This window comes from Phocoena sinus, chromosome 1, assembly GCF_008692025.1.
Source record: "Phocoena sinus isolate mPhoSin1 chromosome 1, mPhoSin1.pri, whole genome shotgun sequence".
In the NCBI taxonomy this organism is placed as follows: Eukaryota; Metazoa; Chordata; class Mammalia; order Artiodactyla; family Phocoenidae; genus Phocoena; species Phocoena sinus.
In genome coordinates this window covers 717,124-839,019 of record NC_045763.1, presented here as the reverse complement: position 1 = coordinate 839,019, position 121,896 = coordinate 717,124, and the positions used below count along the sequence as shown (strand labels likewise).

At 49.4% G+C, this 121,896-nt stretch overlaps 2 protein-coding genes across 15 annotated transcripts in view; both read left to right on the top strand.

Annotated features, from left to right (window-relative positions):
- Positions 1 to 1,482: 1,482 nt before the first annotated feature.
- Positions 1,483 to 94,602, top strand: GNB1 (G protein subunit beta 1). 8 transcript variants are annotated; one of them, XM_032653304.1, is made up of 14 exons: positions 34,171 to 37,125; positions 39,158 to 39,601; positions 49,826 to 50,005; positions 52,826 to 52,874; positions 67,416 to 67,518; positions 72,593 to 72,631; positions 74,222 to 74,328; positions 78,484 to 78,547; positions 79,864 to 80,026; positions 87,970 to 88,036; positions 89,511 to 89,712; positions 90,347 to 90,563; positions 92,209 to 92,324; positions 92,886 to 94,602. In XM_032653304.1, exons 5-13 carry the CDS (start codon positions 67,462 to 67,464, stop codon positions 92,313 to 92,315), a joined length of 1,023 nt encoding a protein of 340 aa, XP_032509195.1. In that variant the 5' UTR covers positions 34,171 to 37,125; positions 39,158 to 39,601; positions 49,826 to 50,005; positions 52,826 to 52,874; positions 67,416 to 67,461; the 3' UTR covers positions 92,316 to 92,324; positions 92,886 to 94,602. The 8 variants fall into 8 exon arrangements, with proteins under 8 accessions (XP_032509207.1, XP_032509241.1, XP_032509190.1 ...); XM_032653332.1 differs by lacking the exons at positions 34,171 to 37,125; positions 39,158 to 39,601 and adding an exon at positions 1,924 to 2,030 and having other exon boundaries at positions 49,829 to 50,005; positions 92,883 to 94,602; XM_032653316.1 differs by lacking the exons at positions 34,171 to 37,125; positions 39,158 to 39,601; positions 49,826 to 50,005 and adding an exon at positions 1,483 to 1,750 and having other exon boundaries at positions 92,883 to 94,602.
- Positions 94,603 to 97,628: 3,026 nt separating this feature from the next.
- The window catches only part of NADK (NAD kinase), a 24,477-nt gene continuing 209 nt past the window's right edge, over positions 97,629 to 121,896 (top strand). The window contains exons 1-13 of one of the 7 annotated variants that reach the window (XM_032645331.1): positions 97,629 to 97,684; positions 98,120 to 98,182; positions 111,376 to 111,597; positions 112,580 to 112,663; positions 116,327 to 116,456; positions 116,682 to 116,790; positions 116,882 to 116,967; positions 118,049 to 118,151; positions 118,511 to 118,665; positions 118,836 to 118,935; positions 119,018 to 119,175; positions 119,833 to 119,915; positions 120,354 to 121,896. The exon at positions 120,354 to 121,896 is cut by the window's right edge and continues 209 nt beyond it. In XM_032645331.1, the coding sequence (XP_032501222.1) occupies positions 111,425 to 111,597; positions 112,580 to 112,663; positions 116,327 to 116,456; positions 116,682 to 116,790; positions 116,882 to 116,967; positions 118,049 to 118,151; positions 118,511 to 118,665; positions 118,836 to 118,935; positions 119,018 to 119,175; positions 119,833 to 119,915; positions 120,354 to 120,576 (1,404 nt within the window). In that variant the 5' untranslated portion in view covers positions 97,629 to 97,684; positions 98,120 to 98,182; positions 111,376 to 111,424 and the 3' untranslated portion in view covers positions 120,577 to 121,896. Of the gene's footprint in view, positions 97,685 to 98,032; positions 98,183 to 99,244; positions 99,340 to 110,743; positions 111,068 to 111,375; positions 111,598 to 112,579; positions 112,664 to 116,326; positions 116,457 to 116,681; positions 116,791 to 116,881; positions 116,968 to 118,048; positions 118,152 to 118,510; positions 118,666 to 118,835; positions 118,936 to 119,005; positions 119,176 to 119,692; positions 119,916 to 120,353 lie in introns of those variants that run through there. The other 6 variants (XM_032645323.1, XM_032645305.1, XM_032645314.1 and 3 more) reach the window with 6 other exon arrangements.

Below are 121,896 nucleotides of genomic sequence, written 5' to 3'. Positions count from 1 at the left end.
ATGCTCCTGAGCTCTGTCCACTGACCGGGACTAGAAGTAATGACACTCCAGTAGCAGCAAGCACAGCTTGCGCCTGGATCCTGTATTCTAAATACCATGCCCCACCGAAAGGAAACAGGGCTCCTTGGAGAAATGGTTGAGTTCAGGGTGGGGCAGGGATTTTCTTGTGCCAGGGATTGAGGAAGGGCACAAGAAATGGTGGGGACATGTTTGTGCAGAAAGGACCCATGGGAGGGGGAGGGACAGGGAGTACAGCCCTAGTGTGGGTGGGAAGGCATGGGCTCCATGCTGGGGTCCAGGGCCACCCTAGACAGACAGCACACAGGCATACGGACAAATGGGCTGCAGCTGCGAATCAGGCTGGGGGGCGGTGACGGGACCCCTTGAGGTTTAAGGGGACAGCTGCATTGCTGGGTGTGTCCTCCTGCTTCCTTCAGCCAAGCTGTGCAGGCCTGGAGGAGGGCTCCTGGATTTGGTCTGGAAAGGGCAGCATAGGGAGGGCTGGGGGCAGGAGGCTGAGCTGGCTGGAAAGGGGTGATGAGGGTTGGAGACCGCAGGCTCTTGCAGTGAAGAAGTCCATGGGGTGGGGAGTTGTCGGAACTGGGGAAGCACAAGTCAGATGGAGAGGTGGGAGTTGGTGGGCCTAGGGCTCCATCCATGGACATCCAGAAGGTTTCTGAGGACACTGGAAGCTACAGGCTGCTGACAGCTGACCCAACTCTCCACCTCCTTCCCCTCCCCCACTAGGGGGTCTTCGCTTCTCAGCTGCCTGGCTGACTCAGCTGCATTTGCAAGGGTGGTCCATCTGTCCCTCCTGACACTCTTTCCCGTGGTCACACCTCCCTGCTCAGGTGGCCATTCCTGACAGGAGGGCCTTGACCATCGAGGCCACACTGCCCACACCTGCCTAGCTCACACGAGCCCCACGGGCACCTCCGAGGACGGGCCCTGACCCCGTACTGCAGGGCGTCTGCTCCGCGGGCAGGCGGAAGCCGTGAGTCCCTGAGGCCGACCTGGTCCAGCGTGGGTGGGGATCAGCGTGCGCTGGCATATGCATGTGTGTGTGCGGGGTGCAGAATGCAGATGTGGGGCGCAGAGTTCGTTACGGGGCGTGTGTGCTGGGCGCATGTTCGGGGTGCAGAGTGCCTTTGCCGGGCACCGGGTCCGGTGGCAGGCTCCCACTCTGCGGCCTCTACCCACGTCAACCTGGCTGGGAACCAAGCGGGTCGGCAGCAGGCAGACCCACGCCAGCGCAGGGCTCCGCGGGCCAGCCCCTGAGGCGCGCAGCCCGGTGCGGGCGAGCGGCAGGTCAGCCTCGTAGGCTTCTGGAACGGGTCCCCGAGGGCGCGGTGCTGCCCCTTTAAGCGGCTCGCGTACGCGCGCGGGGCTGGCGCAGGGCCGAAGCGCGCGCGCGCGCGCCGGGGACTCGGTCGAGCGGTGCGTGCGCGCGCGGCGTGCGCGGTGACGCGACCGTGGGGTTTCCCGAGGCTGCGGGCAGGGGCCGCCGCGCCCATCCCGATGGCTGGAGGCGTCTGAGGGGCGGACGGAGGCGGCGGCGGCGGCGGCGGCGGCGGGAGCGGGCGCGGGCGCGGGAGTGGAGCAGCCGCCGCGGGACCGACAGACTGAGCCTCGCCGGCGCACCTGCCCGCAGCGCCCGCGGAGCGGCCCGAGCGCGACCATCTCCCGGAGCGGCGGCCGAGGCGGCTGAGGCGGCGGGGAGCGGGCGCGGCAGGCGGGACGCGGTGTCGAGGTGAGCGTGGCGGCCGCGGCCCCGACCCCAGCCCAGACCCCCAGCCCCGACCCCCACCCCCGCCCCTCCCCCTCCCCTCCCCAGTCGCCCGCCCGCCCGGGCCGCCCCGCCCCCACCCTCCCCGCCCCCACCCGGCCTCCGGATCGCGTCTTCCTGCCCCGCCCGGGTGGGGTCCGCGGTGCGGGGGCGGGGGCGGTGGGGACCCCGCGGCCGTCGGCCGGGACCGAGACCGAAGTCCCGGGCTCGGGCCTGGATTGGGGCTCCGGGGTTTGGAGTCCAGGTCCGGGGCTCTGGTCTGGGGTACTGGGTGCAGGCCTGCGGTCCGGGTCCTGGGGTCCGCGGTGGGGGCGGGGCCGGAGGCTCCGGGGTTTGGGGTCCGGGGCCGGCGCCCCGCGTCTGGGAGGTGGCCCGGAGGAGGGGTGCCGGGCGGGCCAGGGAACAAAGGCGGCCGCGGCCCTGCCCCGCGGCGGGCGGTGGGCGCCGTCCTTGGCCGCGGGACGACGAGCTGCGGGAAAAGCGGCCTTTCGGCTGCCCGCGGGGAGGCTGGCGTCGCTGCGGCGGAGAAATGAGGAAGCGGCGCCGAGGGCGCGCGGGGCGGACAAAGCGCCCGGCGAGCGCGAGCCCCAGCCCCGCGGTCGCCGCGGGCCCGAGCCGGGCCGCCCGAAGCCACGGTGCGGGTGCGCAGCCTGCGGGCGGTGGCCGGGCTCCCGCGCCCCGCGCCGAATGAATGGCCCCCGGCGGGCCCGGCAAGATGGCGCGTCCGCCGCGCGGCCTTTGTCAGCCGCCGCCCGCGCCGCGGGGCTCCGGGGGCGCCGCCCGGGGGCGGGGGGCGGCGGGCGAGGGTCGGGGTCGCCCTCTGCCCCGGCCGGGTGGAGGGTGCTGGAAATTCCACCCAGGGATCGCTGAGCCATCGGACTTTGGAAAATCCTCCTGTATTTTTCCTTGCGAGTTGATGCTTGACTCAAGTGGTGTTTAAACATCTCTGAAGTCCTTTAAATTACCTCGTTGGCATACCCAAGTAGGTTTATCTACTTAATTCCTCTTTATGGAACCTTTTTAGTTAGGATTGTGAGACTCACTGACTGAAGGAGAGCAGCGATGGTAGGGGTGTTTATTTTGGGAAAGGAAGTTGGTGGACGTTTACAGTTAAAGAGTACGTTACTGAGTTTGTGCATAAATGATGTAAAAGTCGTAATCTGTAGTTCTGGTTTGGGGAGTATTAGAGCCCCTTTGTGTGTGTGTGTGTGTGTATTTTCATTTTGTTACCTGTTTGGTAACACAGTGATCTCCACTAACGTTTAATGATTAAGCAGTTGCTTATGAGATTATTAAGAAAATATGTAGATTTTTTTTGTAGTTAGCAAATAAGTGGAAGTATTAGCTTTGTGAGGAGTTCCCTTCCCTTCAGCCCCAGATACTGGATAAGGTCAAAGCTATTGTTATCGATAAGATTTCTACCTGAGTTCTTTGTTTTCTAATTTGAAGCTCTAGTCTTTTGGGGGTGGAGGCGGTTTGTATTTCAAAGAAAGATTTCAGTTTGCGTTCTATTAAGATAGGGCCTGTTCTGGATTCTTCCGGAGGCACATATTGCAAAAAGAAAACGAACAGGCAGTTCCTTTTTTACTTCCTTACTAATATGGGTGTGTGGCTGGGGATAGGGCTGGTGCCACCAACATGGAAACAGGTCTTAGAACCTCCAGACGGCAGAACTGGGTGGTAGCTTTTGGCTCGATTTAACTTTCTGACAGAGCTGTCAGAAACGGAGTGCAACTGGAAGGGTCAGAGGCCGACCTGGCAGGATCCTGTCGGGGGAAGATTCCCAGCTGCTGTAAGGCTGGACCGCAGGGCCTCTCTCCTCCCGAGACTCCCTCTGTTATATGCCTCTGGTTTCACAGGCACTGTAAATGCTGCAGTGTTTTCTTAGAAGGTGAGAGTTGAGGAAAGCGACGTTAAGTTTTAGGATTGAGCCTGTGGCTCGCTCCCGGTTCTCCCTGCTTGGGGAGCCAGTGTTAGGGGCTGCCTCTCATCTTCTGTGGAAATGGTCAAGAGTGTGCTTATAGAGAATATTGTTCAACTATGCAGTTTTGATTCAGAGTTGACACTTTCTTAAATGAACATGCCCATCAGACAAGAATATTCCTTTTGTATGATATCTGAGTTTACGACAGAGCTGTATTTATGTCATCAGGCGTGTAGTAAGCAGAATGTTCTTTAATGATACCTTAATAAAGATTTCTCTTTGTTTGATGTCTTGAGTTACTTCTGTTTCAGGGGGAGTTGAAGTAAATTCCCTCAGATTTCATTTTAATCTCAGAAGAGATTTGAAAGGCTGCCAAAAGGCTGTCAAATCTTTTCCATGCTTAGTGGCTTTGATTTCAGAGCTTGGAACACCTAGGTCTTATATTGACCACATGAGAAGTGCACAGATTTTATGAGGAGTTAATTTATTTCTCAAAGTTTTGTTGCTGTTAACTTTTTATTTTGCTAAAATTTTCTGTTATCCTTTAGTTTGATTGGAAAAGTTGTATTTCTACAATTAGCTTTGAGAAGGGTCTTCAGGACAGCTGTAGACTTGCCTACCATCAGTTGCCTTTTTAGCCAGTACTTTAATAAATAAGGTTTTATTGCGGACGTGCAGTATTGGCATCAATTACAGTCTCTTCATTGGATTGCTGTTTTCTCTCCCCAAAAGATTTGGCTCATGTTGGCTTCTAAATGGGATTAAGTTCTTACTGTCTAGAGACTTTGGCTTTGGCATTAGTGGATTGGTAATAGATATTCTCAATTTTGTTATCTGGGCTTGACCATATGGCGTGCCATGTTATTTTAAAACCTTTATTTAGGATGAGTCTAATAAGGCCTTGAACAAAAAGTTTTAGAATTTTTTAACCCTGGTATAAATTCTGATCTCTCGGGTTTGCATTTCTAGATAAGAGTGGTCGGAGAATTTATGAAGCAGGCAGTTTAGTTGTGTTTGGTTTAGTGAACATAGAATGAGGGGATAAAAACAAATTTAAACTGAGATCAGAGAAATAATTTATAAAACTGAATGTGTAACATTACTGGGAGGAAGAAACAGTCCAACTTTTTATGGAGAGTGTGGCTGTGTATAGAGTAATGCAACGTTACCCTGACTCTTCTGGAAAATGAAGAGTCCCACTTCTTTTTAGAGCTGTGAGTTTTGTTCCACAGCTCTCGTTTAAGAAAAACAGGCAATCGTAGACACTTGATTTGATCGGTGGATCAGAGGAATGCTAAAAGCTTTTGAAACCTTTTAGCCCCCTTGTTCTCGTTGCAGTGCCTACCATTAGGTGCCACAGTAATTGATGGAAATTCCTACTGACTTGCAGTGATAGAAAAGCTTCCCATTTTATAGCCCAATATTGCTTTCTTTGAGAGACTTGAGTATTCCCTTATTTGACTTACTAAGTTAAAATTCTGGGAAAAAAGCCATTTTTAAAAAGTTAATGATTAAAAGACCAAGTCAAGACTATCAAAAGTAATAATTCTGAAGAGATTATTAAGTTGCATCCATGTTGCCATTGATAAAAGGTTGTGATTGAATAATTAGTTGCCGCAGGCGCTTTTTTTTTTTTTTTTTTTTTTTAAGTGAGGGGGCATTGCGGGATCTTAGTTCCCTGATCAGGGATTGAATTTGGGCCCACGGCAGTGAAAGCAGAGTCCTAACCACTGGACTGCCAGGGCATTCCTGGTCCAGGCTTAATAATGTACTTTATCAAGGAGGGAAAGGCTATTTACTCTTTAACCTGTCAGGACTAGAATACTAAGGGGATTGAATATATTCTTGTTTACTTGTGGGTAATTGTGTGTTTATACATGTCTGCGTGTCTTCTGACTCAGTCCTGTGGCAATTGTAAAATATATTCCGCATGCAGATTACAAGTTCTCTTGACTACCTCCAAGTGTTGTAGTTGGTAAAGCTTTAAAAAAATTCTGGACACTTTCTAATTAGACAAGAAAATGTTAAAGCTTCTACAACAGGTTTCCAAAAAAAAAATTGTCCTAGGAACTTTAAGATAATTCCTGAATTGCTGGGAGGGAAAGAAATTCACTCTTTTCTTAAGGGACTGAGACTGCCTGAGTTAGAACCCAGTTGTGTAACTGAACTTGCTGGTGTGGATGTGGGTTTGACTTCTCTGTGTCTGTTTCTGCATGTGTAAAAACAGGCACACTAGAACCTCCTTCCTAAGGTGGTTGTGAGGATTGAGTTAGCATACGTGTGAAGCACTTGGAACAGTGCCTGGCCGCAGTGCTCTGTTAGAGGATCACCGTTTCTGTTGCTTATGGCCTTGCTTTGTAACAGTTTTGTTTTTTGTTTTTTTTTGGCACGCGCGGCATGAAGGATCTTAGTTCCCTGACCAGGGATTGAAAACGCTCTCCGAGGAGTCTTAACCACTGGACCACCAGGGAAGTCCCTGTGACAGTCTTTTAAACTACGATAAAGGTAGATTATAGAGAATTTAGGAAGACTCTTAACCACTGTGCACCACCAGCGAAGCCCCCATCACTTTAATTTATTACCTTACTTTCTCCCAAGTCATCTCTGACATTCTTTCTTTTCTCAAAAAGCTTTTTTTTTTTTAAATTAAAATATAGTTGAGGGCTTCCCTGGTGCACAGTGGTTAAGAATCTTCCTGCTTATGCAGGAAACATGGGTTTGAGCCCTGGTCTGGGAAGATCCCACATGCTGTGGAGCAACTAAACTTGTGTGCCACAACTACTGAGCTTGCGCTCTAGAGCCCGTGAGCCACAACTATTGAGCCTATGAGCCACAGCTACTGAAGCCCGCGCACCTAGAGCCTATGCTCTGCAACAAGAGAAGCCACCACAATGACAAGCCCGCGCACTGCAACGAAGAGTATCCCCTGCTCGCCGCAACTAGAGAAAGCCCACGTGCAGCAATGAAGACCCAACACAGCCAAAAACAAAATACATTTATAAAAAAATATAGTTTATGTACAGTATTATGTTAATCTCAGGTGTACTACATAGGGCTTTGACATTTGCATACATTATGAAATGATCACCATGATAAGTCTAGTAATTCTCTGTCCCCATTCAAAGTTATTATAATATTATTGACCATATTTCTTTCTTTCTTTTTTTTTTTTCCCCTGGCCACGCCACGAGGCTTGCGGGATCTTAGTTCCCTGACCAGGGATCGAAACTGGTCCCCCTGCAGTGGAAGCGTGGAGTCTTAACTGCTGGACCGTCAGGGAATTCCCCCTATTGACCATATTTCTTATTCCGTGTGTTACATCCCTGCGACTTATTTATTTATTTATCTTATTTTTAAAATAAATTTATTAATTTTATTTATTTATTTTTGGCTGCGTTGGATCTTTGATGCGCGGGCTTTCTCTCTAGTTGGGGCGAGCGGGGGCTGCTCTTCGTTGCGGTGCACGGGCTTCTCATTGCGGTGGCTTCTCTTGTGGCAGAGCATGGGCTCTAGGTGCACAGGTCTCAGTAGTTGTGGCATGCCGCTTCAGTAGTTGCGGCGCACGGGTTTAGTTGCTCTGCGGCATGTGGGATCTCCAGGACCAGGGATCAAACCGGTGACCCCTGCATTCTGTGTTGGCAGGCGGATTCTTAACCACTGGGCCACCAGGGAAGTCCCCTTATTTATTATATAACGAGGTTTGTACCTCTTAATCCCCTTCACCTGTTTTGTCCTCCTGCCCCTTTCTGGCTACCACCAGTTCTCTTTGAGTCTCATGAATAGCTATGAGTCTGTTTTCATTTTGTTCAAAAGGCTTTACTTTTTTTTTTTTTTTGCGGTACTCGGGCCTCTCACTGTTGTGGCCTCTCCCGTTGCAGAGCGCAGGCTCAGCGGCCATGGCTCACGGGCCCAGCCGCTCCGCGGCATGTGGGATCTTCCCAGACCGGGGCACGAACCCGTGTCCCCTGCATCAGCAGGCGGACTCTCAACCACTGCGCCACCAGGGAAGCCCGGCTTTACCTTTATAGGACAGTTTTGATCCTATAATTCATTTTGAAACTGGTAAAGTGATTGTTTGTTTTTTAAAGCTCTCACTTCCACCTCCCTTTATGATGCTCAGTTATTTGGGATTTCACAAAACATTCTTTGGCATCCCTTAATTTGCCAGCTAGTGACAATGAAATATTTTTCATATATTCTCAAAAGCATTATAACAGGAAATTTGTTTAACAAATGCTCATTCAGCATCTTCTCTGCTAGGTGCTGAGTCTATAAATTATAGAATGGGTGTGGCCCAGGACCTTATGTTATAGTTTAACAGGGAGGCTGACAAGCAGTTTATGTACAAAGGTGAAAAACAAGGGCGGTGGATCACAGGGGCAGCTAACCTAGAGTTTAATGATGGCTTCCTAGGGAAAATGGTTTTTTTTTGGGGGGGGGGGAGGGTTGTCTTACATTCCTTTATTATATATATGCAGATCTGTTTTATGTACAATACTTGGTTCTGTCAAGTAATCTTATCAAGGTATCTACTGGTAATCTTCCCCAAAATGGATTCAGGAAAATTAGATAATTGTGCACTTCATGACTACCCAAATGAGGGACTTCATTACTGATTTCAGTTTTGGGGCCACACAAAGAGTTCGAAATAGACTTGGACTGGGTTAAGGCAATAAACATGAGCTGAAAGAAAACACAGATTCAGAACAATCGATTAGACTATTTTGCTTGCGTGAGAGTCACAATGTGAATAGCATAGGTTGTGCAGGTCTCATCGCTCTTTTGTTTCAGTGCAAGGGCTTCTGAACACCTCCGTGTGCGTGACTGCTGGTGGCGGGGGAGGGAGGGAAGCAGCCTGTGTGACCTGTGGGAGACTTCCCTGAGGGCTCATTTCTTCTCAGCCTCTCCTTTCTTGGGTTCTTGTTTCAGTTTGTAATCAGCCAGGGTGACCTTGATGGCATCTTTGGCTATCATGGAGCAGTACAGTTTCACAGGGGGAAGGCAGACCTCCTTGGTGATATCGGTGTTTTATGTTTGTTTAAAAATGATTTAAAAATTTTTTTTAATATTATTTACTTTTTGGCTACGCTGGGTCTTAGGTGCAGCATGCGGGATCTAGTTCCCTGACCAGGGATCAGACCCAGGCTCCCTGCTTTGGGAGTGCGGAGTCCTAGCTGCTGGACCCCCAGGGAAGCCCCCGTGTTTTTATTTTTTTTGTAATATAAATTTATTTATTTTTAATTTATTTAATCTTGGCTGTGTTGGTTCTTCGTCGCTGTGCGCGGGCTTTCTCTAGTTGCGGCGAGCAGGGGCTACTCTTTGTTGCGGTGCGCGGGCTTCTCGTTGGCAGTGGCTTCTCTCGTTGTGGACCACGGGCTCTAGGCGCATGAGCTTCAGTAGTTGTGGCACGCGGGCTCAGTAGTTGTGGCTCACGGGCTCTAGAGCACAGGCTCAGTAGTTGTGGTGTATGGGGTTCGTTGCTCCGCGGCACGTGGGATCTTCCCGGACAAGTGCTCGAACCTGTGTGCCCTGCATTGGCAGGCGGATTGTCAACTGCTGTGCCACCAGGGAAGCCCCGCCCCCTGTGTTTTTGATGGTTGTGGCTTCCTCCACTGTCTTCCCCTTTACCCACTTGCTGGCTGACAAGCTCGAGGCAATGGCAGAACCACAGCCAAGTGTTTTAAACCTGCCGTTGACCATCTTCCTCTTTTCATCCTCTTGAATCTGTACTTTCATTACGTCACTGTACGCTGGAGCCCCACCAGTCTGGTTCCAACATTTTTGGATGTTTTGTTAAGGAACCCCACTTTTGGGGGGTTTTCATAATGATCAACAACCTTCTTGTGGTAGAGCCGAGCCAGAGCTGACGGGTGGGTGGGCAGGCGCGGGGCTGGAGCAGCAGGGCCGCCACTGTCTTGCAGGCTTGCTGGAAAATGTTTAAGTTGAGACTGAAAGGGTTCTCCAGTTGGAGGCTGCCTGGCTTGTGGAGGGGAAGGAAAGAGTGTTCCAGGCTGAGGAGATGGTTGTGTATGCTTTTCATGCAACCAGTTGGCTTCCTTCACCCACTGTCTCCAGCACGTATAACAGTGTAGTGCAAGATAGGTGCTCAGTAATTATTTATCGAATGAAAGAGAGCATGGGTTGTCTAGGGACAGAAGTTCCAAAGGGCTGGAGAGTGGTGAGAAATGGACACTGAGAGGTCAGAGCCTTGGTAAAGAATTTGCACTTTTACATCGAGGGCTCTAGGAAGCCCTCAAAGGGTAAGGAGATGTACCCGATCAGGAACATCACTTGGTCTTGAACTTGGAGTGTTCTCAGAGGAAGGAGGAAGGCGGGTCAGATTCCAGATGGGATGCTGTAGAGAAGAAGGGGGTCTGGGCCAGGGTAGAAAAGCTGGTAACTGGTGACTCAGATGCTTAGGTGACTGTGTGGAAGGTCAGAAGGGAGCGAGCGAGTACAGGTTTCTCTCCTGGAAGTCCGGGTGCCTGTTTTGCATTTACTGAAATGAGCAGTGGTTTGATGGGAAGACAGTGAGTGAGTCTTTGCACCTTGGGTTTGAGGACCCCAGGAGGCGTTCCCACATTTTGCATTAGAACACACCGCCCTTTACACTTTCTGCTCCTTCTTGCAAAGCTCTTCTCGTGGAGGTCTGTTTGGACCATCCACTCCTTTCATTCAGGTCTTTGTTCTAATATCCCCTCCTTAGAGGGTGTTCTCCACTCTCATTAATCTCTGTCTTCCCTTGCTCTGTCTCCCTAGTCTCTATGTTGATCTACCCACTAGTTCTAAGCTCCATGAAGACAGGCACTTTGGTTCACTACAGTATTACCAGTATCTGAAACACTCTGAAGTGTTTGTCCAATTGTAGATTTTTGTACACGTGAGTGTGGAGCTCTGGAGGAGTGGTCTGGATGAGTTATTATTATTTAGCTGGTGGTTGAAGTCTTGGGTTTCACCATCACTTAGAGCGAGGGGTCTCGAGTACAGTCTGTAGACTCTGGGGCTCATTAGGTCCAGGCTGCTGTCATGATCATATTGAGATGTCATTTGACTTTCACTGTGTTGACATTCCCACTGATGGTACGAAGCAATGCTGGGTGACACTGCTGGTTCTGTAGCAGAAATCAGAGCCGTGGTACCAAGCCAGTTATAACGGTGATTGTAGTCATAGTATTCCTCACTGCTGTGAATTTGTGGTTTTAAAAAAAAAATCCAGTTTAATCAAATGCCCTTGATGAAGCAGTCAAAATTAGTTGTGTTAAACTTCAACCTGAGGACCCATCTTTTTACTGGCCTGTGTGACAAAATGGGGAGTTGGCATAAAGCACACATGCATCTTAACATGTGAGGGCGGTCTTCTGGACAAGCAACTCTGCGATCGCTTGAGTTGAACAGCTGACAAAAAATGATGGCTGTTTAGACAGGGGAATTTGGCAGATATTTTCATAAAAACGAACGAAGTGAACCAGATACTTCAAGGAAAATAACTGACAGTATTGTTGGCAGTGATGAAATTTGAGCTTTCAAATGGAAATTTGAATTTTGGAAAACTTGATTCTGCTACCATGAGCTTGACAGCTTCCCAGTACTTAAAGACTTTTTTTTGCAAGATAGGAGGTGATGCTAACGAAATGTTTCTTTTTTTTAATGTTATATAATAAAACGTGTCAACATTTGGAAGATCTGCTTAACTCAGTGAGCTGATATTTTCCAAATGGCCTGTGCTTGATGCTACTAACTCACAGATGGGTGAAAGATCCATTCAAAGCACAGGAATGGAGTGAAGGCCCTGGTGTTTGATGTAACAGTATGCAAAGTTAATTGACATAGTTTCAGATTCCACAGCAGAACTACCCTTTTTTTAATATATAAATTTATTTATTTTTGGCTGTGTGTTGGGTCTTCGTTGCTGTGCGCAGGTTTTCTCTAGTTGCGGCGAGTGGGGGCTGCTCGTTGCGGTGCGCAGGCTTCTCATTGCGGTGGCTTCTCTTGCTGCGGAGCACGGGCTCTAGGCACGCAGGCTTCAGTAGTTGTGGCGAGCGGGCTTAGTTGCTCTGCGGCATGTGGGATCTTCCCGGACCAGGGCCTGAACCCGTATCCCCTGCACTGGCAGGCAGATAACCTCTGTGCCACCAGGAGAGCCCAGAACTACCCTTTAAGAAACTTACCACTTGTCAAGTTTTGATGTAGTACCAAAAAAGACTGTCTATATTTATTTGAAAAGGCTGTTACAGTACTCCTCTCTTTTCTTCTTTATAAATTTATTTACTTTATTTATTTTTTTTTGCTGCGTTGTGTCTTCGTTTCTGCGCACGGGCTTTCTCTAGTTGCTGAGCGGGGGCTCCTCTTCGTTGTGCTGCGCGGGCTTCTCATTGCAGTGGCTTCTCTTTGTTGAGGAGCGCGGGCTCTAGGTGCCCGGGCTCAGTAGTTGTGGCTCACGGGCTTAATTTTTCCGCGACATGTTGGATCTTCCCGAGCCAGGGCTTGAACCCGTGTCCCCTGCACTGGTAGGTGGATTCTTAACCACTGCGCCACCAGGGAAGCCCTACTCCTCCCTTTTCCAACTACGTATCTGTGAGGCTGAGTTTTCCTCATCTCCTTCAACCAAAACAAGATATTGTACCAGATTGAGTGCAGAAGCAGATGTGAGAATCCAGCTCTCTCTACTTGAGGCAGGCATTAAAGAGGTGTGCTAAAATGTATAATGTTGCTGCTCTTCTCACTAAGTTATTTTTCTAGTTATTTCTTTTTTTTTTAATTTAAAAAATATTTATTTATTTGGCTGTGCCGGGTTTTAGTTGTGGTACGCAGGATCTTTGTTGCAGCATGCAGGCTCTTAGTTGTGGCGCCCTTAGTTGTGGAATGCGGGATCAAGTTCTCTGACCAGGGATCGAACCCAGGCCCCCTGCATTGGGAGCGCAGAGTCTTAGGCACTGGACCACCAGGGAAGTCCCTCTAGTTATTTTTTGTAAAAATATTATTTATGGTAATATGTAATAGGCTTATTAAACTTCTTTTTTGTCTCTGCTTTAGTTTCTAGTGTAGTAAATATCCATTGATATAACCCACATAAACAAAAGCCCCTGGAATCCTCAGTAATTAAGAGTGTAAGGGAAGCCTGAGACCAAGCCTCTGAGCAGCAGTGATTTGGAGAGCAGTGTGGTGGTTAAACTGGCCGGGGCACGTCAAGGACCTTAGCCCCAGGTGCCTGCAGGGACCAGAGAGGTCCTCCGCTGGAGACAGGTGCCCTGTCCTGATGTGTCGTTATAGGTGTAGAACTGTGCCTTTTCCTGGGGAGAAGAACCACCCAGAGATTCTCTAAAGGTTGAAGACCCTTTGGTGTAGCTTGGGTGTTGAGGCATGGCCGAGGAAAAGCAGCTTATAGGAGTGGTCAGAAGTTGGAAGAACATCAGAGCAGTGTCAGTGCTTAAGAGAGTCTCTGAGAGGGAAGGGAATGGTCAAAGAGGCAGATTTGATTGGGATTCAGCGATCAGGACTCCCCAGGGCCGATGAGTGGCAGTGGCTTGTGGGGAGGCTCTGAAGGAAAGGGGTGGAGAGGCATGTGGGGTTGAGGGAGGGCTCTGTTCCTGCCTTCATTTTTTTTTTTTTTTTTTTTTGTGGCCATCCTGCATGGCATGTGATTTCTTAGTTCCCCCAACCAGGTTCAAACCTGTGCCCCCTGCAGTGGAAGTGCAGAATCTTAACTGCTGGACCTCTAGGGAGGTCCCTGTTCTGCCTTTATTTTATTTTATTTATTTATTTTTAAAATAAAATTTATTTATTTATTTTTGGTTGCGTTTGTGCACCGGCTTTCTCTAGTTGCGGCGAGCGGGGGCTGCTCTTCGTTTTGGTGCCGCGGGCTTCTCATTGCGGTGGCTTCTCTTGTTGCGGAGCACGGGCTCTAGGCACGCAGGCTTCAATAGTTGTGGCACACAGGCTCAGTAGTTGTGGTTCGCGGGCTCTAGAGCGCAGGCTCAGTAGTTGTGGCACACGGGCTTAGTTGCTCCGCAGCATGTGGGGTCTTCCTGGACCAGGGCTTGAACCCGTGTCCCCTGCATTGGCAGGCGGGTTCTTAACTACTGCGTCACTAGGGAAGTCCCCTGCCTTGATTATAGACGGAGTAGCTTGAGCACTGTCACGTGAGGAGCGCCTGTAAACAAGGGGAGGGAGAGTGTCAGTGAAATGCACATTCATGGCTGAGCAGTACCAGCTGGCAGCTGGTGATGGGGCAGTGATGAGAGACGCCCACCCCCCTCTGGTGAGAGGGACGTCATCTGTCCGATGGCGGGTGGAAAAGGTTGTGCTGGAAGAGAAATCAGGACAGGGCAATAGAGATGGCTGATTTCATTTTAAAAGGGTGGTGGAAACATCTGAAATTGAGAGCAAGGGGAGGTGAGGGGATGAGGCAGGCGGCAGATACCTGGGCAAAGGGAGAAGCCCCAAGACAGGACTGGGCGAGGAACTGAAATAAGAGGGCTTGGGAAATTGAGGATGGCACGGAAGGACCGTGGCCCTTCCGTCCTCCACCTGCAGTTCTCTTGGCAGTAGATGAACTTGCGTTTTGCAGATGACCCCAGTGCTGTTAGCTCGGCCTTGTTAGGTTCCTACTGTGCTAGCTAGGCACCATGCTAAGAGCTTGACGGTGTTACTGTTTGATCGTCTAATCGGCTCTGAGCCAGGTCCTGTGAATAGCCCCATTTCATAGGTGGCTAAACCTATGGGGAGATTAGGTAATTGGCCAGAGTCACAGCCAGGAATCTGTGGAACCCACGTTTGAACGTCAGTTGTTTGCCCCTAGAGCCCGTGCTCTTAATTATTACACCATGGACCATCTAATTTGAGCTCCTCTCCCCTACTCTTTCATCTCAGAGGACTTCTGTGTCTGCATCTGCCTCCTTCATATGTTGTTAAAGGGAGGATTCTTCCACTTGAGAACATATTCACCAACAGTTTTATCTTTAGTTTCTTCTTCAGGGGCTCCTTCTATTCTGTCTTCAAACGTGACTAATAAGTCTTATATAACTTAATCTCCCAGTTAATCTTGGTATATTTTTCAGCCACTATTCATATTTTTCTCTGTTTAAAATTAAACTCCCTGGACAGGAGATCTGTCTTCACTGCCTCAGTTCCTTCATCTGTCCTGTCCTCAGTCTTTTTTTTTTTTTTTTTTTTTAATATTTATTTATTTATTTTTGGCTGCATTGGTCTTAGTTGTGGCGTGTGGGCTCTTCGTTTTGGTGCGGGCTTAGTTGTCCTGCGGCTTGTGGGATCTCAGTTCCCCAACCAGGGATCAAACCTACGTCCCCTGCATTGGAAGGTGGATTCTTAACTGCTGGACCACAGGGAAGTCCCCCTGTCCTCATTCTTTGAGGGCCTTGTCCCTGTTCCCCCTAAGTTATCACTGTTACTGTTTTCATAAAGATGTCCTTTTCAGTAAGTCCATTTTACTGTCCCCAGTTTTTAACTGTTGTACTTTAATAATAAAAGTGTTTAATTGTTTATTGTACAAAATTAGGATTATAAAAATGAAGGGGAAAGGACTTCTCTGGTGGTCCAGTGGTTAAGAATCTGCCTTCCAGTGCAGGGGACGTGGTTTCGATCCCTGGTTGGAGAGCGAAGATCCCACATGCTGCGGGGCAGCTAAGCTTACGAGCTACAACTACTGAGCCTGCGTGCCCTAGAGCCCACGTGCTGCAACTAATGAGCCCACACTCTGTGACTACTGAAGCCCATGCACTCTAGGGCCCGCGTGCTGCATCTGCTAAGCCTGTGACCCACACTTGCTGAGCCATGTGCCACAACTACTGAAGCCTGCATGCCTAGAACCCGTGGTCCACAACAAAAGAAGCCACCACTTGCCGCAACTAAAGAAAGCCCGTGTGCAGCAATGAAGACCCAATGCAGCCAAAAAAACAACCAAAACAGGGCTTCCCTGGTGGCGCAGTGGTTGAGAGTCCGCCTGCTGATGCAGGGGATGCGGGTTCGTGCCCCAGTCCAGGAGGGTCCCACATGCCGCGGAGCGGCTGGGCCCGTGAGCCATGGCCGAGGAGCCTGCGTGTCCGGAGCCTGTGCTCGGTGGCGGGGGAGGCCACAGCAGTGAGAGGCCCACGTACCGCAAACAAACAAACAAACCAAAAACAAACACAAAAATGAGGGGGAAAGTCTATAGTTTACCTATCTGGAAATAACCTATAATATTATGTTGTTGTATTTTCATTTAGTTTTGTCGTTCATGCACATGTATTCAGAGATTCCCCCACCCCCCAGATTGGAGATCACACTGTATGTGTAGATTTTTAAGTTTTACTTTTTCTACTTTGTTACACATTATGTTTACATCTTTGAAAACATGACCAGTAACTACATAACAGTTGATGGTGTTCCTTGCTCCATGGCTTCTCTGTGCCCATGTGCTGGACATCCTGGCTCTGCAGTCTGAGCTTTGAGGCTGTGAGCAAGTTGTGTAACTCCTCTCTCGGTTTTCCCGTCTCCTGGGCTGGTGGTGAGGATGAAACGAGATGGTGCAAATGGAACACTTACCCCCGTGCTTAGCGTGGCGCAAGCACTGACGTATTTGCTTCCGTTACCACCCCTGCCTGTGACCTTTGCCTCCTTTGCCTTCCTCCTTTCCTCACACGCTTCTCCAAGTCGACCCCTGCTCTTTATTTCTGACTTTGTGGTTGCTGTCTTGCTTAAGGTTCTCAGGGGTTCTTCTGCGTGGCTCTGAAATGCTACTCTTAGTTTCCTGGGGCTGCAGTAACAAATTACCACAAAAGGAGTGGCTAAAACAGCAGAAATTTATTCTCATAATTCTGGAGGGTGGAAGTCTGACATCAAGGTTTTGACAGGGCAGCTCCCTCTGATGCCTCTTTCTGGCTTCGGGTAGTCGCTGGCAATCTGGTTTCTGCCTGTTTTATGTGGCCTTCTCTCTGTGTCTGTCTCTGCTCTTATAGGAACACCAGTCATTGGATGAGGGCCTATTCCATTGTGACCTCATTTTGAGTTAAAACTAATTATACCTGCAAAGACCTTTTTTCCAAATAAAGTCACGTTTACAGGTTCCAGGTGGACAAGAATATTCAAGGGACACTTTTCAACCCACTGCCGTTACCTAGAGCTTCCTCCTGGGCCCTGTTTTCGTTGCGTTCCCAGCTCTCTGTCTCCCATGTCTTTACCGTCCTTTCGTGGCCGAGCTAGTAAAAGGAAGTCTCAGTTGCAGGTTGAAGAAAACAACAGAGAGAACTTAGGTGGAAAAGGAAAATGTCTTATCGGGGTTTTGGATGTCTCACAGAACCAAAGTTCAGGAATAGAGCTGGGCTTTTTGGGTCAGCGTGGGGTCAGAGGATGGAGAAACCATTCAGGGGTCTCTGCCCATCTCATTTCCATTCTCCTTGTCTGTAAGTGCCTCGATGTTTCTGCTTGCAAAGTAAAAAAGCTCCCTGAGGGCTTCCCTGGTGGCGCAGTGGTTGAGAGTCCGCCTGCCGATGCAGGGGACGCGGGTTCGTGCCCCGGTCTGGGAAGATCCCATATGCCGTGGAGCAGCTGGGCCCGTGAGCCATGGCCGCTGAGCCTGCGCGTCCGGAGCCTGTGCTCCGCAACAGGAGAGGCCCGCGTACCGCAAAAAAAAAAAAAACCTCCCTGAAATGGTCATTTTTCTCTGTTTTCATCATATTTTGCCTCTTGGCATTGAACTCACTTAACCACCACCTCTTTAAAACACACTCTTCTCTTAGTTCCTGGTTCTCCTTCTGCCACTTTGTCCTTCTTGGTTTCCTTCCAAGGTTCCTCTTTTGCCTGCCCTGCCTGCCTTCAGTTGTCTGGTGTTTCTCCATCTTGAGTCCAGGATTCTCTCTGTTCTTGGGCTCTCCTTAGGTGATCGTGGCTGTTCCCATCTGTTCTTATCTGTTTTAAATGCTGTTTACTGATAGTTTTGAAGACTCTCAAATTTATATCTCTACTGCAGCCTTTCTGATCTCCAGACTCGTCTGTCTTCGTGTCCACCTGACATCTCCTTACTTTGCTGTTTCCACTGCTGAGTCCTTGATCCTTTAGGTCTCAGCTTGAGTGTCACCTCAAAGAGGCTTTTTCTGGCCACCATTGTTGCTCTTGATCACATTGATTGACCACAGTTACTGCTTCATGGTGTTCCCCTCAAATTGTGTTTGCAGAGTTGTGAGGCTCTGTCTCTCACTCTCCCAACTAGCACAGGCTGGAAGTAAAGGGTGTGCCAGTTGGGCTCTTCATGTGGACAGGGTTAGGTCTTTTTTTTTTTTTTTTTTTTTTTTTTTTTGGCGGTACGCGGGCCTCTCACTGTTGTGGCCTCTGCCGTTGCAGAGCACAGGCTCCGGACGTGCAGGTTCAGCGGCCATGGTTCACGAGCCCAGCCGCTCCACGGTATGTGGGATCTTCCCGGACCGGGGCACGAACCCACGTCCCCTGCATTGGCAGGCGGACTCTCAACCACTGCACCACCAGGGAAGCCCGGTAGGGTTAGTTCTTGAACCTGAGTCAGACCCCCTGAAAGTGTCCGTCGGTCCATCTGTAAGCCTGAGACTCAGGTGGTTTAGAGGAATGTCCCAAGCGAACGTGATACACAGTTAGGTTTGGGGACAGTGGCCTGTGAAACCACTTAACTAGGGCTTAAGGTCTAGGTAGTTTTCCGGAGAATGGATAGGAGGGTTATTGGAAAGGCTTGAGATTGCTTAACCACTGTTGGGGTGTGGGTTTGGGGATGGCTGCTGTAGACGCAGAGAGATGAGAAGGGAAGAGGGCAGGGAGCTTTTCCTGGGAATCGATGCACTCAGAGCAGGGAGAATCTCAGTGCCTAACACTGATTGGCAAGGCATTTAAAATGTGCTTTTTGAATCAGTAACAGACCATCATGTCCTCTTTACATTTTCTTAAAATATGGGAACTGACCGCACACATTTCCCATAATTTAAAACTTGACATATTCGGGAAATGCTAAGCTGCTGAGTAGGGTGCTACACTTCAGCTATGAAAGAAGAGCTTTAAAACAGCAGCTCTTCTACTTTAAACGTTTGTTCACAGATTTAGATAATGCTAGCTTAAAAAAAGAAAAGCTTCTGAAATGGTTGGGCTCTGTCTTCCTGGGTCTGTGGAGCCCACTCAGCAGCTAGGGTTTGAGTGTCTCGGCGGCCAGGACAGGGCCAGTGCTGGAAGGACCCTCTAGGCAATTTTTGTTTTTTGCAGCTGTCTTTTTTCTTTTGTGGAAACAGAAGAATGACATCCTTGAGGGTAATTTTTGCAGGAATAGGTTATAATCGCAATAGAGGCGATTGCTAATGTCCATTCCACTAACTGACCTTTGGGTACCAGTGAGGAGGGAAAGGACATATGTGAAGGAGGAGACAGCACAAAGAACGCCCCCCAAAGCAGTGGCTCCTTCCTTCCCTCGTGGAAGTGCCAAGCCCCTGGGAGGCGCAGGCAGCATTCTCCCCTTGCTTTTGGTCTCCATTGTTGCTTGTCTGCAGACATCTGTGGTTAGTCGTCGTAATGTGTGGTGTGCTACAGGGATGCTGCCTAACAGCCAAGGGTGAGCCAGCCCAAGACCTCACCGGTCCAAGGCTGAGAACTCTGACTTGAACTAACACGCACCCTGCAGTTAAAAAAACGTGCTCATGGCCTTGCATCAGTTACCTGTTGGTGCATAACAAACTGCCCCCCAAACTTAACGAGTTCAAGCAATAACTGTGTGTTCACCACTGGCAGTTAGGGCTCTGTGTGGTGGGGGGCTCTGCCCACTCATGCGTCTGCAGTCCATTGGCACTTCTGGGAAGGCCTTACCTGCATGGACTTTTCGCCAGGCTGCACCTCTGTTCTCCATGTGACCCTTCCAGCAGGCCGGCTCAGGCCTCTCAGGGTAGCCGAGTGGTAAGAGGGCGGGAGCAGAAGTTGCTAGGCTTCTTGAGGCCATACGTAGAAGTCACACAGTGTCACCTTTGGTACATTCTGTTGGTCGGAGCAAGTTATGAGGCCTAGTCCAGACTGGAAGTGTAGAGAAATAGTGAACCTCGTTCTTACAGGAGGAGCTGCAAAGAATCTGTGGCCGTTTCTTAAATCTCTCAGGACCTCTCTATAGCATGACATTTAGAATTGCCTGCTTTAGGGTGTCCAGTTAATACTAAGATTGCTGTGGAATGGATTCCAGAAGTGAACTGCTTAAAGGCATCAGTTTATTTAACAGACATTTGCCATATACTTACTTTCAGCAAGACACTGTGATTGGTGATGTGCAAGTACTGGGAAATAGCTTCTAATCTCTCATTCTTTGGGGGAGGACTGTGAACTAGTGGGTAAGCAAGTTTCAGACCTGTGGTGAGCGCTGCAAGACCCAGAGTGGAGAGAGGGCACTTGGTTTTAGGTTAATTGGGAAAGGCCGTTCTGAGCAGTTGGCACCTGAAGGAGGAGAAGCCAGGTAGGAGAAGAGCCTGGTTACTTCAGGTGCAGAGAACAGCAATTGCAAAGGCCCTGAGGTGGGGAGAGGCCAGCGTGGCTGAAGCTTTGTGCCCCGGGAGCAAGGCGGTAGAAGTCAGGGTTGGAGAGGAAGCTGGCCTTGGCCACCTGGCCCAGTTTGCCAGGCAGTGTCAGCTTCACCCGGTGAGCCGGGATTCTGTGTGGGGAGTGCCCTCTTTGACTATTAGACGTGCCCTGGTGGACAGTGCATTTTATGGTCACTCTGACGTGGAGGAAAGTTTGATTCTTTCCCTCAGTGCGGTGGACGCCACTGCACAGTTCTAAGCAGGAAGTGACCAGATGTGAATTTTAAAAGGTGGTTCAGTTGCCGAAGGAAGAATGGATTGTTGGGGTGAAAATAGAAACAAAGATCATTTAAGGGATACTGTTGATGAGAAATGATGTAGCTTGGCTAAGGATGGGGGCTGAGGAAGTGGGAGTAAGTGGACAGACTCATTTCTGCTCTGGAGGTCGAGCTAGCCACGGTGCTGATGATCTAGGACTATTCTTTTTTTTTGTTCTGGCCGTGCCTGGCAGCATGTGGAATTTTAGTTCCCCGGCCAGGGATGGAACCTGTGCCCCATGGAATGGCAGCACGGAGCCCTTAACCACTGGACCACCAGGGAATTCCCCTAGGACAGTTCTTAAGCGCTTGCTCTGCACCCTTAGGGGCCGATGATGGTCGGGCACTGAGATGAGGCCAGATGGGTGGCTCAGGTTTGTTGACTGTCCAGTGGGGACGAGAGAGCCATCCTTGGAACATTTGAAGCTCAAAATGGACACAGGAAACCAAGTGCAAGTGTTGGCTCGTAAGTATGTTGGCCTGGAGTTCAGTCTGGAAGTCATAGGTAATATTTCAGTTCTTGTGAATGACGCTCTCACCTGCGCCTGGGAGGTAGGAAGAGGAGGCGACGGGATGCCCAGCCAGTGAAGGAAGGATAGGGCAGCTCTTCCTCAGTAAGGAGGGTGGGGATCCTGCATAGAGTGCTGTTGAGGGGTCAGGTGAAAGGGGTCCCTCAGATTTAGGGACTGTAGGTGCTAGGTGGTGGGCAGCGAAAGACATTGCGGGGAGTTAAAACATGGGAGTTGAGGAAGGGGAGACCACCTATGTAGATGTGGCTTCAGGAAGTTTTGCTGTGGGAGGAGGGGGCAAGGAAAGGGCTCTGTAGTTGGTGGGTGATGAGGGGAACCGTAGAGTGGTCTGTTTTTAAATAGGGAGCTCCTAAACCCGGGTGTTTATTTGGGTGCATTCAGAACTCGGCTGTGTGAATGACTCCCCTGGGATCTTATTAGCTGCAGATCCTAATTCAGTCTGCAGCCGAGTGAGTGAGCTTTCCTGACTAGCTCCCAGGTGCCGCTGGCGTTGCTGGTCCTTGGACCACACACGGAGAAGCAAGCACAATTGATGTTGTTAGAAACTAGCTGGTAGAGGGAGTTGATGCAGTAACAGAAGGCTGACCGCCTTAAGAAAAGCTGGGGCGGCGGGTGGTTCTTACCTATCTCATCACTGGTGCCAGCTGTTTGTATTGGCCTTTCATTTCAGCTGGTCTCATGGCTTCAAAGTTTGTCCTAATGGGTATGCTACTCCCTCCAGCCGAGCAAGTTAGCTGTGACATGGGATGTGATAGACCTATTTTCATCAACTCTTTTTTTTAAACATCTTTATTGGCGTATAATTGCTTTACAATGGTGTGTTAGTTTCTGCTTTATAACAAAGTGAATCAGCTATACATATACATATATCCCCACGTATCCTCCCTCTGGTTAACTCTTGTGAGGTTAAACAGCAGGTTTTTTTTTTTTTTTTTTTTTACACGGTACGCGGGCCTAGGCTCCGGACGCGCAGACTCAGCGGCCATAGCTCACGGGCCTAGCCGCTCCGCGGCATGTGGGATCTTCCCAGACCGGGGCACGAACCCACGTCCCCTGCATTGGCAGGCGGATTCCCAACCACTGCGCCACCAGGGAAGCCGCTAAACAGGAGTTTTAATTAGCATAGAATTTAATTTGTTTTATGTCGGAAAAATGGGTTGAAGTAATTAGCTTTCAGCAAATAATACCTTCCTGTCATTTCAGCAGCTCTCCTGGACGTAACAGGCTGCATAAAGTGCCTGCCAGATAAGCTCAGAATTTTAAGGTTTGGAAGAGACAAGATGAGATCAAGAAAGATGGCTTTGATTGGGAGGGGGAGGGATTAAATTTCAAACAAAACAAAAGATTGGGTTTTTTTGTTTTTGTTTTTGTTTTTTTTGCGGTACAGGGGCCTCTCCCTGCTGTGGCCTCTCCCATTGCGGAGCACAGGCTCCTGACGCGCAGGCCCAGTGGCCATGGGCCATGGGCCCAGCCGCTCCACGGCACACGGGATCCTCCCGGACCAGGGCACGAACCCGTGTCCCCTGCATCGGCAGGCGGACTCTCAACCACTGCGCCACCAGGGAAGCCCCAAAAGATTGTTTTTTCATCTAAGACATGTAACGAAGCAGCATTACAAGTGGGTGCAGGCTAACATAGGTGTTCCCTGATAAATTGAATATAAGTAACTCTGTAGCTTTTTACATACTGGCCTGTTATACACTTCGGGGTGTTCTTGGGGAGAGAGTTTGAGGGTAACTGGGTCAGCTGGCAGGAGAGGCAGAGAGGAGGAGCCAGGCACTTGCTGAATAATGGTGATTGGACAGGCAGGTTCCTCTCACTGCCACCCCCTTGTCTTTCCTGCGTATTGTTCCTGTGACTGAGCTGGCTGAGATTCCTGGGCAAGGAAGCAGGGACCTAGGAAGGCTCCAGCTCCAGGTGCACCTGTGCTGCTGCCCCTGCCCTCCTGTGCCCTCGTCCTACCTCAGGGACACCAGGGGAGAGAGACCTGGGCCACAATCCATGCCTGTGGTTAAGCCCTTTGTCCTGAATGCTTGGCTGAAATAAACTTCACGGTTGCTTTAGATTGAGCGTCTGTTTTTAGTGTTGTTGCGGAGGTCAGTAATCTGAGCCATGCTAAGATAATGGTCAGAAAAGTCAAAGAGCAGAGGTTCATGACAAGAGCCATGGGTCTTACAGAAGCTTCTTTTTTTTTTTGTAAATAACTCCTTTATGGAAACTAACTTTAGAAATAATTTTTTTGAGTTCTTAGGCAAATTGACCAAGGTCATTTTTTTTTAAATGATTGTTAGGCCTAAAACTCTTCTCTTTTTTTATAAAGAGAAAAACATGTTGAAGTCAGCTATAAGACCTAACTTAGGTACATTACTGAAGAGATAAAAAAGAATTTGAATAGACCTGAACACAGAATTTGAATGCAGGTCTTCTGTATGTACATGCTGGGATATTTTTAAATTGTCACCTAATTTGGACAAATAAATATTTGAGAAGAGTCAGTTCTATAAAAGAAAGATGAGGGGAAAGTGTTCTATTAGATATAAACAGGAAAGTTCTATAAAGCATAGGTAGGTAGAACAAAGTAGTCTAGATAATGATCTATAAATTTATGGGAATTTACTTCTTGATTAGTGTAGCATTTTATTATTTTTTTAAAAAATTTATTTATTTATTTTTGGCTGTGTTGGGTCTTCATTGCTGCGCACGGGCTTTCTCTAGTTGCGGCGAGTGGGGGCGACTCTTTGTTGAGGTGCGCGGGCTTCTCATTGCGGTGGCTTCTCTAGCTGCAGAGCACAGGCTCTAGGTGCGTGAGCTTAAGTAGTTGCAGCATGCGGGCTCAGTAGCTCTGACGCATGGGCTTAGTTGCTCTGCGGCATGTGGGAGCTTCCCGGACCAGGGCCCAAACCCGTGTCCCCTGCACTGGTAGGTGGATTCTCAACCACTGCACCATCAGGGAAGCCCCTAGTGTAGCATTTTAAATCAGTTGGGAATGGATGGTTTGTAATGTAACAGATGTTGGATCAACTGGCAGTCTGTTGGAAAAAATAAAGTGGAAAACTCTACAACACATAGAGATTCTGGCTGGATTAAAGACTTAAATGTAAAAATTAAAACATGGAAATATTAGAAAATTATTGTGAGAAGTATTTTTTAACCTTTGAGGTGGGGTGTTTGGGGAAAGGGTTTCTTAGCATGACACTAAGGTCATAAGCCATAAAAAGATTATCTGCTTGAATACTCAGAACATACTTATAGCAAAAGATATCTGATAGAGGAATTTTGTTTTTTTGACCTCGCCAACATGGCATTTAGGATCTTAGCTCCCTGACCAGGGATGGAACCTTCACCCCCTGCAGTGGAATCGGGGAGTCTTAACCACTGGACCACCAGGGAAGTCCTGATGATAGGGAACTTTGAACTGTAGTTCAAAGACAAGCAAGTTGGAGAAAATATTAGCTATGCATATATATATATGTATATATAAAAGATAAGAGGTTAATATGTTGAGTATAAAAGGACATTTCCAAACTAAATTATTCAGCAAGTTTATTTTTAGAAATTTATTCACGGGGGGGGGGGGGGGAAAAGTAAGAGAATCCTTGTTACAGCATTCATTATAAAAACAAAATAGTAAAAACAGTTTCTGTTAGAAACCTTCTCCTAGGGGCTTTCCTGGTGGTGCAGTGGTTGAGAGTCCGCCTGCCGATGCAGGGGACGCGGGTTCGTGCCCCGGTCTGGGAAGATCCCACATGCCGTGGAGTGGCTGGGCCCGTGAACCATGGCCGCTGGGCCTGCGCGTCTGGAGCCTGTGCTCCACGACGGGAGAGGACACAGCAGTGAGAGGCCTGCATACCGCAAAAAAAAAAAAAAAAGAAACCTTCACCTAGAATTTTTGGTAAGAAAGCAAAAAATTGTCAGTAGTTACTAGAATATAAGTTCCATGAGGGCAGAGATCTTTTTTTTTTAATCCACGTAGGTAGTTTTTATTTAAATATAAATGGCATTATACTTTATGTACTTTTGTGTATCTTAACGTATTTTGAATATATTTCCCGAGGGCAGAGATCTTTATCTTTTTTATTCCCTAATATCTCCTCAAACAGTGCCTGGAATGTAGTACATCTCAAAAAATATTTGTGGAATGAACCAGTGGATGAATCTAAATGCCCATCAGTGGGAACTGGTTAAATTAAGGTACATGCAGAATACTGCGAAGCTGTTCAAAAAGTTTAAGGTAGCCCTGCTTCATTGTCCTGAGGAGATGACCGCAGTGCAGCAGATAAAGTCTGGAAGAAATACACACCCCTGGGCATCCCTGTGAAACATGTTATTTCTTGGGGGTAGCTGGGGACAAGGAACGTGCTGTACAGTAAGATAATGTTTTATCTGTATTTTCTGTGGAAGAATACCAAGATCATTATAATTAGGAAAAAGATATTTTCACTTTGGAAGAAATGTTAAAGCAAATTATTTATATGTGGAAGTTTTAGAAGCTCTCTCAAAGTTAGCATGACTGAAATGAGAATATTATAGAAATTTCATAGTTTTAGTTTGTTTGCCTTTGTTTTTTTTATTGAGGTATAATTGACTAAGTTTGCCTTTGAGGTAAAAGAGTTTTATTGGTGCTATAGTCTGCTCTTTTGTAGCTTTTTTGGGAGCGGGGCGGCGCGCCACGCGGCCTGCAGGATCTTAGTTCCCCACCAGGGATTGAATCCCGAGCCACAGCAGTGAGAGTGTGAAGTCCTAACCACTGGACCGCCAGGAAAGTCCCTCGTAGCATCTTATATTCCTGTTCTGTTCTGCATCCTTTCACTGGTTTTTGTGTAAGAATGGATGCTGTGGATCCTGTTACTATTGACATAACAACTACAATCTATTGGTTTTTAATAACAGTACTTTTCAGTAATGTTAGACAGTAACACTCTTCAGGAAATCTGCATGGGCCAGTCTGGCAGAATCAAAGACCAAGTGAAATGTAGTTGGTCAGGTTCCTTGTAGCTGTATAGACTTTAAGTCACGTGAAAGAAGAGAGAGACACGACAGGCACCTGTAATGAGCCTCCAGGACTCAGTGGGGACTGTCAGCTGAAATGGAGCCTCCTGGCTAACAGTGTAAATTGTAAGAGGTAGAGTTCAACTTCAGGTGTACGTTTGTGGGGGGAAAATCTTTTGTATAATGGGTTTTTCACAGTTAATTGGCAAGATTACATAGTTTGATTTAAAGACTCCAAAGCTCATTTCCTGGAGTGCAGTAGTGCCAGGTATCTCGGAAGTGTACGTGCACTCTTCAGACCAGCAGAAGCTGCTGCAGAGCAGTTAGGAGCATACTTGGTAGGCAAGAGAGGACGACTCGTAATGATATTGGGGATCAGGTGTTGGTCTGAGACTGAGATTTACGGGCTGTTTTCCCAGATAGTAGTTGCCACGCACCGTCCTATGAGCCAGAGGTTGGCAAACTATGGCCTGCCATCTCTTTGTGTGTGTCCCACGAGCTAAGAATGGTTTTCACATTTTTAAATGGTTGAAAAATCAAAAGGAGACTATTTGTGGCATGGAAAAGTGATACGAAATTCAGGTTGTGTCCGTAGACATTTTTATTGGAGGGCCCACGACTGTTCTTCTGCCTGTCATCTGTGGCTGATTTTGTGGTGGCAAAATCCACACTGGAATCGAGAGCGTGTGCTCTCTGGGCCTCTGCAGAAAACCATTGCCACCCCTGCTCCGGGCTCTTGGCCAGCGTGGCATCCTCCGCCCCCTCACCAGCAGAGCAGCAGGCCTGAGGGTTCAGCAGTTTACCTGAGGTTACAGAGCTGGACCCAAGCACACCTTTCTGATCCCAGATCCTTTGGTTTTAACTGCTGTGCGACACGGCCTCCACAGAAACAATGTTCTGTGTTTGGTTTCCTTTACAATTTTCTGTTAACAATTATGTGCTAACATATACTGAGCTAATGGGACATTCTATACACATGAAGAATAGATAGGTTTTCTAAGTTTTTCCAAATTAAATTTCCTTTGGAGTCTTAACTGTGATGCTTGAAATTTGAATGTCCATGTACTAGAAATACCTTGGAAGGAGAATTCCTCTGTGGAAGTTGTGCTGAGGAGGGCCTAAAAATAAGTTCTTTGAGGGCAAGGAGTAGGATCTTTGGGTTTATTTTTAAATTCTCTTGTAGTTAACGGGATAGTGATGTGTGAAAGATATCCGGACTTAGGCACTATGGATCTAGTCATAAAAAAGGCATTTAGGGGCTTCCCTGGTGGCGCAGTGGTTGAGAGTCTGCCTGCCGATGCAGGGGACACGGGTTTGTGCCCCGGTCCGGGAAGATCCCACATGCCGCGGAGCAGCTGGGCCCATGAGCCATGGCCGCTGAGCCTGCGCGTCCAGAGCCTGTGCTCCGCATCGGGAGAGGCCACAACAGTGAGAGGCCTGCGTACCACACAAAAAAAAAGGCATTTAGGTCTCATCAGTAGGCATTTCAGTAAAGATTTTAGTTAAATCTGTAAAGTGTCCATAGTGTGTTTGCTCTGGTGGCCAGCCGCCCCCGTGCCTGGAGGCCTGGCTCTTGGGGGTGCTGCGGGGATGAGGGGTCCCAGCAGTCACCCGGCAGAGGACGCGCTCCTCACTGCCAGCCGGGCCGTGTGAGCACCAGGCTGCTTTCCCAGTGCACACGCTGGTGTATTGAAAAACAAATGTGAATGTCTCGTGAAGTAGAATGCAAAGTTTACATCAGTTTTCCCACATTACTACTAAATACTTCAGTGCGTGTATTTTGAGAACACAGACATATTTTTATATAACCACAGTTCAGCTATTAAAATCAGTAAGTTTAACACTGATACTGATCTATTTTCTATTCCACGTTTCGTCGATTGTCCCTGTACTGATTTCACAGCTGTTCCTCCCGGTCCCGATCCAGTCAGTCGGGGAACACACTTGCGTTGTATTTAGAGGTCGTGTCTGTTCTTTAATCTGGAACAGCCTGTCTTTGTTGTTCTTGCCCTTAACATTTTAAAGAGTGCAGGCCAGTTGTCTTGGAGAATGACCCTCACTTTGGGTCTGTCTGGGCTTCCTCATGGTTAGATTCAGGTTCTTTGGGGCAGCATACCACAGAAATGTTGTGTCCTGGGCCTTCTCTGGTGAGTGTTTCCGATGCTCTCCGTGCCACTTGGAGGGTCTGCCCCAAACGCTCTCTCCTGGTCCCTCGGCTCCCGGCTTCGTTCTCCCTCTCCCCGCAGGGATGGAAGGTCTACATGAGCACCTGTCCTCAAGGCTGCATTGCAGATCCTACTTGCCCTGAGAGAGTGCCTTTCAGTAGTCAGTTACTGAGTTCCTCTCGGGTTTTGTTCGGTGAACACAAAGGTGAGGAAGTCAGATCTTGATGAATTTATAGTTACTGTCCAATTTTACAGCCTGTTCCTAAAGCAGGGGAGCAGAGAGGTAGGTGAGGCTCTTTTGGGTGGAGGTGGAGCCCAGTGTGGTGGTGGGTTTGTGAGCCACCCCCTCCCTGCTTCTCTGCCTCCCCCTCCACTCCTCTGAGGCCCAAACTCGAACCTTCATGCAAAGATTCCCAAATTCATGGCACCATTAGTGTCCCTAGGATTTTCACAGTGCCCCAGGCTAAAATAAATACCTAAAAGTCCCTTTATTGAGTTTTAAGGTCCAATCAATTTAAGTATGTATGTTCTAAGAACTTAGTACCCATTTGAAAAAGTAATACCCCAAAATTGAGGGAAACTTTTCTTTTTTTAAAAAATTAATTTTATGTATTTTTTTGGCTGCATTGGGTCTTTGTTGCTGTGCCCAGGCGTTCTCTAGTTGTGGCGAGTGGGGCTACTCTTCGTTGCTGTGCACAGGCCCTAGAGCGCGGCCTTCAGTAGTTGTGCACGGCCTTAGCTGCTCCACAGCATGTGGGATCTTCCGGGACCAGGGCTTGAACCCGTGTCCCCTGCAATGACAGATGGATTCTTAACCACTGCACCACGAGGGAAGTCCCTATTTTATTCTTAACTAAACCACTGTCGTTAACTAATGGGCAGTATAGCCTCTCAAACTTCAGAATCTGACTGGACACGGCTGTCTTCCTTTGATTCTTGTGCAGTGCTTCTGGCTGTTTTATCGAAGCAACCACTGAAAACCCAGCTTTGTGAGGATGTGACGTCATCGGAAAGGATGCAGCGCCATCTGCTGTTGGAACTGTGAACCGGCTGGAGCTAGCCACTTCCACGGTGTCTGTCACCTGTGAAGTTTCTCTGTGCTTGTCACAACTTAAAATTATCTTAAAACCTGGGAGTTCGCCGCATCTTTCCGCGCAGTTTTGGAGCTGGGGTTTTAATGGCTGCCTGAACTAGGCCCTGCAGCGTTTGGGGGTGGGGGGTTTCCAGTAGAAGGGGCTTGCCCACTGGAGATACCAGGGTGAGGGCGGAAGGTGGGATCTTTCCCTATCCAGGAATCAAAGTTAAGTCACTCTGGGGTGCTCTGTCCCCAGAGGGGAAGTTAGAGGACCCACAGGAAAACCAGTGTTGTCGACTAAAGGGGCCTTACTGGCATTTATAATGTGCGTTTTTTTGAAAAATGAAATTTATCGTCTAAGGAACTTATAAATGGACTTTTGGAAGGTAGCCTGTAATTTTTCTTGACAGGTGTGAGAAATGAACTGAAAACATGAATGATTTATCAAAATAACAAGTGACTGTCTTTGTTAGATGTCCTCTGATATTGGCCATAGCCCTTTCTCCTATTTTTGACACAATAAGTTGATAAGGCAGTGGGGAAAGTCATGAGTACTTAAAAAAAATGTTAGAGAGGTTTTGCTGATTTTTTTTTTTTTTTAGGGCCACATGTCTGTTGACCGTAAGTTTTTGGGAACTGAATTATTGCTTGCTATATATATTTCGGTTCATGTATGATACTTTATGACTTAACTTTGCCAAGTAGTTACGTAGTGCCAGAGTGAAGAGATACGTGCTTATGTAACTTAAAGGGAGTTTGTTACTATATTAAAGACACCCGTCAGTTTTTGGCCTGTGTTCTCCTCTAGGGACCCCATCGGTAGTCCCTGTGGCAGGGGGAGCCATCCCCTTCTGTGCCACAGAGACACAGCTGACACTGGGCGGTGGAATTACAGTCAGTTTTGGACCGTGCACGGGTTAAGAGAGAGGGTGAAGGACAGAAGGTGCACCCAGCAAAACAGAAGGGTCACCACGAGCTGGCCAGACGCGGCTCTGGTTCCTGTTTTTCCTTTCTTGTTTCCAGTCACACACCCCCCGGAGCCTGCTGTGCTTCCTGGCCTTGGGACCTGTCAGATCTGTCGCCAATTCCCTGTGGGAATTTTCTCTTCTTGGCAGACAGAAGAGCATTGACTAGACCAGTTAAACTTTTTGGGGGGGGTGTTGAGGGTAGGGGGAGATTGAGTCGTTTAATTTTTCATACCTAGAATTAACCATTTCCCAAAAGTTATAGTTCTTAATAATAAGTCAAATTTCTTTCTTCCTTTAAGGATTTTCATTGGCAGATGGTACAGGTAATTGGACAATGTATTTATTTATCCAGTGAAAATATGTAAATGACTAAAAGTCAGAATATGCTGTCCATGTAACCTGGTTTTCTTGAATGTCTTCATGGTGTCATTGTTTTCTGGGGTACTTCCCTCAGAAGGTTCAACACTACGTGACCTTTTTCCTCTTCTTTCTGAATTAACGTTATTTTGGGCTTTAAAAGAAAAATCAACTGTTGTCAGAATTTACTTTTTTTTTTTTTTTTTTTTTTTTTTGAGGTACTTGGGCCTTTCACTGTTGTGTCCTCTCCCGTCGCGGAGCACAGGCTCAGCAGCCATGGCTCGCGGGCCCAGCCGCTCTGCGGCATGTGGGATCTTCCCGGACCGGGACACGAACCCGTGTCCCCTGCATCGGCAGGCGGACTCTTAACCACTGCGCCACCAGGGAAGCCCCAGAATTTACATTCTTGATCGTCCCATGCATCACCAAGTTTTTAATTACTACATTAGGTATAATTGGGAGGAGGAAATACCCTTCATGAAAGAAAAAACTGAACAAATATTTGGAAGCCCCTTTACTCCAGACTCTAGGCACCAAGAATAGGGTGAAGAGTCTGGTGGCTGTGGCCCTGTCCCGGGCTCTGCATGTGCGGATGCTCCTCCTCTCAGGTCTTCGTGATTCCGTGTCCTTACTTAACTCCCTTCGGGTCAGGAGCTCACACCGTCCAGTTTTGTGGGAAGATCTGCTCCTTACTCTTCCATCATGGCCAAGGAAATGCCACCTTTCGTCCAAGGGGTGCTTTCCTTACCCTGCACTTAAACACAGTGACCTAGTGTTTATTATTCCTACCGTGCGGGGGTTATTTATGTCATTTACTTTTTTAAAAAAAGAATAATTAATTTTTGGCTACGTTGGGTCTTCACTGCTGTGAACGGGCTTTCTCCAGTTGTTGCGAGTGAGGGCTACTCTTCTTTGCGGTGTGCGGGCTTCTCATTGCGGTGGCTTCTCTTGTTGTGGGGCTTGGGCTTCAGCATTTGTGGCTCGTGGGCTCTAGAGTGCAGGCTTAGTAGTTGTGGCGCACGGACTTAGTTGCTCCGCGGCATGTGGGATCTTCCCGGACCAGGGCTCGAACCTGTGTCTCCTGCATTGGCAGGCAGATTCTTAACCACTGCGCCACCAGGGAAGTCCTGTCATTTACTTTTTTTTTTTTTTTAATTTTTAAATTTTATTTTATTTTTATACAGCAGGTTCTTATTAGTCATCAATTTTATACACATCAGTGTATACATGTCAATCCCAATCGCCAGCACACCACCATCCCCACCCCTCCCACGGCTTTCCCCGCTTGGTGTCCATACGTTTGTTCTCTACATCTGTGTCTCAACTTCTGCCCTGCAAACTGGTTCAACTGTACCATTTTTGTAGGTTCCACATACATGCGTTAATATACGATATTTGTTTTTCTCTTTCTGACTTACTTCACTCTGTATGACAGTCTCTAGATCCATCCACATCTCAATAAATGACTCAATTTCGTTCCTTTTTATTCCATTGTATATATGTACCACTTCTTCTTTATCCATTCATCTGTCAGTGGGCATTTAGGTTGCTTCCATGACCTGGCTATCGTAAGCAGTGCTGCAATGAACATTGGGGTCCATGTGTCTTTTTAAATTATGGTTTTCTTTGGGTATATGCCCAGTAGTGGGATTGCTGGGTTATATGGTAATTCTATTTTTAGTTTTTTAAGGAACCTTCATACTGTTCTCAATAGTGGCTGTATCAATTTACATGCCCATCAACAGTGCAGGAGGGTTCCCTTTTCTCCACACCCTCTCCAGCGTTTGTTGTTTGTAGCTTTTCTGATGGTGCCCATTCTAACTGGTGCGAGGTGTTACCTCACTGTAGTTTTGATTTGCATTTCTCTAATAATCAGTGATGTTGAGCAGCTTTTCATGTGCTTCTTGGCCATCTGTATGTCCTCTTTGGAGAAATGTCTATTTAGGTATTCTGCCTGTTTTTGGATTGGGTTGTTTGTTTCTTTAATATTGAGCTGCATGAGCTGTTTATATATTTTGGAGATTAATCCTTTGTCCGTTGATTCGTATGCAAATATTTTCTCCCATTCTGAGGGTTGTGTTTTCGTCTTGTTTATGGTTTCCTTTGCTGTGCAAAAGCTTTTACGTTCATCAGGTCCCATCTGTTTATTTTTGGTTTTATTCCCATTACTCTAGGAGGTGGATCAAAAAAGATCTTGCTGTGATTTATGTCAAAGAGGGTTCTTCCTATGCTTTCCTCCAAGGGTTTTATAGTGTCCGGTCTTACATTTAGGTCTCAAATCCATTTTGAGTTTATTTTTGTGTATAGTGTTAGGGAGTGTTCTAATTCCATTCTTTTACATGTAGCTGTCCAGTTTTCCCAGCACCACTTATTGAAGAGACTGTCTTTTTTCCATTGTATATCCTTGCCTCCTTTGTCATAGATCAGTTTACCATAGGTGCCTGGGTTTATCTCTGGGCTTTCTATCTTGTTCCATTGATCTATGTTTCTGTTTTTGTGCCAGTGCTATATTGTCTTAATTACTGTAGCTTTGTAGTATAGTCTGAAGTCAGGGAGTCTTGATTCCTCCAGCTCCGTTCTTTTCCCTCAAGACTGCTTTGGCTATTCGGAGTCTTTTGTATCTCCATACAAATTTTAAGATTATTTGTTCTAGTTCTGTAAAAAATGCCATTGGTAGTTTGATAGGGATTGCATTGAATCAGTAGATTGCTTTGGGTAGTATAGTCATTTTCACACTATTGATTCTTCCAATCCAAGAACGTGGTATATCTCCCCATCTGTTGATATTATCTTTAATTTCTTTCATCAGTGTCTTATAGTTTTCTGCACACAGGTCTTTTGTCTCCCTAGGTAGGTTTATTCCTAGGTATTTTATTCTATTTGTTGCAGTGGTAAATGGGAGTGTTTCCTTAATTTCCTTTTCAAATTTTTCATCATTAGTGTATAGGAAGGCAAGGGATTACTGTGCATTAATTTTGTACCCTGCAACTTTACCAAATTCATTGATTAGCTCTAGTAGTTTTCTGGTGGCATTTTTAGGATTCTCTATGTGTAGTATCATGTCATTTGCAAACAGTGACAGTTTTACTTCTTCTTTTCCGATTTGTATTCCTTTTATTTCTTTTTCTTCTCTGATTGCCGTGGCTAGGACTTCCAAAACTATGTTGAATAATAGTGGTGAGAGTGGACATCCTTGTCTTGTTCCTGATCTTAGAGGAAATGCTTTCAGTTTTTCACCATTGAGAATGATGTTTGCTGTGGGTTTGTCGTATATGGCCTTTATTATGTTGAGGTAGGTTCTGTCTATGCCCACTTCCTGGAGAGTTTTTATCATAAATGGCTGTTGAATTTTGTCAGAAGCTTTTTCTGCATCTATTGAGATGAGCATATGGTTTTTATTCTTCAAGTTGTTAATATGGTGTATCACATTGATTGATTTGTGTATATTGAAGAATCCTTGCACCCCTGGGATAAATCCCACTTGATCATGGTGTTTGATCCTTTTAATGTGTTGTTGGATTCTGTTTGCTAGTATTTTGTTGAGCAGTTTTGCATCTATATTCATCAGTGATATTGGTCTGTAATTTTCTTTTTTTGTAGTGTCTTTGTCTGGTTTTGGTATCAGGGTGATGGTGGCCTCGTAGAATGAGTTTGGGAGTGTTCCTTCCTCTGCAATTTTTTGGAAGAGTTTGAGAAGGATGAGTGTTCGCTTTCCTCTAAATGTTTGATAGAATTCATCTGTGAAGCCATCTGATCCTGGACTTTTGTTTGTTGGAAGATTTTTAATCACAGTTTCAATTCCATTACTTGTGATGGGTCTGTTCATATTTTCTGTTTCTTCCTGGTCCAGTCTTGGAAGGTTATACCTTTCTAAGAGTTTGTCCATTTCTTCCAGGTTGTCCATTTTATTGGCATAGAGTTGCTTGTAGTAGTCTCTTAGGATGCTTTGTATTTCTGCGGTGTCTGTTGTAACTTCTCCTTTTTCATTTCTAATTTCATTGGTTTGAGTCCTCTCCCTCTTTTTCTTGATGAGTCTGGCTAATGGTTTGTCAATTTTGTTTATCTTCTCAAAGAACCAACTTTTAGGTTTATTGATCTTTGCTATCGTTTTCTTTGTTTCTGTTTCATTTATTTCTGCTCTGATCTTTATGATTTCTTTCCTTCTGCTAACTTTGGGTTTTGTTTGTTCTTTCTCTAGTTCCTTTAGGTGTAAACTTAGATGGTTTATTTGAGATGTTTCTTATTTCTTGAGGTAGGCTTGTATAGCTATAAACTTCCCTCTTAGAACTGCTTTTGCTGCATTCAGTAGGTTTCGGGTCGTCATGTTTTCATTGTCATTTGTCTCTAGGTATTTTTTGATTTCCTCTTCGATTTCTTCAGTGATCTCTTGGTTATTTAGTAACGTATTGTTTAGCCTCCTTTTTTACGTTTTTTTCCCCTGTAATTCATTTCTAATCTCATAGCGTTGTGGTCAGAAAAGATGCTTGATATGATTTCAGTTTTCTTAAATTTACTGAGACTTGATTTGTGACCCAAGATGTGATCTATCCTGGAGAAGAATGTTCCGTGCACACTTGAGAAGAAAGTGTAATCTGCTGTTTTTGGATGCGATGTCCTATAAATATCAATTAAATCTGTTTGGTCTGTTGTGTCATTTAAAGCTTCTGTTTCCTTATTTATTTTCATTTTGGATGATCTGTCCATTGGTGTAAGTGAGGTGTTAAAGTCCCCCACTGTTATTGTGTTACTGTTGATTTTCTCTTTCATAGCTGTTAGCAGTTACCTTATGTATTGAGGTGCTCCTATGTTGGGTGCATATATATTTATAATTGTTATATCTTCCTGGATTGATCTCTTGATCATTATATAGTGTCCTTCCTTGTCTCTTGTAACATTCTTTATTTTAAAGTCTATTTTATCTGATATGAGTACTGCTACTCCAGCTTTCTTTTGATTTCCATTTGCATGGAATATCTTTTTCCATCCCCTCACTTTTCAGTCTGTACGTGTCCCTAGTTCTGAAGTGGTTCTCTTGTAGACAGCATATATTTGGGTCTTGTTTTTGTATCCATTCAGGAAGCCTGTGTCTTTTGGTTGGAGCATTTAACCCATTCACGTTTAAGGTAATTATCAATATGTATGTTCCTATTACCATTTTCTTAATTTTGTGGGGTTTGTTTTTGTAGGTCCTTTTCTTCTCTTGTGTTTCCCACTTAGAGACGTTCCTTTAGCATTTGTAGTAGAGCTGGTTTGGTGGTGCTGAATTCTCTTAGCTTTTGATTTTTCCATCGAATCTGAATGAGATCCTTGCTGGGTAGAGTTATCTTGGTTATAGTTTCTTCCCTTTCATAACTTTAAGTATATCATGCCACTCCCTTCTGGCTTGTAGAATTTCTGCTGAGAAATCAGCTGTTAACCTTATGGGGGTTCCCTTGTATGTTATTTGTCGTTTTTCCCTTGCTGCTTTCAATAATTTTTGTTTGTCTTTAATTTTTGCCAACTTGATTACTTTGTGTCTCGGTGTGTTTCTCCTTGGGTTTGTCCTGTATGGGACTTGCTGCGCTTCCTGAACTTGGGTGGCTGTTTCCTTTCCCATGTTAGGGAAGTTTCGACTATAATCTCTTCAAATATTTTCTCTCATCCTTTCTCTCTCTCTTCTCCTTCTGGGACCCCTATAATGCGAATGTTGTTGCGTTTAATGTTGTCCCAGAGGTCTCTTAGGCTGTCTTCATTTCTTTTCATTCTTTTTTCTTTGTTCTGTTCCGCAGCAGTGAATTCCACCATTCTGTCTTCCAGGTCACTTATCCATTCTGCCTCATTTATTCTGCTATTGATTCCTTCTAGTGTAGTTTTCGTTTCAGTTATTGCATTGTTCCTCTCTGTTTGTTTGTTCTTTAATTCTTCTAGGTCTTTGTTAAACATTTCTTGCATCTTCTCGATCTTTGCCTCCATTCTTTTTCTGAGGTCCTGGATCATCTTCACTATCATTATTCTGAATTCTTTTTCTGGAAGGTTGCCTATCTCCATTTCATTTAGTTGTTTTTCTGGGGTTTTATCTTGTTCCTTCATCTGGTACATAGCCCTCTGCCTTTTCATCTTGTCTATCTTTCTGTGAATGTGGTTTTTGTTCCACAGGCTGCAGGACTGTAGTTCTTTTTGCTTCTGCTGTCTGCCCTCTGGTGGATGAGGCTATCTAAGAGGCTTGTGCAAGCTTCCTGATGGGAGGGACTGCTGGTGGGTATAGCTAGGTGTTGCTCTGCTGGGCAGAGCTCAGTAAAACTTTAATCCGATTGACTGCTGATGGGTGGGGCTGGGTTCCCTCCCTGTTGGTTGTTTGGCCTGAGGCAGTGCAGTACTGGAGCCTACCTGGGCTCTTTGGTGGGGCTAATAACAGACTCTGGGAGGGCTCACGCCAAGGAGTACTTCCCAGAACTTCTGCTGCCAGTGTCCTTGTCCCCAAGGTGAGCCACAGCCACTCCCCGCCTCTGCAGGAGACCCTCCAACATTAGCAGGTAGGTCTGGTTCAGTCTCCCCTGGGGTCACTGCTCCTTCCCCTGGGTCCCGATGTGCACACTACCTTGTGTGTGCCCTCCAAGAGTGGAGTCTCTGTTTCCCCCAGTCCTGTCGAAGTCCTGCAGTCAAATCCCGCTAGCCTTCAAAAGTCTGATTCTCTAGGAATTTCTCCTCCCGTTGCCAGACCCCCAGGTTGGGAAGCCTGACGTGGGGCTCAGAACCTTCACTCCAGTGGGTGCACTTCTGTGGTGTAAGTGTTCTCCAGTCTGTGAGTCACCCACCCAGCAGTTATGGGATTTGATTTTACTGTGATTGCGCCCCTCCTACCGTCTCATTGCAGCTTCTTCTTTAGCTTTGCCTGTGGGGCATCTTTTTTGGTGAGTTCTAGTGTCTTCCTGTCGATGATTGATGATTGTCCAGCAGCTAGTTGTGATTCTGGTGTTCTCGCAAGAGGGAGTTGAGAGCACGTTCTTCTACTCTGCCATCTTGGTTCCTCTCTCCCATTTACTCCCCCCCCCCCCCCCCGCACCCGACCCGGTACGCGGGCCTCTCACTGTTGTGGCCTCTCCCGTCGCGAAGCACAGGCTCCGGACGCGCAGGCTCAGCAGCCATGGCCCACGGGCCGAGCCGCTCCGCAGCATGTGGAATCTTCCCGGTCTGGGGCACGAACCCGTGTCCCCTGCACAGGCAGGCAGACTCCCAACCACTGTACCACCAGGGAAGCCCCCATTTACTTTTTAATCATTGCTAATTAATGAATAACTTGGATGGAACTTTGGTTATTATAATAACCAAAGCTTGGTTATAAGCTTGGTTTTCTTGTATTCAGTAAGCACCTTGGTGAATTCCTATGACTAATGATTCTTTGATCAAGGAATTTTATCTTGAGCATTCACTTGCTTAAAGCTTAATTAGGAAGGAAAGTCTGGGACCAAAATGATACATATAGATCCTCCTTCAAACAGATTTTTGTTTATTTTTCTTTTTGGCTGCATTGGGTCTTCGTTGCTGTGTGCGGGCTGTTTCTAGTTGTGTTTAGTGGGGGCCACTCCTTGCTGTGGTGCGGTGGCTTCTCTTGTTGTGCAGCACGGGCTCTAGGTGCATGGGCTTCAGTAGTTGTGGCACGTGGGCTCAGTAGTTGTGGCTCACGGGCTCTAGAGCGCAGGCTCAGTAGTTGTGGCGCACAGGCTTAGTTGCTCCGTGGCATGTGGGCTCTTCCCAGGCCAGGGATCGAACCCGTGTCCCCTGCATTGGCAGGTGGATTCCTAGCCACTGCACCACCAGGGAAGTGCTCCAAACAGATTTTTGATGCCCGTTTCTTTGTTGTGTTTCTGCTTCTTTACTGTGGTCCCCCTTTTCACCCCTTTTTTGATGACTGGGCTTTTTTGTACCAACAAGGTTTCCTTTAAGAGAGGGATAGCAATTGGAGTAAAAATCCAGGAATGGAGAAAACAAAGTTAATCTGGCAACTCCTGTCATATCCACAGAGAGATAAGACGCGGCTGCGTTTATCAGTGTTTAATTTAACCAGGTGGGAAACTTGAGTGGCAAGGACAAGTCAGTGTGTGGAGCCCCTGCTTCAGTGCCTGGCGCGAAACAGGCGTGATGAATGCATGAATGAAGGCTCACAAACGTGAGCCCAGATGTCAAGACCATTTATTGTTGAGTGTCTTACAGGCGATTTAAAACGCTCATCCTATGTTAGTGCTTTCAAACTGGAAGTACTGGCATACTTGGGGGTACTGCCGGTTCGGTTCTGCTACCACAGCTAAGCGAGTATTGCAGTTAAACAAACCACATGACTTTTTTGGTTGTTTCCCAGTGCATATAAAAGTTGTGTTTACACGGTATTGTAGTCTGCTAAGTGTGCAATAGCATTATGTTTAAAAAAACATACCGACCTTAAGCTGAAAATACTTCATCGCTAAGAGCGCTAATCGTTATTTGATCCTTCAGTGAGTGGTAACAGTCACGTTAGGTAGTAACACCATAACAAATACAGTAATAACTAAGAAGTTTGAAATATTTCAGGAGTCACCAAAATGGGACATAGAGACACAAAGCGAGTAAATGCTGTTGGAAAAACGGCGCTGATGGACTTGCTCAACATGGGGCCGTCACAACTCTTCAGTTTGTAGAAAACGCGGTATCTCTGAAGTGCAGTAAAACAAAGTATGCCTGTAAATATTCCTAAATATTTGGCCCAAACTGGTGTATGGCACAAGAACAGGTTCACGAAATGCTTTTCTAACAGAGACCACATAATAAACACAGACGTCAGTTGAGCTTCACAGTAAAGAGCACTGCCGGATTCTGAATGGTCTGAAGGCCCAGAGTGTCTGTGATTCTTGCTTCTTTCCAGTTCCCATCATAAATCACAGACGCTTTAGAATATGAGTGACAGAAACACTTCAATTCAGAGCGCCTTCTGTTTTGCAGTTTTCACAGGAAATACAATGCTCACGTCTTCAGCTGGTAAGTTTTGGAAGCATGTCCTTTTTCTTGACTGTGAGGAAATATATTACTTTTTAAAAGTTGTCTCTAACTCTTCAAGGCAAGAATATGTTAATGTTTCTCGGATTTCTCTGTAAGGGACCAGTGGTCAGGATCTTGGTCCAAATCTGGCAGAGAGCCCCAAGTTCACCCGCAGCGTTTGTGTACGTGTATTTGGCCATCCTCAGACTCGATGAAGCAGAATCCTGCGGGAGGGTGCCTGGAAGTATGGTGGGTAAGGTACAAGGGCTTTCGACTAGGCCAGGCTACAAAAGTTTGATTTTCTTCTGTACGAGGAGCACTTGAAGACTGGAGTCAGATGTCAAGAGCTGCCCTTCAGAAAGATAAATCAGGCAGTGGTGTATAGGATGGCTGGAGAGGGAAAGAGGTGGCTGGGGAAGCAAGTTAATAGCAGGCTAGGCAAAGGCCCGGACAGTGGGAGTGGAGTCCAGGGGGCGAGACAGGCAGATGGGTAGGATTGAGTGGCAGCTTGCGGGGAGGGGGTTTCCTGTGCCGGAAGTGAGCGGTGAATCCACCGTCAGTGGGTTTGGAAAGGAAAGCCTGTTACTGTGATAGGGGATTGAGCCCTTAGAGCACTGCACTGCCAGGACTCCAGGGATCGGGCTGTAGTCAGAAAAGGGCGTAGCAAGGAGATGGGGGACAGCAAAAGACTGGTAATCCCCTCACCCAGCATTCGAGGGGGAGGAGGTGATTGGCACGTCAGGTGTTGCTCGTACAGTCAGGTAAGGGGGCTAAGGGTCTGTTGCTGCCATCCCCCAGGTGGGTGGCAAAGGGTGTGTAACTGGAGGCTAAGGGTTCAGGCTTGGAAGATAGGACAGGTGGGAATTTGGGGGTCCTCTCGCAGACTGTTGGTGAAGCCCTAAACTGAGGAGGTCATGGGCTTATTTGCAAGCACTTAGGGAATGGATGCTTGGTGCTGGTGTAGGTATGATATACAGGTAGTTTTAGTAGAGTTATTTGGTTGCAAGAAACCAACCAACTGAAGCTCCAGATTAAGAAAAAACAAGAAGATGTAGAGACGTGGATGGACCTAGAGACTGTCATGCAGAGTGAAGTAAGTCAGAAAGAGAAAAACAGATATCGTATATTAACGCATATATGTGGAATCTAGAAAAATGGTACAGACGAACCGGTTTGCAAGGCAGAAATAGAGACACAGATGTAGAGAACAAAAGTATGGACACCGAGGGGGGAAAGTGGGGGAGGGGTGTGGGATGAATTGGGAGATTGGGATTGACATATATACACCAATATGTATAAAATTGATAACTAATAAGAACCTGCTGTATAAAAAAATAAAATTCAAATATTAAAAAAAAAAGAAAAAACAAGAATTAATTATAAGACTGGAATGCAGAGGCCCTGGGAAGGGACAGGAGCAGTGGGGAGTGTGCCCCTCTTGTACATCAGTGTTGCTCTTCTTCCTGCTGCTCTGTCTACGCTGTGGAGGGTGGCCTGCCACAGCTCTCCAGTTCACGTCCCACTTCCAGACCCAGAGAGCCCACTGCACCCTCAGTCTCGGGTCCCACATTATTGGGGGATACAGTTCGTTTGGTCTGACTTGAGCTGGGTGCCTGTCCTTGGTGTGATCAGCTCTGACTGGGGTGAGTGGGAGCCAGGGGACCGTCCCAAGATCAGGGTTTGGAGGAGGAACACTGCGGGCAGCTCTTAGAAAAGGTGGCGACAGACCCCTCCGCTCCAAAGCAAAGTGTCCAAAGCAGCAATGAAGGCAAGGCACAACCCTTGCTTACAGCCTGGTACGGTGGGAACATGGCAGTGCATCAGAGAACAGGAGGGAGGCTGGGTAGTTGGGGAGAGGGGCGGTCAGGAAGGTTTAATAAAGCTCTGTCTCTAAGGTTGAGTGCTGTTTCCTGGCAGAGGGGAAGAGAGGCCAAAGGACATTCTGAGCAAAGGGGCAAATTTAGTTTTTGTATCTGATTTTCTTTCTTTTTAAAAAATGTACACAGACTTATTATTTTAAAATGACAGTAAGTTTAGTGCCAACATAAGCCCCTGGGCTTGAGTCCCTTCACTGGGTGTAGTGCTAACTGCGCCTCTCTGTTCGGCTTTGAGTGAGTTGCTGACCTTTCTTTGCCTGAGCTGTCTTTTCTCTAATTTCACAGAATTGAAGTGACGAGGAACGATGGTAACAGGATGTATCCGTCGGGTTATTGAGGAGTTAATCAGATGCTGTGTATGAAGCGCTTCGCTATATGGCAGCGTTTGCCATATAGTAAATGCCCGATAACTTTTAGGGTTGGTTAACAATAATTTGACCTAAGTCTTTTTCCGAGGTACATGTTTAAAATCTAGTTTGGGGTCTTAGGCTCTATCAGTTCAGCTATCCGTAAGACAGAGGGTACACTCCTGAGGCTTGCTCAGTAAGTTGCTATGGGCCTTAGGGGAACAGTAGGCACAGCGCTCAGAGCAGTGCCTGGTAACGCACGTGAGTGCCATGTGGGTCAGACCTTCTGGGATGGTCACTGTATCGGAATATCATTACTGTGTCGAAGAGTGCATTAACCGCCGAATCTAAGGTCCAGAAAAGAAAGAGAAGGAAATCATGTCTCCTCTGGATCTCCTGAGTTCCAGATGTGATGTCTTCCTTATTTTTTCCCCTGTTGGGGGAAAATATCCTTTAGTAGCTTCCTAGACTTTGTATGTCTTTATTCTGACCTTAGGATTGATAATTTTGAGTATACAGTTCTTGCTCGGAATTAGTTCAGGACATTACTCTGTTTTCTCCCAGTTTCCAGTGTTGCTGTTGGAAAATCAGAGCTGTTGATTCTTGATCCTTTGTATACCACCGATTTTTTCCATCTGGAAGCTTTTAGGAGCTTACTTTTGCTTCTGGAGTTCTGAAACATGATGTAGCTTGATTTCAGTGTCTCTTCAGTCATTGTGCTGGGCGCTTGGCACGTCGTTTCAGTCTGGAAATATAGGCAGCCCTGGGAGGACACTGTCAGCATTACGGTTGTGCCTTCTGTTTCTGTATTGGATTGAAAGTGCTCTGAGCAGATTGCTGCTTCTATCCATTTTTCCATATTGATGTATCCCTGGCTGTATTTCCATACTTCTTCCCCCCAAAACATACCAAATGTTAAGCAGTTACTACTGTGCTTGATAGTAAAGTTAGTTTTTTTTTGCAAAATTTGAGCTATTCTCCTAGGCAGACCAAAGTTGGGGAAAAAGTTGGAGCTTTTTTTGTTTTCGGGTTTTTTTGAATTTTATTTTATATTTTTATACAGCACGTTCTTATTAGTTATCCATTTTATACATATCAGTGTATACATGTCAATCCCCATCTCCCAAATCATCCCACCACCACCCCCGCCACTTTCCCCCAGTGGTGTCCATACGTTTGTTCTCTACATCTGTGTCTCTGTTTCTGTCCTGCAAACTGGTTCACCTGTACCGTTTTTCTAGGTTCCACATATATGCGTTAATATACGATATTTGTTTTTCTCTTTCTGACTTACTTCACCCTGTATGACAGTCTCTAGATCCATCCACGTCTCTGCAAATGACCCAATTTCGTTCCTTTTTATGTCTGAGTAATATTCCGTTGTATATATGTACCATATCTTCTTTATCCATTCCTCTGTTCATGGACATTTAGGTTTCTTCCATGACCTGGCTATTGTAAATAGTGCTGCAGTGAACATTGGGATGCATGTGTCTTTTTTTCCTTTTAATAAATTTATTTATTTTATTTATTCATTTTTGGCTGTGTTGGGTCTTCGTTGCTGCACATGGGCTTTCTCTAGTTGCCACGAGCAGGGGCTACTCTTCGTTGCAGTGTGCTGGCTTCTCATCGCGGTGGCTTCTCTCATTGTGGAGCACGAGCTCTAGGGGCGTGGAATTCAGTAGTTGTGGCATGTGGGCTCAGTAGTTGCGGTGCATGGGCTTAGTTGCTCCTCGTCATGTGGGGTCTTCGCGGACCAGGGATCGAACCTGTGTCCCCTGCATTGGCAGGCGGATTCTCAACCACTGCGCCACCAGGGAAGCCCCGCATGTGTCTTTTTGAATTACGGTTTTCTCTAGGTATATGCCCATTGTTGGGATTGCTGGGTCATGTAGTAATTGTTTTGTTTGTTTTTTTTTGTGGTACGCAGGCGTCTCACTGTTGTGGCCTCTCCCGTTGTGGAGCACAGGCTCCGGACGCGCAGGCTCAGCAGCCATGGCTCACGGGCCCAGCCGCTCCGCGGCATGTGGGATCTTCCCGGACCGGGGCACGAACCCGTGTCCCCTGCATCGGCAGGCGGACTCTCAACCACTGCGCCACCAGGGAAGCCCAGTAATTCTGTTTTTACTTTTTTAAGGAACCTCCATACTGTTCTCCATAGTGGCTGTATCAATTTACATTCCCAGTTGGAACTCTTTGCAGGTCATATTGCATAGTTAACCACCCTTCTGCAAAAAAATAAATAGTTTCTCTCATAACTTTTCCCCCAAAGATTTACTGTCTCATATGGAAACCACAGTGAAATGTGTGTTTTTTTAAGCTTTTAATGAACACAAGAGAATACAGGATAATTTAAAAAACAATTGAGGCCTTCCCTGGTGGCGCAGTGGTTGAGGTTCCGCCTGCCGGTGCGGGGGACACGGGTTCGTGCCCCGGTCCGGGAGGATCCCACATGCCGCGGAGCAGCTGGGCCCGTGAGCCATGGCCGCTGAGCCTGTGCGTCGGGAGCCTGTGCTCTGCAAGGGGAGAGGCCACAGCAGTGAGAGGCCCGCATACCAAAGGAAAAAAAAAAAAAAGACTCCACATGCTAATGCAGGGGACACGGGTTAGAGCCCTGGTCCGGGAAAGACCCCACATGCCACGGCGCAACTAAGCCCGTGTGCCACACAACTACTGAGCCTGCGCTCTAGAGCCTGCGAGGCACGGCTACTGAAGCCCGTGTTCCTAGAGCCTGTGCTCCGCAACGAGAGAAGCCACCGCAATGGGAAGCCCGTGCACCGCAATGAAGAGCAGCCCCTGCTCACCGCAACTAGAGAAAGCCCGCACGCAGCAACAAAGACCCAACGCAGCCAAAAATAAATTAATTAATTAAAAAAACAAAAAACTGAGCATGGTTAGAAACTTATTATTCAGCAGCTAGGGTTAGCCAAAACTGCTTTAGGTAGGAGCATCACAAGTGTTCCTGTGCGCCTCTCCTGCCCCTGGTGCACCTTCATACAGAGCTGGTTCCCAGACTGTGATGGTGGAAACTGCAGCCCCAGTGTGTTCTTTCATTTTCACAGTGCATGAGAAGGAGGTGGTGCAGACATGAGGTTCTTTTTTTTTTTTTTTTTTTGCGATATGCGGGCCTCTCACTGCTGTGGCCTCTCCCGTTGTGGAGCACAGGCTCCGGACGCGCAGGCTCAGCGGCCATGGCTCACGGGCCCAGCCGCTGCCGCGGCATGTGGGATCTTCCCGGACCGGGACACGAACCCATGTCCCCTGCATCGGCAGGTGGACTCCCAACCACTGCGCCACCAGGGAAGCCCCAGACATGAGGTTCTTGATGTGTCACTGTATGGAATCACTGTGTGGTATGATGCCGGGAATGTGGCTGGCAGTGTTCTACAGGCAAGTCCAAGCTTTGTACAGAACATCCAACGTAGCACCTGAAGATATTCATTAAGGAACCTCTGGGCACACGAGTGGAAGCAAGGCAGAGCCCCAGCCTCCTAGGAAACGGGGTTAACGGAGCCTTTGTGGGTGTGGGGCAAGGTGTGTTCTCTGCCAAAGACTGTGTATACCGTGTGGGGCAGAATGTTAACTTTGGGGGAGTCCTTCTATATTCTATCGCAGTCTGTTGGTGTTTGGGGTTTTTTTTTCAGTTTAGCAAACACCCACCTTTCTGCCAAAATAAAGTTGAAGGCTCATCCTCAAACTGAGGCAGCCTGCACATTTGTTTTCATCTTCATGTGAATCTGAATTTTGAGCAGAAGTTGGATGACTTGCGTTTCTGCCTCACTTCCGGCTTGCAGCGGGTTTGAGAGGGGTATATTTCTTCTTTGGCCAATAATTTTTGAGAACGGTATTCTAGTGTCGTAAAGGTGAAGGCAGTTTACTGTTGAAGAAATTTGAAGGCTGTGGCGTGCTGAGGATTACAAAACCTGCGTGCAACTCAGCTGAAGAGCAGATTGACTCAACTTTCCATACTGATGGCCCCACAGAAGAAGGGGTGTCCCGTCCGTAGGTGTAGATACTGTTTACTTTGGTTTCTGTTGCTTTTCTCTGGTGCACAGTGAAAAATTATATGTGATACACAGAAAGTGATTTGTTAAGAGATAAAGGAATCAATGGAAGCCAGACTTGAGGAGGACCCAGCAGTTGGAGCTGTCAGGGGCTAGACAGTAGCTGTGATTGCAGTGGAGTTAAATTAGAGAACAGTAACAGAACGCTGTCTGGAAAGTCCCCAGGTAGTTGAAAATTAAAGATGACCTCATAAGGGAAACTTGAAAATTTTAATTTGAATGAAAGTGAAAACAAAACATATCAACATTTGTGGGGCATAGTGAAAGCAGTGCTTATAGGGAAATCTGTAGAATTAAATGCTTACTACAGAAAACAGAAAAGGTCTCACCAATCTAAGCTTCTACCTTAAGAAACTAAAAGGAGAGCACATTGATTTCAAAACAAGCACAAGGAAGAAAATAATGACAGTAAGAGAGAATTTTGTGAAACTGAAAGCAGAAATACAGTAGGAAAAATCAGTGAAACTGAAAATTGGTCCTTTGAAAGAATCATATTGATAAACCTCTAGCCAGCCTGAGAAAAATAACACTTAAAACACTGTTAAAATGAATAAAAATTAATTAAATATGAAAAGTTAAATATTAATTCATCTTTTTTTAAAAGCATACTCTTAAAAATCAAACTGCATTGATTGAGTCATTAAATCTTGAGGTTGTACCAAGTTTTCCAGCTACTAAAGCTTTTTTTTACTGTATTGGTCAGTGGAAAAGTCAAAAAAATAGTTATAAAGTAAGTTATTTTCTCTGACTTTATCTTCAGGTCATCCCATCTTTCATTTGATCACTGCAAGGGCATATTTTTAAAATCTGTATTTGCCTTTTGTTGGCTGTAGTATTTCCCTTCCCCAGCTTTTAATTTTGAATAACTTTTGAAGCTATAGAAAGTTGAAAGAATAGGTCAGTGAACATTCTGTGCCTTTCACCAAATTTCGGTAATTTGTGACATTTTCTCTCTGCTTTTTTGGTGAACCATTTGATTGTTGTGTCATGATACTTTATTCTTTACAACTCCAGCCTGTCCCAAGAACAAGGATGTCCTTTTACATATCCACAGTAGTTTCGTGATACCCCAAATCTTAACGTTGATTCACTAATGCGTAATCCAAGTCCACATTTAGATTTCTTCAGTTTTCTTCAGAATGTCTTCATGTCCTTTATTCAAATTCAGGGTTTAATCAAGGTCACGTGTTGCACATTTTGTTATCTTGTCTCCTGAGGGTCACTACATCTTGAGCAGTCTTCCCACCTTTTTTTTTTTTTTTAAGATGTTGGGGGTAGGAGTTTATTAATTAATTTATTTATTCTTGCTGTGTTGGGTCTTCGTTTCTGTGCGAGGGCTTTCTCTAGTTGTGGCAAGTGGGGGCCACTCTTCATCGCGATGCGCAGGCCTCTCACTATTGTGGCCTCTCTTGTTGTGGAGCACAGGCTCCAGACGCGCAGGCTCAGTAGTTGTGGCTCACGGGCCCAATTGCTCTGCGGCATGTGGGATATTCCCGGACCGGGGCATGAACCCGCGTCCCCTGCATCGGCAGGTGGACTCTCAACCACTGCACCACCAGGGAAGCCCTAATTATTATTCCTTTTTACCCTCAGATTTATTCCTAAATTTGGCTAGGGGACCTCCTTCATGTTATCATTTCATATTCTGCCTCTTCAGGACAGGTTTGTACTAGAGAATTATTCAGAACTGAGAAGTTTACTTCGTCTCTTACAAGCCCCCAGTCCTTTATGCAAAACTCTTAGGATTGGGTGTGTTCTAGAATTCAGCCTTTTTCAGGGTTTAGAAAGATGAAGTGGTGTGTATATCACACATGCACGGTGCCCGCAGCAGGACTTACAATCAGACACCTTAAAGCTTGTGATAAAATGTATGACTGTTCACACTGAACAGGATAAAGGCTAATTAATGCCCTTATGTCCGTTCTGTCCAGGTTTAGGTATCTCAGAATTACAAATAAGTAACAGGGTACATGTGTGAGGTTATGTGGATATAGAAGGAATCATTCCCAACAGATGTACCTTTGCTTGATTTGAAATTTTAATGTCCCCAATAAAGGAATTCTCTAGGTATATCTCAAGAGGACTCAGTTTTTAGATTTTGAAAAATGTTGGAATAACAGTACTCATACAAATGCTAGTATTTGATACTTAAAATCTCATGATACTAGATTATGTGTGTACAAAGAAGTTCATCACAGAGAGATTTAATATTGCTAAATTAACAACTGTACTGAATCAACACATAGGCTTAGTTGATCTTATCAGGAGCCTTAAAGTGCCTAATCTTTGACATAGAATAATTCCATCTTTTAAAATCTTCTCTAAGGATATTAGCCTAATAAAATCCTGGGAACATGGCTTCCCTGGTGGTGCAGTGGTTAAAAATCCGCTTGCCAACGCAGGGAACACATGTTCGATCCCCGGTCCGGGAAAGATCCCACATGCCACGGAGCAACTAAGCCCGTGCGCCACAACTGCAGAGCCCGTGTGCCATAACTACCGAAGACCGTGCGCCTAGAGCCTGTGCTCCGCAACCAGAGAAGCCACCGCAGTGAGAAGCCCGCACACCGCAACGAAGAGTAGCCCCAGCTCACCACAACTAGAGAAAAGCCCACGCGCAGCAACCAACACCGAACACAGCCAAAAAAAAAAAAAAAAAAAAATCATGGGAATAGAACTGCCCTGGCTCTTGAGCGCCTTGAGTGGACTGTGGTGCCCCTGGCCACTGAGAATGGCTCGGAGTCCACCCCAGCTTTTGTGCAGTGGCTTCTCTGGGCTGGGGGCAGGGCCCGTTCCCTCTGACTCCAGAGCCGGGGTCGGGTCAGCTGCACACCTGCTTCAGCGCTCTGCTCTCTGAACCTTGGGGTCCTGGCCTGTGCGTGCATTTCCAGGACTGTGCCCATACCACACAGCTCTATGTGAAACTAGCCCTTTCCTTTTAACCGAAGGACGTTGATGTACAATATTACGTTAGTTTCAGGTACAGTACGTAGTGGTGTGACGCTTGCATACGATATGAAATGATCCCCACGATAAGTCTAGCAACCTTCTGTCCCCATACAAAAGCTATCACGATATTACTGACCATATTCCTTATGCTGTATATTACATGCCATGTCTTATTTTATAATTGGAGGTCTGTAGAAAGTAGCCCTTCTAGATTTTTATTAGTTTAGTTTGTATTGGTACAGTCCCTCTCTCTTTTTTTCTCTCTGTACCTCATAGGATAATTTTTCATGCTTTCTCCACTAGACTGTAAGACCCATGTAGGTGGCTCACATACCTGGTTGTTGACATGTTGTTTTCAGCGTTAGCACACTATCTCACATTATAGGCATGGAAATAGTTGTTGAGTGAATGGATGTTCAAGGGATTTGACCCATACATCACTTAAAATTAAGCCAAGGTATTAGGTAGACTTCAAAGACTAGTGTTTGAGGTGCAGCCAGAGGCAGCCTGAAGGCAGTACTGGGCAGGGAGGGTGTGGTGTGCGGCTGTCTGGTCCCTCTGTGAGGGAGTGGTCTGGAAGCTTTGTGCTGCATGGGTTTGCATAGGCAGACCGTGTACAGAGGATAAGAGGGAGGGATGCAGGGCTCATGCCCTCCTTCCAGGAGGCCGCCACCGGCCAAAGGAAGATGGTCTAAAAGCAGTGTTGGGGTAGGCGAGGCGCTGTTTATTTGGAATATTAAAAGTGTTTGGTTTGCTCATAAAAATCATGATAGAGTTGTTGTTACTCTGTTTAATATATGATTTGAATTTTATTTCACATATTTAAAATTTGACTAAAAATTGGTCTATAAACGGTTGTACCTTTTTCTTGAATTTTATGTTTGTATCTTCCTCCAACTTCTCTTTCTAACTGGGTCTCTTTCTAAGAACGTTAAATAGAGAAAAATTCAGCATGTACTCATGCCACCCCTTACTTCCACTCTGTAGCAGCACCCCTCGTGGCTGGACTTCAGAGTAACCATGGAGCGTCCTCCCTGCCAGCCTGCTGCCTGAGAACCATCTTTTCTCCTGACTGTCTGGCCATGCGCCGCCCCCTCCCCTGTGGGCCCTGGAAACCCGTCGGCCAGGCTCATCAGTCTAGTGTGCTCAGCCCTTAGGGGTCTAAAGGTGGGACTCACTTGCCACTGTACCTTTTGCCTCTAGTAGGTGTGGTAGCTTTGTAAAATGTAGCCTTTGGTTTTTTAAATCCCTGGTTTTCTGATTTTCTGTAAAAGTGGTACCCCTAGTTTAGGATCACATGAATGTGTGCTGCTGTCTAAGACAATGGTCTTGTTCTCTGTGCTGGGTTCTGTGGGCTGGGCAGTCAGAAAAAGAACCCCACTTGGGTCTTATTTTTAGCCAGAAATGAGTCCAGACACAAGTCCAGCTGTCCGTGTGAATCAGGGGGAGTTGGTTTGGTGGTGCTCTCAGCATCCTCTGTGACCCATCCTCTGGAGGGTCAGTGCTCTCTGGGAGTTAGCTCCCTGTCTTCTCTTCCAAAGAATAGAGAGCTTGAACTTTGTTTCATGCCTTGAGCCACAAGGCAGTCTAGGCCTTTGAATTAGAGTAAACAATGATACATTTTTCTATTTTACTTGCTTCTGTCTGTCTCTTGATGTGGAAAATACGTGAAAGGACTTACATTTGGAGATTGGGGTGATTGTGACAGTTACCTTAAAGGAGTGGCTCTCACCTGGGATTAGTATTGCTCTCCCCATGTGACATCTAGTGGTGTCTGGAAATTTGGGGTTGTCACAGCTGGGGAAGGGGATGCTGAGGCCGGCCAGCTGCTGAATATCCTACAGAAGACAGGACGGCCCCCACCACAGAGAACAAGCCACTCTAAAATGTCAGTTGTGGGGCTTCCCAGGTGGCACAGTGGTTAAGAATCCGCCTGCCAATGCAGGGAACACGGGTTCAAGCCCTGTTCCGGGAAGATCCCACCTGCCATGGAGCAACTAAGCCCGTGCGCCACAACTACTGAGCCTGCACTCTAGAGCACGCAAGCCACAACTACTGAAGCCCACGTGCCACAGCTATTGCAGCCCGCGCGCCTAGAACACGTGCTCCACAGCAAGAGAAGCCACCGCAGTGAGAAGCCCGCGCACCGCAACAAAGAGTAGTCCCCGCTCACTGCGACTAGAGAAAGCCCGTGCGCGCAGCAACGAAGACCCAATGCACCGAAAATAATAAATAAATAAATAAAATAATAAATGTAAAAAAACCCGTCGGTTGTGCCAAGGTTGAGATTCCCCGGCTTTCAGTTTGATGGCTTCATGAAGCCTTGGGTGTACACTCCTGGGAGCCCGGCTCAGAGGGTTCGTGGGGGCGAGAGCCGTAGTTTGCCCCTGTCTCCACCTTCTTCCACACCCACTGGTTTGGTTTGGTTTGGTTTTTTTCAAGTACCTGTAACAGCACTTGCTCTTTCCCCCACCCTGAGGTAAGATTCATATAACAAAACCATTTTGAAGTGAACAATTCAGTGGCATTTCAGTAACTCACAGTGTTGTGCCACCACTACCCCTACCTAGTGCCAGAGCATTTTCGTCACCCCAGAAGTATCCCTGTATCCGCCGAGCGGTTGTCCATCGCACACAGAGCCCCTGGCAGCTACTGCATCCTGTCGCCGTGGATTTACGTGTTCTGGATATTTCACATAAACAGAATCATACAACATGTGACCTTTTGTGTCTGGCTTCTTCACGTAGTGTAATCCATGTTGTATGTGTAGCAGTACTTCATTCCTTTTTATGCATGAATAAGATTGCATTGTGTGGGTGTACCGCATTTTGTTTATCCATTCACCTGTTGATGGACACTTGGGCTGTTGCCACCTTTCGGCTGTTGTGAATAGTGCTTCTGTGAACATATGTGTGCATGTATTGAATACCTGCTTTCAGTTCTTTCGGATGTATACCTACAAGTAGAATGCTGGGTTGTATGGTGACTCTGTGTTTAACTTCTTGAGGAACCACCACACTGTATTCTTCCACGCCCACTTTTACTGCCAGAAAAGTATGTGCTTGCTTATAACATAAGCAGCATTCGAGCATAATTCGAAAACAAAACTATTTTGTTATAAATAAATGCCTTAGAATTCATAGTTCAGCTGGGGGATGTCAGCTTGTTGATGCCTCTCCTGACCCCCAGGTTAGAGGCATGCACTGAGTTTGTAAACATAGTAGAGAATTGATCAAGAGGTAACCTGTGAAATGTCCCAAAGCGGCCTTTCCACAGAGTATTTTGGAGAGATTACCAGAACATCTTTAAGTGTACTGAAACTTAGTTTCTGGGAAAGAGCAAGCAGGTATTTCAGAAGAAATCTAGAAGTAAATATTTTTTCACACTGGCTGCAGTGTGATGAGAGGCAAGTCCAGAGGCTTGTTGCTGTGTCTGCTGCTCTGGCCTTCTGGACGCCCAGGGCCACATCTTTGGACGGCACTGCAGCAGCTGGACTGGGCCAGAGGGATGGGCTGGAGATGTGCCCAGTTTGACTTGCCTGCACTTAGGGAACAGTCAGCCTGTGGCTTCTTTGACATTCACATGAGATCCTCTGTGGGCCAGATGGGAAAGTCTGGGGAAGGTTACTCTTAGAAGCTTCTTGAATTGCAGTGTTTTTTTCTGTTGCTGTTACTATAATTTTTGTAGTAACAGGATTCTAAACACCCCTTCCCCCTGATGCTTTTCAGTTTAATTCAAGATATTTTCCCTGAGGCATTTCTAAGGATTTTTCTTTCTTTTTTTTTTAAAAAGAAATTGAGATCAGATTTCTTCTTTTCCACACTGAAAAACTTACCACTAAGTTAATACAAAGTACTAATAAGTAAAGTGATTTGGGGGCAAGAAATGGTGATGGGGAAGGGGCGGAATTATGTGCTTCTTAAAATGTATGGAATATTGTGCCTCGCAACCTGAATCAATGCAAATACAGCCTTTTCTCTGTTGCAGACAATTTTACATGTTTTGGAGACCAGACCAGAAGCACTTCTGAATTAAGGTAATTTTGACGTAATTGATTCTTACCAGTTTTTAAAGTACAATATTTAAATTTCTTCAGGGTTTCTTTTTTTTAAGAACCTGGTTTTTGTTACAGTTTTGCCCATCTCTCATTTTTAAGCCCAAAGTTGTTTTCAAACACATTGATCCAGAGAAGGGTTTTCTCATCAAAGTCGTCATCCAGTCAGTGTTCAGCACGAAGGGCTAAGGTCCCAGAGATGATGGTCCACATTCTGGACAAGAGCAGTATTTCTCCAGCTTCTTTCAGTAGAAAGCAGAAGAGCCCCTTTTGCAAATCAAATCTTGGTTGGAATACCAGCAGATCATACAGATAAAGGTGAGGCCACACAATTCAGAAAAAAATTCCAATATGTATGTATGGAATGGGGGCAATAAATGTGTCACAGTGTTGGTGGTGAATCTGGGCAAGGGTATCCAGTTCTTTATATTATTCTTGCAACTCTTTGTAAGTTGAAATTATTTATTTTTTAATATTTATTTATTAAAATTTTAATTTATTTTTTGGCTGCTTTGGGTCTTCGTTGCTGCGCCCAGGCTTTCTCTAGTTGCAGCGAGCAGGAGCTACTCTTCATTGCGATGCGTGGGCTTCTTATTGCGGTGGCTTCTCTTGTTGCAGAGCACGGCCTCTAGGCACGTGGGCTTCAGTAGTTGTGGCTCGCGGGCTCGGTAGTTGTAGCTCGCGGGCTAGAGAGCACAGACTCAGTAGTTGTGGCACACGGGCTTAGTTGCTCTGCAGCATGTGGGATCTTCCCGGACCAGGGCTCGAACCCATGTCCCCTGCATTGACAGGCGGCTTCCTAACCACTGCACCACCAGGGAAGTCCCTGAAATAATTTTAAATTGAAAAACAAAACTAAAACGAATGAATTAGGTGCTTGACCAGTTCGGTATCCATATGTAAAAGGTGAACTTGACTCCATAGACAAAAATTAACTCTCAAAATGAATCAGACACAACCTAACACTAGAAAACATCTAAAAGAAAACAGAAAATCGTTGAGACTTTGGGTTAGGCAAGGATTTCTTAATGACATCAAAGACACAGTTCATTAAAGAGAATATTTATAAATTGGACTTCATCAAATTTAAAAATATCTCCTCCTTCAAAGACACTGTTAAGAGAATGAAAAGACAAGCCACAGACTGGCAGAAAATACTAGCCGATCACACGTTTTCTACATAACTTATGTCTAGAATAAGTAAAGAACTCTTACAATTCAATATTAAGAAAACAACAACCTGAAAAAAAAGCAAGTGATTTGAACAGAGACTTCACCAGAGAATATAGAGAGGTGGCAGATGAGCACGTGAAAAATCATTAGCCATCAGGGAAATGCAAATTAAAACCACAACGAGGGGACTTCCCTGGCCATCCAGTGGTTAGGACTTCGCCTTTCAATGCAGGGAGTGTGGGTTGGATCCCTGGTTGGGGAGCTAAGATCCCACATGCCTTGTGGCAAAAAACCATAACAGAAGCAATATTGTAACAAAATTCAATAACGACTTTAAAAATGGTCCATGTCAAGGGGCTTCTCTGGTGGCTCAGTGGTTGGGAGTCTGCCTGCCAGTGCAGGCGACACGGGTTTGAGCCCTGGTCTGGGAGGATCCCACATGCCGCGGAGCAACTAAGCCTGTGTGCCACAACTACTGAAGCCCGCACGCCTAGAGCCCGTCTCCCAACGGGAGAGGCCACCACAGTGAGAAGCCTGTGCACCACAGTGGAGAGTGGCCCCCGCTCGCCGCAACCAGAGAGGGGCCCGCTCGCAGCAACAAAGACCCAACGCAGCCAAAAATAAAATAAATAAAATAAAATAAATAAATTTATTAAAAAAACACACGAGACACCACTAACCACCTATTACAGTGGCTAAAATGGAAAAGACTGACCATACCACGTGCTGCCGAGGGTGTGCAGGCGCCGGGCTCTCATGCAATGATGGTGGGCATGAAAAATGGTGCAACCGTGTTGAAAACAGTTCAGCAGTTTCCTAATAGGTTAAACGTATGCTTGCCGTGTATGATCCAGCCTTTCCACTCCTAGGTGTTTACCCAAGAGAAACGAGGGCAGACATCCATGCAACAACAAGCATGGATGCATCTCGAAGTAACCATGCTGAGGGAGCGAAGCCAGACCACAGAAAAGTACATACTGTATGATTCCACGTATATAAAACTCTAGAAGATGCAAACTTACGTGTAGTGACAGAAGGCAGATTCGTGGTTGCCTAGGCGTCGGTGGTGGGGTTACAGAGGGACACAAGGAGACTTTTGGGAGTATAGATGTGTTCATTACCTTAACTGAGGTGGTGGTTTCATAGGTGTATAATATGTCAGAGTGTATCAAATTGTAATTGTTTATTGTGTTATTTACCTTCAGTAAAGATATTTTTTAAGCTAAACGAGCAATTAGCATAGGAGCAGGCCCTGCCTCTACCTGCTGAACCCCTGTATCACGCTGGTGGCTGCCGCCGCCCATATTTTTCGTTTGTGCGGAGGGCCTGTTCCACTGACTGGGTCGGAAGAGTGACAGGTGAGGGAGAAGTTTTCTGTTACTTAAATCATTTCAAGTGGAAAACCCTATTACTGCTTTTGTAACAAGTTCGATTTAGTGACATTTGCTGTGGTTCAGTCAGGTTTTAAGGACCTCATGTGGATTCTCATTGAGGCCTCATAGCATGTGAGGTAGGTAGTGTTACTGTTTCCACTTTCAGACCAAAATTCAGAGGCACAGAGAGATTGTCAACTCGGTGGAGGCCACCTGGTACTGAGAGTGGGGTCTGGAGGTCAGAAGTGCGGCCCGCAGCCAGGTGCAGCCACATAGCCTCTGCCAGCCGGTCCTGCGCAGGCCGGCTGGACGTGCAGAGGCACGTGGGAGACCCAGTTGTGCTCATCGTAGTTTGCAGGAAGTGAGTGTGAAAGCAGAGATTACGTCTGCGTACTGGAGTGCAAGTGGCACAGCTGAGAGCAGAGTCTCCCCCAAACTTGAGGGTGACAGCCTCTCAGAGGCGCCTCTGTTTTGTGCAGTTGATGTCCAGTCCCTGCCACCTTTCCCAGTTAGACCTTCCTGCTAGGTGTGTGCCGTTCACTTCTCGGATAGCATCAGTTATGTATGAAGTTTGGCTCTGAAATCCTTCAAGTGGGACTTCCTGTGTGGCCTCAACGGGTTTGAAGGGGTATGTACTAGGCTCTGTGTTCAACCTGGGAAGCAAGGTCAGCTGTAGAGGGAGAACAGGACGGAAGAACAGATGGGTTTTTTAGTGCATCAGACAGAAGGATTCAGGAGAAAGGGTCACTGGCCGTTTCCTGTGACTCCAGAGGGAAAGGCGACCTGGGTGAGGGTAACTCACACCTGCTGTCCAGCACTGGCTCAGCCCTGTCTTCCTATCCCACTCTCTGAGCTGCCACTTGCAAAGGACCTCGTGCCTCCCACTGTGATTTCTGCTGTCACTCCTAATTGCCAGCATCCGGTAGGTGAGCGAGCTGATCTGTAAGGCGACGTAGGGGAGGTGATACTGGGGTCAGGTAAGACCACCTCATCTTGCTCAGTATCTCAGCTGGGAGACGGGTTAGTTCCATGGGGGGAGAGCCTAGTTCCTGTTCCTTTAGGAGGATACTGAAGTGGGTCAGGCAGCCTCTGGTTGGGTGCCTGCTGTGTGAGTGAAGAGATGAGAAGGGCCCAGTGCCGTGCTGGCCACTACAATAGCTGGTGGCCACTCGCCACATGTGACTGGTGAGCACTGGAAATGAGGCTCGCCAAAATTGAACTATAAATACACCCTGCACTTGAAAAATTTAGTGTGGACTTGCCTGGTGGTCCAGTGGTTAGGACTCCCAAATCAGGGAGCACAGGTTCGATCCCTGGTCAGGGAAGATTCTGCATGCCGCATGGCTCCACCAGAAAAACAAAACAAGGAGAACTTAGTGCAACAAATGAGTGCAAAATAGCCTACTTACAATTGTTCTATATCGATTACATGTTGAAATAACGTTTTTGGTTGTATTAAATAAATATACTATTAAAATTAATGTAACCATGTTTCTTTTTACTTTTTTACTATGGCTGATGGAAAATTAATTCCACATGTGGCTCCCGTTGTACTTGTATCGAACAGCGCCTGCTTAGAGCAATGAGCTGATTGGAGGAGATGGGTAGGAGCTGAGATGAGTTAGGCACTGGGTCCTATGAGCCTGGGGCCTGGAGGTGACACCTGGCAACTCGTAAACCTGAATCACAGCTCACCTGAACTAATGACATTCAATTTTCGAGCTAATGGTCAAAGCACTTTTAATTTTTTTTAATTGAAATACAGTTGATTTACAATGTTATGTTAGTTTCTGGTGTATAGTGTATAGTGATTCAGTTGTATATACATATTCGTTTTCATATTCTTTTCCATTATGGTTTATTACAGAATATTAAATATAGTTCCCTGTGCTGTACAGTAGGTCTTTGTTGTTCACCTGTTTTATATATAGTAGTTTGCATCTGCTAATCCCAAACTACTAATATCCCTTCTCATCCCCTTTCCCCTTTGGTATAAGTTTCTTTTCTATGTCTGTGAGTCTGTTTCTGTTTCATAAATAAACTCATTTGTGTCATTTTTAGATTCCACATATAAGTGATATCATACGGTATTTGTCTTTCTCTGTCTGACTTCACTTAGTATGATAATCTCTAGGCCCATCCATGTTGCTGCAAATGGCATTATTTCGTTCTTTTTTATGGCTGAGCAGTATTCCATTGTATATATACACCACATCTTCTTTATCCATTCCTAAGTGTTCCTAAGCAACACTTAGGTTGCTTTCACGTCTTGGCTATTGTGAATAGTGCTGCTATGAACGTTGAGGTGCATGTATCTTTCCGAATTAAGAGTTTTCTCCGGATACACGCCCAGGGGTGGGATTGCTGGATCGTACGGCAACTCTAGTTTTAGTTTTGTAAGGAACCTCCTCCATACTGTTTTCCATAGTGACTGCACCAATCTACATTAAAAAAATTTTTTTTTTTTGGTGGGTAGAGTGGTTTTAAGATGCTGCCTCTAGAAGTGGAGAACCTAAGATCTCTTGCCCCTGGTGGGATACCTCCATTAGGAAGAAAACACTGCTCCCCCGGCTGGGGCAGAAGGCCGTGTCCAGGTGTTAACTTCCATTGCACCGTTGTCGGAGAGCTTGTCCTCCTGGAATGACGTGTGGGAGCAGGTGATTAAGGGAGTGAAATTTCTTTCTGTGGTCCCTTGACCATTTCTAGCCAGATTGCTTAGAGGGCCTGCATGGTTAACTCTGGAGCTGGCCTGAATCAGAACCGTGGCCAATGCCGTTTGTGACTGTGAACCTCGGGTAGGTTGTGACTCCTTTTCCTCCTGTTTACTGTGTGGACAATCGGTTGAACCTCCTCCTAGAGGGTGGTGAGGACACATGTGACATTACACGGCAAGGGGTCCTAAGTCAGCTGTGACCTCAGAGTATATTGTGAATCACCTTTTATGTGATTTTGAAGCAGTCAGGAATCCAAGTGGTGAGACCCTAGAGACTTTCCTGAGCCGGCTTGTGAGGTTGGCCTCGTCTGTCGTTCGTTTAGACTCTGGTCTTGGGGGATGGAGCCACAGCGTCTTCTGTCCACAGCAGATGCTCGGTAGACAGGGGTGAGGAAGACAAATAAGGGGTTTGTAGAGCGAAACCAAGAGCACTGCTGATAAAGGGAGAATGGCCCCAGTTCCCGGACTCGGCCTGGGTGCCACGCCTGGTCGGAACGCAGACAGGCTGCCCCGTTTCCTGCGGCAGAACCGCTCAGCAGAGATGTTGGGTGTCGAAGAATCACAGAGCTGTTTTGCAAAAGTCAAGACATATTCAGAAGAAATTAATATACTTTGATGAGTATGAGTCATGCTTTTACTTTCTGTAACTTTTGTGGGGAGACGCTAGCTGTAGGCTGTCTGAATTGACGGTTTTGAGAGGAGCAGTTTAGGGCAGCTCTGCTCGCGTAGAACAAGACCTCGGCTCCCTGGGCTGTCGCTTAGGACATCTCTCCCACTGTCAGCAAGGGTGTAGTTATGCGTCCCGTCCGTAGGGGTTTCTCTCTCGTGGCCCACTTTTCACATCATGGACAAACCTTGGCTGCTGCCTTCAGGTGGGAAGACAGAATCCCACAGCCTCGAAGGAAGCAGGGGAGCCTGAGCTGCGCCTGGCTCGCGGTGGAGGAGACGCAGAGATGCGGCAGGGGCTGCGTGTTGGGGCGGGGCTGGGAGATGCTGGGAATTGAGGGGGGGGGGGGCGGAAAGCACATTCCTGCCACCCCTAGGCAGGTGCCAGCCGGCAGAGGTGGGCCCTGGGCAGCACGGAGCTGGGCAGCAGGTGGTCTCTGCCTTCCCTGAGCCCCCACCCGCCCCCCGCAGCACTGCCCGATCGGGCTCCCTTGGCTCCCACTGTCCGTGCTGCCAGGGCCCCTGGGTCTTCTAGGCCTGCTCCGGTACTTTGTTAGCTAGAAATGTGAGGTGGATTGACATTCACGTTCCCTTCTAGTTCAAGAATTTTTCTTAACAGGCACAAAACAGTATTCGTATGATAGCTTAAATAAAATAAGTCTGGGTTTTAGTCAGCACAATAACAGTATGTTTGCAACTTCGCTTTCAGTAACGTACTTCTTATCAGATGTTTTAATGTGTTCTGAAATGTAAATTCTTTTTTTATATTAATATATTATTTATTTTTGGCTGCGTTGGGTCTTCGCTGTTGCGTGCGGGCTTTCTCTAGTTGCAGTGAGCAGGGGCTGCTCTTCGTTGTGGTGCGCGGGCTTCTCATTGCGGTGGCTTCTCTTGTTGCGGAGCGTGGGCTCTAGGTACGCAGGCCTCAGTAGTTGTGGCGCACAGGCTCGAGTGCAGGCTCAGTAGTTGTGGCACACGGGCTCAGTTGCTCCGTGGCATGTGGGATCTTCCTGGACCAGGGCTTGGAACCCACGTCCTCTGCATTGGCAGTTGGATTCTTAACCACTGCACCACCAGGGAAGCCCTGAAATGCAAATTCTTTACAGTAATTTTCAAATGCGACATTGCGTAGCAGCCATAAATAGTTTGCATATGATGGTAAAACTAAGTAGTGCCTTCTGAGTGATGGGTTCAGAGGAGCAGACGGTGGGATTTGCGGCTCTTGATACTGCTGCCTGCCTGATGAGGCACATCTCTGGAGGGAGGATGGAGCTGGCTTACAAAAGATATGTTTTTTACTTTTTGTGCTCTCTGCAATCTGTCCACGGGGCTGGAGTACTTTCCTGTTGTTCTCAGGCACATGGTTGATTTTTTAAATTTTATTTTTTGGGCTGCACTTCGCATCTTGGAGGATTTTAGTTCCCCGACCAGGGATCAAACCCGAGCCCAGCAGTGAAAGTGCCAAGTCCTAGCCACTGGACCACTAGGGGAAGTCCCGGTACATATTTGATTTTTTGTTGGGCAGTAAATCCCTTTGGATGCATTTAACCCTATTATGACCCCACTCACTCAAGGACTGGCTTTGGGTCTTGGGAAATCAGGAAAGCACGTGCTGCAGTGGTGTTGGAACCATTCACAGGGCATCAGACCGGGCATCAGCATGGTACCATCTTGGGGGCTTTTCCACTGCCGTGATGTCTGGGTTTAGCGTGGATTTCCTAAAATGACACATGGGCTTCCAGAAATGCAGTTTGAGTGTACGTGGCGTTTGACTATCAGTGACTTTATGAAGTTATGTGTAGGTTCTGTTGTGATTTGAAAAGTACAAGAACCTTTATTTTCAAAAGGTCGTAAACGGAAGTGAGGCTCTTCTTGCCTCTTACAGAACATCAGCTGGGGGCCTCGTAGTGATCAGACCTTTGTAAGGCTGATAAGTAAATTCACTTTATGTATAGATTATATCTTGTATCTTTTTTATTCCTATTTACAAAACCAATGTACGATCGTTGTATAAATTTAGTTCTGGTAAGAATGATTACATTTTTTTACATTGTCCTAGTGCTTTAAGGGGATATGCTTAAATTGGAGTTAAACAGTAATTTAGAAGAAGAGTATATACTACATTGTCCGTAAATGTAAAATGTGAAAAATAGAAGTGTCTTATGTGTGCATTATCAGTAAACACTTAACTGAGGGGCTGTGAGTTTTCTTTTAAAATTTGCATCAGAAAATTGAGATACAGGAAAATCTTGTGAGGTATCTTAGATGTTGGGGACAGACTATTTAAATCATTGCATTCTAGTAAAATGTCACACACACATGTCAGTTTTAAAATAACGTGTAAAAATTTGCTGGATACTTTAATCCGGAGCCAGACGGGAATTTTGTGTGTAACTAGGTTTCCTCTGTTAGTCTCCATTACCAGCTGGTCACCCATATTAAAAACTAGTTATGGTTGACTTTGTATTGAATATTCTGCTATCTGCTACTTCTTAGAAGCTGACGTAATGTTTCATCAAAACTTAATTTTTTGTCACTTTTGAAACATACCAGCCTCCATGGTCAACCATTCAGTTGTTCAGACAAATTTGAGAATTTTTGGGATTGTCTCTTTCTCACAGACAACCAGCTAACGTGGCAGCGTGATCCATGTCAAAATACAACACAATCTGCTTGTGAGATCCCTGTGCTCCTATATTTTTAAAACTAAGAGATATATAACAGATTTCATACATACTTGTAATGTAGTCAAACGATACCAAGAGGTAATGACTTTTAAAAAAATTTAAGAGAATGTGCAAACATAGATTACAGGCAGACTATTATGAAATCATCCAGCTCTAACAGAATTCTGCTAGTTTTGTTTAATCTCCTTTCTTTCTATCAGAGTGTTTTAAAGGAAGTCCCCAAATCATATCATTTCACTCATAAGTAAGAAGCCTTTCTCACGGTTAAGGACTTCAGTTTCATTATGGCACCGAATGAAAGAGCAGCAGCCCCTTGTCATCAGATACCCAGACGATACTCAGATTTTCCTGGTTTTCTCTGTACATTTGGATTTTAAATCAAGATTCAAGGTCTCTAACATTTAAACAGAAACTATTCTAATGGAAAATTGAAATACATAATAAGTTAACAAATAGTATAAGGAACTCCATCACCAAACTAAAGCAATTACCAACTCACGACCAAACTTGTTCTTCTGTGCTCTCCCGTTTCCCTCCTTGGTTGTTCTACAGCGAATTTCAGACACATCATTTTATTCTTAAATCTGTCAGGGTATATACCTTCCCACGCCAGGGAAGCCTGCGGGTGTCTCGTGGTGGAGTTGTCCCGCGCCCTGGGGATTTGCCCTCACTGCTCGGGTTTTGTTAAAGCAGCTGTGACCCAGGAAGGCCTTGACTGCTGTCCATCGCCCTTTGGACTTGTGCTGTCTCGATTTCGGAGATTAACTTGGATTTGGGAATGGAAGAAAAACCAGAAAAGCTGGTGAAATTGATTCAAATCCCTTATGCAAACTCCCCTCTCTCAGAATGCTCTTTTGTCTGGAGGTGAGGTGTGGTACTGGTACTCGTGGGCCGAGCAGGTTGGCAGACTCCTGCCCCTGTGGCGTGGGGTGCTCGGCGGGGCTGCTGTTGCCCCAGGACGTTGAGCGCAGCACGGGCACCGGTGGCTGGCGTCCCGGGCCGCCTTCCTGTGGGTCGCAAACCCGCGTGTGCGTGGCAGCTGCTCTGTGGGGGATGCACTTAGTAGTCTGATCACTGATCACACAGAAAGGCTTACAGAGCCCTTTACAGTTGTCTTGTTAGTTTTCTTCCTGGCCCTGCGGTGTTGGTGCTGTCGTTCCTGTGGTGCAGTCAGCAGACCAGAGTGGAAAGTGAGCGGGTGAAAGTCACATTCCTTGTGTGTCGTAAAACCAGAACCTGAAATTATACTTTGATGCAGTCGCTCCATTTTGTCCTTAATATCAGCTCGCATCATTATTAGTGACTGGGTAATAACTGGGACACTGGGGGCCCTTGAAGTGTCCTTCCTAGGCTTTACAGGGGTCTTGATTAGAGGGGCGTGGTGCTGCATTAATCGTGAAGTACGTTATATCACAAATGTGAAATATTTAAGTAAAAAATTATGTTAACACTTTAACTTACAGAGATACTGGGTATAACCTAAAGTAGGGGCAGATCACTTCACGTACTTGCTTTTAAGATACTTAAATTTCTGTGGAAAGTATTTCCAAAACAAGCTCTAAATAAAAGCTGGTGGCAGATGTGGGTCATAAAGAACAGAAGTGAGACTCTCAGCAGGTCCTGTCTTAGTGGATTAGACTGGTCAGTGCGCTGAGTCAGCATGGCCAGTGCTTAGCCGTGACTTTGGCCCTGGAGGAGAGAAGGAGCCCAGGCCACGTCAACCTGATGGTGGGCTTCTCAGAGGCTCTGGGGGACTAAGGATAGTGAAGAGAACAGCAAAAGCAGTTACGTGTAAGTAAGACCTTTAAAATGTACATTCATCTTTTGTGATCAAAGGAATGTAAACTGCATGTCCAGTATTTGGAAAATGAAGAGAAAAATAAGACCAGTAATTCTAACAGAAATGCTGTCTTATTACATGTGTTTTTAAATCAGGTATGTTTCTGGCCTTCTTAAATAGCTAAAATTATTACACACACATTTGTTTTTCATTTAGCATATAATGAGCATTCTTCTAGGTTTTTATACTATCTCCATTATTGTTCCTAGCGATACGTAATCGTTCACCCAGTAAACGGTTAACATTTACTAGCTTTTTTCTTTTAACTGAAAAGTATGGAGGAAGAATTGTGAATGCTTCTTGGTTCAACGGCCCAGATAACCAGTTAACTTTTTTTGGAAAAGAAAAAAATGTATATACACATATAATTTTACATATATAATTTGTCTTTTTTCCTTATATATATATGATAGTATGAAAAATCAGAGCTGCCCCTATTCCTGTGTATTTCCCCCCAAAATAGCCATTAACATTTTCTTGTGTAGATAGAAAAAAGATTGCTTACGTTAGCATAGATGTTTATTCTTTTTCTATACACAAAAGGAGAAATATCATCATTCATATATTTTTCTGTACCTTGTCTCTTTCATTTGCTGTTATCGTCACAGCAGAGCATTTGGGACGAACTTTTAGTTTGTGGGAATTAGGAATTGTTAGCTTCCCACCAGCCCCACTCTGGATCTGAGTGTGCAGGCTCCTTGCTGTCCGTGGGTTGCTTGCAGGCTCCTTGCTGTCCGTGGGTCGCCGACTTCTCTTTGGGGGAGTGCTGACTGCTTGGTCTTGTGTGATGGTGGTGTTGCCCGGTCCCTTCACACTCATCCTTTGAGGCCAGTTTCAGTGTCCGTTAGCTCAAGGCGTGGGAGGCTGTCCATCGTGGATGTGTGTGTGCCCCACAGAGGAGGTCCTGGACTGTGCCACGTCAGAGCGAACCCCAGTGCCCAGAGGGCGACGGGGAGAAGTGAGCGTGCTGGAGTGTCCCCCCCATCGGTGAGAGGCCAGCTGCAAATAACTTCTTTTCCAGATTGGATTTTAAAAAATACACCTTCAACATGTAGAATAAAGAATGTAGTTGAAAAAAATTTTTTAAATGTCTACCAGTAGGTTTCTCTTTCTGACCAGACTGTAGAGATCAAAAAGGGCCTTTCAGGACACTTATTTTTATTGGTAGTAGAGATATGAATACCCTTTTCTTTAACAATTAACGGTTACGAATTTTGAGTCGCCTAATTGCAACTTGAATGTGGACACTGGTCGTAGAGAGAGCCGTAATTAAAAGGCAGTATTAATAATTTATGTTACTTAATGATGAAAGAGAAATAGATCTGGTTTTGTTCTCTTTGCTTGTGACTAAAGATTGAAGTCAGCAAGTATTGGTATTATTGCTTCTGAAATTTTGAGAGAGAACTGAATTGGAGCTTCTCATTTTAAAGGTAGTTAAGTTTTCAATAAATTAATTTCTCTAGTTTAAAGCAATACAGCTGGGTGATTATCGTGTATTGATATGTATTCTTTTATAATATGTAAAAAAAAAAGAGCACCTAATTAAAAGAAATATTTAATTTTAATATCTCAGGAGCTATTCCATCTAATACTAGGATTTGGGTCTTTACCTAAAGACCACCTAGCATCTGTGAAAGTTCTTTCTGTTTATCTCGATCCTAGGAGTTTGTTGGTTTTGTCCTTACTTTAAAAACTAGCGTAGCTTTTTAGTGTTTAAATTGGGATCAGAAAACATGGTTTGTTGACTAAAACTAACCGTTTAATTCAGTGTACCTTATGACAACATTAGCTGTTAGTTCTCTTCACGTTGATTTTGGAAGGATTGAATGAAGTAGCTTCTCCACAGACTAAGAACAATTCTTTAACGTGGGGGTGGGGAGTGTTACTGGGATAAAACTGCCCCCAGCTCTGCCGGATTGTCCTTATAGTATAATTTGATCACGTGTGAAATGCACGTGCGCTGCAATAGGCCGCCAGGGTTGGTGGGGAGGATGCAGGGCCGTCCGTAAGCTCAGGAAACGCATCGGCACAGCTTTCTGTTTTAAAATTATTTCGTGTTCTTTTGGCACTGTTAGTTATTATTTCATACATTAATATTCATCAGCTGCAGTCCTCAGAGTTTGATACATGAAAACGAGAGAGAGAATGAGCCCGGTTATCACATAGGGTAACTCCAGCCATGCTCCCTTTGTCCAGGGAGGCGCCGGGGAGTCTGCGTGGGCGAAGCTTGCCCGGGCTTACAACACCCACTTGAAGTAATGCCTCTAGGAACAGTGGTGTCACTGTCTTGCCTTCCCGGGACGGCTGGAGGGGCAGGCCCTGCCTTTGTCCTCTGAGATGCCTCAGCTCCGTGTCACGGCCCCACCCCGTTAGGCCTTTCCTGGTAGTTCTGCAGACTTTCTTTTAGGGTCAGCCCGAGGGACTTGATGCCTCTAGAAGCCCAGCACTTCCCCTTCTGCTTCCTTCCCGGCCCGCCCCAGCAGCTAATGGCGTTTTGTGGCTGTGAATAGATGTGGGCTGGTGGGTGCAGGTGAGGGCAGGAACCAGGAACTTAACACATACTTTTTAAAGATGCTTTTTATTGGGAAAGGTATTTTTGTTTTCTCAGTAAGTATTCTGTAATATAGACCATGTAACAATTATTTTGAATGCTTTTGTACAGAAAAGGAAAGTTTATCTAGACTGGGAACTAACAACTACGTTTCTTGGGTCATCCAGATTATTTCCCCCAGATGTGTTTCCATTTTAAGAAAGTAATTACTGTTAATTAAATATCTGGTGTATATTATAACAGCCCTGTGACTTTCACACAAAATCTGTGATGGAAGAATCTCCCCTCTGTTTGCATAGGAAATCGGGGCCCTTGCATAAGCTGTGTTTGCCTGTGGGAGCTAATTGTATTCTTAAGTGATTAAAAGATGTCGGTAATTGTGTCTTCAGCTTTGTGATAGGTTGGTCATAGTTAGGATTGACCTAACCCCTACGTTCTTGGTCAGAAATGCAACCCCCAATTACGACATTCCCTTGGGAAAATAAGTCTCTTGTTGAATAGGATAATCGTGTTTTGACCCTGATTTCAGGAATACTGTCTAACGAGCCTGGGGGTGGCGCAGGGTCAGGAGTGGGCAACAGGGCCGCTTGTACTGAGCCTACTTTGGCCTGTACCTATAAGGACTGCGGTGTTGTTTCTGATTCTCCTGGGATCCCAGAGCTCATTTTGGTGGGAGAGTAAGTTGTCCTGAATCAGAGGCCTGTTGGACACCAAACTGAGTCTTTTTAGAATTGCTGTGTGGGACTTCCCTGGTGGCGCAGTGGTTAAGAATCCACCTGCCAATGCAGGGGACACGGGTTCGAGCCCTGGTCCGGGAAGATCCCACATGCCGCGGAGCACCTAAGCCCGTGCGCCACAACTACTGAGCCTGCGCTCTAGAGCCCGTGTGCCGCAATTCCTGAAGCCCGCGTGCCTAGAGCCCATGCTCCATAACAAGAGAAGCCACTGCAACGAGAAGCCCGTGCAACGCAACGAAGAGTAGCCTGTGCTCGCTGCAACTAGAGAAAGCCTGCGTGTAGCAACGAAGACCCAGCGCAGCCAAAAAAAAACAATGAGAATCACTGTGTGAACATTCTGATGTCTTCTGGGCAGTCACAGGTTCAAGATCATTGACACGGCTTTGAGGTGCTGGGTTGCCAGGTTGCCACTGTACTCTATTTCCTGAACTAGCTACCCCAGGGTTTTCATGTGAGAGCTATTCTGAACGTCAGTCTTAGTTTACAGTGAGACCCAAATCCTTCGTGAAACCTGCTTCTAAACAGATTTTTCTTTCTTCAGCCCACCACCACCTTTTGAATAGTCTATTAGACATTGTCATTGAACAAAGCTTGTGTATAATAGTAATTATACTTTGTTAACCCAGCCCTTGTAGGCATTTTATACCTTCTTATGAATGCTAAAGAAAGGTACTCTGATTTGTAATGAAACCATAGCTCTCAAAATTTCAATTTCGTTCTCTCACCTGCTTCATTAAATTACTCAGTCATTGTTTATTAATTTTTTGTGCTTTTCTCTTTCAGATCTAAGATTCTTTGAGGTGGCTTTGAAGAGCACTAAGATTAGAAGATGAGTGAACTTGACCAGTTACGGCAGGAGGCCGAACAGCTTAAAAACCAGATTAGAGTACGTAGCTATGTGTGCTCCGTTTTGTTAATCATTTGGATTTCAGATGCGATGTTACCATTTTAAGGAAAGATGGGTTACAGAATACAGACTATTCATTGTTTTGGATTGAAATTGAATCTTAAGTGGCCCAGGATGTAGAAATTACAGGTCCAGGGCTTCCCTGGTGGCGCAGTGGTTGAGAGTCCGCCTGCCGATGCAGGGGACATGGGTTCGTGCCCCGGTCCGGGAAGATCCCACATGCCGTGGAGCGGCTGGGCCCGTGAGCCATGGCCGCTGAGCCTGCGCGTCCAGAGCCTGTGATCCGCAACGGGAGAGGCCACAACAGTGAGAGGCCCGCGTACCGCGCAAAAAAAAAAAAAAAAAAAAAGAAAAAGAAAAAGAAATTACAAATCCAGGTATTTGGCCTAGGACATTATTTTCAGGATTTTGTTTTCTTTCTTTCTTTTTTTAAACATCATTATTGGAGTATAATTGCCTTACAATGTTTTGTTAGTTTCTGCTAGGATTTTGTTTTCTAGCATATTTTCACTTCACTATACAGCAAATGTTTCCATAGAATTTATAGACATCTTTTTGTACCTTTTTTCTTGACTTTGGGCATTAGCTTTGTGACATTCTTTTGGTCACTGTATAGAGTGTGGTATTCACTTCCCCCACTGTGACTGCTAAGTTGAGGGCAGGAAACTTGTTTAAAGATAAGAGTATTAACAGCAGTAATAAAAAGTATTTAAGTGCAGGTGACTTGTTCTTAATTTTGAAAAAAGGGGTTTCCTAGGGATGGTTATGGCTGTTAGCACTAACATCTGTCTTCAAAGAGATGCTCTATTCAAATAGAGCATCTCTTTGAAGATAAAAACAGCCAGTATCATTCAGCTGTCCTGTAGAAAGTAGGATAGTTGCAGAGTTCTCAAGCATTACCTCCCAGTCTGTCACTGATGTTTATAATGGTGCACTGCAGAACCCATGAACTTTTAAAAGGGGATGCATACTAGGTCCAACTATAAGGATGGAGCCTAATTATTTCCTTTTAAAAGACCAATTATATGTTCAGAAAGCCTAGTGGTAGTTGGAAAGAAAGATCAGCATCATTTTAGCCGACTTTTTCTTGAAGTTGAGAAAAGGTAATGGAATTATCTGAGATCTACCATCAAAGAGGAAACAGAAAATATCCTTTTACTGTACGAATTTCAAATCTTAACATTTAAAACATACGATACAGCTCAATAAAAATAAGGAAGAGTTAGTATTTTTAATGGTTTGCCCTGATCAGATTTGTTTGATACATCCAGCCACACTCCAGAATATAGAAATTAGAATTTTGTTTTTCTAGCAACAATAAGTTGTTGTTTATAAGTTGTTCATAAATAGTGGGTTCAGATCTATTCGTAGCAAATAAGAGTTCATATGGCATAGGTAAAAAAAAAAAAAAAAAATCCAAATTTGGTGGAAAAAAATAAAGGCTGAAAGTCAGTGTTGCATCTCTTCTTCCCATTTTTTAGACCCATTTTCTGTAAAGCACACAAAACCCTCCTCTTAGGGGACAGAGCTGTCGTGTGAGCCACATGTGGAATTTAAAGCTGTAAAAAGAAACTGGTAGAATTAATTCTTAACAACTGTATCTAAACCAATATATCTAACAGATCACCATTTTGATATATAATTAATAAATACATTTACTTTTTACACTCTTTTTTGGTACTGAGTCTTGCCAATTCAGGGTCTCTTACATGAAATGGCCTCAGCGTGTACCCGTGGCATCTCCCGTGGCACCTGCTCCACGTGGACCATCCCCAGGAGAGTGGACGAGCTGCACAGCCATCTCCACACCCATCTGCACAGGCCTTGCCTCTGAGGCTGTGCTGGTTTCTTTGCACAGTATAGGGTCGACAAAGCTGTTTGAGTCCATTACATCAAATGGGAACAGAAGACTTTCTTTAACAAAGGAAAAAAACACCCTTTTCCCCCCCGATTACCCAAGGAACACATGCTTGTTAAAGAATGTAGGGCACAGCAAATCAAACAAGAGATGGTAGATGATTCTGAGAGGGGTCGCTTGCTTTATTAGATTGGTCTTTAAGCTGAAAGACCCCAGAGGGACCGTGTCGTCTTACTTTTGATCATGTTTGTGAGGAAACATGGGCTCTCAATGGGATGCCGATTGAAATAAACACATGGGCTACCAGTGGATGAAGGGGAGAACTCCACGAAATGTACAGGCGCAAATTTTTTTTTCAAAGTGACTGTGCCGACCCTGCAAGTGAACAAGACGGGCCGAGTGACGCGTATGGGTGCTTGTCTCCATTGACAGCAGAGCCGCGGTGGTCAGTGCGGCCCTAGTGGGATGGGCCTGGCCGCGTGCTGCCCTGTGCTGGACCGACATCCAGCCGGGATAAGGCCTGACTGACTGTGGGTCTGTGTGTGTTCCTCTGGGTGAGGGCCAGGAAGGTGACCTGCTGTCTTCAGTGACTTTTCTCAGCACAGACAATACAGGAGCCTCGGCTAAATAATAAGCCATTGTGAACATATCACCAGGCCGTTAAATTGGAATTTAATCTAAAAAATGTTGAAGATTTCTGTCTTTATTAAGCAGTTACAGAGATGGTTTCCATTAGAAGACTTCTTCCTACAGGGTTGGAGGTTGAAGGTTGAATTGCTCTGAGGATGTTGTACTCATTTACATTGAGCACTTGTGGGCTAAAATGAAGACTGAATTTGAGTTCCCTGTGTTTAGTGTTTAAAATGGTTTTTCTCTCTGTTCTCTGTGGTGTCACTGCAGTCTGCTCTGGACATCATGAAACCCATTTCAATCTCTGGACACTAACCAGAATGAAGCCACTTAAGTCCCATGGTTTAGTTTTTCCATTTAAAAAATTCTTGTTAAGGACTTCCCTGGCAGTCCAGTGGTTAGGACTTGGCGCTTCCACTGCAGTGGCCCAGGTTCAATCCCTGGTCGGGGAACTAAGATCCTGCAAGCCACATGGCACAGCCAAAAAACAAATTAGAAATTCTTGTTACTCTTTTTTAAAATTGAAAGCTGTGTATAATATCAGTAAGAATGGTACTCAGGGCTTCCCTGGTGGTGCAGTGGTTAAGAATCCACCTGCCAATGCAGGGGACACGGGTTCAACCCCTGGTCTGGGAAGATGCCACATGCCGTGGAGCAGCTAAACCCATGCACTACAACTACTGAACCCACATGCCACAACTACTGAGCCCTGTGCCGCAACTACTGAGCACGTGTGTCGCAACTACTGAGCACGTGTGTCGCAACTACTGAGCACATGTGCCACAACTACTGAAGCCCGTGCACCTAGAGCCTGTGCTCCGCAACAAGAGAAGCCACCGCGATGAGAAGCCCGCGCACTGCAACAGAGTAGCCCCTGCTCGCCGCAACTAGAGAAGGGCTGCGTGCAGCAACGAAGACCTAACATGGCCATAAATAAATAAATAACAAATTTTAAAAATGGTACTCAGAAATAAATATTGAACTCTGTAAGTAACTGATAGAGTCCCTGATGGAAAACCTGCTGCTCTGGGTCTCCCCTCCTCTTGGTCTTGACCCCAAGTTCAGGTGCTGGCACAGAAATACCTGTTTATATAATTTTTGTGTTTTAATTAAATAAGCAGATTTAACTAAGCAGAACGGCTTCTGATAGGATAGTTTGAGTTGAATTTGGAATCTAGATATTTGGTCCCTCTATAATCACCACCTCGTTGAATATACCCCCTGTGCTGGGCTGGTGAGTATTAGCACCAGCTTTGTGAAGCGGTGAGACCGTTTGCCCTGGAGGGGTCCCCGGCCCCTCGCACACGAGTGCTCATATGTATGTCAGTGAGAGCAGGTGGTCAGATGACGACACTGTGGCAACGTTTCTGTTAGAAATTGTCGTTATTTCCTTTGAAATTATTCCTACACAAAAAAACGTTTTAGGCCCCATCCCTATATTCAAATTTTGATCCTCTTAAAGCTGTTGTCTCATTTTCCCTCAGAATGTATGGCTTTCTATTTGTAAAAATATATACGCTGGGGCTTCTCTGGTGGTGCAGTGGATAAGAATCCGCCTGCCAATGCAGGGGACACAGGTTCGATCCCAGGTTCCGGAAGATCCCACATGTCGCGAGCAACTAAGCCCGTGCACCACAACTACTGAAGCCCACGTGCCACAACTACTGAAGCCCACGTGCCACAACTACTGAAGCCCACGTGCCACAACTACTGAAGCCCACGCGCCACAACTACTGAAGCCCGTGCGCCTAGGGCCCATGCTCCGCCACAAGAGAAGCCACCACAGTGAGAAGAAGCCCGCGCACTGCAACGAAGAGTAGCCCGCGTGCAGCCACGAAGACCCAACACAGCCAAAAAATATATATCTCTATGTATATGTATACATATATATATATACACGCTAATTTTGAGATATCAAGATTTTTTTTTCTAGTAACTTGAATCACTTAGGAACAATGAGAACATTTTAATTAGCTTGAGTAACATCCCTTTGTAGTTCTCACCTGCTTCACAAGGTCATTTTATAGATAAGAAAACAGGTAACAGGCTGCCAACAGCCAGAGTCTTCACCTGAATTTGGTGGTTTTGACCCCAGATCCTTCGCTCTTCTGTGTAGAGGTTAGCTTCAGGGATTGTTTGGCTTGGAAACAAGAGTCTTAGTTAACACACTCTAGAAGGAAAGTTCTCTGGGCCGGCCAGTCAGTGCTTTTTAGACGTTGTTTCTGTGGGCCCCACGGCTCCTGGGCTGGTAGAAGGAGCAAGACGCACGTGCAGGTCTGTGGGAAGGTGCCGGAGCCTCGCAGGCAGGAGAGGAGGCTCTGGGGGCGCGGGGGCGCTGCGCGTTAGACGGGGTGGTCTGCAGGCCAGGCACGCACTTGTGTGTTGCTGGTTCTCTGTTCAGTGTGCTCAGGACCGTGGGTGCGGGGCTGGGGTGGGGGCGCGGCGAAGGAAGGGGTCTGAGCTCTCCCCCCCTGGTGGAGGCTCTCCGGGACTGCAGTGCCAGCACCTTGGAGTGACTGTATCTGGAACAGCACTAATTCCCTCTTTATCGTTGTCTTTCCCTAGGATGCTAGAAAAGCGTGTGCCGATGCAACTCTCTCCCAGGTAAGAGCGGTCGCTGGTCTGGCCTGGAGGTTGGTGCTTGTGGCGCCTCCACTTGGGACCTCTAGAGGGAGCGCTCTGATTCTCTCCTGTGCACAGTGAGGGTGTGGGGCACTGCCCGAAGGGTTCTCCTGCGCGGACCCTTACCACGCTAGGCGAGGCCGTGGTGCGTCGCAGATGACAAATAATGTCTCTCGAGCCTTCTTGCGGAGGTCGGAGTTGTAAAGGTTATTGCAGTCTCGATACAGCTATTTCAGAGTTCTTCTCCCTAGCAAAATCTGCTTCAGAACTTCGATTTCTAAAGTCCGGTTTGGCACACTCCCAAAAAGTTAAACATTAGTCATGACCCAGCAGTTCCACTCCTAGATGCACGCCCAGAGGAGCTGACGCTCAAACAAGCCCGTGTACGCACGTGCTCACGTCGTCTCGGTTCCCAGCGGCCAGAGCAGGAAGCAGATATCCGCAGCTGGAGGAGCGCAGGGACCAAGTGTGGCCTGTCCGCGCGGTGGGACGTTACTCAGCCACAGAAGGGATGAATCTCGAGACATGGCGCTCAGTGAAAGAAGGTCACATGTTGTGTGATTCCACGCATGTGAAATGTGCAGACAGGTCACCCTGTAGGGACAGAAGATAGGTTCATGGTTGCCCGGGGCTGGGGAGGAGGCTGTAGTGAGCAGCACTTAATGAACGTGGGGTTTCCTCTGGGGGCGATGAGAGTGTCTTAGGAGGCAGCTGCGTGGCTAGATAGGACATACTCTCAAATGGTGCATTTCAACTCATTGAAAAACAATATTTTTGTCCAAAGAATTGAACAGAAATGTGAAAGAAAAATTATATTCCTACTTCTGTTGAGGATGATTTTTTTACATTGTCTTAGCGCTTTAGGAGATGTTGTTTAATTGGGTTTAAACAATAAGTTAAAGAAAAATTAGACTGCATAGGATAACCTGCATTTGAATCTCAAATGCACTTTGGACTGTACGTGTTTTTAAAGCTCATTATTGTGATACACTTATATTCCATTTGTCAACCCAGAATCCTTAACGTCAGGGTTTGTATGTTGAAGTGAACAGCAGGTTTGCATGTACAGTTTTGTGCCCTAAGCTACAGAGTACAGAGGAGATTCCATCGTGGTCCAGCTCAGCGTACAGCCTGGTCGCTGGACAGCCTGTAGGGCTGGGGCCCTGTGTTCGATTGTGATGTAGGCTGACGAGGCTCTAATTCAGAGGAAACCCGTGAGGGACTGACGGAGGCAGGAGGAGCTGGGCCGGGCGGCCAGCTAGGGAGACAGCAGAGACGGGAGGGGAGGCGGCTCTGGGCCAGCCCCAGGCCTGGTGCGCACGGGGGCAGGGGACAGGGGTCCTGGAGAACAGGTAGAGTAGCGGACTTTCCAGAACCGGGAGAGGGAAGGTAGGTGCCCTGGGAAACGGGAGAAATCACGGAGCGAGGCCTGGCAGACTGGAAGGAGCAGGGCAGGCGCAGCCGTGGCCAGGGCGCCGGGGCCAGTGAGCGGGCTGGGCGTGAAGGAGAGGAGACCTCGCGGGGAGAGCATGCGTCACGCAGTGTTAATTTGCAGTAACTTTTATTTTTAAGATCACAAACAACGTCGACCCAGTGGGAAGAATCCAGATGCGTACCAGGAGAACGCTGAGGGGGCACTTGGCCAAAATCTACGCCATGCACTGGGGCACAGATTCCAGGTGTGTGGGGCGTGGGCACACGGAGCGCTTGACACGTGCACGGAGGAGAAAACCTGAACTCATTGGCTGTGACTTGTAAAGAAAAAATTAGGCATTTGCGTCAGATGTGCGAGCAGGCCAAGACAGCAGCCCGGGTGCCCGAGCTCCATCTGTGTTCCCGCCTGCCTCGGCCGACTGCACACGGTCACCTCCTCACCACCCTCCCTTCGCCTTTGTCCTCCCAGCTCCGCGGCTCGGCGCCCGTGCCACCTTGGGGAGGTGACCTGTCCTCTTTGCCATGGCTCCTCCTCTTTCCAGCCTGTTCCTCGTGGCCTCTTGTCCACACCCTCTCCTGGTTTCGGTGCCCCGGCTCAGGGATCAGAAGCCACTTCCTGCGGTGTCCGTGTCCGGAGGGTTAGAACAGCGACTCGTGTCCCAAGGTTCCTGCATGAGTCTGAGCTGGTTGTTGCTGCTGTCACTGCCTCTCCCCGGCCTGTCTGCCCCACCTCCCTTTCTTCTAGCCTCTCATTCTTTCTGCCTTGAATTCTGCCCCGTGTTCGGACCTCTTTCTAGGTTCCCCATCTCCGTCGCCCTCCCGGTCCCTCCTCCCCTTGCCCTTAACCTGCAGCAGCATTGAAATGAAATCCATTCAGCTCTTTTCTGTTCCTCTTTTAGAGGCTGCTGGGAAGTCTTTCTCCACTTTTCCACCCAAGTAATTACATAAAATGCTGTGTGACTTTGTGACTGTAACATGTTCTTTCAAATAGCTAACATGGTATTTCAGATGCCTTTCTTAGAGGAGCATTTTTTTCATGTTTAATTATCAGAGAAGAATTGTTTGCTTGGTTGTTTTTTTCTTTGTTCATGAAATTGCCTGCTTTAGAGTGTCAACAGCTACAGAACAAAAGAGTCTATTTTTAGTTTTTTCTGTAGACTATCCCATATAATTCCAAATGCAAATGAGAGCTAACTTAGATCATTTCAATGATGGCAGTAATCAGAAAGAATAAAAATGGAAAAAGAAAGAAAAATGCCCTTACTAGTCAATCCACCTTAGAATTTATTGTCAAAAGTAGATGGTAACCAAACAGTATCTTACCTTTGGGTCTTTCCTCCCATCTGTGGGAACATCAGTGTCCTGATTAGACAGGACGTTGGATGGTTAGTGATGTGTCACTTGTGCCCTGAGAGGTGACCAAGAGCTGTGCTCAAGGAACTAAGGCAGGTGTGTGGCCAGAGCTGTGGTGATGTGGAGAGGGGCTCGGGAGAGGCCGGGGGCCGGCAGCACCAGATCTCACAGGCGTCCTGAGCACTGCTGCCAGGCCTTGCGTGCCCTCTGGTTCCAACACAAATTCTGCCTTGAGAGCCCTGTGGTCGAAGGAACGAACGCAAAGGCAGGAATAAGCAACACCGCATTCCGGGTCGTGGTCACCCCTGAGAGAAGGGGTGACGTGGGAGACCCAGGAGACGCTGTTGGGTGTTGCATGGGTCTTGTTCTCTTTCTTGGACAGCGTTGTGGGTACGTGGGCATTTGTTTTAAAGCTGCTCTTCAAATGACATTTATTTTTATAATGCCCTTATATGAGATCTGTATTTGACAGTCATAAACAAGGAAAACAAAAAATGATACCAAAGAGGACCTTTGCTATCCAGACCCCTTCAGAGATTTTTTTTTTTGTTTTTTGTAGATAGCCGTGTTTTCTGGAGAGGTAAAATAGGTAAAATTTTGCCTCTTTAAAGTCCAAAGAAAGTTTATTTTTATTTTGGATGTACGTTTTGTTTAAGGCATCTTCATAAACAAAGGGTATTGTACAGCCTTTTTTCATGATTCAGAACTAAAATTTGGGAATGCCAGTTATTTGATCATGTTGGTATAATTCATGGAATCTCTCAAACTATTGCACTGATGAGGAGTTTTCTTTTAAAACTATAGGAGATACCCACAGTGAGGTTTGCGTATACGCATGTGTCAGTACACATTATGTATGCATTTATAACATGCTTATCAATACGTTGTAATTTTTTTATACCTAAAGTCTACTTTTTATAACATTTGAGAGTCTCAGTCACATGAATCAATGCTAAACTCCCCGCCCCCTTTTTAAATTAATTAATTTATTTATTTTTGGCTGTGTCTTCGTTGCTGCGCGTGGGCTTTCTCTAGTTGCAGCGGCGGGGGCTGCTCTTCGTTGTGGTGCGTGGGTTTCTCACTGTGGTGGCTTCTCTTGTTGCAGAGCATGGGCTCTAGAGCGCAAGCTCAGTAGTTGTGGTGCACGGGCTTAGTTGCTCCATGGCATGTGGGATCTTCCCGGACCAGGGCTTGAACCTGTGTCCCCTGCATTGGCAGACAGATTCTTAACCACTGTGCCACCAGGGAAGCCCTATCTCCCCGTTTTGAAGTCTGCTGAAGTGTTATAATTGAGAGTGAAACGCTGCTAACCCAGCGAGGCTTGAGAGTCCTCCCTCCTCAGAGTAAATGAAGGGCCTGAGTGAGGCCTTTGGATCTGGACCTCTATCTACTTAACCCCTGTTTTCAGTGTCCTGGAGCCCTGGGCCTCCTCCTGGCTCTTGCCTCGGTGTTCTGGGTGGGTGGCACCTCGGGGGAACTGAGAGCTCTAGGAGACAGAAGGAACCAGGTCCCAAGCGGTCGTCCTACTGGGGATTAAGAGGTGTGTCTTTTCTCACCTTCTGGAGGATCAGGGGCTGCTTAACGTCTCTCTAACCCTGGGGCGCGTCAGCACATAGTAAGCTTTCCGACCAGGAGGCCTTTCTAGAGGTGACCCTCCCGGAGGACGAGCTTCTTTACGTCAGCTCTGATGTTCATCCAAAGCCTGTGCTTAGAGGAGCCTGGCAGAAATAGAGCCGCAGAGCGAGCCTGGTTCCGATTACATGGGGTCTTTCAAGTGCCTCATATGTTTATGACTGCACCTTGATGCAGGGATTTACTTTAAGAAATTGCATCCAAAGAATAATAGGATTGCAGCCTGCATGTAGTTCAGTTCCTGGATAAGTTTTTCATGCAGTGCTGAACACGTATTTATTCCCTGCCAGACTCATAGCTGGCTCCCTGAGAAGGGTATGCATCGGAGCGTAGAGTTGGATGAAAAGGACCCGTTGTCAGAGGGATTCGAGTGATTTTACCTCCAGGTTTTGACCAGTTCAGGAAGCCAAGTGTATTGCGGCTGAAATGGTTGAGACCTGTGTTTTGATAAAATCTCTAAAACTGAAAATCCTTCTCCTTATTTACCATGCTGACACGTATCTCTGCGTGGGATTATGGAGAGAGCCTTCTTGCCGTTCCTTGAAAACAGCACAGTCTGTACAACAGAGTTCCTTAGGATATCTTATGAGTAGCGGTGGTTCCCTGAATTTACTCTCACTTGAAATTCCTTTGCCCATTAGTCATGTTTTCCTTTTGCAGTTTCCTGTCTTCTTTCTGCAAATACAGACAGAGCACCTTTTCAAGACACAGATCCCAAACGGCACAGTTGACCAGAGCAAGAAAATTGTTACGAAAAATATTCCTGATAGTTAACTAGTGTCTTCTGTGGGACCAGGCACAGCTGTGCTTTAGATTGTCATCTCTTTGCAAAGCAGGTGGAAAGGGGGTGCCTCCTTAATGTTTGTAAGGGCCTTGCAGTCCCATTTTGGCTCAGTCTGGGAAATTTTCATGGGGTATCTTTGGTGAGAAATGTCTCATAAATTTTGAATATCTAAAAACTTATTAGTCCTTTATATTTAGGCTTTCTCCGTGTCAGAATGGAACAGAAAATTACATACTAAATATTTTCTACCACCTTTGACTCATGAAAGAAAGATCTGTAGGTCTCAAATCTGATTTATGGTGAACAGAAGACAAACAGAAGCAGTTCTAGGCAACCAACTTGTCTCATCTGACCAGCCAAGGGACTGTGGCCAGGTCTTCACCTGAAGACAAGCACGATTGAACCTGAGCTGTTATCGCTGGCAATATTTTCTTTTCATGCTTTCAAAGTTGGTCTGACAATTAGAACATTTTTTTGTGGGGGGTGGTGCTTATAAATAAGTGCACTTTGCCAGCAAATAGAATGTTGAAGCGCGTTAGTCATCACTAAAGTTTAGTCTTCATTCGTTGTCTTTGGGTGACTTCCCTTGTTGGTGTGATACTGATGGTTTGCTTTTTTCTTTTTCCTCCAGGCTTCTAGTTAGTGCCTCACAGGATGGTAAGCTTATCATCTGGGATAGCTACACCACGAACAAGGTAGGTAGTGCAAACCCTTCCCTGAAAAGCGGCCCGGGCAAGGCGGGTGTTTAAACTCTGGGTTCACTTCCGTAAAATGTATAACAGGAGAGGGTGGGGGAGCACAGTGAGTTCGTTTTTGTGTAAAGTCATATGGGTCAGGTAGAAGCCCAGTCACGTGGCTGGCACGTGTCACTGGTGCTACTGGGCCAGCATGGTGTTGCTGTGATGTGTCGTCTCTTTACAGAGCAGGTTGGGGGAGCCTCCTTCAAGTTTCTAGGCAACTGGAGTCCAATTTTAGCTCAGTCTGGGAAATCTCATGCTTTATTTAAAAATACAGAAATACAGCTTTCCGTTTAGTCAACTAGTTTTTACAAGAAATAATCTGAAAGAGTTTATACTTTGAAGTATAAATTAAATTATTTTAAAATTTCAATCCAGGGTTGTATCATATTGAATGAAAAAGTACTATCGTTGGTCTAAACGTGTGTAACAGACAAAATTCAGTTTTATTTTACTGGAGGATACCACACGTGTATAACAGAATCCAGTACTTATAACAAATCTATCTCAAACACAGGGAGGTGTGTGGTAGGATTAATTACGGTAATTTCTAGTTTGATTACTTCACTAAAAATGCTTTATTTTTGGAGTGAATTTTATAGCCATTTTGACAAGCCAGTGAAATGTTTTCCTTTTAATATATGATTGTGATTCAGAGACTGTGTTGCTATTACTTAAGTGTCTACCTAACTGTAAGTTATGACTTTATTAAAACTCTACATTTGGGAATTCCCTGGTAGTCCAGTGGTTAGGACTCAGTGCTTTCACTGCTGAGGGCCTGGGTTCGCTCCCTGGTTGGAAAACTAAGATCCCACAAGCTACGTGGTGTGGCCTAAATAAATAAATAAAACTGCATAGGGGCTTCCCTGGTGGCGCAGTGGTTGAGAGTCCGCCTGCCGATGCGGGGAACACGGGTTCGTGCCCCGGTCCGGGAAGCTCCCACGTGCCGTGGAGCGGCTGGGCCCGTGAGCCATGGCCGCTGAGCCTGCACGTCCGGAGCCTGTGCTCCGCAACGGGAGAGGCCACAACAGTGAGAGGCCCACGTACCGCAAAAAAAAAACAACAAACCTACATTAAATTGGTGTGCAGCACTGGATTTCTAATTAAATTATTATTTTATCTGACTGCCCACACATATAAAATATTTTCAAAATAATTTTGGCCACTGTTTTGCTGTGCAGTGAAAGTTGAAGACTAGAAGCAGGATCATAAATGTCAGTAGTTAACGTTTTTGACCTTGAGCGTGCTTGCATCATGTGTGTCTTGTCATTTAGGTTCATGCCATCCCTCTGCGTTCCTCGTGGGTCATGACATGTGCATATGCCCCTTCTGGCAACTATGTGGCCTGCGGTGGCCTGGATAACATTTGCTCCATTTACAATCTGAAAACTCGTGAAGGGAATGTACGTGTGAGTCGTGAACTGGCTGGACATACAGGTACATGTTCTCATCAGTGACCTCAAAGTTTATACGCTGTGTGCCTTGCGTGAGTTACATGCTATGGACACTCACCCCTTCTCAACAATTATTTAATGAGATTGGCTACATCAATGGCCAGATATACTCTTAAAATGAAATCAAACACAGGCCTTGATATTCCTTTATCAGTAAGAAGCCTTTGGATATAAGTCGCTGTAGTGGCTGTTGTCAAGGATCTTGGGAACGTAGGTCGCTCCGCAGCAGCTGGATGCAGTTCGAGGCGTTACCTCCTTCTGAACCTCCTTCCATCCTGAGTGCCTTTCCAGAAGGGTTCCTAATCTAGACATGCGCGAGCGTGCACGTGTCTCCCTGTGCGCACACACATGTACTTATCCACATATCGAGACACCCTTACTGATCTCTTAGCATCCTTCATAATGACTGGCATTCTTGTTGCACAGGAAGCAGAACAGAGTCCTTCAGGCTCAGTGCTTTTGAACGTAGCCAGCTCTAAGCATTGGGGGTGGTGTGTTATTTTGGCTCCTGTTTGCTTTGGGATTGCTTCCTTCTTAACTTTCTATCTTCTTAAAGTAGAAACTTAGATCTTCCTACTTTTTCAAATATAAATTACCCTCTAAGCGTGGCTTTAACTGTATTATCATTCAGTGGGAAATATTTTTAATACCCTTTTGATAACTTGTTACTGGTTTCTAATCAAATGCCATTATGTTCAGAGAAGATGTTCTGTACCAGTTCAGTTTTTCACATTTATGGAGACTTGCTTCCGGTGGAGCGGGTGGTCTGAGGATGACACACCGCACGCGCCTGGGAGTCCAGGCTGTGGGTCAGGTTCTCAGCGTGTTCGTCAAAGCAGGACTTTGACACCGTTCACAGCTGTTGGTAGAAGGCTCTGTTGGTAGAAGGCATGTTCATGACTGTCGTACGTTCCTGATGAAGTGACCCTCTTTCTCAGAACCTTCTGTGTTGGAAAGTCGGCTTTATCTGATGTTAACGTAGCTGCTCCAGCCTTCTTAGTCCGACTGTTTGCATGGTGTATTTTTTCCCATCCACTTAACTGTATTTATAAACAGAGTCCCTTAGAGACAGCACACACTTGGTTCTTTCTTTTTATCCACTCTAAGTGTCTCTGCCTTTCGAATAGTATGGGGTTCATTTCTGTTTCATGCAGTGTGGGTGCAGTGGGATTTGGCTCTCTCGCTTTATGGTGTGCTCTCCTTTGCTGCCTTCTTTTGGGTTACTTGATGTTTTAGAATTCTATTTTAGTTTTATCTGTTGGCTTTTCTGGTTACCTCCAAAAAAGGGTTATGTAGGGATTGCAGTGTACATTCATAATTTTTCACGGTGCACTCAGAGTTATAGTGTATCCATTTAAATGAAATACGAGAATCTTGTGGCCATAAATGCCCATTTTCTGCCCTTCCTCGTTCTTCATGAAGTTTTTGTAGGTGTTGCATCTCCATGTGTTCTAAGCCCCACAACATATTGTTCTATTTTTTTCCTTTAAATGTTCTTAGCCACTTGAAGAAGTTTGAATCGTCTTTTACATTCACGCAAATCTTTACCATCACGTCCTGAAGACGTGAGCTTTCTTCGGGTTCCCTTCAGCCTGATGAGCTTGCTTTACCGTTTCTTACTGTGAGTGCAGGTCTCCTAGCAGTGAATTCTGTCTGTTTTCATTTATCTGAAAATGTCGATTATCCTTCATTCTTGAAGAAGTTTTTGCTGGATATATTTAATTCTGGGTTGGTATTATTTTCTTTCAGCACTTTCAAGATTTTTCTTCGTTTTTTTAACAGTTTGTGATGTGCCTTGGGGTGACTTTCTTTGTTTATTGTGCTTTAAGCACCTTGAATTTGTAAAGTTTTGTCTTTCACTAAATTCGGGAAATATTAGAAATCCATTTTCTGTTCTTTGCTCTCTGTCTTTTTGTACTCCAGTGGGTGCATGTTCGCATCGTCTCTTAGGTTCCTATGGTTCTGTTCTTGTTTATTCCGTCTCCTGCTTCCCCAGAGCTGTCCTCCAGTACACGTGACTTCTGTCACCTCCAGTGTGTTGTTAAGACTACCCAGCAAGGCGTATATGCCAGATGTTCTGTTTTTCAGTTCTAGAATTCGTTTGCTTTTTTAAAAAAATAGTTCTTATTTTTCTGCTGACGTTCCCTGTTTATTTATGATGAGCATATTTAGGATGCTTGGGCAGAGTTCCAGGAGCTGGCTTTAAAATTCTTACCTGCCAGTTCTAGCAACTAATCCCTTGAGGTTTGGTCTTGGTGGCTCTTTTCTCTTGAATATGGGCGACATTTTCCTGCTTCTTGGTACATCTAGTGATTTTGACTTGTGTCCTGGGCTTTGTGCAGACTCTGTTCCCCTGAAGCCCTGCCATTTCGTTCCGTTGGGAGCAGCCACACAGCCGTGTGGGAGCAGCTGTCTTTCCTGTGTGGTTTGGACAGATGTTGGGGCAGTAGGTGTGTGATTTTTAGGGTCTTCTGTGGCTTTCTCCTTTCCAGGTTTCCTTCTTGCACTTTACAGTTGTGGTTGACCAGAACCCTATTTACTGGCTGTTCAAGAAGGTTGGGCCATAGATCTGCATCTGAGACGTGGCTGCAAGAGGGGGCCTGCCCTCAGGCACAGGACAAGCAAGCTTGTTGAAGGACAAGCAAGCTTGTTGAAAAACAAGCTCACCCGGTGCCTTTCTCTTCTCCCAAGTGCAGGCTCCCCTCCGGTTTGTCTGCTTCTGCTTCCAGTGCTTTCAGGTTTTTGTTTTTATATTTGTCCAGAGCTCATGGTGGTTTCTGTGGGAAGGTTGCTCCTGGGGGTGGGAACCCCCCTTCTCGGAACCCAGCCTAGGCTGCCTGCCCCATCCTTGTAAACTGGGGGTTCTGTCCAGTGAGCACCCTTCCTAAAGCACTTTGCTTATAGCGTTGATGAACTCACAGCACATTGAAAAACACATTCTTACTGTTTATCGATCCCTTATTATCAGATTCAGTGTATGGACTTCCATTTTTAATTACATCTTTTTACCACTTTATTTGCTGAAACAAAAAAATAAATCTAGTATTAGAATGTTTTCGAAATTTTGTTTCCTTCATGTATCATGAAATGTTACTGCTTTGGGAGTTGAGTGGTAGTGTTTTTTTAAACATCTGGCCTCTTAAGAGTATTTGTGACTTTCTTCAGACATGATACATAATTCAGCTTCAAATCAATAAAGGTTAAAACTTGGTAAATTCAGATAGCCTCACTTTAGTCGGGGGGTAAAGGTGTGAATGGTTAGCGGGTTCAAGATCTGAGGATGTGCGGTCTGCATCTTGTCTCAGTCCTTCTAAGCCTCCGTCTGATGACGTTAGTGCTATCACTCAGGCATCTCTCTCTGGCCTGAGCCTTAAGTTGAGAGCTCTCTGTTAAGCTGTGGTTGGGACATTTTGTCGTAGAGTCTTCGAAACTCAGTTGCGCAGAAAACCCACCTTGGTGCTCTTCTCAGCGGTCTCCCTGAGCCCTCAGATGGTGTCTGATGGAGTGAGGGCGGGAGTCGAGCCTCTGCGCTCAGTTTCAGGAGAGAGGCTCTTGGTGGTCAGTTTTGTGTTGCTGTTGTTTCCAGAAAATACAAGGGCCCATATGGAACAAACGGAAGCTTCCTTCTCTAGAGTTGGCCACCCAGGCTTTGGAAACGCTAGCAATCCTTGAGAGAGCAAACATCAGATGGCGTTCTATCTTCTGGTGTTTTGCCTTTTAAGTTTCTATCTTAAGGAGTAAAGGATGCCCTCTGGAAATGGTTAATGGAATGAATTCATAACGATTGAGACGGAACATTTATCATTATCGCTGTTACTATGAACATATTACGTAGAGAATAAAACTTGCTGAGTGCTCTCTTGGTGAAAATAATAATACAAAAGGCATTAGATAGTATATTTGAGAAATTAGTAATACCCTAAAAGCACATTCTCCTTTCCTAAACCTCCCATCGCAGTGCAGACACATTGACCCTTTCTGAGATCACCATGGTCAAGAATTTCGCCAGAGGTTTCCTGGGGGTGACATGACTGCCTTGTACTCTTGCCAGAAGCCCTTGCGGTGGCTAAAATCTCGTCTTCCAGGGATGATTTGTCCATGCTGCCCGGGGCTTGAATGCACGTGAAAGCACAGTGGACGGGCCCCCTGGCCTGTGAGTTGCTTCTTCCTGACAGGCGCCAGCAGGCCCCGCTCTGGGAGGAGAGGCGTGCCCCACAGTTCTGCTTCGGGCCGCACTGTGCCGCTCTGCGGCGCCCTGTTCTTTGGCGGTTAGTTAACGTGGCAGCAGTTTTAGGCTTTCCGTGGTCGCAGTCTGGGAAACTCAGATCCCACTGCGCACTTCCTGACCTCACGGACTGCGCCGCCGGCTCAGCTACCCTCTGGGCTTCCCTCCAGCCGGCTCAGCCCCCCGGCAGCAAGAGCCCCCTCTCCCAGGCTGGCCACGGGTCCTGGCTGTGCCTGCATTCAGCCTGAGAGGATGCGTGAACCTCCGGGTGGACGGATGCACCCGGCCTGCTGCTGGGTGCTTGTCCTTTGGCATCAGCAGTTTCTGGGTTTGTCTCTTTGGGGTGGCGTTTCCTCACTCGCAGGCCTTCATGTTACTTCGTTGTCTCTCTTTTGTTTTCACGGAGCTGCTCAGAGAACGCACCCTCTGCTCCCGGTCTCCGCTCCCCTGTGCACCTCCGAGCGGGTCGGCGGCTCTCCCTCCCCGCCCAGCCAGCTGCCCCCGCCTCCCCCAGGTGCTGGCTGGGCTAAGACTGCCGGCGTGATTCACCGTAGAAAGCTGGGAAAGTAACATTTCTTCTTCTGTGTTTTTAACTTCTATTCCCATCCAGAACTGCAGCGTTGTCCTGCAGAGTTGGAGAGGGTTCCGTTGTAAGGTGCGCCGATTTGTCCCCGTCGTCGGTCATTGCAGCAGTTCCCGGCTTGTCACTAGTGCGCGTGTTGTGGCTGTTAAATACTGTTCTTGCAGAGGAGTGACTTCTCAGGCCGTAACCATGTTCTTGGGATGAGTTCCCTTGGCTGCGCTGTTTGGTTCGGGGCAGCACTCGCGGCGGCTCACGTGTCTGTGCACGTTGGTCTTTGGTTTTGCCGTCTGGCTCAGCTGCCCTCTGGATGAGGAGGTAAGCTTGTCTGCCTCTCTGGCCCAGGTTCCCATCAGCGACACCCTGTCATGAGACCGTCCCCCTTCCCTCCCACGGGTCCTTGACCTGAGCGCCTGCCCTGCCTCACTTCAAGCCTCCTGCCCTCTGGACTGCTGCCAGCTCGTCCCTGCACCAGGCTGTCCCCAGCGCACCTGTGTCCCGCTGCCACTTGTCTCCGTGAGGCCTGGCACCTCCACACTTGGTGCCCACTTTTGTCAGGGTCTGTTTTCCCTGCCCCTCTGGAGGCCTTCGTAAGGCAGCAGCGCCACTGGGCCGGCCACCCTTCTGCTGAGGACACTCACACACTCACACGGCCCCTTCAGGGAATTTGCTCGCTCTTATATAAGCAAAGACAGTAACTGCCCCCGTTCATTGAGAACTTAAATGTGCAGACAGCTCTGTTCCTCCCGATAATTCTCCAGAATGATCCCAGTTCCTCTGGGAAGCCTGGGGCTCGTGAGCCAGCTCACGGGAACATGCACTGCAGGTTAGCAGCTGCGCTGAGAATCGGGCCTACTCTGAAGCCACTGCCCACCTCCCAGCCAGAACGGCCCCACAGGCTTCCCTGGAGCCCGGGTGCCCCTTGATGGTCCCCGTGCACACGGGGCGTCACTGGCCTCCTGGGACGCTGGGCTTGTGGGGTCGGCTGCCGAGCCCGCCGGCTGGACGGTTTGGTGTTCATGGTTGGTGAGCTCCCGTCTCAGGGCTGTTGAGTCTTGAGGCTCAGTACTTGTTTGTTAACCTAATCTAAAAGCTGGTTCCGGGACTTCCCTGGTGGTCCAGTGGTTAAGACTCCGTGCTCCCAGTGCAGGGGGCCTGGGTTTGACCCCTGGTCAGGGAACTAGATCCTGCGTGCCGCAACTAAGACTCGGCACAGCCACATAAATAAATATAAAAGGAAAAGCTGGTTCCCACCTTTTCTTTCTGGGAGGAAAAAAGATTTTTGTAAAAAATATAATATCCACCTGGTTATTGTTGTTTTCCCTCGATGTACAAAATACAGAGACCAAAAAAGTGAGTTATGAGCCAGCAGCTCTGACTTTGTCTAATGAAAAGTAGTGTTTGGATAGGGTTGACCCTTGAACAACACAGGTTTGAACTGTACTGGTGCACTTACACGTGAGGTTTTTCTCCAAATACAGCACACAGGAGCCCGGGTGGGCAGCGTCCCCAAGGAGACTGAGGAACAGCTGTCATGAGGGCCGACTCCAAGTTCTGTGCAGATTTTCAGCCTCAAGGAGGCTGGCACCCCCGGCCCCCACGTTGTTCGGGGTCAACTGTGTATATTTTGAAAGCTCAAACTACAGGAAGTTAGAAAACGAACACCAAAGCCACCCCAGTGCTCTCCACACGCAGTCTCTTAGGTCCCTGAGATGCCCTCGCCCCAGGACCAGGCCGGGCTCCGTGTGTGCTGCCCCGCCCCTCCTCTTCACCTGCATGTGTCTTGGAGTCTTCACAGCATTTGTGGTCCCCAGGGACCATGTGTGGTTTTTGTAGATTTGGTCATTTCCCACAGCCTGCCTGGCCCCTGAGGGTCGGCCAGCTGACGTGTGCTGACCGTCCGAGGCCCTGAAGAGGCCAGAGCAGGCTGCTAGTGCTCGAGAGCCGAGGCTGTAGCCGGCAGCCTCTGGTCCTTGGGGCGGGAAGCTCGTGGACTCCCTGGGGCTGGACCACCGCCTGCACAAGGTGGGACAGAGGTCATCTTTGAGGTCGTGTTTCTTTGTGCTGTTGACCTAGGAGTGCCCCTGTATGGCCCTGTGTGAGACCAGGCGGTGCTGCCGTCTCCACGACGCTCCTCCCTGTCTGCTGGGATCCCAAGTCAGACAGGCTAGTGCTGTGATGGCGGGTGTGAGGGTCCCGGGGCTGGTTCCCAGAAGGCTGGCTTCAGCGAGGGTGAGAGTGTGCCAGGAAGTGCGTGCTGTCCTCGGAGCGGAACTTAGGCTGAGACGCAGCGGGAAGAGAGCCCGTGTGGTCCCTGGTGTCCTGTGGACGTGACGTGGCCTCCAGGGAGCACTTGACCATAGGTCCTTGTCTAGGCATGTAGTTGCTGTTTTGAAATTGTTCTCTCTCTCTGTTTTTTTCTATGGGAGACAGTACAGTAATATGTTAGATAAGTGCTTTATTTTCCCAATATTCTTATACTTTCCACATCAGCAGCCTTCAGTGGGCCTCCTCTCTGTATTTTGTCTTTGATCTTAACTGATTGACACAGCGTCACACGTGGCTCTGGTGTGGCCTGGGAAGACCTGGCAGGCATGCTTCTCCCTGGCAAGAGCCCGGCCTGCTGGGGGCAGGGGCTGCTCTGCCACCATCCCCTGGGCCTTCTGGGGGCAGGTGTGCTTACCTTGCACGTGCAGTTCTCAGGGTCACCTACACTAAGACAGAAGCAGCGCTTGTCCCGTAGAAAACAAACCCACCCCCACACCCATCCTCATCTCTGGCTCTGCTCCTCCTGACGTGTCCAAAAGGGCAGGGGCGGACAGGTGCGCTTGCCTCCCGAGCCTCTTGGGGCGCCGTGGTCACCCGGAGTCCAGTCCTCTGGGCCTGGGGCTGCACTGGCCTGTCCGGGCTCTGACTCTTGCCCGGCAGTGCGTGTTGTCTGTGCTGCTTTCTTCCTCTTCGCAGCACACACGGCAGGGGCCAGGGGGTGGTGGACGAGGTATTTGTCTCCCTTGCTGTGGACCTTCCCGCCATAGTTGTTCTGCCAACGTGTTCTTCCATTTATAAGGTCATAGGGTTGGGGGCTCGAATTCTGGGGCCATCGTGTGGCTCTGTTTTCCAGGTTACCTGTCCTGCTGCCGTTTTCTGGATGACAATCAGATTGTTACCAGCTCTGGAGACACCACCTGGTGAGTACTTGCGCGCCAGACCTGTCCTCATGCTGCTTGCTTTGGCCCGTAGCTCAAGACGCAGGGGAGTTCTCAGTTAGGCCATTTTAACTGGAAATGGCCAGGCGGCTTCAGACACACGTGGCAGTGAGTGGTGGGTGGGTTCGTGGTGCGCTGTGCAGATCTGAAAGCTCAGAGTTGGATTTTGAACAGCAAAGAACTGATTTTGAAACTACAGTTTTGCATGAAATGCCCGCTTTTCTTAACCCCCCTGCAGATTTTACCTTTCCAGGCTGTCTTTAGTAGCACTTGGGGGAGTGGGTGTGCTTTAGTCCCTCGCTAAGGTGAGCGCCGCCTCATTGTGGACTCTGAGCACAGCTTTAAAAGACTTGTCACTTGTCACAATTTCACGTGAATTATATCAAGCTAATTAATTTTTAGAGTTTCACCTTACTTTTGGATAGACCACGTAAACCTCTGTAATGTTTTCACTTGAAGCACCAAAGCATATCCTTTTCAGTCTTTAGATAGTTGAATCATTTTAGGCTTAAACTCTCCTCGTGGGTTATTCTGGTCCTTTGAGGCATGTGGTAGTCAGGAGCCAGCGGGCCACGCAGTGGGCAGGGGGTGCCCCGGCTGGGTCCTGTTTCATGAGGTGTCCTTTATGTATGTCCAGAGGTTCACCAAAGATTTATGATCTATCCGGACTGTCAGCTGGGGAAGAATTTCTGTATTAGAAGATAGTTTTGAAAGCTTTTTCATTCATGAGGGATGTTCTTCAGACCCTGGGAATGTCTTGCTTCCTTCTGTCATCCCTCAGGCCCTACAAGGGGCCCTGCACGCTTGGATTTGGGTGGTTGGGCTGAGCCAGGTTTTCTGCGAGGCTTACGGGAAACGAGCAGCTTCCGGTGGCGTTGCTTCTGTGGGTGGAGCACAGAAACAGCACACGCTGTCCTCGCGGCACTGCTGTGTCTCACCTTTGACTACCCTCCGTGTAGCCACCCAGGCTGACGGCTGTGGGCCCGAGCTTAGCTCTGCCGCCGCTGAGTGACCCCAGTTAAGGGCCGTCGTCTCCTCGTCCCAGCCCGTGGGACCCTGGAAGGCATGGAGCTGGCAGCAGCAGGGAGCGCGTTTTCTGTCCAGCCTGGGATGGCAGCCGGGAGCTTCCTGCTGCCCCTCGCTGAGCCCACGCGGGGAGCCGCATGCATCCCTCCTTGAAAGGGACTTGGGCTCCCTCTTTTGTTGGTGTTTGAGTTGACGTGGAAATCACGGTTACCGTAAAGCCCGTGGGCGGGTGCTCATCTGTATTGTGTGTGTTTACTGCGTTTATTCGTTTGCTTTGTAACAAACCCTTCTAAACAAAGTCGGATTACAGGTTTTAGATTTGTCTTAAGTGCAGACGTTTTACTGCAGTCCTGGGGGGTTTGAAGGACCGTGTGTCACAGGACTAGTCTCCTGAGCAAGCGGGGTGACCGCTGTCATTGCTCTGCTCCAGTGCCCTGTGGGACATTGAGACCGGCCAGCAGACGACCACGTTCACGGGACACACTGGCGATGTCATGAGCCTCTCGCTCGCTCCGGACACCAGACTGTTTGTCTCTGGTGCTTGTGATGCTTCAGCCAAACTCTGGGACGTGCGAGAAGGGATGTGCCGGCAGACCTTCACCGGCCACGAGTCCGACATCAACGCCATCTGTGTGAGTTGGGGTCCGAGGTGCGGGTCGGGGGCCCTTCGCCGGCCGTTAGCAAGTTAGAGTCCTTCCCTGGAGCCACGGGCTGCATCGTCAAATCTGAAGATGTTTTCAGGATTAGATGGTCTCTCTTTTCTATGCAGATACAGTCAAATTGAAAAAAACTCCCTGTGGGAGACTTAGCTGTGACTTGATCTGTCCTTGCTGAGGCCTGGTGTATCTCCCGGCCTTGGGGTGACCAGTGACTGTATCACGCGGCTTCCCCCATCAGGGGACGGGCAGCACCGCAGCTGAGCCCCTTGGCCCAGCTCTGTGGGGGCGCGCGGGGCGCGGCGGTTGAGGGAGCCTGCCCTCGTTCCCGGCACCGTGACAGGCGGCCCCGGTCTCGCGAGGAGCCGTCCTCCTCGGGTTCGGCCTGGCTGCCAGCAGCCTGCAGGGAGCCCAGCCCGTCAGTGATGGCCACTCTCCCGCCACTCCCTTGGGAAGACGAACGGGGAGGGGAAGCCGGCTCTTCGGGGAGGACGAGCACGTCGCGCCACCCCGTGCGGGGCCCGCAGTCGCTCTGCTGTCGGGCAGTTTACGTTCCCAGTATTTCTTTCTGTGCGTTTGCAAATCATCTTGGTTCGCTTTCTCTCTCCAGTTCTTTCCAAACGGCAACGCATTTGCCACTGGCTCGGACGACGCTACCTGCAGGCTGTTCGACCTCCGCGCGGATCAGGAGCTCGTGACTTACTCCCACGACAACATCATCTGCGGGATCACGTCCGTGTCCTTCTCCAGGAGCGGGCGCCTCCTGCTCGCGGGCTACGACGACTTCAACTGCAACGTCTGGGACGCCCTCAAGGCCGACAGGGCAGGTAGGCCGCGGCTGCGCCTGGCCGGCTGAGACGCGAGCGGAGACGTGTGGGCCCGGCAGGGGGACAGGAGGCAGGCCGGTGGCGGCGGGTTCTCGGCCGCTGTGCGGCACACGCTGGGCAGGAGCGGGCCGGCCGCGTGGTCTTCACAGCCCCCCTCCCGTCGGGCCTGTTGGAAGCACAGACTGGAGCTCACACGTGAAAGGCAGGCGAGAGGTGTGTCCTTCCCAAGCGCATTAAAACGCAGGTTGTGCAAAAGACAAGAACTTGCCGTGTTGAAGACGGGGGTTCAGGCGCCTGAATGCTCCATGAGCATCAGGAGAGGGTGGGGAGGGGAGCGTGGCTCCGAGCCCGTGGCCTCCCGCTCTGCATTGAGCCCCTCTTGCCTCTCCTGCTCCCCCGCGTGCCCCCAGCGCCCGCGGCCTCTGCCCCGACCGTGCCTGCTGACACTCAGCGGAGTGCAAGAGGCGCATGGGGGTGCTCCGAGTTGTGGCTCGGATTCCTCTGGAAAAATGTGGAACTTTCTGGCTGATGACTGCCGAGTGTCGACAGGAGGCCCTGCCTGTCTTGGGGGTGGGGTTCACTCTGTGATATCCCAAAGGCCCTCCCTCAGCGTCCATCACCAGCCTTCTGTATTCTGTGCTCTGCACCAGGCCCCGGGCATCACGAACAAATGAAGAACAGCCTACAGCCTTCACTGTCGTGCTGTGTTTTTGTTGTGCTTTCTGTTGCTTCTTTTTTTTTTTTTTTTTTGCGGTACACGGGCCTCTCACTGCCTTTCCCGTTGCGGAGCGCAGGCTCAGCGGCCATGGCTCACGGGCCCAGCCGCTCCGCGGCATGTGGGATCTTCCCGGACCGGGGCACAAACCCGCGTCCCCCGCATCGGCAGGCGGACTCTCAACCACTGCGCCACCAGGGAAGCCCCTCCGTTGCTTCTTTTAAATAAATTTATTTATTTTTGGCTGCGTTGGGTCTTCGTTGCTGCACACGGGCTTTCTCTAGTTGCGGAGAGCAGGGGCTGCTCTTCGTTGCGGTGCACGGGCTTCTCATTACGGTGGCTTCTCTTGTTGTGGAGCATGGGCTCTAGGCGCGCGGGCTCAGTAGTTGTGGCGCACGGACTTAGTTGGTCTGCGGCATGTGGGATCTTCCCAGGCCAGGGCTCGAACCCGTGTCCCCTGCATTGGCAGGCAGATTCTTAACCACTGCGCCACCAGGGAAGCCCCCATTCCATTTTTTATTTAAGCATTTTACCGTCGGGAGTGCTCAGGAGTCGGTGCAAGAGGCCCTAGGTTGTTCAGTGTGTGTGTTAGTGCCTTTCAGTTGTGTGTGTTCCTTGTGGTCATGCTGTTATCCACGTGTCTTGATAACAGACACGTTGCCAGATTCTCCAGTGTGTTTTCCTTCTGTGTGAATCCCTCCCGCGGCCATGGGCACGTCCACCACGGGAGAGGAGCACGCTGAGCCTTCCTCGCCTTGGCCAAGTGTGGGCATGAGCTTCAGTTTAGTTTCCACTTGACCAGGCTTCCTCTCCTTCCTGGTGCCCTTTCCTCGCCACTGAGGCCTGGCAGGGACTGAACCTTGGGGGCTTCTGGGTCTGCTTCAGGGAGTGGCTGGATCCAGGGGTGACCGTGCTGTCATCTGCTCCCAGGGGTCTTGGCCGGGCATGACAACCGCGTCAGCTGCCTGGGGGTGACTGACGACGGGATGGCCGTGGCAACAGGGTCCTGGGACAGCTTCCTCAAGATCTGGAACTAACACCAACAGGTAAGGGGCAGCCCCGTGCCCTCCCTGCCTGTAGCTCTACGTGTGAAATTAGGGGTCGGGGTTTCTAAGATTAGTTTGGATGTAGCTGATCTGGAACTAACACCAACAGGTAAGGGGCAGCCCCGTGCCCTCCCTGCCTGTAGCTCTACGTGTGAAATTAGGGGTCGGGGTTTCTAAGATTAGTTTGGATGTAGCTGATCTGGAACTAACACCAACAGGTAAGGGGCAGCCCCGTGCCCTCCCTGCCTGTAGCTCTACGTGTGAAATTAGGGGTCGGGGTTTCTAAGATTAGTTTGGATGTAGCTGATCTGGAACTAACACCAACAGGTAAGGGGCAGCCCCGTGCCCTCCCTGCCTGTAGCTCTACGTGTGAAATTAGGGGTCGGGGTTTCTAAGATTAGTTTAGATGTAGTTGATCTGGACTTGTGGGTACGTGAGCATTGGTGTCAGCTTGGAGCACTTCCTGTGCCCTCAGCCGCGAGCGGGTGCACCCATCATACTGTGCGCCTGCGCCAGGGTGTCCGTTTCTCTTCATGTTTCTCTAAACTCTGTTTAAAGCAGCAGGTGGACGCCGCTGTGACTGGAAGACCATTCCAACCTTGGAGCGTTACAGTGATAGCATTTCCAATCCACCCCTACTAACGCGGATGCCCTGCACCCCTCAGAACTTCAAAAGGGCAAGACCTTTTCCCTTCACTTATTGCTGAAACCAAGAGCACAATTCCCATTAAGAGAAGAATCTCTGTGCTGTAAACTAAAACAAATCGTGCATTCCTTCCGGGACCATTGTCTTTGTTTTTCTTTTTTTGTTTGTTTTTCTTTTTTTTTTGTCTTGAATGAATTTCAAAGGAAATACTATAATAAAAATGTTAACCAGAAGGTAAACTTGAGTGTAATTGTAAGGCAGACACACTTTTCTACTAGTTTCTTTGAATTCTAGATCAGTGATCCTGTTTTGTGATGTTCATGGCGAACAAGTTGAGGACTTCATCTTGTAATTGATTCTAAGTTTCAGATTGTGTTTGTAACAGGATTTTGCAGACATTCATATTTCCTTCTTAAAATATATTCCTTTCTGTTCAGTAGTTAAACAGAGAAAGAGGGTCTAGTGCAGCCTCTCTGGAATTGTTAATGATGTACATTTAGTCCCTAGTTGTTTTACTTTCCGTCTCGTGTCACATGATGGCTGTGTGCACACACGGCATAGAAGGGTGATGCTGAGAAGCCAAGGAACAGAGCTCGCGCCGTGGACGAACAGTGAACACCAGTTAGGCACCTTTGCTCCCCAACCCGCCCTCTCTACCTTCTCAGTTCAGTTTTTAATCTCACCCTGGGTCTCCTTGTGAAGTTGGAGGGAAGTTTATACAACAGCAACAGCGCGACACGACCGTGTGCCCCACCCTGACCGTCAGGAGCCTCTGCTCTCAAGCGAGGTGCCCGTCCTGTGCTTGGATAGTCAGTCAGTTATTTGTGTATGAAACAATGTACAAATCAATGTTTTGAAAATAATGATCTCAAACTTTCTAAGTTAAATTTTAAAAAATTTGATCGTTTGCCATATCGGGTGGGTTTACTCTTAGAATCGCATGCTGTAGAAATGCTCAAAAGTGCATATAGGACTCAGTCCTTAGATGTTCTCTTTCTTTTCAGAAATAACCTCTTTAAAGCTGTAGCCATTGCTCCTCTCTGCACACGCATCGCATCGGAAGCCGTGCAGCCAGCGGCTCTACACACTCACCTAGCGGGACATTCACTGTTTTCTTTATTCCTTTAAAAACAAGTCCTGTTCCAAACGATTGCTGTTGGAATTGGGGGGTGGGGCGGGGTGACAGGGAATGGAGACCCCGGCCTCCCTTTGTGGATTCCTCACAGCCCGGCTCTCCCGTGGAACCAGCCTTTTGCACCGAGGCAGACCATTTTTCTAACATGCAGACGTCCCTGGTTTTGTGCGCGTCCAGTGTGGAGCAGTGGCGTTGGGACGGCACAGGCCTCCTCCCCGCACCAAGCACTCCCGTAGAGGCAGCAGCGGCTTCTCCATCCTGTGTTTGCACCATCCTGTGTGCCCTGTGCCCTGGACCCGCAAAGAGTGGGACAAGCACCACCACCCCCACCCCAGCCCTACCCCCCTCAGCACCCCTGTAGAGCTCTCTGCACCCTGTCCCTCACCTTTTGTATTTAATTTTAAAGTCAGTGTACTGCAAGGAAGCTGGATGCAAGATAGATCCTATATTCACTGTACTGTTATTTAAGATGTAATAAAGCAGTTTGACATGAGGGATTTTGGCGTGGCTGCTCATTTGTGGGGCTGTTTCGGTGTCTGGGGGGCAGCTGCCCTCCCCTGGCTGCCCCCTCTTCTGCCCATGTGAGTTTTTGTCCCCCTCACAGAGAGTCCATGAAAGGAGCGGCCAGTCCTCAGATGGCCAGTCCTCAGATGGCAGCATGCCACCAGCCCTGGCCCCCTGTCACCACCCAGACCGTGGTCCTCTCATCCCCCGGCAGCGTGAGTCTCCCGAGTGGCTGTCCGACCTTTCTCTCCTCTCTGAGCCTCTGCCCCTACTGGTGGCCCTCCCCTACTCTTCCCTCCCTAAGATACTAAGGACGTTACTCCAGAGACATACTTCCCTTCAGACGATAGAACAGTTTTCATCTTTGTCCGAATGAAAAGACCTGCGTCTTGCAAGAAAAAATGAGCATCTGCCCCACACCCACGAGAAGCAAACACTTCATTGCACGTCAGTGAGGAAGCCTCTCACTCCACCGCTTCCCTGGACCCCAGCCCTGCCTTCTGTGCCTTCGTGCTAAAGGACATGATTTTCTTTTAGTCCGAAGTACTCTGTGTAAGGTTACGAAAGGTAACTTGGTAATTCCCACGGGTCAGATTCATAAGTAAGTGAAGACTGCTCTCAGCGGGAAGTACTCCCTCCTGAAGCTCCCTTTTCCAATTGTCAGGAAGACACAGGCAGTCGGTCCTCCTGGCCCTGCCCGTGGGGAAGGGTGGGTGGGACTGGCGCGATGGCAGGGGTCTCTCCTACAAGGACCATGGGCGCGGCCTCCCGGCGGTTGACAGCCTGAACAGTGGGTTCGCCCGGTTTCAACCTCCTCCCCCGCATCTCTCTGGAATAAATCTGCTCTTTGCACGTTTTAGCGCTGCCAGCTGTCTCAAAATGCCAGAGAGCACCTAAGGTGCTCCCTGGGCTGGCAGCCTGAGTCCTTGGGAGGGAGGGTCTCCTGGGGTCAGGAAGCAAGCCTTTATGCTGGCACAGGGACACATCTGCTGTCGGCCACCCTCAGAGGGGCATGGCGTGGGCACAGGAGCCTCAGCAAGGGCTGGCTAGACTGGGTGCCCTCAGCTGGGGCCAGGGGAGCTGAGACTCAGCCCCTCTGCTTGCTGGCCTCGAGGCCGCCCTCCCACCTTCTCAGCAAAGTGGTCACTGAAAGTGGGTGTCCGGGGGCACTAAGAGGACAGCCAGGCGGTGGTGCGAAGCGAAGCGCGTTCCGCACTGCGCTGCCCGGCGTGAGCCTTGGATTTCACGCTTGAAGCCTGGGACCCCTCAGCCTGCTGGGCCTGGATGCACCTGGGAAGTGATGATCTCCTTGCCCCACCCTCCTCCAGGGTGCCTGCCCTTCCACCTTCCTTCCTTTGGCCTCCGTCCGCCCCTAGTGTCTGAGGTAGCAGCTGGCTCTGGTGAGCACACCTGTTGCAGGTGCAATGTCCACGCTCCGCCAGACCCTCGGCAGCTGGACGTGAACTGGGGCCTTGCGGGGAGCTCTAGGGTCACCTGCACCCCGATGTTGGGTCTCATCGCCTCTTCCAGCACCCAGCGTTCACGTCCACTCGAGGTGTCCACCCCACCCAGCACCAGCGCCCATGATGCCTGACCCTTCACGCGGAGCGCACAGTGGGGTCCTCTGCGCCCCCCTGCCCACCCCAGCGGTTCCTCTTCCTCCTAATGTGTGAGAGCAGGAAAAGGCCACCCCACCCACACCACTCTGCTTGTCTCCCCGCAACCATTCCCCACTCCTGGAGTTCGGCCAAATTCTGCCCCTTCACGTCCTCCCTGTGTGATCTGGGGCCAGTTACTTGGCCTCTCTGTGCCTCTTGATTCCCCGTGTGAAAACTGCAACAGGAGCACCTGCTCCTAGACCCCTTGGGAGAGTTTGGCGAGTCCCACGTCTGTGAGGTGCTAGAGCAGGGAAGGGCTGCTCACGACTTTGCTCTCAGAGACCTCCACCCCCACCCCGCCCAGGCTCCCGCCGCCCGCCAGGTTCCCTCAGCCTAGCTACCCTCTGGCAGCGCTCTTCCTGGATTTCAGCAGGCCGTGCCCGCGCCCCAACACCTGGAGGGTTTGTTCCCTGCAGTATTGTGCGCCTGGCACTTCGTGGCCCGGCAAGAAGAGGGGCTGCCCGATCCCAAAGCCAGCCCAACCAGACCGCCAAGTCCGTGATTCCGGACACTGGCCCCTGGGGAGGGCTGGGAAAAGTGGGACAGAAGGGGCCGGACCTGTCCAGGGCATGCTGGCTGGAGGCCAGAACTGGGGAAGGTGGCCTCTGGATAGCCTGAGACACTCCCTGTCCACAGGGAGCCTCGGTGCTTCCCGGCCACACCTGTCACCCAGGCCCCTGGCCACTTCCTTTTTTGGGTGCTGGGAAGCCTCCCTCTACCCCATTCCCCTCCAGCAGGCACAGCTGAGGCCTACTTCCCCAAGAGCTGGGAGCAGAACCCCAAAGAGGAAAACCCTTTCTACACCCTGCACCCCAAATCCAAGGGCACCCCCCTGCCTGAATGAGTCCAGCTTTGGAGAGGCAGCCCTATCCACTGCATCCTCTGTGGTCCCCCATCTTTCAGCCCTCAGAAGAGTAGGAGTCCAGGTTTGGGGGGGTCTAAAGCTTAAACAGTAGGGGAGCCATGTTTAAGAAAAAGAACACAAAGAAACAAATACCAAATTAAGAGAGTCCTGCACCTCTGGCACTGGGAAAGTTTACACCTCTGGCCTTTCCCGAACACAGACCCTCTGAAGCAGACCCGGCATCGTCTGCCCAGCCCACCGCCCAAGTTGGCCTGACTGGCACCCATCCCCCACCCCCACGCCCGCCTGCCTGCGTCCCTGCTGCTGACCCCTCCCTGTCCCCACCACTGCCCGGCTCATTCCAGCTCAGCCTTGGCCCTCAGCCCAATCAAGATCTCCTCTAGGAACCATCGGGAGGCCCTAAAGTGCCCCTCCCAGCACTGGCCTTCTGGATTGCGGGGTGTGACTGGGAGGCTCCGGAATCCCCGGAGTGGGCCCAGGGCCTGCTGGGAGATTGCACAACAGGCTCCGATGGAGGAAGCCACAGCCCCCGTTTTCTCATTTCTGAAATGGGTAAGTGCTCCTGCCTGAGGTCCAGAATGGACAGACTGCCATGATTACAGCCACACACCTGCACAAGTTCCTTTTAGAAAGGGCACAGGAAGGGTGCCTGCTGTGTGACCTTGGCTAGTTACCAGGCTGGAGCTGCCTTCTCCGCAGACTGTCCTGCTGAAGGTTCTTGGGAGGCCTGGCCAAGCATTAGTAGTATTATGTTAATGCTCATATCCAAAAACACAGCTCAAAAGGCTTTTCTCTTCTGTGGGTGTGGCTGGGGGGTCACTTTGGGGAAGCGGTTGGGTTTACAAAATAACCAGATGGGGAAGTTACGGAGCTTGAGAAATCCCCCCAAATTCCCGCCATCCTTGCCCCCCTTTTCACTCACCCTTGATAACCCCATGGCCCAGTGCTGCCAGGACAGCAATGACAGGTGTCCTTTGCTGTGCCCAGCTGTGTTCCAGGTCTCTCAACACAGGGCGAGGAGTCCCGGCCAGAGAAGACTGTCAGCGGCAGGTATGGGGTTGGAGAAACCTAGAGACCAGGCTGCTGCAGGGGGCTCCGGTCCACACGTGGCCTGAGCCAGGCGCTCTGTGTCCCGGAGGCCCTGGGGTAGAGAAGGAACAGTAGTAGCTGACAGCCGACCGGGCTCATCCACAGTGGCCCTGCATCAGCTTATTGACAGACGCATCCCAGGAGCTAGGCACACCGCTGGGACACTTGATTCAATGCCGTGGTGGTGGGTAACGCGTCAATACAGCATGCTTTGGGGGAACCCACCGTGCCTGGACATGGGGTCGCGGGGGCGCAGCTCCCCCTTGGCCCCCTTCCTCCCTCCTCTCTGGGTCCTCCAGTGAGGGGATGGGGGGAGGGAGGAAGAACAGTGTTGGCAAATCACCCTAGAGGGGCCCTACTTGAGACGCCCGGCCCAGGGCCCCTCAGGTCCAGGTGGTGTGCAAGGACTCGCCGGGCTGCTTGGGGTGGGCGAGGCCCACGAGGGCCGGGGCCAGGCCGCTCCCTCCAGCTGTGCCGGCAGCCGAGGGGCGCAGTTCTGTCGCAGCTGCTCACACCGAGTCTTGGTTCCGAAAACACTTTCCTTCTAAGCAGGGCCACACCCCAGTAGTTACGGAGCACGCGGCGGTCGGTGTCACCACTGGCGGCAGCCGCCGCCAGCCAACCTGACCCGCGGGGTAGAGGAGCGATGGCGGATGGGGGCGGGGTGGGGCCCGGGTCCAGCGAACGTGCTTGGGACACAGCGTGGTGAGTGGGGACCAGGGGTCCTCCTGGGGCCGGCGCTCCTCCCCACCCGGCGGCCCCCAGCATGGCCCCCGTCCTTGCCCCCGCGCCCCACCCCCCAGGCCTCCACTCCGCCCCCAGTCCCGCCCCTAGTCCCTGCCCAGTGTCCTAGCGGGCCGCCCCACACGCGCGGGGCGGGGCGGGCGCGGAGCGCTTGCGTATGGCTCCGGAGGCGCATGCGCGCGGCAGGCGGGGGCGCGCGTGCGCACTGGCGGCGTGGCGGTATTGATGCTAGGCGGGCCGGCGCCGCGGGCCGGGTGGCCGTGGGGCAGGGGGTGGCCATGGGGCAGGGGGCGGCCGCGGCGCCGGGGACCGGCTAGCGACTGCGAGCGGCGGCGGGGCGGCGGGACCCGCGGGCTCGGCCCGGCGAGCGAACGGTGAGTGAGCGGCCCCTCGGCCTGGCCCGCCCGCCGCCCGCGGTCGTGGGGTCGTGGAGTCGTGGGGGCGGGGCGGGGGTCGCGGGGACGGGGGCTGCCCTGCCTACCGCGGGGTGTGGAGCCGGGAGGCGCTGGCCGGCCGCCCCCTGCCCCGGGCACCCGCGCAGGCGTCCGGGCGGCCGTACCTCGCCCCCCGCGTCCGCGCTGTGGGGCGGCTTGGCGGGTCCGGCCCTCACGCGGAGCGGTCAGTTAGGGGTCCGTGTCGCGTTATTTATCCTCGGAAGGCGCGTTTGCGCTCCGAGCCCAGCGCCCACCCGACCACCCCGGAACCCCTGGTCACTGCCTACCCGTCTGGCGTGCTCTGGTCCTCGTGGGGGCCGCCTCGCCACAGGGTGCCGGGCCTGAGTCGGGTGGTCGTCACTTCCTGCTGGACGACGCGCTCGGCTCCGGCCGTGACCTTTGCTCTGCCGCGGGGACCCGCGGACCCGGACAGGCAGGTGCGGTAGCGCGGACGCCGGCCCCGGGTTTCAGGTGCTCCCGGGCCTGCCGTGCAGGTGGGCGTGGGGTGGGTTTGGCGGCGGCGCCCCGGGAGATCGCTGGGCGCTGGAGAGGAGGCCCCGGTAACCCGCAGGACGAAGGGGCGGGCGGTTCTTTACCGGGGGTGCTGCCCTTGTTACCGAACCCAAGTCCGGCTGCTCGCCGCTCGAAAGCCAATTCTCTAGAGATAGATGTTGGTAGGTAAGGAAAGGTTGCTTTATTTCGGAGGCCAGCAAAAGGGGGGGCGGGGAGGGCGGATGCCTGTCCAAGGGCCCTGCCCCGCCCAAAAAGGGGGCAAGAGCTTTTATAGACAGAGGGCGGGGGCTACGTGCAGACACAATGCAGTCAGCTCTGACGGTCATCGTGAAGCTGGTCATCGGTGGTCTGACCAGCGTCATCTCGATGTTTTAGGTGGAGTTACTCTTCAGTTCCAGGGTCGGTTTGTTTCCATTTCCTCGAGGCCAGCGCCTGGTCCTCATGTAGTTCACTTCTTCCACCTGGTGGGGTTTCAGTGTCTACAAGGCGGCTCCCCGGGGAGGACTCCGAATATTACCTATGGCCCGTAAGGGGGAACAGAGGTCCTTGACTTTGCCTAATGACTGCACTATTATTATTTGGTCTCCTTTGACTGTTTTCCTCTGTTTCTGTGTTCTCTCGCTTCTCTGATTAAAGCTATTCTTTGGCTCAAGATTTTCCACAGACAAAAGGCGGGCCGAGGACACGGAGGGGCGGGGCGGGGGTTTGGGAAAGGACCATAGCGTCCTGCTCGGTTTCAATCCCCCTTTCCTTTGGTACTCCTCAGTCTTGGGGAGGGCCGGGTACGGAAAAGGAAGGGGAATAAGGTTTTGGGTAGAGAGGTTAGTTATCAGCTTGGCAGGGGAGCTCGGGTTTAGTTCCATTTCTGTTTCAGTTTTCCCCAAGTGTTTGAGGGAATGGGGCAGTGACCCCTCTTGGCTACTTCTTGCTGAAGTGGGGCATAGTCCTGCCTAATTTGGGGAATGGACACAGAATTGGAAATAACTTCAAGCTCTGTGCTTACCATCAGTATTCTGTATTATGAGAACATTACCTCTCTCCTTGATGACTTTGTCATAGTACCTGGACAAGCATTTGAAAATTGGTAGACATTTTACAATGAAGATAATAATCAAAATGCATCTTCATATTAGTCTCTGAATGTATTGTTTCTTAATGGTTAAAGCAGATCTGCAGTGTATGTTTAATAGGCCATAAACAGGCTGTTTTGGTTAGCCTAAAGTTCAGATGAAATCCTGTGTAAGCCGGAATGACTTCCCCATACATACCTCAGTACGTGAAAATTTCCTCCATCATTTTCCCCTTTTAATTGTAACTCTTTCCATAGAAAGCGTTGACAGTCAATATATTTTTCCAATGTAGCCAGAGTGGCTCAGATGCCTGCTCTGGGTCCATTCATGTCCCTAGGTGCTAGGCTCTTTTTGTTTATATATTTGCCTAGTTGTCCACGTTGGGGGAAAACGAATCAGATATCCTGAACAGGCTCAGAGGTATGTTAATCGGGAAACGCTTTATGGCCATACATCTTATCATTTGTATCCAGTTCTCACGCAGACATTGTACATGTGCTTTCAGCAGTAAACTCAGAGCCAGCATACACATCATGAGTGGTTATACTCTGTGACAACTTCACTGGACAATTTTTTCCATCCTGAACATCGGGGTCAAAAGTATGGTTAGAAACAAAACAGCTTTCCATCAGAATTTTTAAATTTCTTACTCAGTTCATCAGTAAGGTCTGAAAGTTATCATGTTTTCCATATAATTTAACATAGCAAATAATCCTAATTAGTTTAGAAAAAATATTTTTCTCTTAACAGAGAGAGAAAACAAAATTGAGTCTTGTATCAGTTTACCGTTAGTAACAAAATTCATTTACGTAATTAAATTTAGTCTAATCTTAATCCTAACAACATACAAAATTCTTTTCTCAAAGTTACTTTTTCACAAACATTTTATCACTTTTTGGATCCATACAAATTTATCCTTTTTTTCCCATCCAACCAACGGTAAGACAGAATTATTGTCATCACTTTTCCTCAACGAAAATATCTCCGTTCTTTATACTTTTCTTCTCCGACAACACATATCCTACTTGCTTTACACACTGAAATGCTTCCCTTATCATTTTTACACATTACAATTTTTAACCCTTGAAAACCTTAACAAAACCAAGAAACAAATAATTGAACTATTTGTTATATCAGTATTTTCTGATGGGCAAACTTAAGAACATATTCCATAACCTCTAAAACCATACACTTTTTCACAGCACAATTTCTCTTTAATGTGTTACAAGATGTGTGTTTAAGAAACCCAGACATAGTGCTTCCCTGGTGGCGCAGTGGTTGAGAATCTGCCTGCCAATGTAGGGGACATGGGTTCGAGCCCTGGTCGGGAAGATCCCACATGCCGCGGAGCAACTAGGCCCGTGAGCCACAGCTACTGAGCCTGCGTGTCTGGAGCCTGTGCTGCGCAACTAGAGAGGCCGCAATAGTGAGAGGTCTGCGCACTGCGATGAAGAGTGGCCCCTGCTTGCCGCAACTAGAGAAAGCCCTCGCACAGAAACGAAGACCCAACACAGCCAAAAATAAACAAATAAATAAAAAAGAAACCCAGACATCTTTAGTTTTACTTTTAGTCTTGGCAAGAAGACAGGAAGTAGGTAAATTGAGATTTGTTTGATTTGTAAGTGCTTACTTTTTCTTTTAAAGCCAATTAAATAGAGCTCTTTGCAAATTAACCAAAGCCAAAGACACATATTGAGACATACATACATCCAGGCAGAGGTCTCAATTGTTTCATCTTTTTACATTTCATGAATTAGGCCTTGCAACTAAACTTATCAGTTTATGAATAACAGTCCGAATGGTCAAATTTACACTCAATTTTAAAAGGCTTTTTTTCCCCCTCCTTTTTTTTGTCTTGAGGTTTTACTAATTAACCCAAGGCTGAAGTCTCAGGCAAAGTGGGCTGTGTTTGTATTTCAAGAACACGATAAGAGTTAACTTCAAGTTTTTTCCTAGGCATATTTTTGTTCTCTCAGGGTCAGAATTCTGAAAACAGTATTTTATCAAGCTAGCTTTCTCTAACTGCGTATGCAAAAGAATCAGTTTGGGAATTTCAAAAGTTTCATCTTAACCAATTTTCTCCGGAGTCTAAAGAATACTGTTGCCCTACGTTGGTTAGAAAAAATCATCTTTCTTTTTCTTTGTCATACTTTCATAGCTAAAAAATTGTTTTTAATGAATTGAGCCTGAATTTCCCATTTGACATAAGACAACGAAGATACCAATCACGTAGATGGGATACATGTTCACACACCAAAAGACAGATCTGTCGCAAATCCTCTTCAAAGGATGACCAGTATGGAATCCCAAACAAACACTTCCCCGACACAGACGGTCCTCAACGGTAGACAGACGTCAGAATCAACTGGCAAAATGCCCAGATAGCACTTTGTGCTCACAAATGGGAAGGGTGCCCGGGTGCACACTAGTGGAATTAACCCGGCCTTGGAGCTGGTCAGCTCGTCCCAAACACACGTTTCATTTCCACCAACCAAAAGCGAAAGTTGGCAGCCAGTGCCGAGCAGGGGAGAAACAGGGAGGATTCCTGAAACAAATGTTTTCGGCAGCTGCTGGGAACATCCCCTAAAATCCCCCTTGGGGCTGGCTAGCCACAAGCAGCTGGCTAGTCGCGGCTTATCCTGGCGTGTCTGCCGTAGCCGGTTGCTCTACTGTGGGAGGCCCAGGGAGGCCAGACGCTGCGAGGGCACAGCCCCACCATCGGGCGCCAAAATCTCTTACCGAACCCAAGTCCGGCTGCTCGCTCGGAAGCCAGTTCTCGAGAGATAGATGTTGGTAGGTAAGGAAAGGTTGCTTTATTTCGGAGGCCAGCAAAAGGGGGGGCGGGGAGGGCGGATGCCTGTCCAAGGGCCCTGCCCCGCCCAAAAAGGGGGCAAGAGCTTTTATAGACAGAGGGCGGGGGCTACGTGCAGACACAATGCAGTCAGCTCTGACGGTCATCGTGAAGCTGGTCATCGGTGGTCTGACCAGCGTCATCTCGATGTTTTAGGTGGAGTTACTCTTCAGTTCCAGGGTCGGTTTGTTTCCATTTCCTCGAGGCCAGCGCCTGGTCCTCATGTAGTTCACTTCTTCCACCTGGTGGGGTTTCAGTGTCTACAAGGCGGCTCCCCGGGGAGGACTCCGAATATTACCTATATGGCCCGTAAGGGGGAACAGAGGTCCTTGACTTTGCCTAATGACTGCACTATTATTATTTGGTCTCCTTTGACTGTTTTCCTCTGTTTCTGTGTTCTCTCGCTTCTCTGATTAAAGCTATTCTTTGGCTCAAGGTTTTCCACAGACAGAAGGTGGGCCGAGGACTCGGTGCGGGGAGGACCATAGGGCCCTAGGGGCTCCGCTTCGCCCTCAGGTCGGGCTTCTCTTCGCCGTGGCCCCGGCACGGGGCGGTCTGGGGTTGGGGCTGCCTGCCCGCCTCCTGACCCGTGACTGCACAGCGCCGAGTTCGTTGCGTGGGAACGGGCAGATGCGTGTGCAGACAGTTGGCGAAGAGGTGCTGGGGGGCTGTGTGTGGCAGAACCAGGTGCCCAGAGCGGCACAGGCCTGTGTTCCTCGTCGGCCCCGCGAAGGGGGCCGCCGCCCTGGGGCCCCCTCGGGTCCCTGATTCTCCTCCTCGCGCGGCCGGGCTCTGCCAGTGTGTGCGCCCAGTTCTGTCATGTCCTTGCCGGCACGGGCATCACTTACTGGCGGGAGGAGGGCAGTGTGCCTCTCCGTGTCGATGAGTGCTAAGCTTTGCTTTGTCATCACTTCAACAGGCCTGTGTTGAGGGCTCGCCGCGGACATCCCATTGTTGTGTTTATGTTCGTGTGCGCGACTTTTACTGGCTGGCACCCCCACCTCTTTGGGAACTACTTTATGTCTGCATACTTTTTGTGCTCCAACACGTTTTTCCTATTAAAACTTCCCAATGCAGAAGTTTTTTAAAAATTAGATTTGTGCTGTCGGGAACTTCAGTGAGCTTGGATGGAATTAAAATTTCATCCTTTTAAAACGTTAAAATAGCAAATAAACTTGGATTAAGTGTGAGTCACGATTCGCCATTGTCACAGAGTACACTGTGGAGATAAATCTCAAAAGCTGGTTTTCATATTTAATATGATTACTTTATTATTTTTTTTTAATTTATTTTATTTATTTTTGGCTGTGTTGGGTCTTCGTTGCTGTGTGCAGGCTCTCTAGTTGCGGCGAGCGGGGGCTACTCTTTGTTGCGGAGCACGGACTTCAGTAGTTGTGGCTCTCAGGCTCTAGAGCGCAGGCTCAGTAGTTGTGGCGCAAGGGCTTAGTTGCTCCGCGGCATGTGGCATCTTCCTGGACCAGGGCTCGAACCCGTGTCCCCTGCACTGGTGGGTGGATTCTTAACCGCTGTGCCACCAGGGAAGTCCCAATATGATTACTTTGTAAGTTAGTTTATTACTTAGTCATCAAACTACTCTTTGTAAATAAATATTAACAGCTTCTAAATAATTTGTAATAGTTTTTGAATACATTTGCCTTTTGTGGTTTTGATTGGCTTATCCCTTTTTATTAACTGTTTGCTCTGAAATAACTATAGACTCACAGAAAGTTGTAAAAAACAGTGCAGAGAAACTTCTGCACCCTTTCCCCTGCTTCCCGGTGTTATCCCCTCGTCGATAGCACGATAATGTAAACACTGTTAACTGCATTACACCCCTTACTCAGCTTTCACCAGTGTGTACGTTTGCATAACCACCACCACCAGTGCAGGCTCAGAGCTGACCGTCATGCCAGGGAGCCCCACCAGGCCTCCTTGCACTCCCTGGCAACCAGTGATCTGTCCACGGCGCCATCATTTTGTCATTTCAAGGAAGTTGTGGAAGGGTCTTCCCTGGCAGTCCAGTTGTTAGGACTCCGCGCTTCCACTGCAGGGGGACTAAGCTCCCGGTCTGGGAACTAAGACCCCGCAGGCTGTGTGATGTGGGCAAAAACAGAAAAAAGAAAGAAAGTTGTGTAAATAGGAACGTTTATCATGGGGCCATATGGGATTGTCCTTCTTCGCCCCACAGAGGGCCCTGGGGTCACCCAGCCTGTTGCAGTGTCAGTGTCTGCTCGCTGGGTCTGCTCACCAGCTGGGGGACACTTGGGCTGTCTGCAGTGTTCGCTGTCGCCAGAAAAGCTGCTGTGAACGTTGTGCAGGTTGTATGTGAACATCAGGTGTCTCTCTGGGGTAAATGCCCAGGTGCAGTTGCTGGGCTGCATATTTCGTTTTTATAAGAAACCGTCAGGCTTTTCCAGAGCGTCTGAGCCTTCCGTGTTCCCACGGCGACGTGTGAGTGGGTGTCCCTCTGCAGCCTCTCCAGCTTTGAGTTGTTTAGCCTTTCTGACCGGTGTGCAGTGACATCTCGTTGTGGTTTTGATTCCTAACCGCTCATGATGTGGAGTGTCTTTTCGCGTGCTCATTTACCCCGGGCGCACCCCCTATGGTCCGTTCCTCTCTTTTGCCCATTTTCTAATCGGATTATCTGGTTTTTTACCAGATATTTTGAGATTTCTTTATATTTTATAGATACGAATCCTCTGTTGGATATCTAGCTTGAAAATATTTCCTCCCCATCTGTAGCTTGTTTGTTTTTTATACCCTCTTAACAGGGCCTCCTTCCACAGAGCAAGTTCCTAATTTTAATGAAGCCCAGTTTATCAATTTTTTTTATTTTTTATGAACTGTGCTTTTTATATCATGTACCAAAAAAATTCTCTTTCACCCTAGGTCCCCAAGACTTCCTTCTGTGTTTTACTTCTTTATTTTTGGCCACACCGCACAGCTTGCGGGACCTTAGTTCCCCCCAACCAGGGAGCGAACCGCTGCCCTTGGCAGTGAAAGTGCGGACTCGTAACCACTGGGCCACCAGGGAATTCCTTCTCCTGTGTTTTATTATAAAAGTTTTATAGTTTATGTTTGCTTTTTAACGTAATCCATTTTGAGTTAATTTTTGTTTCAGATGTGAAGGTTAGGCTGAGGTTTACTTTCTTGCCTGTGGATGTAGAATGACTCCAGCACCGTCTGAAAAGATTCTCGTTCCTTCCCTGAATTGCTTGTGTGCGTTTGTCAGAAATCAGTCGAGTGTACTTGTTCTGTTGGCCTGTGTCTGCCTGCGCCAGCGACACAGTCTTGATTGGCATAGCTGTAGAGTCTTAAATCAGAGAGCGGACTCATCTTCCTTTACCCTTTTTACTTTTTTATTTTATTAGTTTTGTCTGTGTTGGGTCTTCGTTGCTGCACGCGAGCTCTTCTCTAGTGCGGCGAGCGGGGGCTACTCTTCCTTGCGGTACGCGGGCTTCTCATTGCAGTGGCTTCTCTTGTTGCGGAGCACGGGCTGTAGGTGCGCAGGCTTCAGTAGCTGTGGCATGCGGGCTCTAGAGCGCAGGCTCAGTAGTTGTGGCACACAGGCTTAGTTGCTCTGCAGCATGTGGGATCATGCCGGACCAGGGCTCGAACCCGTGTCCCCTGCACTGGCAGGCAGATTCTTTTTTTTTTTTTTTTTTTTTTTTGGTACGCGGGCCTCTCACTGTTGTGGCCTCTCCCGTTGCGGAGCACAGGCTCCGGACGTGCAGGCTCAGCGGCCATGGCGCACGGGCCCAGCCGCTCTGCGGCACGTGGGATCCCCCCCGACTGGGGCACGAACCCGTGTCCCCTGCATTGGCAGGCGGACTCTCAACCACTGCGCCACCAGGGAAGCCCCATGGCAGGCAGATTCTTAACCACCAGGGAAGTCCCTATCCTTCTTTTTAAAACATGTCTTATCTATTCTAGCACCTTTGCCTTTCTATATATGTTTTAGAATAAGCTTGTCCATATCTACAAAAAAATCTTGCTGAGATTTTTATAGAAATTGCATTAAAGCTATAGATGAGTTTTGGGAGAACTGACATATTTACTATGTTGAGTCTTCTAATCCATAATCAAGGGTGTCTCTCAGTTTATTTAGTGTTCTTTGGTCTCTTTCATCAGGGTTTTTAAAATACGTTCAGCATACAAGTCCTCTACATGTTTTGTTGGATTGCATCTGAGTACTTTTTAGGCGGCTGTGGATGATACTGTCTTTAATTTCAGTCTCTCCCTTTTCTGCTCGTTGCCCGGGCTCAGACTTGCAGTACAGCGCTGATGAAGAGTAGTTGGTTCCCAGTCTTATTTCTTCACCGTCAGGTTAAGTTAGCGGTAGGTTTTTTCTAGATGCTCTTTATCGAGTTGAGGAAGTTACCCTTTGTTCATAATTGCTGAGAATTTTTACCATAAACGGGTGTTGGATTTTGTCCAGTGCTTGTTTGTGCATCAGTTGACGTGATCAGCCTGATGAATGATGGGTTACATTCACTGAGCAGGCTTTGCGTTCCTGGAATAAGCCCCACTTGGCGATTGAGCTGTTCTTTCTAAACATTATATGTTGTGTCCCCATTAAGCATGTGTCAGATAACACAAAGTATTACCCCAAGACTCAGAGTAATATAATTCTTAAACTACAAGTAGAAGCTTGAAATGGCATCACCTGAGTATTTAGCTGTAGAAGAAATTAAATTTCAGCAATTGTCCCAGGAGTGGTTGAGGGCTTGTCGGGAGTGGTTTTGGCCCTGGGTAACGTGCAGCTCAGAAGACCCCTGCACTGCCTTGTAGGTGGAGGTTGTGGGAACGGGGGAAGTCACTAACTTTTATCATTTGTAACATTGTTATTTACAAATAGAAATTCATCTCAACCACTTAAATGAGAATTACTTTGAATGATTTCTTCCTTTGAGTATGTTGCCCATAATATCAAACAAAATACGTAAAAATGCAGTGATTATAAAATGAATTTGAAGCTTTTTGAACATTTCAGCATCGTAGGATTTAACTACCTCCTTATCCGTATCTTCTCAGGGTTACAGTGATCTTACTAGATAGTTATTTCTGTACCTTCCTGGGATGATAGAGTTTTCCACAGCCTCCTAGGATTACAGCATCACCTGCCCAGCACAGGCTGCAGGCCCAGTTGGTTTTAGGGCAGGCCTTCCTTGCAAGCAGGTTTCAGCCTCTCGCAGCCGGTGCTGTGCCAGGATAGTGGTCTTCAAGTTTTGTGTGACCAGAGGTTTGGCATTATTGCCTATAATGATTGTCTGTTGATCTTTCGTGTTACTGGAAAGTGGGGTATGCCCTGATAGAAGCTTATTTTAATTTAGGAGGGGCTAAGTCAGAGGCATGGTTTCCAGAAGACGAGGAGTGGGGTCTGCAGGGTCCTCTCCCCTCCCGGGACCCTGGGCCAGCTCGTGCCCTGGGCCTCCCTTTTGGGTCCCGTCGTCTGTGTCCACTGTGGTCAGGCATGAGGGGCTCAGGAGTGCTGGCCCAGATGCCAGCTGTGTCTCTCCTAGCTGTGTCACCTTGGACTTGGGGTCCCCTGGACCCTCCCCGCACGGCTCCTCGCGCGGGTAAGTCAGGCAGTTTGAGTCGAGTGCCGCGACAGGGCCTGGCCGGGTCGGTGCGGGTTCTGCCGCTCCCTGGTCATCCTGGTCTGGGGTAAGTGTCCACATTCCTGCAGCTGTAACCCTGGCCTCCCTGGCCTGCTCTTGCTTCTTGTACAGATAGAGGGACGCACAGCCTTGTCTTCTTACTTATTTATTTATTTAGGCCGCGTTGGGTCTTCGTTGCTGCACGCGGGCTTTCTCTAGTTGCAGTGAGCGGGGCTACTCTTTGTTGGGGTGCGTGGGTTTCTCCTTGAGGTGGCTTCTCTTGTTGCGGAGCGCAGGCTCAGTAGCTGGGGTGCACACACAGGCCCAGCCGCTCCGCGGCATGTGGGATCTTCCCGGACCGGGGCACGAACCCGTGTCCCCTGCACTGGCAGGCGGACTCCCAACCACTGCGCCACCAGGGAAGCCCTCTCAGGAGCTTTTTAAAACTACTGATGCCTTTGGTCAAAGTCAGGTGTGGCAGGTGGAGGTGGGGGATGCAGGGACCCCGTCACCTTTGACCTTATCGTAGAGGCCCCAGGCTTTTCTGGAGTCCTTAAACTTTATTCTGCCCTTCGTGCCGTCACCCCACGTTGTCCCTTCTGGTGCTGGCATCTGCATCGTGGTCTCTGTCGTGGTCCCTGCCGCGATGGCCCTGTTTCCCTTGCTTGTTCAAGAGGTGACGTGAGCCGTTGGCAGGCTACCCTGCTGGGTCTTTCTGAGCTAGGAGTCCCGCTCTCCCTCTGCTTCCCGAGGACAGGCAGGTCCTGAGGCCCCAGCAGCGCGTGGCACTGCCGAAGCTCTGCCATTAGTCAGCAGTTCTCTTAGAAAATGACCTTTGGTCCAAGTTTTTCAGTGAGTGCAGTTCTTTTCATCCCTTGTCTAAACTGGCTTATTTATTGTTGCTTTTCTCCAAGCTCTGCTCTTCTTTTTCTACTTTTCAACCTACTGATTTCTGCCTGTATTTTTGTCACCTCTTCTGCCTTTCTGAGGCTTGTTTTATTCCTTTTCTAGCTTCATTGACTTAGACCTTAGCTCATGACTCCTAATTCCCAAGGATTTCAGCACAGCTCAGTCGGGGGCATGGACTTTGGGTTCATGCTTACCTTTTCGATCCACCGTCACGGTTGTTTTGATACCTCTTTTGAGCCCTCAGTTGGTTAGGAGAAAATTCAAACGTTCCCCAGTAGTTGGAGGACTGTTGTTTTGTTTCTGCTTCCTTTTTTTTTTTTTTTTTTTTTTTTTTTCCGGTACGTAGGCCTCTCACTGTTGTGGCCTCTCCCGTTGTGGAGCACAGGCTCCGGACGTGCAGGCTCAGAGGCCATGGCTCACGGGCCCAGCCGCTCCGCGGCATGTGGGATCCTCCCGGACCGGGGCACGAACCCGTGTCCCCTGCATCGGCAGGCGGACTCCCAACCACTGAGCCACCAGGGAAGCCCTCTGCTTCCATCTTTTCCTGCTTTACTATGTTGTGGTTAGAAGATGAGCGTGCCTATCTTTACTAGTATTTGGAAGTTGAACTTTTCTTTGAGGACCAAGTACGTTGGTTTTGGCCAGTGTTTCATTGGCACTGGATTAAAGCGCAGGCTGTTTGCAGGACATGGAGTTCAGTGGGTGCCTGCTGGTGGTCTTATCAGGTATGTTTAGCCAGATTTTCTGGGCCGAGAGGCATTTAAGACTGCACGATGGGGACTGCTCTCTCATGAAAGCGTGCACCCCTTGGCACGTGGCCACACCGCAGCTTGGTAGACCCCTAGCTCTTCTGGATTCACTCAAAACCACAGGTAGATTCCCGAGTTCTTAAATATCTTTGGGATGGAAATAGACTATTTGCCAAGTCCTTTGGTAAGTTGGACGTGAGTCATTTTTCCCGACAGGGCGGGTGTAGGTGTGTGTATACGTTGTTCTGTAAATACAGATATTTACTGTATTTTATTAAATCAAGGCCTCCGCGGTTTTCGGGCCGAAGTCCTCCTCGTCCATCGACTACAGAAATGGAACAAGAAACAGTCAGCGGGAGTGCGGAGCTGCGTGCAGAGGCGGCCTCCTACCGCTGCTCCGCGTGCCATGGTGACGAGGACTGGGGCCTGGGCCACCCCATCCGGGGCCGCGCCAAGTCCCGCAGCCTGTCGGCCGCGCCCACCCTGGCCAGCACCCGCGAGTTCAGGTACCAGGCCTCCTCTGGGCCTGCGTGGGCGCTCAGACACGCGAGAGGTGGGCGCTCTTGCTGCCACAGCTCCCAGAGGGCACCCCCAGCCACCGTGCCCGCACGCTGCGCAAGGTTGAGGCGCGTGGGTGGGGCCCGTTTGCCGTCAGCGGCACTGGGCGGGCCGGACGGGCTGCGGCAGTGCCGGCCTCAGAGCCACGAACGCCACCCGGGGTCTTGGGAGGAGCTGCCCGAGCCGGCACTGCCGCAGATGCAGGGGGCCCGGTGGACGGCACCCTCGCCTGCTGGGCAGTGGGCGGCCAGCTCCCAGCAGAAGCTTCCGTGCAGAGTCGTGTTGTCCTCCCGTTTTGGTGTCCCTGGCACTGCAGGGGGTGCGTCTCCGGGCGGGCGGCCTTGGCCGAAAGGGCGTTGAACCTGGTGTGGTGGCAGCGGGTCAGAGGTGGCCTCCGTGGCCACAGTGCCCTGTGAGTCACTTTTCAGTTATTGGAAATGTTGGGTCACTCGAGTACTGCCTGTTTTTATTGAGAGCACAACTCAGAATGAGTATTTTTGTTAGAATCTTAATCTGGATAACTTGGGGATCGTTTCTGAAGTCTTGATTCCCAAGTATAGGCCCAAAAGCTCGTCTTCAAATAGACTTGCCCAGTCAAGAATTCAGATTCCCAGGCCCTTCCCCTGGGTTGAATCCCCTTGTTCTGGGGTGGGGCCTGGGCACCTGCACTGGTTTGGGGTCCTTGTTCTAAGGAGTATTTCTAAGTGTGCCCCCTCTAATGGCTACACGGACAGCATGTAGCCCTCCAGCCAGAGCTCTGGGGATCAGGGCAGGGTCTTCCAGGACTGTCACATGGGTGCTGGGCAGATGACAGAGTTTACGTCATTTGGATTAAAAATATTTTGGAGAGTTTAACACAGTCTGTGCCTTGTCTACACGTGTGTGTCTTTCAGCCGACTGACGGCCCCTGCCCTGTGCCTCTCCCCACAGGAGGACCCGCTCGCTACACGGGCCGTGCCCAGTGACCACTTTTGGACCAAAGGCCTGCGTGCTGCAGAATCCCCAGACCATCATGTGAGTCCCCTGGGAGGCTCCACAGGGCTGTTGTCCAGGGGCCACTGGACTGTGGGAGGTTCTGGCTCGGGGGGCAGTGAGTGTGTCGGGCGGCTTCTGAGGCCCCAGGAGGCCACGCGGCGCCGTCTCCGACTCGCTCGGGACGAGAGAGTGGGTGCGGCCTGCTCCTTGGGCGCAGTGGGTCGGAGGGGCCTCGACTCGTATTTAGAGCTAACTTGCTTTTTACAGGAAAAACTCTAGGAGAGAAAAATAATGTATTTCATGCTAATGCGTTTGGTGGGTCAAATATGTTTCTCTTAATTATTATTAAAATGCAGAGATGTCAGTTGGCATTTTTGAAAAGCTGAGTTCACTTGTTTGAGAGATACCCTGACTTGCGGGCACAATTTTTTTTTTTCCTTTTCTTTTTTTATGTAAGCTCTGTATTTTAGCGACAGCCTGAGGGCAGTGCAGCTTGGGGGCCCCTGGCCGTGCGGTGCTGGCTGAGAAACTATTAGAAGCGAAGCAGTTCGGGCTGTTTCACTGGACACTTGAACCCAGCTCCCGTCTCTACCCGTCCAGCACCTCCTCCAGGTGCTGGATGGTTCCAAAGCGGGGAAAGCTTTGCTCCTTTGCTCTGTGTCGTGTGTGTCCTAGGGGAGAAAACACTCAAATGGCTTCGTGGCCACAAGAGCTTCATGTTGAAACAGCAGAATTCCAGGTCGGCCCTGCCACTGTGCCTGGCGGTGGGCTCACCACCGAGTGGGCCATCTGTGCCCCCTTCTTCTGGGGAGCCATGGCGGGTTCACCTTCTGGGGGCAGTCAGACCAAGGGCCCAGGTGGGCTTCTGCGACTCACCGTCAGGGGGGCCTTGCTCCCTGCAGCTGTCTACCCGTTCTCAGCGCTGGCCCAGTGGGCAGACGGTGCCGGGCCCCCGGGAGCTGCTGTGCTTTGTGGACCCTGGTGACCCAAGGGCGGCCTGGGTACTGGGGTAACTGGTGTCAGTGCCTCTACCGTCCAGGTGCTGCCCTGGCTCTCTAGTCGCTGCTGCTGGACGCGGGCAGGTCCTGCCCACCTGCGGCGCCCACCCCCCAGTGCCCCACGTTTGCACTCCGCACAGCATCCACACTGGTGACCAGCCCCCCAGGCGCCCCACGCCCTGCTGTGTGCACTGCCCCAGACTGCCCTGCCTTGACCTTTTACCGCTGCGGGGGGGCCCCTCCCTGCCCTCCCTGGTCTTGGCAGTGCCGCTCCCTCCTCGTCACTCATGGCTCAGCATAAGTGCCGCCCTGGGTGGCCTCTGGCCATCCAGCCTTAATTGGCTGTCAGCTACTCCCAGCCCATGTCACAGGTGTGTGTGTGTTTTGGCCTCGTGAACCTCGGGTGGGGTCTCGGGATGGCATCTGAGCTGCTCCCCGAGGTCAGGTGGGATCGTGGGGAGGGGTGCTCCGAGCAGAGCGGTAGGTGCTCCAGAAGCGTCTCCGAGGCCCTGCGCCCGGCACAGTCCTGCCCTGGGAGGACAGGACTCCACTTCTCCATCTTGTCCCTGGAGCTCCCAACACCGTGGCCGGTGGGGCAGGGATTATGCGCTGACCTTTCTCCTGATGCTGAAAAGGAACATACTGTAGAGAAGTTGACTGCAAGGCATGTACTTCCTATTTCCTTGTTTCAGACCTCACCATGAATGTGTATTTTCTGTTATGTTGAAACGTGGAATTGCCAACATCTGACGCCTTTGGCTTTTGAGACAGGGCTCAGATGGGTCCCCCGCTGAGCTGTCAGGCATCCCTGCCTCCCGTCCAGCCCCCAGAGCCTCTGTGCCAGGGAGGGGCCAGCACCGCTCTTTGCAGTGATCCAACAGGAAGTGACCAGTTGGTACCCGAGACGAGCTGATGGCGATGTGGTGGCTCTGGCTGGGCGTGGCTGAGTCTCGGGTCTTGAAGGGCCGTGAGTCCGGCCCACCTGGTCAGTGAAGGGGGGGGCTTCATCGTCCACCTGGGCAGCCAGGCAGACTTCCGCTGACCCGCCTGCCCTCCCTCCAGGCCCCGGGGCCAGGTGGAGTGGCAGGAGGCCCGCGAGTGCCCGCCCCTCCACCTGCGGGCCCCTCCCACGGGCCAAGCCGGTTCCGCAGCCCAGCGCCGTCGTCTGCGGCTGGACGGGGCCCATCCTGACCGCCCAGGGCGTCAGAGCTTGGCGCCCAGCCTCTGAAGAGCAGGCGTCTGAGGTCTGGCCTCTTTGCTGTTAAAGGCGATTGGACAAGAGGATGGTGTGAACAGTAAGAAGATCAGATACAGTTTGTTTGGTTTGATTTTTCATTTTCGGAAGTTCTCCTGACTTGTTGTTTTATACAACCTTTGACAAGTTACAGTATGTTTTGCTTTCAGTTTTGAGGGTACAGAAAGCAGGGTTGTGGTGCAGTCGCACATTTGGGGAGTCTGGTCGGGGCTGGTTTGCATGGCACTCCCGCTGTCAGTCAAGCATGACCGAGATGCTGGCACCAAGCATCGCCCTCCGCTGAGCCGCGTGTGTGACCCGGGCTGGTGGAGACCCTGGCAGAGGAGGTCATGAGTGACCCCTGCCCTCGCAGAAACGCCTGGAAAGGGTGAGTGATGGTCAGTCAGTCACAGCCTGGGGCCAGGGACCCACTGCTCTTTTAATGGTTCACATCACGGTTTGGAGAGTTGCTGTTGGGGTCGTCAGGTTTTCAGGGAGGCCGCAACCACAGGGTGTGACCTGGAGCAGTTGTCTTGATTGGGGACTTGCGTCAGAAGGGAAGTCACTGCCTGCAGCCTTCAGGCTGTTTCCCAACAGGCGGAGGGCTGTGCTGCCAGGCCAGGCAGGCGCCTACCGGGTGCCCACAGCGGTCGGAGTCCTGGCAGGGCTCGGCCTCGGGACCCCCGCCCCTCAGGGAGGATCTGCTGCCCGCGGACTGTGCCAGCCCCCCAGCGCTAGGGGCCAAGGCCGAGCGCCACAGAGCTTGCAGAGCTGTTGTTGGCAGGCAGGCCCAGCTGACTTTTTTTGGGTTTTGCTTTTATTATTTGAGCAGGTTTAGGTTTAGGTTCGCAGCAGAAGTGAGGAGAAGGTACAGAGATTTCCCATGTCCCCCCCCCCCCCGCCCCCACCCAGCCAGCCCCTCATCGACATCCTCGCAGAGGGTGCACTTGTTACACACGACGAACCTGTACTGACACATCGTGTCACCCACATTCCCTGGTTGACACCAGGGTCCCTCCGTGCGGTGCGTCCTGTGCTTTGGACAGACGTGTGACGACACGTGCCCACTGCTGAAATCTCCAGAGCAGTCTCACTGCCCCACATCCCGCCATTGACTTTAAAACCGGGTGGCTTTTAACTGTGAAAGTTACGGTCACCTGAGTTGCTCACACAGTGGTGTGGACGTGGGGCTGTGTCCCTCTTACGAGTCAGCAGGAGGCCTGGGTCCCCCGGGACAGAGTCCCCATCTGTCTGGGTCCGGGTGCGTGTGGGGTTTCCTCCGCAGCAGGTCCCCGAGTGAGCCTTGTTCCAAAGGAACCACGGGCAGAGGTGCGGTCGGGCAGCCAGAGGGAGGACACTGCTCTGAGTGCACCGAGCGCCCGCTCCGGCTCGGGGATCGGCCGCGCTGGTGCAGGAGACACACTCCGGGGACGGCCCAGGGCCAGTGCGAACGCTCGTCTCCCCTCAAAGGCACATCCAGGACCCTGCCAGCCAGCGGCTGACGTGGAACAAGTCCCCAAAGAGCGTCCTCGTCATCAAGAAGATCCGGGACGCCAGCCTGCTCCAGCCCTTCAAGGAGCTCTGCGTGTACCTGATGGAGGTGAGCAGGGGTGGCCGCGGGGCTGGGGTCGCTGAGCCTCCAGCAGCTCAGCAGCGTGTGAAGTGGAAAAGCGGTCGCGCTTTGTCACCGAGACAGAGCTGCTGCCGCCCACCCCCTACCCAGCATCGTACAAAGCCAAGCAAGGCAGGAAGGGGGCTTCGTGAAGACCGGCCCACCCTGGCCTGGCTCTTACCGGCAGGGCTGACGCGCCCATGTCCTTTCCAGGAAAACAACATGATCGTGTACGTGGAGAAGAAGGTTCTGGAGGACCCCGCCATCGTGAGCGATGACCGCTTTGGGCCAGTGAAGAGGAAGTTCTGCACCTTCAGAGAAGGCGAGTTGTCCCGTGGGGCCTCGCCCATGTGGCCATGCCTGGCAGCATCGGGGGTGTTTGACGGCTCTTCTGTGTCTGCCTTGTTCTCTAGATTACGATGACATCTCCAACCAGATTGATCTCATCATTTGCCTGGGAGGAGACGGGACCCTGCTGTACGCCTCGTCGCTCTTCCAGGTGAGGCCCCCAGATGCCGCCTGAGGATGGCGAGGGGAGGCAGCGGCACAGCAAGTTTGCAAACGATACCAAGTGCTGCATCTGCTGTCCGGTGCTCGACACTGTGACAGGCCAGGCGTTTCCATGCACCTCGAGGTGCCGGTGCACCAGAAGGGGGGGGCCTGAGGGTGGGGCTGGGGGCGGGGCATGGCCTGGGGGCGGGGCATCCCCCGGAGGAGCCGGCATGTGGGGCCGAGTTGGTGGATGAGCGTCCAGGGCAGGTGAGGGCAGCGGCTACAGGCCGAGTGTCCAGGGGGTCGGGGGAGCCCCGTGGAGGCCGCAGACCGCCAGGGTCTGCCCGGGAGCCCACCCTCACGCTCCTCAAGGCAGGGCTCCTGGAGTGACCAGGCCGAGGTGTGTTAGAAGGTCAGGTGTGGCCTCCAGAGAGCGGCCTGGAAGTGGGCAGGGCGGCCAGCAGGGCAGGAGGGTAGGGCCCGGCGGGGCCTGGGGCCTCACATCCGACGGTGTGAACCCGCTGAGGCTGGAAGGCCGCGGCGTTCGTGGCCAGCAGAGGATGAAGGCGAGGGTCCTGGGGCTGTCCCGCGTCCTCAGAGCTGCCCATTTTTCCTCACCTCCCACTGTGGGAGCCCCTCCTCACCCGCCTGCTCCTCCCTCCTCAGCGGAAGCAGCACGCGGGGGGCTGCAGTGCCGCCCCGTTAGGGTCCCTGAGTCCCATCCTAGGCCCTCTGCCCCCGGCTGCCCCCACTCCTCTCCAGCGGCTCTGTCGAGGTCTCCCCGCCGCTCCCTCCTGTCTGCCGTGGCCGGTGGGCTGGTCCGTCCCGCCACCTCCGTTTCTCGTCAGCTGCCCACACCGCTCTTCCCCTGGCCTCCCTGACTCCTCGCGGGCCGAGTGCCGTCACCCCAAGGAGCCCTGCCCCACTGCAGCGCGGCAGCCCCGCCGACCACGCCGGGCGCCGACCCTGCACTCCCGTGCCCGCCCCTCCCAGGGGTAGTTGGGGTGCGGGTCGCTCTGGGCTGGGGACGGCTCGGGTGGCTTTCGAGTGCGCTGGCCAGCTGAGTGACTTGCCTCATTGGCTCACAGGGCAGCGTGCCTCCGGTCATGGCGTTCCACCTGGGCTCCCTGGGCTTCCTGACCCCCTTCAACTTCGAGAACTTTCAGTCCCAAGTTACTCAGGTGATACAGGGTGAGTCAGAATGTTCCAGAACCCACGAGCAGTTCTGAACATGGGATCATCTTATGTGATTTGGGGGCTTTTTTAACAATGCAAAGAGCAACACTTGAGTGTTTCGGGATTCAGAGAATTCTAAACTTTGAACGAGTCAGACGTTTTTTCTTAACAGTGAGAAGTTTGAGCTGATCACGGGTTTAGGCTACCATACGTGTCGAGTAGCAGTGAATTGATTTTCACAGAAGCACAGGGTGTTGCCCTCCATTTGGGAGAAGAAAAGGGGGTCCCTGGTCGATGGGAGGGTCTCTCTTCCTGCAGTACCACTGCCCCCATCCCTGCTGACCTCCCTGGGTGTGACCCCTGCTGGCCCCCAGGGAACGCAGCTGTTGTTCTCCGGAGCCGGCTGAAGGTCAGGGTTGTGAAGGAGCTCCGAGGGAAGAAGGTGGCCGTCCCCAACGGGATCAGTGAGAACGGGGTGCTGGCCGCAGCCCTGGACGCAGAGGTCGGGAAGCAGGTCATGCAGTACCAGGTCTGTGGGTCTGTCCCCCACAGGGCTCAGGGCCTCGCCCTCGGGCAGGGGGTACAGGGTGGCGGCTTTGGTCTGGACACCCCCCAGCCCTGTCCTCGGGACCTTCCAGGGAGCCCAGGAGCAGCTCGGTGCTGCCCGGCCCCCTCAGCTTGCGGTGACCTCACCCACAGGTCTTAAACGAGGTGGTGATAGACAGAGGCCCATCCTCATACCTGTCCAACGTGGACGTCTACCTGGATGGGCACCTCATCACCACGGTGCAGGGCGACGGTAGGTGGGCGTCAGGCCCGCCTGGGGGCTGCACGTGGGGTGGGGGCGGGCGCTTGACCGTGACCCTCAGCCTGTCCCGCAGGCGTGATCGTCTCCACCCCAACGGGTAGCACAGCGTACGCAGCCGCCGCCGGGGCCTCCATGATCCACCCCAACGTGCCGGCCATCATGCTCACGCCCATCTGCCCCCACTCGCTGTCCTTCCGGCCCATCGTGGTTCCTGCAGGGGTCGAGCTGAAGGTCGGAGCCCACCCCCACCCCACCCCTGCCGCCCTTGTCGGTTGGAGCCGGTGCGGGGCCTGCGGTGCTGACCTCCTGCCTTGCTGGGTGCTGGAGGGGCTTTATCCACCCTGGTCTCCGTCGTGTGGCCCGTGCCCCCAGGGGTCCGGTTGGCGGGGGTGGTGCTGAGAGCCGGGCCAGCCCTTCAGGTGGGCTCTCAGCCTGAGTGGGTGGGGACAGTCCTTGCTGGAGGGGATGGGGGCCCACAGGTGAGGAACGGCCGCTGCCCGGCGTGTCCCCCACGGCGTGTCCTGGCGTCTGACTGGCCCTGCCGCCCTTCCACGTCCACTCTTCTTCCCCTGCCCCTTGCCCCCCACTGCAGGCCACCCCCAGACCAGTGAGTCCCTGATGTGAGCCCTGGTGGGTGGGGCTGCGTTTGCTGGACGCAGAGAGCTGTGGGGGGTGGGGGGTGGGGGGCGATGCTAGAGCCAGGCCCCTGGGGCTGGGGTCAGCACGACGCAAGTTAATGTTTTCACAGCCTGGAACTGACCTTGGCACGTGGTGGGCATTGGGGGCGCCCGTGAGGTTCCTCCCGGCCGGTGCTGTCCCCCCCGGGGTAGGGTCCACGGCGCTCGGCTGCGCTCAGGTAGCCCACACCTGTCCTGATTGACCCGTCAGATCATGCTGTCACCGGAAGCAAGGAACACTGTGTGGGTGTCCTTCGATGGACGAAAGAGACAGGAGGTCCGCCACGGAGACAGGTGTGTGGGCCACGGGGCTGCAGCGGGTGGGGCAGGTGGGCTGAGGGCCCACCCCTGGTTCTCGAGAGATCGTGTCATGGAGCTGTGCCTGGGGTGACGGCGCCCTGCCAGCCGTTCCCACTGCTTATCCTTCCGCCACCCTGCTCCTTGGGGTCCCTCTGGACCTGGGTACGTCGAGGGGGTCCCTGGTTCTGTCCTGGGGGGCACAAGAGCACTACTGAGCCCCCAGTTCCTGGCTGTTCTCAGGACCAGACCGGAAAGTGGCAAGGTGCCCAGGCCCCCAGGGCACCGTAGGACCTGGGGCCAGGCTTTGCAGCAGGTGGCGTGAGCAGAGCTGAGATGGTCCCCAGCCAGACCAGGGAGGGGTCTTGCCCCGGGGGGGCGGGCCGGGCGCTCGGCGGTTCTCGGAGGGGCCACGTTGCATCTCTCCTGCTTCAGCATCAGCATCACTACCTCTCGCTACCCGCTCCCCTCCATCTGTGTCCGCGACCCCGTGAGCGACTGGTTTGAGAGCCTGGCACAGTGTCTGCACTGGAACGTGCGGAAGAAGCAAGCCCACTTCGCGGAGGACGAGGAGGATGCGCACGAGGAGGATGGGGCGGGGCGGGCGGGGAGCCAGGCCTGCGGTCCTGCCGTCTGCACTCGCGACGGGCGGACCTGAGTGCGTCGTGAGCGCCACGGGCCCAGCGCCAGTGGCAGGTGCCGCACCACATGTCTGGCCAGAGGAAGGGCCTGCAATCTGCCTTTTGTTGACCAGATCAGCTGTTTTTAACGTTTTAAATCTGACTTTTCTGCATTTCTAAACAAGTGAGCAGACCAGGAGCTCTGAGGTCAGCCCAGGCGCACTCACCCTGCGTGTGGACAGAGCCCGGCCCCAGGCAGGGACGGCCGAGCCTGGTGGGCTCCTTGTAGTTCCTTGTGAGGAAACTTCCATAAATCAGTCTACTGAGATTCAGAGGGGATCAGAATGAATGGGTCTATCCTATGGTCTTGAAAATAAATGTCTCACGGCCAAAAATCCTTCAGCTCCCACGACTTCCCCTGAAGCCACTCGGGGGGACGCTTCTGCCGAGAGCAGGTTGGCTGCCAGGACAGATGGGTCCCCAGGCCCCGGTCTCCTCCCCCGCTTCAGGGTGACCGGCACTGGCGGGACGAGGGTTCAGACCGCACACATTCCTCGGGAAGCAGGGACGCACCTCCCCACCCTGGAAGGTGTTCTCGATTCTGTGTCTACTTTTTAGAGATTCTTTTAAACTTTCTGAAAGTGCTTACGTACAGATTTTGTTGTGTACACTTTGAGAATTCGGCGAGAAGGGAGTTTGTGCCGTGAAGTGGGACCATCCGGTGCAGCCCGCGCGACCGCCCGGAGAGCTGGGCGACTTGCTCAGAGCGCCTGGCGCTCCGCGGGCCGGGAGGGGTTGAAGCGGCTCTTGCTTCTCCCCAGGGGCCTGGCTTCGAGGGCGTGCCCGTCGGTCCAGCCCCCGCGCCTCCATCGCTGGCTGCCTGGGGCTGGGGCCGCCTGGAGTCTGGTGGGAGCAGTGGCTCGCGGGGGGCGTGTGGCCCTGGCCCCGCTTACTGTCGCCTAACGGGCTTCCTATTTTTGAGTAACTGATTTCTCTCTGAGTTGCATTTTCTCCTGTTAAATTGGCCAGAACAGAAGGGATGGGGGCCCGTCATTTCTTGGACTTCCTCCTGGAGGGACAGGGGCCGGGGGGCGCTGTGCTTTGCCCGCTTGGAGTGTCACGGGCTGATGGAAGGGCATCCAGGGTCCCAGGGCAGGCCCTGCGGCCTGAGCGCCGTGGCCACCGTCCGTGTGTGTACCAAGTGCTGCTGCCTCGCGTGCCTGTGTGGGCGGCTCAGCCGGTGCTGGGCACAGAGGTCGGTTCCCACCCTCTGCCCGCGAGTTCGGGCACAGTGGGCAGCCCGCTCAGCCTCCCGTGGGCTGAGGGGGCGACACTCCCAGCTTTAGGCCCAGAAGAGA

Bases quoted from the DNA above. Each gene is read 5' to 3' on its own strand.
- GNB1 (XM_032653350.1), top strand. From the start codon at position 67,462: ATGAGTGAACTTGACCAGTTACGGCAGGAGGCCGAACAGCTTAAAAAC. The intron at 74,329-78,483 runs GTGTGTGGGGCG...TTTTTCCTCCAG, and splicing joins CACTGGGGCACAGATTCCAG to GCTTCTAGTTAGTGCCTCAC. The intron at 88,037-89,510 runs GTGAGTACTTGC...GCTCTGCTCCAG, and splicing joins AGCTCTGGAGACACCACCTG to TGCCCTGTGGGACATTGAGA.